At 38.4% G+C, this 144,179-nt stretch overlaps 1 protein-coding gene across 2 annotated transcripts; it reads right to left on the bottom strand.

The window, feature by feature from the left end:
• Window positions 1–93,916: 93,916 nt before the first annotated feature.
• On the bottom strand, window positions 93,917–136,242 carry LOC139700341 (uncharacterized). 2 transcript variants are annotated; one of them, XM_071598984.1, is made up of 5 exons: window positions 135,671–136,242; window positions 109,170–109,346; window positions 102,579–102,678; window positions 101,698–101,769; window positions 93,917–94,271 (listed from the first exon to the last, which is right to left on the bottom strand). In XM_071598984.1, exons 1-5 carry the CDS (start codon window positions 135,860–135,862, stop codon window positions 93,940–93,942), a joined length of 873 nt encoding a protein of 290 aa, XP_071455085.1. In that variant the 5' UTR covers window positions 135,863–136,242; the 3' UTR covers window positions 93,917–93,939. The 2 variants fall into 2 exon arrangements, with proteins under 2 accessions (XP_071455085.1, XP_071455092.1); XM_071598991.1 differs by having other exon boundaries at window positions 102,579–102,675.
• Between the last annotated feature and the right edge of the window lie 7,937 nt (window positions 136,243–144,179).

The raw sequence follows: 144,179 nt of genomic DNA, 5'->3' as shown, positions 1-144,179 counted from the left end.
ACTCCTCGGCGGAAGGCACATTATCTCTAAAGAGCGAGAAGGTGAAGAAGTAACTACCGTTACACTTCCACGAATGTGACTCGATAGACAAAAACCATTTCTGCAACCTGCGAGCGAATCACTTGCGAGAAAGTTATAATAACTGCATACGATTTTGCTAAAACTCTGGCTTGGCACGCACAAATGAGATTGTTGCATGAGATGAAGAAACAGGGAGATGTTCTGAAGGGAAAACTGTTTCAGGAAGAGAGACCAAGGTAAGAGTGGCAAGAGGAGAGTGTGAGAGAGCGAGGGAGTGAGGGGGGGTTAATGCCGGAGTGGAAAGGATGAGATGAAAGAGGGCCTCGGTGATGAAAAGGAAGCGGGGAGGAAAGGGATAGACACTGGGAGACCAAGGAGCCTGGGGGACACGAGTGTGAAGGGGAGGGAGGAAGAAAGTGGAGGATCCCCTGCAGGATGACACTCAAGAGGAAAGGCAGTCTCCTGATTCCGAGGGACTTGGTGTGGTGCAATGTGAGGTTATGAAGGGGGCGGGAAGGGGAGGGAGGGTAAGTTGGGAAGGAGGAAAGGGGAGTTGGAGGAATGGAGGAGGGAAGTGGAGAAAGGGGGATGGAGAACACGTACTAGACGGGAGTAGTTGGATCGGTCTCAGGTTGCATAAGGACGGATCTCTCACACCTAGCCTAGCCGGGTGCAGAACGATGGGACTAGTGGAACTATTAGTTGCTTACAAACAGATGTTTTTATTGATTTTTCGTATTGCTATAATTCTGTAATATATGTACGTAGAAGTGTTGAGCGAATTGAAAAAATCTCAAAATCTACGTTACCTAATCTATGATACATTGTTTGGATGTGTCTATATATATAGATGATTTTGTCAAAGAAACACGGAAGTGTTGAATAACAAACTTTGACAGCAACAAACAATATAAGAACACATAAAAAGATCACTCACACGTTATTTCTTGATCATTTCGACGGAATTCAACTCCGTCTTCTTCGGAAGAAATATAAGTTTTTTTCCGATGAAGACGGAGTTGAATTCCGTCAAAATGATCAAGAAATAACGTGTGAGTGATCTTTTTATGTGTTCTTCTATTGTTTGATGCTGTCAAAGTTTATATATATATATATATATATATATATATATATATATATATATATATATATATATATATATATATATATATATATATATATATATAATATACACATAACACTAGTGGACATAGGCAAACACAGCGCAATACACAAAAAAGGTAAGAAACTCACTAGGTTTCGAATTTTCGGTGGTCGCCGACCACCGAAAATTAGAAACCTATTGACCTTCTTTTCTTTTTCGAGTGTTTCTGTCTGTTTCCACTAATGCTAAATTTTATACATTACTATTCACGTGCGTGAGACTAGCAATGCACATAAATACAATCATACATACAGATATATACTACCTTGATCAAAAGGTTCCCGGAATAACCACCGTGTGGCGCTCCCATCGTTCCGATTTGAGTTCTGTTTTTTTTGTTAAATTGGTACATCTGTTGTTGATATTCCCTTTAAATCTTAGTGTCATAACTTGACATTTGCAAAAGTTACAGTCGGTTTTCGGTATGTCCATCAGTGCTTCCTGCGATTTTTCCATTACTTCCTCTCGGCTGCTAAAACGCGTTCCCCGTAATGGTTTTTTAACTCGATTGAACAGAAAGAAGTCACAGGGAGCCAAATCAGGTGAATTCGGTGGCTGTTGGATGGTATTTGTTGCATTTTTCGTCAAAAAATTACGAATAATGATAGCACTGTGCGACGGTGCGTTATCATGGTGCAAAATCCACGAGTTTTCTGCCCACATTTCTGGTCTCTTTCGGCGAATTGCTTCACGCAAACGTCTCATAACGCCCAAATAATACTCTTTGTTTACTGTCTGGCCTTCTGGCAAAAATTCATGATGCACTACACCGTTGTAATCCATGAAAACCGTCAGCATTGCCTTCTTTTTTGACTGAAAACGACGTGGTTTTTTTGGTCTCGGCTCATTTGGTGAACGCCATTCACTTGCCTGATGTCTGGATTGCGTGTCGTACTCATAAACCCACGTCTCGTCTCCAGTAATGATCCTTTTGATGAATGTGGGATCGGATTCAGCCTCGCAAATCATGTCTTTTGCGACGTCAACACGGTCTCTTTTTTGCATGAAATTGAGGTCTTTTGGCACCAACTTTGCTGCTACACGACGGAAACCCAAATCATTAACCACAATGTCTTGGGCGGATCCATAGGCAATGTTCAAGTCCTCCGCTATTTCTCTGATGGTTAATTTGCGGTTATTGACCAACATTTCTTTTACTTTATCAATTTTTTCACCGACTTTCGATGTCGATGGTCTGCCACTGCGTTCATCATCTTCGATTGACTCACGACCACTTCTGAACCGCTCGTGCCACTGGTAAACGACCGTTTTTTTAGAGAATCGTTGCCGAAACACTTTTCCAACGTCCGTGCGCCACTAAATCCGTTTTTTACGCAAAATTTAATACAAGTTCGTTGTTGCAAATTTAAATCCATTTCTGAAATTGTAAAAAATCGCCAACACACACAGAGATAGATGTACTCTTGGCTACGTAACTTTTGCAAATGTCAAGTTATGACACTAAGATTTAAAGGGAATATCAACAACAGATGTACCAACTTAACAAAAAAAACAGAACTCAAATCGGAACGATGGGAGCGCCACACGGTGGTAATTCCGGGAACTTTTTGATCAAGGTAGTATATATATATATATATATATATATATAAATATATATATATATATATACACACACACATATATATGCATATATATATGTGTATATATATATACATATATATATATATACACACACATATATATGCATATATATATGTGTATATATATACATATATATATATATATATGTATATATATATATATATTCACCATGCAATTATATATCCACACATTTTATACACATTCAAGTGTCTCTTTGCTCCCTTGTTTCCGCCTCTGCTGCAAGCTTCGAACCAAGGAAGTGTAGCTTGGTTAGGCAGCCATTGTCAAAACTATCCTTTGGAACGCAAGGGATATGTGAGAGGCAAGGCGAATTAATGGCGAAAGGTTGTAGGACATGAGAGTAAATGGCACGGAGGGAGGTGGTGGGTGCGGGGTAGGGGTTCGTATATAATGATTTGGAGGGAGGATGCACTACCTTCAAGTCCCCATCTCCCCTTCCCCTGCTCACCCCCCTAGAGGCTTGCACACGATATCTTTCCCGCTTGGGCACGGACCCTTGGGAGACTTGAGGAGAGGAGGAAAAGGAGGAGCTAGTTTCCCCCTGCACCCTGGCAAAACATCCCCTTTTCCCCCTCGATGCCCCCTAATCTCCTCAAGACTTCCGCGTTGTGCTCGAGAGCGATGAAGTCATACAAGGTGTGATAAAAAAATCCATGACGTTTTTATGCACAGCGTATCAAAAATGAAGCCGTGGAGCCCTCCTTAGAGGAATAGTTTATCATATTGATAAACAAACCTCTAGTTTAAATGTCGAACTTCATCACCAAACCTCGATCGGACTCAACGTAACAATCACGTACGTAAGTAATCTTTTACATCTCATGAGGCTCCTAAATATATTCTAAAAAAATTCCTAATAACAGTTTTACGAGTATAATATGTTGTTTTTTTACGTACAAGCTAGTCAAGTAACTGCAAAACAGCGTGAGTATTAAATTATAGTCATCGGTATTTCGATTCTAACATTGGTTTACTTCGGCCTTCCATTTTTCTCTATTTAGTTTTAGTTATTCACTCCCTGATATCTTCTCCGTTTTAGTCCTTCTTAATTCACTCTTATGTATATATTTGTCTCTTGGTCTTTGCAAGGTTCTTCCCTTCAATTTTCCCTCCTATTATGTTTCTAACTAATGTCTTTACTTATTACATAATAACCCTCAATTCGCCATTATGGTGTGTAGCAGGGTGTGATTACACACCACACTACTTTTGAGACTGACATTGTACTTTAATGCGTACCTAATCCATTCAGTTCTACATTGGCTTAGTTTTCACTATGGTCCCCTTTTGCTGTTCTGCAAGTTAAGGTTCTCTTTTGCTGTCCTGTTCTCTTGCATTGACTTAATCGCTCCTCAGTTTTCCTGCCTATTTAATCTTCAGTATAGGTTTTGACGAAATAGTGGCTTTTACGTCGTTGGTACTACTTTGAGGACTCTTCAATGCCGAAGTGAGTGTATGTAAAATCTATGCACAATGTCAAATTAGTTCGTTCAGTAAATCAATATCGCGGTACGAATATTGCTTCACGGTAGCAATGGGATATATTTGAAGTTCTTAACTGAAAATTTAAAGGGTAAGGTCCTCTTTTGGTTTCTCCTTCGTCATACATTTATTCGATGGTTTTCAATCATCTCAGCACCAATTCTTCTGATATGGTCATCGTCTGTTGACACATAGTGACCTCCAGTCCCAGGACCTTTACCGAAGAACATTATTCACCCTTAAATATGATGAAATCATTTGTTTTTGCCCACTGTGCTCCGTTGATAAAGTCCTCCCCGTATGTTTGGTTAAGCAGGTCTATTAAATGCTCTACCAAATTTGTAGAAAAATATTACAGATACGTTATGCGTAAAGATTCTTAAATGCCACTTCACAAAAGATGTTGCATAAATGAAGTTAAATTTATCTTTACTATTTGAAATATCGTACATATTTATTGGTAGAAATCAATTAAGCAAAACATTAATTTATCACTCTGCATTAACCCTGGTGTCCAATAACCACCTGCCACACATTAACAGTGGCTTCTTAGTTTTCACGTAGCATTAGAATAGTTCCAACTGCAGCAAATTCGTCAATGTCACAGGGGAAGGCTTAGTTTCAGATATACGAGGGTCATCCGGAAAGTAGTACCCGTTCGTGAAATAAAGACACAAAAGTAAATATTAACAAACATAAAAAATTTTATTTGAAAGAGGATACTTTAAACTACTTCTCAACATAATCTCCAAGCAAATTAAGGCATTTGTCATAACGTGTGACAAGTTTCTGTATTCCTGCTGCATAGTCCTTCGCCGCCAGCTCATTGAGATACGCGAGGGACCCATCTTGCACAAATTTTTGCATAATGCAGATGGTGTTTAACAATTTCATGAACAATTGTTCGAGAAACATTGGGAAAATGCTCACAGATGTCATCAATTGTGACGCGCCGATCGTTCCTCACGAATTCGTCAACTGAGCTCACCAGTTGGTCTGTAATGACAGACGGTCTCCCCGAACGCTCATCGTCGTGTGTGTTCCCCCTCCCCATGTTGAAGTTGCGACACCACCGCCGAACAGACGACTCGTCCATTACATTGTCTCCATACACCTCCTTTAATTGGCGATGAATATCACATGGGCGAACGTTTCTTGCATTGAGGAATTTAATCACTGCCCTCACTTCACAACTGGCGGCGTTCTCAATTTTTTTAAACATTGTAAACAATCACAGAAACAACACAGGCAATGCTAGCGTCACGCAACTTGGCTCAGAGAAGGCAGACAAGCCACTGAAGCTATCTGACCTCGTCCAGCGGCTACTCGCGTCGTCAGCACTTCATGCGGCACGAACGGGTACTACTTTCCGGATGACCCTCGTATATACCCTGTAATTTAACTTTTTTAAATTCCTTCCTTCACCTGGGAATAGTTCTTTTTGAGCGGTATCAACGGTTCAAATCCTTTACTCACACACTGAAAATCGATGATAAGTGAAATTTATAATTAAATCATAGAGGACTCTTGTGTACCATGAGTAAAATCTCAAATTTTTAAAACTTAGGTTGCGCCAGCAATAAAAATTAATCAACTCCCCGTAAAAATTCAAATGAGGGTCGTGGACTTGTTCCGAACACATGAATTATGGCTTTCTCAGGAAATAATCATGTTTTTCTGACTTTAAGAAGAAAACATCATCCACCACGTCTACAGGGTTCGTCCGGAAAATAAGTGTACTGAGCTCAGGAAAAAAATTTATTACACTTTTACATATCTTAAGCTAATATTCCTCAAAATAGGACCCTTGTGAGTCGATACACTTGTTCCAGCGGCGTTCCCATTCCTGGAACGCTCCCGCGAAGGCATCATCGGGAACCTCTCGAAGACTCGTCGTCGACCTCTTCTCTGCCCTCCACGAACATCTTGTGCCACCGAAAGATCATGTTTCTGGACATGGCTGACTCCCCGTAAGCCTGGTTAATCATACCGACAGTTTCGGTAGACGATTTCCCAAGCTTCACCGCAAATTTGATGGAATAACTTTGCTCCAAAAACTTCGGCATCGCGTTCCGTGACGTGGGTCGAGCGTGGAGGTTCGCGTTAACAGAGCTCCTCACTACACCACAGCTCAGAGCCAACTGCCTTTTTCAGCGTCGCTTGCCAACATACCCCCCTCCAATCGCAGTCCGTCAGAGCGGTGCTTTGCGCGCCTGGAGCGGCGCGCCCAGCCCAGGAGTCAGTACACTTATTTTCCGGACGAACCCTGTATATTGCGAACCAAGCTCTATTAGTCCTTTGTTACATCTGTGATGCGATTATTGTTAAGATGTATCATTGAAACCTAAACCATGTTTAAGATGGATATTAACCAGAGTTTTTAATCTCAGTTGGCGGAGTATATTGGTTAGATACATTTACAGGGAGAGACTAATCGTAAAGCATTAAACTAAGGCATCAATTAGTCGAACGTGAGACTAAATGAAGTCTAACAACTAAGAAAAAAGATAAATATCACATGCTGAGGTGTGGAAAAATTATATTCTCACCCAAGGGAGAAAATTTGCAGAGGTTCCACGGAATTAGTCAGTGGATCAATTACTCAAGGCATTAAATATTTATGATTTCATAAAGAATTTAAAGCGTTCCATAAATTAAATATTTACGGGGAAATATTCATTTCTATAACAGGATAAATAATTTACAAGTACCTGAATGAATATTTTATCATTCACATTCGATGATTTATTTATTTTCTTCTCTAAAATTAGCAATATTTACTTAATGACGAAACCAATCTTGATGAGCAGGGAGATTCAATAAACATTAGATTTCTTTCAAAGCAACATTTTATTGATTATTTTTTAAGACTGAGCAGTTGAGTTTAAATTAATAAATTCCATTCCATACGTATGATTTATCATTATTTTAAGATTAATACATAGAGACCACATTACTCACTATTGTGAAAATATCAATAATTTTTTAGTATTTATTCTGATAAATATGTGACATGGATCCCTCAGTGCTTAATTTGAACGAAATAAACTGGTAAAATATTAAAATATTATTACCAATTGGTAGGAGACTAGCAATCAAAATTAATAAATAGCTACATTACAATTGACTTCACAGATTCTAAATATTTTACGTTGAATGAATGCCATTATAATCAGGCGATGACGGCATAAGTACTTCCTAATACTAATAGATCAAATCTAACACATACCTTATAGGCGTTAACCGCAATAAACAAATGATTTCAATGATATCGCGCTCAATGAATATTCATTTTTAATATTTTTGGGAATTTCCCAAAAATTAAACATATTCCTCATAAATATATTACGCATCTATCCCTATTAATGATTTTATAGGGGAATGTAAAGCTGAAGAATACGTTTATAAAATTAAGCGATAGCCTTTCTGAGATCGCATAATTTTCAACACTCTTTTGGTTTTCATAGCAATAAAAAACGTTGCATACATTGCGGAATTTATTCGCAAACGGTTCAAATAAAATAAATCCGGAATTACATTTTCCCCAACGGTATCCTCTGAAAAGATAATCAGTTAAGTATACTCGTCGAACACTCGTGTGTATGTACGATATGTGAATTGTAAGAGTGACCGTTGACCAGGCTTGACCGTTTCCATCATGAAAATTGCCTAATTGCTACGAGATTTTGTATAAGAATAATAGAAGAACAGAGGATGGGGCTAATTACGAGTAGAAAAGGGGTACAATAGAAAAACGGTTGCTTTAATATTTAAACTTCCTCATTTATCTAAAAACCATTTTTCACCTCATCATCCAATGAAAGACTGAAGGTCGTAGCTCTAGAGAAAGGGTTATTATACGTAACCCTTTCGTTAACATACCTGTATTGCATCAACGAGTTTATTGATGGAAAACGAGCGCAGAACGGTCATTCCTAAATGTATATAATATGAGCTTTATTTAACATTAACTTTTGTGCCTAGTACCGTTAACATACCATTAACATTTCTATGCTTTGTACCTTAATACACTTAATAATCAAAATACTCTGTGAACTTAAAATTGCACGATATCGGTTTTTTTTATCATTGGAGAAAATAAATTTATTTTTACTATCACAAAGGCACTCCAAGAAAGATCGTATTGTCGCGTCACTTTGGTTGAGAAAAGAGATCCCTACAAGTTCTTTGGTTACCTTGTTGTTTTATGACTTTTCTGGCCTATTTTTTGTGACTAGCACCAGAAATTTTAAACTTCTGTTGCTTCTCAACATGATCTCTTGTAGACATCATAATTTTTCACAACATTGGTGTCATGATTATATAGCTGCCGAGAATGCCACTGAATGGGTTCCTTTTGCTAACTGGAAACTTGCTGATGGTTGGTAGCTGGGGTTTCTTCGGTTCGTTGTCTTTCGACAGTCGGCCTTCTTTGGACTGCCGCACTTACAAACGCAAACCTCTCACATCCATAATACCATCACTGTGCGCCTCAATCAATTTTCTATCACATTTTATTGGATATCAAACAAAGCAAGTATAGAAAACGGATGACCGAAGACTTTCCTTGTACGACACATGACTATTCTTTAAATGTTGAAACCAAAATTTACCCTATCGGAAGCTTTAAAAACCTTGTGCACCAAACAGTGAAGCCATCTTTTTAGTGCATCTCGAGAGTTTTATTTTGACCTAATTTTGCTGGATACTCACTTTCCCAATAAAAAAAATTAGGATACCTTAGAACTGATAAGCAACTTGTAGATACTATAGATAACAACCCAGGTATTGACGTTTTTCGAGCTAGTTGATTCTTTACTGTCTCTTTTTGCCTTTGATGCAGTGTTTGCCAATTTTTTACCATCAAGATGTAATTAGATCAAAGTTGGAAATATTTAATTTTAATCCTTAGAGTTCTCACAGAAACCAGAAAGATATATTCTCCAGATGGCAAGGGAGTACCAAGAAATCTATTTAGTTTATTTCTCCGTATATTGATGGGTCGTTTGAAAACTTTAATCCTTAGCAAAAAGGAGATCAGGTGTTCTTTCACACTTAATTGTGGCAAGTTAAATATTTCTCCCTGTAGTGAACCTCACGAAAATAAATTATTACGAAATAGGAATTATTTTCATGAATTTCAAAAAGGATTTGATTCAATTTTACAAATGATGCATCGCAAAGTTGAGCCTGTCGTAACTGGCTCAATCTATTTATCATTTATTAGACGGTGAAGTTTGTTTTTCAAGTTTAAGTGGTTTGCCCTTGAGCTCGACTCATAGTACAATATCTGCGCATGCGTACATAAAGACCAACAACAGTGCAAGCGGTGTCTACCCTCATTATTGCGCAGTGTCGAATATCTCCCACTGTTACGTTATCGTTTTGTCGCCTCGAGCAAGCAAGTTTCTACTTGCCATATTAAAATCTTCATACGGCACCATTCTTTGGCGTCATATATTGCAACCAACAGCCGCTCTGCCCATTGAATTTCGTCTCCAAGATTTACAGAGCACGACACAAACGAATTAGAAGGGGCAACTCGAAGACAGTGGAGAAGTTGAAAGTTGTAGCGGGGATAAAATTCGGGGGAGAGGGAAAGTTATCGGGCACCACAAGAACCGCAGTGAGCTAAAAACATGTCAACAGTACGGAGTTTTTGGAGTACGAATGAGTTCTCATTTGTCTACCTAAAAATGCCTACACATCAAGGGCGTTGGTAGGTACAGCGTCAATTGTTATTCGGGAAGATGCCTTCCTCATACCTCCCCATAACTCCCTTGAAAAGTCGTCGTGAATAAATTATACATGTGTTTGGATGATGCATTTACGTTAATATTACTGGATGAAATTAATTTGACCATGGGTATAATTTTTTTCTTAGGGAAGTGTTGTAATTTTCAGTACAAGTTTTAAAACAAAATGATATCAATGAGATTAAGAATAAAAGCGACGGCTTTAAAACGTGATTTTCCCCGCGAACGACAGAAAGGACCAGGATAACTGCAAACGGCCGATCTAGAGGAAACTATTTTTTTTCAATTTTTATAGTCTAGAATGTTACCATTATTTTATCACATCCTAATATAGTTCATTTTCCTATAGTTAACATAATCTCCACATTCGAAATATTTTACATGCTTATTTCTGACTAACATTTTAGGAAAGCTAGGTACTGATGTTGATTGACTGGTATGGGAACACCTACTGCCACCCACCCTAGTGATGGTTTGCAGGGTACCATTTTGATTTACACAGAATTAACGAAATTCTGAGAGAATGCCACTTTGTTTGTTACTAAGGAAGGCATTTGAATATTTATAGGAGCTAACAAGTCTTAGAAAAGAATGGTCAACCTAAGTTTTTCAGAACAAGCAAGGTAATTGCTGTGGCCCAGAATCATATAGGTAGATTCAACCACCGCGATATTGCAAGAGAGGTGGGGAGAGTTACAGACAGGTTCAAGTATACGTTCTTCCAAAACAACCTCACGCATTCTAATGACATCGAACCCATGAATCCGAAAATATTTCAAATGAAAGAGATAACGTACATTTCCATAGAATTAAGTTGGTTCGACACAACGTATTTCACAATGATACGTTAACAAAAGGTAGGCACGAGAATGCATAACAAAAATCATAAATTCCAAAATAAAAACATTTTGCGTAGCACAATAACATTATTGCATATCGGGTTGTAAAGCGACGTAATTTTACCATGAAACTCCCTATTAATCACACCTACGCACAACTTTAGGTTTTACTTTTAGACGTTTAACGAAAATGTCGTCATCGAAGAGTGATATGTCACTGGGATCAAGTTTACCTTAAAAATTTTCGAACAACTCAATTCAGAATGAGGCCATTTTCAATAGACCATAGGTTAAGGACGTTTACGATAGGTGATTCTGTTCCGATTCGAACCCCCTAGGAACCAAATATGAAGAGAAATAAATCCCAAAAAAATAAAAATAAACAGCTGAAGATTTTTGGAAGAACATTTAAACAATAAATATGCATTGAATGAATGTAAAACTCCAATAGCTGTAAACAGTTTTACCTTTCTAAACAAAGTACAAATGAAATTAGTTGGCTAACGCCAGAAGTCAAGAAGGGATAAAAGGTAATAAGGAGAGGATAAGAAAGGTCTTCCTTTTATCTTTTACCCCTTCTTGACTTGTGGCGTTAGCCAACTAATTTCATTTGTACTTTGTTTAGAAAGTTAAACTGTTTACGGCTATTGGAGTTCTACATTCATTCAATATAACTAGCCGTAAGAGCTCATTTCTATCAATAATAAATTTTCATTTCTATGAAAATATGAAGGATGGAGCAGTGAGTGAATTAATGCTTGAGGCTGGGAAGAACACTACGAAACTTCATCCTCCGAGGTGGGAAGACGATTTAAAAATATTAGGGAACAGACACCTCCCCATCGCCCTTTTCAACCACAAAACTCCCAAAACCCACTTGCCTCCCGACTCTCTCTCTCTCCAACATTTCGGCTCAAACTCTAAAACTTGTCGCCAGAACTTTGCGACGCGAATTTCCGTGAACTCCCGGCTCAAACGAAAACCACGGCTGCGAAACCGTAACGGTCAAGAGACCCTCGCTCGCAACCACGTTAACTTCAGTACGTGTAAATTCAGATTGTATGCTGAAGAGCGCTTAATGGGAAGATCGTGTCTTAGTTCCTCTAAAAAAATGAAAAACAAATCTTTTACAACAAATATATATCAAATTAATTTAATAAATTCGGCCATTCATAGAGTAAAACCAAACGGAGTGAAACGAATCGTGTGGAAGGTTTGTCTGTCTTAGCGGATGATGCCTTTGAAACGGATTTACCTCAATAATAAAAATGTTTCCTCGATATACTCGGAAATTTCTTAGGGAAAAGATGACGTTACGGCAAGATTGTCAACAATTCTAACGTTTCCTACCCATCCTACTCCATCTCTTTAATTTCCATGCATTGCGTCCCGTTTTGAAAAGCTCTAGCTCAATTTTTACGTTTTGCACATATCAACAAACAAGCTATAATATATTGGGATAATCATTTAATGACTGTCTTTAAACAACTATTTCGGCTGATTGGGCTCGATTTTGTTATGAATGCGTTTCATGCGAGAGAAAAACGAGTGCTTCAATTTTTATCTATGACAGTATCTATCCCTGCTATTCTATTTAAGTGGTTGAAAGTTTGGACGCTTCCGAAAAAAAAGAACATTGAAATTAGCCGGCGAATATGAATCAACCATCATCGTGGTAGTACGAGCTCAAAGCTGTAAATTTTCCTCGGTGGACAGAGATCATCTTCAAACAAAGAACTAACAGCCGAAGTAGACGGGTGTTTTGCAGCTCTGAAGGAATCTTATTTTCGAGATGGGATCAAGACATTGGAAAATCGCTGGACCAATAGAATACAGGGAGACTACAATGGAAAAAAAATTTCACTGAGGTTACCTGAGTTAGTAGAGTGAGGTGTTGCAAAAAAACTCAGGTATCCTGTATCTGTATAAAAGTCAACCTAGACTAATCTCTTTGAGAATCAAGAGGCTCCCAATCTAATAATTTTAGCATATTCGTCGCGCTACTCTTTTTCTGTAACAATTTTTTTGATTAGCATTTCCACACATTATACTAACCTCTTATTCCAGACGTGGCCTAACTAAAGCGTAGCAAAACCTTTCTCTAGTACCTTTTCATTACAATATCCACCATCCAATCCATCTGAATGAAACCTATCTTCTTTAAGGCTGGCTCGCATTTTCATATATGTGTACTCCATTAAGTTTTTTTAATTTCTTTTAGATTTTTTGTGGGTTTGTGAATTGTAGCTTGAGAAAATAATAAGAGGAATGCGCTGAGAAAGTTTCTTTTACACGTAAAAATTTTCCGCACGACGCTAAGCCACCTCTTAATCAAATGACTTTATTTATAAACATCGATTGTTTGTACATATTCTTGAATGATTAATACGCTCTTGTATGTATCCGAGTCATTGAAAACATATGTACGACGGACATTTGGAAAGTATTTGGTATTAGTGTATTTCTTTCCTTAATCAACACAGATTACCCAAAATTCTCCTCTTTATTACGGCCTTCAACATTAAATTACCTTTCAATATTTCCGACTATATTTTCTGTAACCTTACAATTTGCTCTCAGTAAAGACCTATACTTTTTCACCATATTTAAGTGTAAGTTGTTGATCTTCCCTTGTCTTCAGGTTAACATCTCCATTCTTTCCCGCGACAACGTCTCAAAGATCTAATACAATTTGGAATCATGCCATTACCCCAATGACCAAAAATAAAAGAAGTACACAGGCAAGTATACACACACACACATATACATATATATATGTATATATATATATATATATATATATATATGTATATATATATGTATATATATATATATGTATATATATATGTATATATAATGTGTGTGTGTGTGTGTTGTGTGAGTAGTAGAGTATATATATATTGGAGTCGCCGCCGAGCGTTCCATTTCAAAGATATATAGATATATATATATATATATATATATATATATATATATATATATATATATATATATATATACACACATATTTACATACATATGTGTGTGTATATATATGCCATTATTCATCTGTTATAGTCGTCTCAACCCCGCAATCCAAGGTGCGATAATAAAATTACAAGGCGGCGAAATTTCCTTGCGTCGTGATTTAGTCACACCATCCACCCCGAAAAGAACCCTCTTAGCACATCCCTTTGCAGACAGGCGGACATTAACCGTTCGCGAGATGGTCGTGAAAACTTTTTTATTCGCCGGAGGACGAATATTTCCGGGACAGCCAGGGATGAGGGATGGCGGAGGAAATCCGTCCCGCGGATGTAACCTTTAAGAGAGAGGGTAAAAGAGATTTAGGGAGAGAGAGGAGACGGAGGATGTGCTAATCGATAAATGGGAAGGGAGAGGGGGAAACAAAAGGGAGGATAGGGAGGGAAGGAAGGAAAGGAGGGGGGAGGGTGTGACGAGGGTTGAAAAGTAAGCTGGGAGAGGAGGCACTTACGAATTCAGGGGACGGGGTGTGTGAGGGAGTGTGTGTGTGTGTGAGGAGGAAAGAAGGCCCTCGCTGGCTTGACGGCACGCCATCTGGCCTCAAAGACTGAAGGTCTGCCAGCGAGAGATGAGGAGGGGATGAGGAGAAAGGACGGGAGGGAGGGAGAGAGAGAGAGAGAAAGAGAAGAGGAGGAGGAGGGGAAAAGAGAGGAAATGGGTCGGAGAAGTGGTTTCACCGATGGATAAACGGGAGTAGGTCTGCGGGGCGAAAACAACGGGTGGATGAAGGGTATAGGGGATGGTTTGAAACCTGGAGCTGGGACGAAGGGGAGGTCTTCTTCATGAGATTAGGGAAGGAGACCCCGGTGGCGGGGAGTAGAATAACCGATGGAAAAAAGGCCTCCTCCGGGAAGTAAACGGTAGGGCGGGCGTGGGGGAGGGAAGAATAGGCCGAGGAGATGAAATTGGGAGAGGGGCGTTTAGATACGTTGCTGCTAAAATAAACACTCCGCACGTGCGCGCAGTACGGAGGACGCGGCGCGTTATGAGCCGCTAACCTTATAGAGAAGAGCGAGACAGGGATATAGGTGAGAGCCGACCAGATGAAGGGAAAAAAAAGCATTGAGAATAATGGACGAAGTGCGCCGAGAAATGCGAGACGCAAGCTGCACGAGGCAGTTATCCCTTACGGCTCATGAGAAAAATGACCCCATAAATCGGTCGAATCTACGCCCGACTTCGTACACTGTCACTCAGATTTATTCCTTAAGTCATTCTCAGCCTTAGTTTTTCCCTGATCAGCCTCAGACTTGATGGGTCACTTCAGTGGTGATGCTGGAAATGTATTGTTAGCCTCATGGTGCCGCGATAGGATAGATCATGAAAATAAGATTAGAGAGGTTATTTGTAGAACTGACAGATCTAATATACGTAACATAAGGAATCAAAATAACTGCAAACGCCCACGCTGGAAAAGTCGAGTAATTTTTTTAATTTTGGTTTTTTATTATTAACAGCTTATCGTGTTGTAGTTACAAAATCTAACATTTATTTTGTTAACATGGCGACAATATCTATTTATTGTAACTAGCAGGTCATCTCTCCTGCGCAGGAAAGTACTTGAGGTCTAGATACTGTGGTGCATGCGTCTATAGTTGATATGATCTCATTTGTTTGAAATATTTAAATATTTGAAGGTAATGAACGCAAAAAAATTTTCAATGTTCCATGCCAGATTCAGTAACATTCCAGGCACTGAATCATCTCCTGCCACTCACCTTAGCGTTGGCTAGCTAGGTACCATGTAGACGTAAGTTACAACAAATACTGCTACCATATGATTGCAGCATATATTAGATTTTATTACTCTTTATTTTACTAAAATCATCCATTTTATATTTCAAACCCGGCTGATTGACTACTTTACAACGAGGTAAAAAAAATGACTTCATAATCAGTGATACATCACAGATAAAATGTAGGGGAATCGAAGTCCGTAGCGTTCCATATTTCCCTTGCTTCACCCATTGATCTCAGGACTTCCACCCAACCGAGACCTCATTGAAGGAGCACTAACATGAGAGGTTTCTTGCCCGAATGTGATTAATGGCAATACACCCTCTTACTCCTTTCACCTTCCTGAAAGAACAAAAAAAGATTCCAAATCCTCGCTCGTATTCGACTGCTATCGACTTACCTTCCCCCGTTCACTTCTCAATGGAGAAGAAGTTTGATCCCCTTCTTTCCTTGGCACACCCACACAAGACGTTTATCTCGCTCTTATCCCGTTCTCTCTCCCCCGCCACCCTCTACCCGCCCTCCCCACTCACCATCAACTTCAGACGGGAATGGAAATCGCTGGAGCGTTGACGGCTGGAATGCTCAAGCGACGCATGCCAAGGCAGCGGAGCCAGCAAATAAAGCACGAGAAATATCCGGATGAATAAGCAATATAACGAACTAGATTCTCTCTCTCTCCACAGTTGGAGTGTGGATTTCTTTCCAGGGATATGACGATGGAGTACATGTCTTTTGCATGAGAAGGAACATCATTTGGTGCACAACGGAAGATTTTCCTTGTTTCGAGTAGTTGTAGTTTTTTATGGGAGGCAACCGACAGCTGAGGTCATTTGCGCCTTTATGGATGGACAGGAATGGATGAAGGGTGGAGAGAAACCCGGCGTCGGCATTAGCCTATTCTTAACGAAAGGCGCCAAGAGGTCCGAAGCTTAAAGTTCCATCCGACGGACGGCTTACTCACTTAAAAGTTCTCTCCACAAAGCACCTCAAGTGGCGATCGACTGAAAAATATTTGCCGCCTTCGGGATCCGAACCCGGGCCGTCTGAATAGGAAACCAGTACGTTAGCCACTGCAATATCCGATCCCCTCCTTGTTTAAAAAACATTAGAGCAAACATGAGGGATTTTTTGACGGGGACAAAATTTGTCATCGTTTGTTTTAATATAATTCAGTAAACTAAATTACTAAAAGTAATTGGTTTCACTACGCTAGGGATGTTGTTGGGCAAAAATGAACAGTGCCATCGATTGTTGGCAACGTAACTTGTACGAACGTGGTCGTTCAGTTGGTAGAGTCTTAGCCTGCTAGCATCTGTCCCCTGCCTCAACTCCCGGAGACGCCTGTGGGCGCCATCAGCTTCATCCAACCTTTGCGACTTTTCGGGCACCAAATCTTCCAAAAGCGGCAAAGGGTAATGACTTGGCTCACCGTAATACGCTTATGTATGAATTATTGATTCCATATACCGATTGGTATTGGGTGAGTTCGTCCCTCTATTGTCAAAACATTCTACAGATTGAAAAACTGTGCCTTTCTAAACAAATTGTTCTTGACTTTTTCAATAAAACAATATTATTGATGCTTACATTTATTAATTGGTAAATTAACTAGCTATATGAATAATTAATATCGCTCATTTACAACAAGTACAAAGGAATGTTTAACCATTTCAAAATGCACGCATTCTTCGTTTAAATGTTTTAGCAAAATCTTTAAGAAATATAAGCTACAGTTTTAATATACAAACAGTTAATTTTTCCTTTTCATATTAATTTTTACGCTTTTTAATGGTGAAAGGTTTAAACAATTAAAAACGGGACAACAGGACAGGGGATGAAATGGAAGAGAAGATTTGGTGTTTCTAGTGAAAGACAGATAAGTAATAAAGCATGAGAAAGCAATGAAAGTACCAGCACAATTATACCCCAAACGCTAGTCATTGACGTAATATTGAGGTCTGAAAGGTCAATTTTTCTCGGCTGGAGTCTTTCTAACATCCTAAAACGACACATTGCTAATACCAATGAGGAACTTTATTTTATTGATTACCTAACTACCCACATCCCTAAAAGAATGAAGAGAAACACATTATTGCTTATGAAAAAATGTGTTAAAAAATTCCATTTTCTTCGCAATGATTAGATATGTCCTAAAAACCAATAAGATTTTCATTAAAACAAGCATTAAAGTCTAAAAAAATTACTTGGAAAAAAATTGACAAAAATCTGGACCGGATAGCTGACCTGCCAAATTGCCGCTAATAGGAACATATTCCCAGTCAAAAAGTCAGGCAGCACGAATATCACTTGATGTTCATTCAATAGTGAGGATAATTTTCCCCAAAGTTTGTTCTGCACATACCCCAAAATGAGGGATATTCCTCATTAATAAATCATTAAACAATTTCCAGTACACACAACGAAGAAATTATAGCAATTTAACGAAGACACCCAGCTGGAAAAGTTACGGAGCATTTAGATACTGTCTGACAGGGTTGAGCCTTCGAATTTACATCACGGAATCATAAAGGGGTGGAACAGAGAGGGTAGAGTGAGGGGTGTTGAAGGGTGTTGGGTTTAAATGGCTGAAGGGTGTAAGAGGGAAAGAGGAGAGTGGAGAGGGTTGAAAGAGAGGGAGAATGGGAGAAATTCAGGCTAGATGGGATTATTCATTGAGAAAGATCCAAGTGAAGAGGAGGGATATTTGATATTTTGTATAAATACCTAAATAAAGCGAGATTCCTTCCCTGTTTGCCAACAAGTAGGAGTATTTGGAGAGAGAGAGAGAGAGATAAACGCATTTATTCGGGCGAAATTGAGACCATAAGGTCTCTTCTTCCAGTTAACCCTAGAGACAGAGTAAAACATGGGTTGAGGCAACGTGGATCAGCTTGAAATATATAACGAGCAGAAATCTGATAAGTGGAATAATAAAGGCATACGAAATACCTAGTATAAAAAAGAATGCGAATAGAAATTATTTATTTTTCCTAAGATCGCTTGACTACATTTCTCCACTTTAAATGCCTTGCTCATTTTCTTAAGAATAGATAGCTTTTCTCTTCTCCATTTTATCTATGCATATGTCCTAATACGTTGATAGGGACCGATCCAATCGTGGAATAAGTATAGCTGAGAGACATGATCATATTCCTTCAGGATGAATACGTTGATGAATCCACGAAAATGGGGACCTTCCATAATATATGAAAAACTCTCCTCTATACTGTTCTTACGTGACTTGTCTTGTACGGCTACACGTACTCCTACTAGGCCTAGTTACCTAATGATGCCTGATTCTTGTAATGCAGCAATGGCAAGAGAAACACGAAATATGCACCAAGTAATGCTCAGACTGTTTCGCTCTGCCATTCATCGCACGTATCGCATGGACAGAAATGGACAGTAGGGAAACCAAACGAGGAAACGCTAATGAAGACGGGGAGGAGAGATATTTTTATGAGAAGCCCAAAGGAGACAGGAATGGACTCGGAGCGTTTTGATTTGTGATGGAATTTTGAACACATATATATAAGGACGTCGTGCATGCGAGGAAAAGACAGGAATGGAATCTCTTGATAGAAATAGGAACGGAATGGAGGAAGGAAGGAAGAATGCGGAATTGAATAACAGTTTATTTTAGTGTCAGTTTTTTTCTTACTCGGCGAACCTAAGAAATTTAGCAGTGTGTATGTGTGTGTGTGTCTACTTTTATGCATGCATACACACACATACATGTACATCCATGTACATACATGTACATACATGTACATAGATACATACATGTGCATAGTATCGGGAAATGTTTAGGAAAAATAAATTTATTTCAGATTTTGTTACCATATTTGTCCTATTGTACCCCAAAAGCCTCAATGTTTTTCTAAGTACACCCGCTGAGCGTCGATCTAGTTTTTCCAGCGGCTTTTGCACGACTCGAAGGTTCTCTGGTATGCGGATTCCAAATGGTCCTTATGGCTTCACGTGCAAGCTTCTTTTACGGCACTTCGGGTGCCATTGTGGTGTCTTTTGAGGGAGGATTTCACTTTTGGGAATGTAAAATAGTCTGCTGGTGCCAAGTCGAGAATGTAAGGAGGTTGGGGATTCGTCGCGATGTCATTGCAGAAGGTCTTCGCAAGCATATACTCGGACTCTGTTCTTGGTCGTCCGTCAAGACCTTCGGGACGAGTTAAGCGCAGATCTTTCGCATCGTCAAATTTTCAGTGATAATAGTGTGCACTGTCATCTTAGCAATGCCAATACGATTTTGCGATATGCGATCAGACCAAACCAATTCGGTCTAACTTCAACATTTCACGCACAGGTTAGGAAAAAAATGTTACCAATACTTTTTATACAAACCTCTTGTGTATATTTATATGTGAATATACACATGTCTATTCACCTCATAACCTAGTACACAATGAATAACTCAATTTCAGAATGTTACAAAGTCATATACAGGTAAAACGAGTTTGCTTTTGACATCGAGATAATTTTTAACAACACAAATTACAATAGGCTATTTGATTTACGGAATAAACTGAGAGAAATACACAGTCACTGACTGATCTATGTACTCTTTTTTCTTCGAACGGTACAACTGAAAATTATTCTTTTACATTATAATTTGAAAGTTTCAGACGCACCCACTCCTTATTGCATCACGCATTTAGGCATGCTTATTTATGCTTACGTATGCCTTTGTTTGTTATGTATATGATCATATATATTTAAAAAAATATACATATACATGTATATACAAACACTGATATAAATTTTTAAAACATAGAAACACAAAGAAAGGACACTCACATATGTAGTTTTGACGTTCCAACGGTGCGGCCAGAGTGATAAGAGTGGAGAGTGTTTTAAGGACGGCCGTGCCGCCGGAACGCCAAAACTACATATGTGAGTGCCCTTTCTTTGTTTTTCTATGTTTTAAAAATTTATATCAGTGTTTATATATATTTGTGCGTCATCGAAGAGCGTTCTATTTTGAAACTATATATATATATATATATATATATATATATATATATATATATATATATATATATATATATATATATATAATGTATATGTATGTTTACCAGTATATATCTTTGTTCGAATTGATTTACTCTATTCTACGCAAGAACGGCTGGTGCCTTAACATCCTATCACCCGCCACATACTTTCTCTGGGGTTTACTCGCTATTGCGGGGTGGGAGATGGGACAGAAGTGGAAATATGTAGCATTTTAAGTTATGAGTGAAACTTTTTATGCATAGGCAAACGTGAATTCCCGCTGCGACTCCCCACAGAGCTCAACTTACTCTATATGGCGACAATCAGCTACACCCTTTAAGTGAAATTTGGAACTTACCACATTCACCGCAGAGCTCATCCCCGGTGCTCCAACCGAGAATGGCGAAACGTCGCGCCGCGATTTCACAACGCAATTTTATCCTGCAAGGTGAGTAGCGTTCTAAACATTGAGTTTCATTATGGAAATACAGTTTGGAGAAATTGGAATAGTAAGAGAGAATGAGGGAGTGTGGAGAGGCAAGAAAACCCTTAGCCATCTCTATCATCCCCCTGCACCGTCACTCCTGTCGTAATTATATTTTATTAAGACTCCCATAGGCAAAGAGTCCATTAGAAAGTGCGGGAATTCACGGAGTAAGTTGACTCTCAGAGAAATTGGCCGGGGGATGAAAGAAGGAAAAGCAAGGTAGGGAGGATGAGGAGAGAAATCTCAGCCTTTTGCATTTGTCGTCCAAAGCGAAAACAAAAATGGAAGTGCTGATTAGTGAGGATGGGAGTCTTGGAAATTGAGGAAAGAGAATAAGGGTAGATAGAAGACTTTCAAAATATGAATGTAAAGAGTAAAGGAAGAAATAAATTAGACGGAAAGGAAAACTAAGGGTAATTCTAGGCATGGAAATGAAAGGGAGAAAAGTTTCTTGGGGGGAACTCCAAGAATATGGGAAACATGGATGCAGAACATTTTGATTGGAGATAGGTAGAAGGTAGGAAAGAATGATTCAAAGAAGACAGGACAAGTGGATGGGGGAGGTACTGAGAGACGATAATGGGTTACTGATGGATAAGATAGAAGGAAGAACTCTGGGAATTTGAGGTAAGGAATGGGCATTTTAGACGGAATCAAGGTATATAAGTAGTGCGCAAAGTTAAGGAACAATTAATCATAATAACCTACGCTCACTCGGTAGACGACAGCTAATAATAGGTGAATACGCAGAGACGGAAGCAAACGCAGAGCCTCGCAGAGATTGCCCCTTCGACGCGTGAGATGAAGGAACAGGAGGGGGGTTACTATCTGTATTGTTAGTAAATTGCCGATATTTAAAAAACGAAGTCGCAGAATATCATCAACTAATTCAAAGCACAGGCGCAGATATAATTATTGGGACATAAAGCTGGTCGTCCACTGATATTTCCGTCGGTGAAATTTTGCCTAAATCCTTTTTCATTTACAGAAACGACTAAACAAAAATAATTGGGGTCAGTGTCTTTATTGCAGTTAAAAGTTATTGCGTCAGCGGGGCTGAGGTTATTCAAGGTAATGGTTTGGAAAGCGTTTGGTGTTCAATTAAAAGTCTTCAATCCAAAAGAATTTATGTACGCGCATTTTATAGACCGCTAGTCGACAGAGATAATTAAATACTAGAAATAGATCAGCAAATCAATGGATTCTTTTCCCAACACAATGATCGCGTTGTTATAATTGGGGGAGATTTCAATGCCCCATCTATCGACTGGAGCACAATTAGTTTTAAAACGAGCGTTCAGACTAAAGATATCTGGGAACCACTTTTGAATTCTTTTACCCTGAATTCATTGAATCAACTTGTCACTTCACCAACTAACCACCTTGGGGTGATAATATTCTTGATTTATTGTCCACGAATATTCTCGAAAATATCTTAATTATAGAAACTATTGAAATAGTGACCGTAAGGCAGTAAATGTTATGTTTTCCCCTCAAGGAGATCGAAATAAGAAGCCTGAAAGAAAAATCTACTTTTTTAAAGGAGGGGACTACAATGGCCTAAAGTGCGTGCTGCAAACTCAACCACTTACTTTTAAGAAATATAGTAAACACCGAAGTACTGAGGACACTTGGAATCACTTCCTTGAGATCACGCGCTCAGCAGTCAACATTTTCATTTCCGGTAAATTTATAAAAGAAAACGGAACCAGATGGTACAACGCGGATATTATAAAGGCATTACAACGTCAAAGGCTATGTCACGCCAAGATGAGTGATATTAGGGATGATATCTCCAGCGACAAAGGAATGAGATCACAGGGCGATTGCCAAGAATGAATTTCGGAAAGCGTTAAGGGAATGCAAAAGGAAAGGGTTAGCGGAAAATTTGAAAGAGAATCCAATAGCATTTTGGTCATACGTAAGAAAAGTTCAGGGAAATAAGTCAAGTGTTAATTCACTCAAAAATGATAAAAGCGAAGAAGAAACAATCAGTTTTGAAAAGGATAACTCATTAAATTACTTCTTTCAAAGCGTCATCATCAATGTCTCACAGAATACCTCCGATAGCATACCAAGTCGCGCCAGTCAACCGATGCCCAAAATTGAATTCTCATATAATGGAAGAGAACGTTCGCTGAAAAATATCAAGCCCAATAAATCCTCCGGGCTCGATAAAATACCCACTCGTATATTTAGGAAATTATCGTCAGGAATTGCACGCATCTAGATATCATCTATCTAGCAAATCGTAATTGAAAACCGTATCTAGAAATCATATTTAAGAAGTCGCTGGTAGATTACAAGGTTCCCAGAGATTGGAAAACGGCTAATGTAACACCAATATTTGAAAACGGAGACAAGGAGGAATCGAGCAATCACAGAACTATTTCTCTACATCCATTTCATGCATGGTCATGGAATATATAGTTGATTGTTCGATCGTGAGAAACCTCGATGAACCTCGAAACTATTAATGAAAAATCTGCAAGATTTCCGAATTGGTAGATCTTGCGAGACACAACTTGCGCTTTTGGTTCATGTTATTCTAATTTTGGGAGAGAGCAATGTTACCGTGGACGCGGTTTTTCTAGGTTAATAAGAATGCCGTCGACTAAGGACCTCATAGTAAACTATTTGCAAAGCTTGAAGCATATGGTATAGATAAAACTATCCGAGGTTGGATTTAAGACGAGGTTGGATTTTTGAATAGTCGGGTACAAAGAGTAGTGATAGATGGAGTTTGCCCAAGAGCAGTGGAAGTTACTTCAGGGAAGTGTCATCGGACCTCTTTTATTCCTACTTTAACGTTAGCGATATTAACTCGGTATTCACTAGTAAAATACGTTTATTTTCCGATGATGCAGTGGTTTACCGTGATGTCCGCGATCGTGAGGACATAGCAGCTTTATCAGATGACCTTAATACTATACAAAGCTGGTGGGACAATTAGAAATAAATTCAAAAAAGCGCGTAATGATAATTTTTTGGAAAAAGATCAATTCCCTCCCGAACGCCTACTGCAACGGGAACACCGAAATGGAATGTGTGGACTCGATTAAATACCTAGGCATTACCCTCACTCACGATCTCTCCTCGGTGGTACACATGAGGGGAATATGAGGACAAGCTAACAAAAAATTATGATTTATTAGAAAAGTACAAAGTATATTAGATAAAAAGCTCAAAGAGATTTTATCTGTCACTGGTAAGACCGCATTTAGAATATAGTGCAAGAACATTATATGGGATCCTCACGAAGTTGGATTAATTGCCGAATTGTATCACGTGCAGCGTACAGGAGCTAGATTTGTATAACGTCGCTATGATAAACTAGATAAGGTATCAAAAATATTAGAGGAGTTAGGCTGGGAATCACTTACGGAGCGAAAGGAAATTACAGATAAAATCTCTTACATAAATTGGAAGTACGTCACTTTGGCAGTGGTGTTGAAAATGTATTATTACCCCCATCGAACTACGGTAGGCGAGATGATGTCAATAAAACTAGATAAATTAAGCGTAAAACAAATAGGTTTATGATGGCATTTTTTTCCATGAACGTTAACGTATTCGGATAATGTTGTCCAACCCCGGTAGGAGTTAAAATATTTGGGTCAGAATTAGCCAACCCCTTGCCACACACCCTAGCGGTGGATTTTAGGGTATATAAATGCATAAAAATAAATAAAATCAATAAATCGGATTGGGTAGCGTAGAGGAGTTAAGTTTTTAAAATGTTGCTATGATAAAATTAATAGCGTATCCAAAATATGAGGGCACATATGCTGGTAATCACTCACGGAGCAAAGGTTAAATTTCAGATTGAATATTTTGTATAAATTGGAAATATTTTTCTTTAGCAATAATGTAGAAAATGTGTAATATCCGCATCATGTTAAGGTTGGAGAGATCATGTAAATAAGATTAGAGAGATTAAGTGTAAGGGAGGTAGATTTAAGATGTTATTTTTCCGTGAAAAATAAAGGATCAGAATAGCATTGCCCGACTTCGGTAGGGGTAAAAATAGGTTTGGTGTTTTTTTACACGCTCTTACACACCCTTGGGTGGCTTGCAGGTTACGGTAAAATGCAAATCCAAATACAGAGAGGGAAAACACTTTGGTGTTGGGTGTACGGGAAATGCGATAGAGAAACTCCTGGCTAATGATACGAATTATAGCATTAATATTCAAGCAATGCTGAATTATTCCTGCTTCAGGTTCAATAAGCAGAAATATGGCAAAGTTTGGTGGTGTGCGTGGTGCTAAGGTAAGGGATTCAAGCCTCGAGGAAGAAGTATTAAATTATTCGAGTAAAATACATTTCGTCAGCCTCAAAACAAAATTAAATATTATCATTAGCTACAGTCAGCTGTTTGACGTCATTTGACAAGGCGAATTCTACGCAATAAATCCATCTTATGGACGCACCAGTTAGATTCTTCGAGGGATTCAGGTTCAGAAATGTCCGTAGTGGTACTAATTATCAAAGGAGGCAGAGGTAATTTGTACCGTTAGATTGAGTAGCTTGGCGGAGCTAGGATTTTCAGGAAATGAATGGAATATGATGGTAGCCTTGAGTCAGCATTACCTTACTTTTTCAAAGAAAGTCAACAAGGATTCATAACGTTTAAAGTCCCATTCCACTAACGGCGAATTTGGTTTCAAGGTCTCTCCACATTACACCTTCGGTAAGGTTCGGGGAACTACTAAAAAGAATTCTGCTGTTGCCGGGATTTGAAACCGGACCCTCGAGACTAGAAGCCAGCCCATAATTCCCGTCATGACCCTTTCTTATATATCTTTAATCTCGCGATTTATTTTGGTCGACGAGTTTTTGCAATCACCATTAGGTATAAGTTACGGAAAATGATCTTTGTGAACTTATTTTATGTATCGGCGAGCCAGAATCGTTGGAAAATGTGTGGGTGGCTAATAATATTCCGTCAAAATCTGTAATTGACCAACCAATGCATGGCATTCGCCATAAGGGGCGGATCAATGCTGAGCTAACTCACCGAAAATGTTTTTAATTTTATGGAAATGAAATTGAATCACATCATTCTGAAATGCATGATATTAAATTTCATGCAGACCTCAATAAACACTTTTATGTAATTTTGCATTAGCCTCTGGGTGGATGTGAACATTCATAGTTATATATTCATTCATTAATACTGATAATTTTCAGGTAATCGGTAAGTTTCCTAGTTAATATCATCAAACCGTTGGTGTAGTAATCGTCTAAATTTGGTCATTCACCATAACACAAGCAAACATAAATCTTTGTGTAAATAAATATAAATATTGACTTACTAAAGGAGAAAATATTTTCTTATAGTTTTTTATATTATTCAGAATCGTCAACTGTATGAGTTGACGAATGCATGAGTCTTCGTGATTCAATATTTTTCTCTTCGCTTTTGATGCACGTGCATTTTTCTATGTCTCATGCAGTCAATTCATCATCATACAATGAATTCATTTGCGTGTTTTCCCCTTTACTCGTTCAACAACCCAGAACTTTCACAAAAAAGCTATTTGAAAGTGTCATTTATTAGCCCATAGAGAACCAATCCTTATTCCATTCAAAATATATTGTACTGTGTTTTATGAAGAGATACTTACTTTATAATCAACGTTGCCAAATTAAATGCCCTAAAAAAGATATATTTCTGATTATGACAAAAGTAACAACATTGAGATACGAAGATAACTCACATCAATTACATTGTTTCTCATTATGATTGAGTCATTATGTACTTAACGATAACTTCGAGTGTGTGTTGTTTGTACAGCCCAATTGTTCGTGGGATCTAACAATTCACGAAATAAATCCTGGAGAGCGCTTCAATACGTTTTATGATATCAGAAAAAAATATTTTTCATTTACGATGGCGACGGATAAATAAAAAATTATTTATTTTTACGATAAAACGTTTGGACTAACTAATTTTAGTTGGTCAGTCAGCCAAGGAGCCAAGTCATTGTTGAGCGCATCAGAAAATCAACGCGATAGATATGGGATCCGTATGAATCGAAACAAACAATTTTTGAAGTTTTCGAGTGAGATTAAAACTAATTACAGCTTGAAAAGCGTTAAAATAGGAGCTCGTAAACTAGAGTAGATGGAACCGTTTATTTATCTTGTGTGGTATCATGCTCTGGACCACAATGGTTAAAGTAGCAACTATATAAGAAGAAGGATCATTTCTAGTTAAGAAGCTTTCACACGTATGAGGAAAATCGATGAAAGGACGCTGAGTAATGTGAAGGAGTATGGAGTAAAGAAAGGACAAGGCTCGCTTAAACTTTGACACGAAGCTTGATTTTGTACGGCGCGGAAACGTGGTCATTGAAGCAGGACGATATACGTAAATTGAAGCCGTTGGGAAGAGAGAGGTGTGTGGGTGTAGAAAAGGATGGTATAGGTGAAATGGACACAACTTAATACCAACGAAGACATGCTAGGCATGTTTGGGGATGAGAGAGAATTGTTGGGAGAAATTAATAGGAGACAGGAAAAGTGGATGCAGAGCATTTCAATTATCGATGAAATGTTGAGAACTATGAGAGCGAAGGAAAATAGGAAGTTAGAGGGGGGGAGGAAAAGGATGGATATGCTGGACGGAATGAAGGGACAGAGAATTCATGCGGAATTGAAGGAGGGTTTATCGCAGCGTTGGATGTCAGGCTGTTTTATGCTAAGAGAGCTAAATAAATGTATTAGATGTCAGAATCAGCCCTTTGGAAACCTGCCTTAAACAGCAGACAATCTAATAATTATTATTATGAAACTGTTACGTGAGGGAAATTTATATTAATTATGGATAACTAAGGGAAGTTCTCTACCTGTACGTGTATATTTTAACAATAATCCAAAGCTTTCTTTTCATCTCTAACAAAAATAAAAAAATCAGAATTAACACTTTAAGTATATTTATGTTAAATTTCGTGCTATTACAATTGCGCTTGTGGGCTGGTTAACGATGAAAAATTCAGTGCTTTCCGGACTGGCGCTAAAGAGAGATTGGGGATTTTTTTCATCTCAATTTCTCACGAGTGAAGGCGTTAATCCACCTAGCAGGAGGAATTTCTCTCTTCTTTCACGAGGCGGAGGGAGGTGGCGGCGTAGGGGAAGTGAGAGGATTCTCCATCCCTGTCCCCCGGACACCATAGAGGTTCTGAATGATCGCCTCGCTCCGTGGCACCTTGTCGCAATCGGACGGAGGAGAGAGGCGCAGTCAATGAGAAGCCATCATTCCGCTTGCGCGAGCATTATCTCCGATCTCGCCTCCCGTGCTAACTCTCAGCAAGAGGGGAGAAACAGCCACAGCTCCCTCTCCCCCCTTTCCTCCCCCGGTTCTCGATTAATGAATGGGTTCATGGACGAGGAGACTTCGCCTCTGGACGGATTTTCATCATTACGCCACCCTCTGCCCGGATGCGACGTCAAGAGAGGAAAACTGTGCGCCATCCTTTCCTAATAAGTGTTGATAATAGAATTAGCTGTTTCGTGCACAACCTTCTGATATTGTTTTCGTTATCCGTCAAAATTCAATTCATGTGAACTTAAAAAGATTTAAAAAAGTTTTCCTATCCAAAGGACTTTTTTCCTGTAACGATGAAGGAACAAAAATGATTTAATACAGCACTATATACTTTATTCAAGCTGGGCTTCAAAAGGTTACTTACTACTCGCTGTATTCCATGGAATAATAATCGGCGATAAAAATAATTGAGACGAATTCTGTATATTTTTAACAATTACTCTGGTATGTCTTTCATTGGGAAGACACTGATTCATAATATATATATATATATATATATATATATATATATATATATATATATATATATATATATATATATATATATATTCATACATATATGTGTACATATATATTCCCGTACTCTCGTTTCATTCATAAGGAAAAAGATATAAGGAAAAGGGATAAAAAGCATAAAAGATGAACACAAGGAATTTTATGTTTTCCTATCGCTTTTCCTTACATCTGATTTCATGTGAATTATATGTGTTCTCCATTTAGTGGGTTTCCTATACATAATTATATATATATATATATATATATATATATATATATATATATATATATATTATATATATATATATATACACATATAATTTATTCAAGTACCTAAAAACAACAATTTTTATGGCTCTGCCATACTATGAATAAATATCTTTAACTCAAAATCTATTAAAAAGGTGGTCCAGAGGCGGAGGTTCCCAGGGCCAAAAACATATCTGAGAGCCTAATTACAGCAATCATCCAAGCAAAGTTTAGAGTTGATTTACGTAATAAATTAATCACGGATGGTAGGTAAATTTAGACGAGTCATTCTCTGGGATAGTTAAAAAATCCCTCCATTGTTTTACAGAAAAAATTCCCACTCCAAGGGGGGAATTTCGACATGGGCCCTCTTACGTCCTGAAATTACGTCACCTAAGCAGTCCCCGGGTTAGGTTAGACCTCGCCCGTCCTAGACTCCTCAGCCTGTCTACCTGAAGTCGAGTGCCAGGCACAGATGCAGGCAGGGAAGTTAATTTCCGTGCAGAACCTGACAGCACTCCAAACTTTTCCAGGGTCTAGTGGTCCTCAACTCCGCCGACAACCCCATCAGGGCCGTGGAGGCTCGGAATGGATGGCAGTTTTAAGTGCATAAAATCCCAACCCCGTCAGACAGTCTGCTCAATTATCCCCAAAAAGTTCTTTTACGTGTTTTCATCAACTACCAAGTTGTTGATACCAGGTTGCTCAAGGTGTTAAAATATCTCAATTTGGGAAATTGTCGCATTTCCCAAAGGAGACTAAAAAGCGATAAATGAGTGAGTACGGTATGAAACTGCCAAATGGATAAATTTGATTAGCGGAGAAAATTAACACCAATATCACATTTAATGAATGGAATGGAATAAAAAAAGCATTGTAGTGAAGGGAATGTGGAGGAAAATGGGAATTGAAATGGTAAAGAAGGTAGCTAACAAAACAAGTCAAAGTACTTTTAGAGGGGACCGGGATGGTACGGTGGCTATATGCAGGTTTCCCACCCCAAGACGTTGTGGTAAGAACACACACAAAAGAGAAAAAATGATTGTTGAGGAAGCAATTGGCTAGAATGTTGGCCCGACGAGTCGAAGAACCGTGCCAACAATTCCGGGAAAGGAAACATTTTGCTTTTTATCTGCTAGCTTCCACCTCTCCTACCAAGGCTGCCTGTGTATTCTTCAATATGCGTTACTATCCATTTTCCTTATATCTACATGTATATCCATATGAATGAATACGGGGCAGGTTTTCGTGTTTGAATGAATGGATAGGGTTTTATTATATATATATATATATATATATATATATATATATATATATATATATATGTATGTATGTATATTTATATACACACACACACACATAAATATGCATATACGTGCATTCAAATTGCGACGGTTACGTTTATCAGTTGAAATCAAGCCAATGCAAATTTGTCAATTACTTTGATACATGACAATTTATTGCATACGTATTGACGTGCTTTGACATCACACATGATGATATAATGAATACCATCGTCACTGATAAATACTTCCATACTTCCATACATAGGATTATAGAATACATATATATATATAGTTTATATATATATGTATAAACTATATATATATATATATGTATAAACTATATATATATATATATAAACTATATATATATATATATATATATATATATATATAAACCATAAACACAGTAATCAACCCGAAGGTCGGTTTAGTAGGTGATGGCAGAGTTCACCCAGTACTAAGCCCGACGGCGTGTGAAAATTCACACATCAGGGTAGGGGGGCAGTTCCTTTCCCTGTGCCGGTTATGGTTTCCCAGGAAGACCTGGTACCCGAAAAACCGCTTAAGCTTGGGTGGAGCTGCAGGTACCCAGAGTGCCTTGCCCGGGAATCGAACCCGGGACCTCCAGTCTCTGCTGCGGGAAAAAATCAGTACACTTATTTTCCGGACGAACCCTGTATATATATACAGGGTTCGTCCGGAAAATAAGTGTACTGACTCCTGGGCTGGGCGCGCCGCTCCAGGCGCGCAAAGCACCGCTCTGACGGACTGCGATTGGAGGGGGGTATGTTGGCAAGCGACGCTGAAAAAGGCAGTTGGCTCTGAGCTGTGGTGTAGTGAGGAGCTCTGTTAACGCGAACCTCCACGCTCGACCCACGTCACGGAACGCGATGCCGAAGTTTTTGGAGCAAAGTTATTCCATCAAATTTGCGGTGAAGCTTGGGAAATCGTCTACCGAAACTGTCGGTATGATTAACCAGGCTTACGGGGAGTCAGCCATGTCCAGAAACATGATCTTTCGGTGGCACAAGATGTTCGTGGAGGGCAGAGAAGAGGTCGACGACGAACCACGACCTGGACGCCCATCAACGACACTCACCGACGAAAATGTGCGAAACGTTCGCGATGTACTGAACTCTGATCGTCGTCTTAGTGTTCGGATGATAGCAGAGCAGTGTAATGTGCCAAAAACAATAGTGCACGAGACTAAAAACATCTTGCGAGCGATCAAAAACATCTGGCGGCTGCATCACGACAATGCGCCGTCTCACACCGCGCTTGTTGTGTCGGACTTCTTGGCCAAGCACCACGTGGCAACGCTGCCGCACCCGCCCTAGAGCCCGGACTTGGCACCACCGGACTTCTTTCTGTTCCCGAAGATAAAGAGGAGTTTGAAAGGAACGCGATACGGGACTTTGGACGCCGTCAAAGAGGCCGTGACGACGTGTCTTCGAGAGGTTCCCGATGATGCCTTCGCGGGAGCGTTCCAGGAATGGGAACGCCGCTGGAACAAGTTCACTCGATCGACTCACAAGGGTCCTATTTTGAGGAATATTAGCTTAAGATATGTAAAAGTGTAATAAATTTTTTTTCCTGAGCTCAGTACACTTATTTTCCGGACGATTTTATATATATATATATATATATATATATATATATATATATATATATATATAGTATATATATATATATATATATATATAATCAAATATAGATACGTGTACAGGGATGCAGAGATCTTTTTCCCATATTTGAGATGATAAAAAATGTAAAATCATCTCGAGCAAAATGGTAACGTTAAATTTGCAAATAGTTCTTAACTCAGAGGTGCCTGAGAAGATAGTGATCGGTTTAAATTTTGTAATAAGTGCATTTTCAAACAGAAATTTGAAAGTATAATTAATAGTAATGCTATTAATAAAGAACCAAATAAATTATACTCGGAAGAATAAGTTTTTGATCATGCTACATGAAATGGAAGGGGTAAACCAAAAATCAAATCTCAATGGCGGTGACTCATAACCCCTTATTGAAAAGAATTCCCATTCCTTAAAATGGATCAAAGTATAGTCGTTGCCTGGTCCTTGTATAAAAAAATAGTTTTTTGATAGTAAACTTTTGCCAGCTATGAGCTTAAAATATTTGGTCAATGGACCGTCAAAAACCGGAAAAAAACAAAAGTTAAAAATAATGATTTTTAGTTAAGGCAGAACACTTATTTAAAAAATAGTAAGAAAGAAAACCATTCGTAGGAACTACGAGCTAATAACCTACATATCAGGTTTCTAATTTACTCCTCACTCTACTATTCCTCTGTATTGAAAAATACTCCAAAAGTTAAGTTTGATATTCTATCTGGCGGTCTATTCTAACTTTGCCTGAAATCCCACATTGGTGACCGTAGTCATACGCATTTCTATCTGATACTGCAATTTCATGGACTAAATTTGAGCACGGTTCTTGCCATCGTTCACGCGTAGTCTCCGCATAAGTAATGGAATATCAGGTCTCCTTAGAATGAAATAACCTCACCCCTTGTAGGTTCTAACTTCCCCAGGGCGATACTGCATATGCCACATGTTTTCCAACCCATAAAGAGATAACACCACTTTCTATTGTTCAGGTTCATGGCGTAAGGATAGGAGAGCATGACTGCGAGAAAAATATATATTAAATAAAATTAGCAAGATTAAAAATGATATGCCTACACAAAGGTGAATTTTGAAGGAAGGAAATATAAAGAATAGCTCATAAAGTGTAAAATTACTAGCTTCGAATTAATAGGACAACTCATTACATTATACATGATGTGACATAGGGACTTAACGAGAGTTTCTTCTAAGAGGCAAATGTAAAAAATTCAAATTAAATCAGTCATTTAACTACCGGAGAGGAGGAAAGACAAGGGCAGAAGTTAAATGTAGAACGATTGAAGAAAGAAAAAAGTTGGCTGAGGAAATATTGAGAGGTGATTAGTATGTTAAAGACCGTGATACAAAGGAAAACTTTGGAGAAGTAGGGTAAAGATAGTGATGTTTAATATGTAGCGTGAAGTCAGGCAGGAGATAAGAAGGAACGAAGAAAATAGTAATGCAGGGTAGATAAAAAGGAATTTCTAGCAATACATTGAAGTAATTAGCCGATATAGATTGGCCTTTAAATAGGTTGACTACATTGAATGACTGAAATGAATTCAACTATGAAAATACTGCCAATTTTCTATTAATTTATATGTTTCAGTATTGGAAAAATTATCACTTTCGACTATATTCAAATATTGAATTTAACTCTTCCTTTATCTAATCTTACACAACCCTAACTTCCATTAAAATTTCCACTTAGATTAACCGTTGAAGTAACTCAGCGGTTCAATTGATAGGTAAAATAATTATTAAACTAATCATACAAATATTCCCTATTCGGTAACAACTACCTAGTGCTGTATAAAATGCCTGGAGGTTAAACATTACTAACAAGTTTCACTGGCTCCAAGTTATACTCTGCCGTGTGATGATGAGCTGTAACTTACATACAAAAACTGAATTCATACACTCCTTCTGCAGAATGGGAAGTTCCCAAAGTGTTACCTCTGTTTCCCTTGAGATATTATGTTTCGTGTGACGCAAACGAGACAGCAAGTGAGCCCCGCCCAGACGAGGGTTGGAGTGAGGGGCGAAAAGAAAATAATCAATTTAAAATATCCATCCCAACACCCCATTACAACTCCTTCTCTACCTCTCTCTCTCTTTCTAGAAAAGGGACTTTCATTCACAACAGTGGCGATGCCCAACCCTTAAATTCTAACCACGGATACACGCAGCTCAGTCACTCTGCGAGTAATTTGTAGACGCTGAGGTCAAAATTCAGTTCCAAAGACTGGACATGTGGAAGGGAGGAGGAGGATGGGTCGTATTTGCCGTGTCCACGCCTCCCCAATGGCGTAATTTTAATTGCCTTCCTCATTGTTCCCGAACACCAGCCTTCCTCATGCTCTTTCTCTCGACGCTCGCTTTCAAGTAACGCCTCCGCGCTCCTAATTCCGTGCGTGCGGTCTCCCTTAATCCCACGGGACACGCTCTCCTCTGCTCTGTGACAGGTGACGGGATGATGAAGGGCCCGCTCCGCGGGAAATTAAGCTACTGCCTCCAGACCAGAATTTACTCCATTTAAAGCGCGGGATCAGGAATCGCGTCGTGAATCATAATGCAAGAGAATACAACCAGCTCTCCAATGCTTTTAAACGTTTCGTGACTCGCGCGTCACAATATAGGGGTGTGGTGCGCGAACAAGATGACCCGAAAACTCGAATTGACTTGACGTGCAAGATTATTGTGCACGTAGATAACAACCAGCGTTGTTCAAGACCCCGGCCATCACTCTATGCGTCGGGATAGATGGTCCTAATTCAAGTAATAAGTAATTAAGGAGCTATCTTCAGTACATATAGTAAGAAATATTATGTATCAATATGTAATAAAATTTGGGTTGCACTAAAATGAATTCTCACTATTTTACAGCTCAGGGTGCATAGCAACTTTGCCGTAACGCACCCTTGTATTGTGCTTTAACGTCATTAATTATGCTTCAGAATAAATTATTTCTAAAAATTGACCAATATGCGTGAAATAATGATATTCAGTATTTTTCTCGTATTATATATGTATGTATATATATATATATATATATATATATATATATATATATATATATATATATATATATATACATACATATATATACATACATATATACATATATATACATATATATATACATATATATATATATATATTTTTATATATATATACTAATATATGTATATATATACATATGTATATACATATATTAGTATATATATATATATAAATATATATATATATATAAATGTGTGTATATGGTTGTGTGTGTTTTTTTCCAAGGATGCACGACTGGTTTCACTTAAATTTCCCAAATTTAAAATGATGTGATAGACTTGGCATCTATGTATAACTCTTTGAAGGGGGAAATGGTGCTCATAAAGGCTCTCACTTAAACTTGTGTGAGAGGAAGCCGCGCGGGTTGGTGAATTTTGCGCGGGAATATTGGGAAAGTGGGGGGGAAGGAGGGGGAGGTCGGAAGGGGGTGGTGAAGGGAGCTGAATGCGTCCTGACCCACCCGACAAAGTAAGCAATCAATCAATCAGCTAATCAATTTATTGCCGGCATAGCCCCTCACTTCCGCCTCCTCCTCGTCTCTACGCCTCATTAAAGGAAACCCTTTGGTCCTCGTCGTGAACGAGGTTGCGTCTCTCTCAATGTATTCTAACTCCGTCCATTCTCGTAACATTGATCGGTCCGCTTCACCCTCGTCCACACCAAAAATAGACTGATGCTATACGGACAATACGATTAACCCCTTCCGTTGGAGCATGGATTATTTCTCCCGCGGGAAATCCAGCGGGATACAAAAACGGGTATCCCGTTATGACTAGAGCATTACTATCCAACGCATATTACCTAAACACGTCTTAATCCATCTCCATATCAAAGTCTTACACAAGGCTGATCAAATGTTAAATTATTGAACAGCATGGAGAAATGATAATGTCTTAATCATGAAATTCATAATGGTTTTACAGATTATTTTTAGAAATGATTCGAAACAACATCTGTTAGCAATAGCATTTCGCATAATCGGAATGGCGTAATTAATTTTTGTATATTTTTTAAACTATTCCTTTATCTTAACTCAAAGAAAGAAGAAAGTAAAAAAAACAGTCTTCTCACAGCAATGCGCCAGAAATAAATAACTGAAGTGGTATTGGCGAGGTAGATTGGTATCATTTTGAAAAGTTGAAGGTAGTCTAAATATTAAGGACTGAAACGTGTATATTAAGTTACTCTTATATTGCTTTCAATTTGGAAAGCAAAATTTTTCCAGGTATGTAATCCAATCACTATGGAAATTAATCTTTCTCTTCATCAATAGTCTTTGTTTCAAAATAATACCGCTGAATAAAAACATCGAGCTACACTCAACGTGATATTTCAGCATCAATACGCTCATTAAACATGACAACAAACCTCAATTACAGCCACCATTATCAAGAAATAAAAGTACATTCAATACGTACACAGAAATTCCTCTCGGCTAATTGAAGACCCGAGAGACAATTTTAAACTCGATACGCCGGGAAAGCAACAGACCTTATTGTATTCTACGTATCCTAATATAACGCAGCCCACATAGCACGCCATGTGACCTTTTGGGGCGGGACGTTTGGTTTTTTTTTAATAACATGTATTTTCTTTCATGATAACCGTAATATTTACGCGTTTAATCCCTTTTAACATCCCTTTAAACGCCGTATTAAAATCCGATTGCCAACACATCCAACCTATAATGCTCACAAATGCCGTCACAATACCTATATGAGGGCGTGACATGCTCAAAGGCATTCTATGCATATGCGTTTCAACTAGTTATTGGGAATACATTTCATAAATAGGGCCAACAGCCGATAACGGAACCAACATTTCAATTTCTCCGCACATAGCGTTCGAACCAATGCGTGGTTTAAAAACTTCGAGGAGAGTAGGAGGTTTTCGATCCAAATAATCAAAACAAATATTATTTTTTAGCGTTTTATATGCCCTTAAGTCCACAACGGTAAATGAAATCGTTTCAAACTCCATTTTGAAACTGCAGTCAATAAAAAAATAGCTAAAAATAAATTCAAAAACGGAAAATATTATTCCGAGGATTTTAAATTTGCGAGATATTGTAGAAAACAGTGTACATAATTTAGACACCATAGTCTAATATTTTCCGTGGCCTCTGAATTTTACCAATACAAAATTACCAATCTAGATTCTCATGAACTATCTAGTTCTTGCTAAGACTAATGCAATGAATTCATGAAGGAATTTTATTAATGATGATGTAAATAATCAATCATGCCCATTACATGTGTACCCGAGACAAGGGAGATGGGACTTAAGGTACGAGATGCAAAGTCTGCATTCAAAATCACATCGTTTAATAAAGTTGAAAGACGTTTATTTAATTTAAACTACAATTGATGGAATTGTATCTTTTTACATCTTTTGTCTATGCATGATATGAATTCAAGCAGAAATAACAGTTAATAACTTTTATTTACAATATATACTGAATGGTCACTCTTGATTCAATTGGAAATATGCTCTAAAATCATATTTTAAGAAGAGTATAACTAAATATTTTCAAGCCCTAAGTAAGTCCCCTGCCATTATTTTTGATTTATTTTTCCCGAAATAATTTTGAACCACTTTGGAGATTCAAAGGAATCAAAAGCATCCATAAAGGGAAAACTTTCTTTTTAATTGAGTGCGTAGGCCTTCTGAGCTAGGCGATTGCCTTACGCTAAATGGTACAAAGAACCAACCCAAGAGTTCAACCATAACTGTTATCATATACCTAAGAGAAAAATTGAAAAAAATGAAAATAAACTCATTGTTGGGCAAATATGAGCATAGGAATATGCACATATTATATTCATATGAAGGAATCTATTTTTCCCGGAAAGCTGCAGTAAGGACGTCTTACAGACTGGGTCAGGCCACCATCAACGAATGAGTGCGTACGACATCCGCATTAGGGATGTATATTTTAACATTTTGTGCACATCTCCCTTGATTATGTAAGGGTTAAAATAATCTTTAACCCACTCTGTTCAGTTTGTTCAACGTATTATATTGTTACTATCGCTCAACCTTCTCAGGTAAAATGGATCTTATTTATTTCTTTTTTTTGCTCGTAAGACTACACGATTGATACCTCTGCAATATTTAATTCAAGTAAAAATTGTTGAAGTATCAATATAACTCAGAAATTAAAATGGATCCCGTTGGCATGAGAGTGTGGTTATATGGTGATCAGTTTACCGAGCATATATTCATGAATCCTCAATTCACTTGCAGATAATAACACGATAGTTGACGAAGAAAAAATTTGACATTTGAAACGGGACTCTCTTAAAAAAGGGAAAAAGAATTTAACACGGTTTTAACCACACATAATTTTGAATGGATTGTGGCGATACGATGAATATTCTTCGTTGAGATTGCTTGAGAAATTTATAGAAAAGTTTTAGATTGCTTGAGAAGTTTTAAAACCTGTTACAGCTAGCTGTGAGAATAAATTGGTCCTATATATATATATATATATATATATATATATATATATATATATATATATATATATCGATAATATAGAAGCAGACATGATAGCAATATAATGGCACAATAGAACACAGAATTAAACAGGTCACATGCCACATAGAGGACACTCAGAATAGATTGTTTGAGCTTTCGGTATATGTGTGTGTGTGCGTGTGTGTGTGGGTCGCAGTAGTCCAAGGGTAGAGCGGTGGACTACTGGCACCTGCAGCTCCACCCAAGCTATGTGATTTTTCGAATATCAGATATTCCTAGGAAACCATAACCACAATAGTACAGGGAAAGGAACGGGCCCCCTACCCTGATGTGTGGATTTCACACGCCGTTGGGCTTAGTACTGGGTGGTATCTACCCTCAACTATCAAACCGACCGTGGTTGATTACTGTGTTTATATATAAATATAAATATATATATATATATATATATATATATATATATATATATATATATATATAAAGAAATACATAATGAATTGGAGAGCAACAGTATAGAAACACATAAAAAGATCACTCACACGCAAGTAAGCATTACTTCTCTATCTTCCGATGAAGACGGAGCAGAATTCCGTCGAAATGATCTAGAAATAACGTGTGAGTGATCTTTTTATGTGCTTCTATATTGGTTGTTGCTGTCCAATTCATTATTCGGCACTTCCGTGTTACGTCGACGAAATCATATATATATATATACAGGGACGCACCCAAAAGTGGTAGGACTGATTTTCTCTGGCGCGAACGGAGCGGTGGAGGGGGGTCTGCCTGGCAGGGTAAGGTGGAGGGGGCTCTTAGTAACAGACCGACACCAATCTTAGTCGCCTGCGGGCTGTCGTTGAGTGAGGACACCGTTTTTAGTGAAGCAAGTTTTTTGTCCGCGTCGAAAAACAAAATCAATCTGAATTTAGAGCAATGAAGTGAAGTGAAGTTTTGTGAGAAACTCGGGAAGACGGCAACTGAGACCCTCGATATGATCAAGTAGGCTTATAGGGACACTGCCTTAAGCCGTTCCACAGTATTTAAGTGGCACAAGTTGTTTAAATATATGTTGTTATATATATAATATATATATATATATATATATATATATATATATATATATATATATATATATATATATATATATGCATATACGTATATATGCTGCGATACGCTAGTGTTTCTCTCATGCTTTAGTCAAGGTGGCGATTGTCCATGGGGATAAACGAATCCCTCTCAACACTAATGAAGAAGCCACACGCATAAACCCATTTTACTTTAATATCATTAGTGCATAATCTTCCCAAAGTCCTCGCTCTGCCCTCCCGGGGGACCGTGAGGGTCGAGACGAGGTGCAGGTAGGGGGAGGGGTGGGAGAGAGGACGACTTCTGCGTGGCCGGCGACAGTAAGCGACGGATCTATTAGCGATCGCGGATCGATACGATCGTGCCTCCCCGACTCTGCCAATTCCCCTTCGCCCGTCCAATCTTCTTCTTGGCAGAGGGCTGGAAAACTTGAAAATCCAAGGGAAAATCCGTAGGGTGGTGGATGAGAGGGGAAAAGAGAGGGTGGAGAAGCATAAAGGGTAAAGATATTGAAGGTGGGATCAGGGTAAGGAAATGGAAGGACGGAGAAAAAAATTAAAGGAAAAAAAGGCCGAAAAATAAATATATGTATAAGAGAGAAAAGAAAGAGGGGAGTAACCTTCTCCAAAGGGTGAGAGAGGGCAGGTGGCGTAGGGATGATAAGGTCTGGGGAGGAGAAAAAGAAGGAAGGGTTGGAGAAGGGTAAGAGGAGGTGTTGGTAGTGGTGGTGGAATAATAATATAATGTGGGCGGGCCAAGATGAAGAAAAGAGTGCGCGGAAGAATGGGAAAGAGAGAAAGAGGCGCGGAAGGAGCAAGGAGATTGGTATTCGCTTCGAGATGCCGGGAGACGCGATAAATGGGGAGGGGGTGAGGGTGTGGAGAAGATTAAACTGCGGCGACGGGGTCTCCCTCAAGGTATCCCCGCCACTCTTTCTGAGTCGACCCAGCGCTCTCCTACTCACCCCTTTAAACAAATCCCGAAAAGAATGCGATCATTTCTCCGTCTCTTGTTAATAAAATATGTACATGGAAAATACCTATGTATGAGCTCAAGATATCCAAAACGAGGTCTACAAGTTTTATTCAGTTTTTGTCCAAAAACGACCACAAGAATACAAGTGCGTCGAGTGAATTTCAGCTCTGGAAATATGATTCCGCTATTTTTCGTGAAATTTTCCTGCTTACTGTCCTGTTGCTAAATCCATAGACAAAAAGTAAAAGACACGTGAATCTTCTGAAACTCCCAAATGAAGGTGATAATAATCAAGGCGTGAGCCGTGATTTGGCAAGCAACGGAATGTTATCACAAATCTGAGGTTTTTTGCTCTCACTATTTTTTTTTCAACTGAATACGGTTGTTCCGGGTTGGTCTAATGATTACCTTAAGTGTTCTTAAAAATTTTAATGAAAGGCTTATAGGCGAACAAAGAGAAGCAAAGTTTCACCTTTTTAATTATCAAAGCTCAGAGACATATATATAACCAGAATGGATAATACATACAATATATATATTTGCACACACATATATTTATATATATGTGTGTGGGTATTTTTTTATGTGTGTGTATATATATATATATATATATATATATATATATATATATATATATATATATATATATATATATATATATATATATATATATATATATACATACACACACACACACACACACACTTACCGTGCATACAATCGTTTTTTACTCTAGATAATCCACCAGTTAAGGTAGTTTTGGGTGGACACAATTTTCAAATAAATTTTTTCTCGTAATAATACACAACCCAACATATACATTCATGTATGAGATTGCTCTAATGTTCAGAAAACTCTATTAATAAATCCACAGTATATGTGCAGAAAATAATTTAAAATTTTATGCGATGAATATTTTTCCACGGACCACTGGTGGCTTTCGCTGGTGGAAAGCAAATATTGATGAAACCAGGAAAATTATCGTTTATTCGCCATATATTTGCGAAAAAATGCCAAATAGCGTTTTATGCAACACGCGAATAATCTAAAGTTATTGGGTTTTTGAATCTGCAAGAATATCAGCAACTCATGAAAACGCGGAGGAGCATTTTCAACTCACCCCGCTTCAATAAAGATCCAAATATTATCGCTATCCTACAATCATGTATTTGCAAACATATCCTACGCAAAATGGCGTTTAATTAAGCAAAATATCTATCCTGGGTTGGGCTCAATAGAAATTTTGTTTCTTCAATAAGAGTTGAAAAAAGCAGGCAATTTGCATGCAATGCGAAAGGGTGTTCTAAATAAATGGGAAAATAGAATAATCTTCAATTATGGACCAAGTGCAATACTCCAACACAGGCGAAGAAGGACATTTAAGCGTAAGATCTCGTACTGTTATTATGATTCTTTCTCGGAATCTGTGAAAATATTTCGTAAAGTGCAATGCGTTGGTCGATAATGTCGTTATTAAATTCTCGCTTCGTTAAACATAGGGCTTTCTGTTAGGAGTAGACTACTGGCGAAGCCACCGGGTTTCCTCTTTCCTTGCTTTAAGTCTCACCACCAATCTAATCCCCTTCCGAAATTGCCTCCATTCCCTCCATCCCAAACGGCGAAAATTATCCCGGCTCCAGAACGATTTTCTCCTTAACGACGAGTTGAAACGACTTGAGGAAGAAAAGAAGCTCTTTAAATTTTTGCCCGAAGATTTTTTTATCTCCAAAATATTCATCTTATTTTTTCCTTCGAAAAATGGGCTCATTATGACAATTGCCGTCCAGAAATATAAAGTTTCCTGAATAGGTAGCCCTTGCGTTGGCTATTGTTAAGCTGTTTTTCGAATGTTATTTCCATCTAAAGATTGTTCAATTAGACTATCCCATTTTCAATTTTCTTTAATTTTTCCCGGATGGAAATCATTTCAAAGCCATTTGTTAAAGACGTAGCCTTATTATCATCGGGTACAAAAAAGTTAAATCCCCGTTGAACTTAGGTTCAATGCACACATGGTCAATAAAACTAGGTTCGTTCCAGTTTTAAGATCTCGTATCTACTCAGATTAGTCATTGATACCAAAAAGTAGAAAGATTTACTGCTCATCAACATAGTATCTCTGTACGTGTACACACTTTTCACAACGTCGACGCCATGATTTCGTGGCCGCCGAGAACGCCTCTGTAAGGGTGTCTTTTGCTCACGGGAAAAACCAGCTGGTCCGTGGCCGAGGCTTCTTAGGTTCGTTGAGACACGACGTTATTCGATTTTTTTGAACTGTGACGCACCCGGGAACGCACATTTTATACACATCAATAATTCTGCATGTCTCACGCTCAGCTAAATTTCAATGCGTATGAAACCACTCAAGTTAAGGTAACGAATGATCACATGAAGTTGTTTTACGCCAAAGGGCTATATTTTAATTTTTTTTAATGCTCCTCACTCTAGCGGAAGGTATAAGAACCATTTATCCTGTGCGGTGCAGCCATCTATATTATCATATATTTTCGTGCATTTATAATTAATGATCGCGTGGTTTTCGCTCAACCACATCTTGCCGACCGATCTCACTCTTGAGAAAAATATTGGGATATCCTAGATATTGAACTTACTCAGCAGAAGTGGAGAACATGATAAGATAGGTAGGAAATATTTTACAACGGAAAAAATTTCGCTTCCTGTCCAAATTTTCAGTTATTTTTGTTTCCGGATGTTTTAATCCTAAAATATCCGCCCTTCCCCAAAAACTAGCCTTTAACCCGTTCATCATTTCTTTTTGTCCTTGAAATTTGTACGATTTCTGAACGATTTGTTAGTCCTCGGTCAAATCGTCGCTCCCGTGACGATTGGATGTTCCTTAAATGGGAGGGGGGTGGGGGCGCTCACACTCACCGTAATTACGGCGAGTGCGACCTTGGACCCCAATGAATACGTAACGCACTCGAGCAATTGACACGCACGTAGCTCACTCACCCAGTCTCACAGCGTGGCGCAATAAGGGGATGATGGCATCTAACGCAATCGGCCAATCGGGAGATGTAGAAAGCGCGAGGGTGCGAAAGCAAACGAACCGACAATCTTGCGAAACACATTTGCGAAATGAAAAAAATTACGGTTGGTCCTCTTTTTAACTAGATGTGAACGCGGTAGTTGAATAGTGAAGACGATCTAAATAAAGTATTTCTCAGGATTAATATGCTGGAGGAATATGACCCGCAATAATTTTTTTCCATGGTAAATACACCATCACTAACATGTAAAATACGCACTATCAAACGTTTACATGTAAAAGATGACAAATAAATTGTCCGAAGAAGAAAAATTGAAGGAAGCAGTACTCATATTTATAACTCGCTACATATCAGTATATCATGAACTGAAAAATATACGTCTTTATGGAATTATTATCAATTTTAATTAAATAATTTAAAACAACTTATATCCCTCCATTTCAGCGTAAAATATAGGAGAGAACCTCAATTCAATAGTTACACTTTTACAGCTTAATTAATACGAGTAAACAAGAGCAAGTAAAAATTTGTAAATTTTGGCAATAGAAAAACCCATTCAACTTTACTTTGAATTGTTGATACAGTACATGCATGCTTTGCATCAGTATTGGATTCAGGAAATACTTACATTTACTCACCGCCATCTATGAATAGAAAACTTACTTAAGTATTTGCATTTCTCGATTTTTTTGTATCGTGCATCATTCATAATATTAAAGATAAAATTGTCATTTAATAGTCATAAGGAACATGAAATTGAATTAAGCTATCCGTTCGATCTTCATTATCAAGAGCTACAGTTTCATATTATTCCTCTAAGACCTCTCGTTCCTCACCCATTAGTTATGCATCGCTAGAAAGTGTCACTCAAAGGACTGAGAGGATATCCATCTACGTCTCTTTCAAGCAGGCAATTACTCCATTGTGAAATATAATTAAATTCATGGCCACAAGATCTACAAAGGCTTGGCAACAATAGCATCGCTGCTGCACCCAGGGCAATTACTTTCGGTTATTCTGATCATTTATCATTCGTTGAAAAAATTACATTTCAAATCCGCCGATTCCGCACTTGATCCTCATTTATTATTATGATCTCACCCACCATAGTTCGACGGAGAAAATGATTCATTTCTTGAATACATCTTCAGTGAAGAGGTCTGCTCGCTATTTATTTAAGACATTTAATCTGGTTAATCTCATTGGCCGAGTTAATCTAGATACGCTATGGTTACGCAACAAAGTTTACCATGACAACCTTTAACAAATCTAGCCCTTCTACGCTGCAAAAGATTTAATTTGGCAATTGAATCAACTTAATTAGGAACGCATATATTAGCAGAATATTTTAAGAAGGATTAATTATTGAAAGAGCCCATTGCTCTGTAACCTTCACGTCACATTTTCGAAATACTTTTCAACAAATCCTAATGTCCTTGCTAGCTTGTCAGCGTATTCTCCCTTAGAGAATGTTTTCCTCAGGTGAGGTCGTGCGTAAGAGAAATGCTTTCATTTATAATCGAATCTACACTTTCTAGTTGCGCATATTTTATTCAACAGTCAATTGAAGAACTACATTCATGCTCTCGCATATCAATTCTTAGGCGTGGCATTGACTCGAGAAGGCTGATGAGGAATATTGAGATGTTGGGAGGTTCTCGAATAACGGGATGGACAAAGGCCCTATAATGACAAAAAGAGAGAGAGAGGATGAAGGAAAAAGGGGTGGAAAAGAAATAAAACACATGGCAATGGAGCCAATATTATCTCACGAAAGGGAAGATAACGGGAGAATATACGAATTAATTTACAAATGTTGTATTACGGAGTCAGGCGCAGGAGTGCTGAATGCAAAACACACATTCGCATCATTCAAATCCCCAATTTTCGAACATGCGGTATGAAAGTAATGAAAATCAAATGATTGTAAATTCACAATTGGCCTATTAGCCAACCATGGTAGAAATAGTTTTGATTTTTTAGACCAAAGAAGGTTAAACATGAATATAGCGTATCTAAGAGGGCGATTTGCTTCTGGTAAAAATACACAAAATTTGGAAAACATCGACTTATTTTTAGTTTTAAAAATATCTCCCACTTTAATTATGCCCTTGCCTATTTTTATCAAAAATGAATCCCACTGCTCGGGTCACACGTCAATTATTATGAGCAATTGAACCGGATATTGACTTTAAAGTATGCTACCCAATTTACGGGGTTCTTTGACAAACGAATGCTTTTATGGACATTTCTACACACTTTATTTTGCCTTGTGCTTCGTTCTCATAAATTTACCGTTCACCAGAATTCCCTCAGGTATAAATTATATAGTTTTGTTTGTACATGTCGAAGGATAAATTGAAAACTACAATTTGAAATGTGCTCACTAAATTGGAAATTAATTTTTGATCCTCGATATATCCCCAGTCCTGTCCATCACCATTATTTGCCGATAAAGCATCATATATATATTACACTACATGTCTCGTTCAAACATTCCTATGACTCGGACCAGGAGGGTAAACGATGCGTTAATTGTTGAAGGGTAGCAATATATGGAAACGTTTCCGGTATTTATATCTTTTAAAGTATATTCACTTGGCAGGGGTTAAACTGTTCTATTAACATATCCCTACTAAATGATCTCTTATTCCTTTTACTAGGAAATAAATCGATTGATGCATAACTTTTTGCCATGGCATATTCATTAAAGGCAAACTCTCATCAAATGAAACTCAATTCAAGTTTAGTGTGCATGGAAAAAAATTGCTGTAATTTATTTTGGTAAAACTAAACATCTTATTTTGAAATGTCAAAACCAAAAGATTTATTATGCTGTGAGGGCTTTGAAGGTGTTTAATTCATTCCTTATTAAATATTAATTTTAAAGTATTTCCAAAAAAATCAAATAGGTAGATTAAACAATTTCAAGGTTAAAAATCATTCAACTTGACATATTGAAAATAGATATCCTTAATTAGGAATTACATTGTTACTGGAAAAATTTAGAAAAAAATTAATGCAAAATAAATTTCCAAAAGTATGCACATGCAAATATATTAACTGCAAGGCATACATTTAGTATTTTAGTCAGTTACTTCATGAATCCTATAGGCATGCATGTGTGCATGTTTACGGGTGTTTATATATGTATATGAGATAATAGGTATCCACATTCATGCCTGAAATGATATTTGTGACCATGTGGCTGATCCCTCACTCCCCCGTCACATGCCCTCGCGGCGACACCCGGAGTATTATTTAAATGCACATAGAAATTCTAACGCTGATGTTGAAATAATCATGTGGTGACTAAAAGTAGGGCAAACTGTCAAGTATTTCCCTACATTTCCGACCCCGTCGTCGTATTTCTTTCTTTCTTCCGCGGTCAACTCAAGGAAAATAAATTTCAAAAAAACCTTCGGACGCGAGGGCACCGATCGGAAACATTTTCCCGGCAACGCACTTTATTCCCCATTATTGCCCACTCCCCGGGTTCGTGACCCCTTCGATATGGTGACGACAACGAACCGAGAGATTTTTACGAGACATGGACTGGGCAGGAAGCGAAAAGGAAGACGGGTTTTGAGGAATGTGGTAAATGGCAGTGAAAAGAGACGTCGAATAGTAGAAGGGACGAATGATCCTGAGGATAATTCACCAGGGCTAGGGAGTTGAATGGCAAACAGATTAAGACACCGTGTTTCAGGGGGAGAAATACCGTTCTAGAGACGAGGAAATCCGAAATTACAGCGATTGCGTCCACCTTGGAATATTCTTCGTGGTTTTATTAAAGGTGGAGTTTGGATCAATTTGATTGTCGATGCTGAAAAGATCTGAGTGTTGACTTGAAGAAACCTCAGAGATCCGTTATTTACTTAACATACTTAATCTTCTTAACATCGTCCTTCAATTAGATTAACGTGAGAGAAGGGATGTCTTTCAAGTTATTTCTATTATTTGTTAACATACCCTTGAATTGTATAGCAATGCCGATGTAATCGAAGTCACAAAGAAAAAGCAATGTACTCTCGACTTATTTAACTGACCACTTTAGTGATTATGAGGATAATAATGTCTGTTTTCTTAAATGACAGCATGCTATAAAAATCTATTCCTCCATATCACACCTAAATCATTTTACTAGCTGCAAAAAGAACTAAAAAATTTGAGCTCCTTCGCCAGTAAATCTGGCGAACCCAAATAAATTAACACTGTTCATAGGTTCAAGATGGCCTAATAGTGTAGAATTAAGAGCATTGTACTAATGTATATAGTAGTGGATATAGTTGTATATAGTTTCCACCGCTAATTTAAAGGTTAAAAACTATAGATTATAATGTTTTTAAAGAAATCTTTTTTTCTCCATTTAGCTATGATAAAAATATGACAAAGAATGACTAAATTTATAATTCCAAAAATATCTATTTCTATACATTTAAGCAATAGATATGTTCGATCACTCAAACAATATGCCTTGCTACCTTTAGTCCTTGGACTACCTTGAAAAATTGACTCTCCACCGTAAAAAAAAACAATTCTTTCAAGAAGATTTTTATTCGACACAGCTCGCTATAGACGCATGTCACCTGCAATGCCATGTACAATTGCCGCGCATTTTCAGCCGAGCTGAATGCTCCGTAAAAAAAATAAGCGTCCATTCCCAAACCTTTTGAAAGGAGCGGGATGAATAGCCGTAGCAGTCGAGGGGCGGGGTTACCCACCCCTCACTTGATAACTGAGACTCTTATAACACCACGTCAGTCAGATGAGCCGAATAGACACGTGCTCGACGCAACGCAAGTTTGGGTTAGCGCGTGAATGAAAGCACTGAAGTTACCCTGGCGTTATAGTTCATCGAAACGCTTCGTTAAAACTCCTCGGTAAAATATCTACCCACGGTGCATGAGTATTCCAACCAATTTAGAGCTTGCCACCGCCGTAAAATGCATCGGTAACCCCTCTACTCTTTTATCTATTCGAATTGAATGCAAAAGGCTTAACCTTTTATGAAGTTAAAGGAAAGGTTGAACGTAGATAAACGTATAAGTGTATCTAGATTATTAGAGGACCTTGGTTTGGAATTTGCTTTCTCAGTGGGAAGGCTAAATTAAAGAATAAATCCTTTGGATAAATTAGAGATATTTTCTTCTGATCATCTCACTACTTTTACCATCTTGGTCCAAATCACCCGTGAGACATACAAAATTTTCCACCTACTTCAATTTTTTCCCTTCTATTTCAACGCTCAACTTAGTTTCTCTCCTTCTCGAAATTCCCTCAAAAAACTGCTTCTCAAAAATCCCAAAACTCAACTTTTTATTTTTTGTGGATTTATCCTCACACAATTTCTCACACTTATTTTCTACTGCGCTCAGCATTTACTGTAGAAATATAGCATACAATCAAAAAATGGCGCCGACAATTTTGCAAAAAAATGTTCATGTTCACTCCTTATTGAACATTAATCTCTAATGTCTTAAGGTATCTAGTCACGTTGCTCGTAATCTACCGTGAATGGTGGCGAGAAATAGTAATATCTACGTGAGCACTCGACATCTTCAATGTGGCGTGGAAGATGAATGAGTTGGGAAGGTAAGGGGAGAATTTATAAGGGGTATAAAGGGACTTGGATCTCAAAAACCAAAGAGAAGTGGGAACCGGACACGTGAACAGGAAAAGGGTCCACTCTGGGTATTAGCGGTGAGTGTTTTTGACGTGAATGTGAAGGGACCACCAAATATAACGCCGGTTTCCACCGGCCAAAAGAACGTGGCGAAGGACTGAAGCGAGTTGTCAAGCTTTCCATTATTGCCAACTGGATATAAAAGTACTAAAGAGTGTACTTAAATATTTATCGTACTCTTTGAGGAATAACTACTTAACGAGATTTAGCTAGTACCTTCACTTCACAATTCTGCAACACTCTCAATATTGACCACGTTTCTAGCCAAAAGGTATGAAAGAGAAAGGAGAGAAAAAGCTATCAGAATAAGTGGATAGATTAAATGTTTTTCCCAATTGCATTAAACATTGATGGTAATAAAATAAGTATTAGATCTCAACATGCATATATACCTGGAGTGAAGTATAATTAATTCGGTTATGTATAACGTCGTAAGCCGTATTCTTCTTAACACATATATTCTTCGCGAGCGTTAGTGATTAACTGATAAGGTTTCACCAAGATTAATTAATTTTTCCTACTTCACTGAAGAGGCATTCGTTTTAATTAGCTGTTTGTGATGAAACAACCAGTGGCAAATTGAATAACTCATGCTGAATTGCTCATAATTAACTTTGAACTGGTTTTTGAGGCAACTTTTTTAATGATGTTTGTGAATACTCCGCAATGATTTTATCAACTCCATCAACTATCGCCTCTTATGCTCTTCAAAGGATTTTGCAAACCCACAAACAATTAAAAAGTGTAACTATAATTCTATGCATTTCGAAGAAGAACGGATGGAGAAGACTTGCTGGAATATTTTTAAGTACTATGGATGGTCAAATGGACACATGAACGTCTGATGTGTGTCTCTCTTCTCATCCACCACCATAGAGCCACCATAAATTTGAAGGACGTTCCCTCAAAGATACGCTCATTTGATCATAAGTTTAGATAAAATAGAAATATTACAAAAGGAATGCTTTGAATGAACGCGTAAAAGGGTTAACATAATGTCTGTCACGTGGGGAATAAATATCCCGGAACTTTTTATAGCCAAAGAGAACGAAGTCCGTATATGTGGCGAGTAAAATACGACGGGGAGGAGGGAAAAAATTGCGAAAGTCTTTCACCAAAAAACAAAATAGGGATATCTGTATATATTATCCTGATCGCGTGGTAGGAAAGAGGTAATTGAAACGTAAGCAGACGGTTGCGTGCTCAGCATATTTTGCCACAAAAAACATGAAACACGCGGCACATAACGATGAAAGTATTGTGAGATCGGCGACTGATTTTCTGTTCACCAGCACATGAAGAAAATCTAATTTTAAAAAATCTCATCTTCTTCCTCATCAATATTCAATTTATTTTATTGCTAAAAATATCAACCAATGCCAGCGGAGAAGGAGAGAAAAATATTGTTGCCTGCCGGTGGAAAGAATATCTTAAATTCTTCCCTGTGATTTTACCCAGATAATCTGATTTTTAACTTGAGGAGGACAATAAAAAATGTGTCCTTAGTTACACTTAATTAAATTTAATTATACGACCCATGTATTGACAAGATGTCAACTTTAGATTATCGTAAATGGGTCGGAACATTATGTCATCTCCACTTAGTAATAATAAATCCTAATTTAATGTAAATAACAATTTTCTAATCAAATAACTCGAAGAAACTGTTTTCTGGCTGCTTTTGGTGAAATGAGGTTAATTGTATGGATTTGAAAATTTAAATTAAGGAACAGTAAGAAAATGATTTCGAAAGTTTTGAAACGTGGTAATGACGAAGAGTAGGGGAAGTGAAATGGATTCACAAAGTAAGAAATAAGGACAAATTCGAGAAGAGAAAGAAAAGAGAAGGAGCTATTGGATGTGATAAGGATGAGAAAAAAATCTTAATTTGGACTATTTGCGAAAAAATCGTATTCGGCTAAGAAGAATTTAATAAAATGTTTGAAGGAAATAAAAAAAAGGATCAACTGTTAATTTTGAGAAAAATGAAAGAAAAAGATACTTATATGAAGTATAAGGCTCAGGTTAGAAGGAAACGGAGAGATCCTGTCGCAAGATACCAAAAAAGAAACATTCATTTTTCTTCCAGTAGTGGAGAAATTCCACAGGGTTAAGCTTGAAACCTTGCAATCCATTTTAGAGTTTGTAGCCAAATATAACACTGAGTTTTATCCAATGTCTACGCAGAAACTGAGCATCAAAGTGCAGATGCTCAGTAGCTATCTGAATAATAGATTGAGAATCCCGAGTCACACGAACTCCTTACGAAAATGAGAGTTGCACAAATTTATTGAAGAACAGTGTCTTTGCTTAATAACTATTCAGTCCTAAATACATAAAAGCAACACCTTTAGTTCTACTCCACCGACTTGAACCTAGTTATGTACATGGACAATCTGGCAAGTCTTAGACTTTTAGAAAGGTACTAAACATCTAAGTATGTTTTTGAGATACCGATGAAGTAATTATTGCACCAAATTATACTATTTGTGGATTGGAATACTGAGATAATAAAAGTGAAAAACGCCGTCACAGACAGAGTCCAGTATTCGTTTTTCCCTCTCACGATACGCAATCATAGCAAAATTAATTTCACTTAAAGACACTTTCATTGATTTAGTCAATTATTGCATTAACATAGGTGTAGAGACATGCATGTCTGTATCTGTATGAATTATTTCGTACTAGTTAATATGCATCGAAATATTTGTTTGAACTGACAATTGTACTTGCATAGCTGGTGCCTTACCGCAACACAACAAAATATATTCTCATGAGGCGAGAAACAAATGTCTGTAGTATATCCAAAATATCATAAACTAAGCGCGCATGCCGATATGTAGCCGGGAAGGACAATTAGGTCGTGAATTCGATCAACAAGAGGAAAAAATACGGCACTTTACTTAGATTATGACTTCCGACGTTGATATATACAACTCTGATTAAATAGCTGTACTCATCTTCCTTCTATATTTTTTTAAAAGAAGTATCAAAGTGTTTCATAACGAAGAGAGATTGAGCTGAATGAATGTAGGTGGCATAGATTACCCTAAATAGCTTAGATATTCAAGGAAATTTAATGTAAAATTTTATTTACAGGTAAATAAGTGATTAATATTAATATTAACTAAATAGTAAGTCATAAAATAAATAAAGTCATGATGCCTCCCTAATTATAAAATCCTCGACAAATTCTACAGCCCTCTATTACCGTGCGTAGAAACTAAAACCGTTGATCATTTTTTTCATGCCATAACTTAATTGAGTAGTTCATTTATCAAACTTCATGAGGTCTCATAGAACTTAAACGTCAGTTCTCTATGATCCAGAATTGCGAAATATATCTTAAACATATTTTATCGTAGATTTCCTTGATTCCTGAGTCATCCACTAATGATAAACGGAACTCAATGTTATTCAGTTTAATACAGTTACTTGTTACGGATTTTTAGGATCAACCACTATCTTATATCCATACAATACCCCTCAAACTGCCGTAAGGGCGTCTCGCGGGGAGATGTGGCGGACCACCAATCTTTGCGCAATCACTGCACCACATGTGTATTCGAGCATATAAAAGATAAAATTAAAAAAACGCTTGGGTAAATGGAAGCTTACGTATCTAAATACACCATAAAATAACTGAAATAATCTACTTATAATTGTTTTAATGCAAACATGCTTGAGTTTTTGAGTTCGGTGTAGTTGTGATTGTGTATCGCGCGAGGGAAGAACGAATGCTTGAATATTTCGGTGATTTGGCCTATCCCTCTTATTTTATCTCAGTGTTCGAATATCAACTCTTTAATAGTATGATTTGGTGTCCTATCAATTCCATAGGTGTCAATAGAAAACTCAGGTATTATTTATATCTTGTACCTATCTAAAAGCCTAAGTCTTGCCTGCACCCTTTGAGAATCAGGAGGTTCCCAGCCTAAACTAAAATACTTTTCCAACACGTGTGCCCCATGAATAGTTTCATATTAGTTCCAAGAAGTATCAAGTCATAGAATTAGAAAAATATCCATCGGTATCAAGAAGGTAAATTCAATCGAGCAACATCAAATCGGTAATAGTGCTATTATAAGCTTTTAGATTTATTTCTTCTACCCAGCTCTCCTCTCCACAGCTTTATGGAAGCACCGATTGCGCATTTGAAAAGGGACGCCCAGGAATAGGGTGTGCCCTCACGTGAGTTTCGAATGTCCAAAAAATTAAAAAAGAGTCCATTTTAAAAAAGAGTAAAACAAATTCAAACTTAGTATTTTTAATCCGTGCATGCTCTTTTCCCATTAAAATATCCGTTTCACTCATACTATCTGGAGACCCTAGAAATTAATTAACCCCGTTCATTTTTCTTCGGAACGCATGGGAAATATTTGAAGTCGTAAGAGGATCCAAGAAAGGAACTCGAGGAATAAAACTAATATACCTCACCGTGGATGGAAAACAAAAAAAAAGAATGGGAAAAATAAGTTTTATATAAATATATAGTATATCCCTTACGAAAAAATGAGAAAGAGGAAAACTGTGATTTGAGGACAGGGGTCCTTTGCATAAAAAGATTGACGGGAGAAAAGGGGAGAGGGGAAGTTGTGGGCGAGAGGAGGAAGAAAGGATGGGAAGGGGAAACGGAAAGGAAGGGGAAGGTGTGGGAAACAGTGTGAAGGGATGGAGAGGAGAAGGCGGACGGAGAGGGGAGGAAGGGAGAAAGGGGGTTGGGTGTCAGTCGGAGAGGGAGGGAGCGGAATGAGGAGTTGTGAAAGGTTGCACAGAGGGTTGCAGAGAGACAGAGAGGAAGGATGATGTGAAAGGAAAGGGGGTTCGGAGGAGGAAGGCGGGGCGTGCGTATTAAGGGTGCGGGAGAAGAAAAGAGGGGTGGCAGAGTATAAAGGGTCTTTTCGCGACACGCCCTTCTTTCCGCCACCAATCTACGCTCCTTGGGAGTCGGTGCCAACCGCACCGCGTTGAAACGGTGCTTCCTGCGGTATCGCTTCCCACCCCCGAGGCCAAATGTTCCTCCCATCAGTAACGATTTGAGGAAGGTATTCTTCTAAATTCAAGCTTCAGTTATCCAAACAGTTACCATCATTGCTGAGAAAATTAGTGCGTAAGCATGGGATGAGAATTAATGCAAACAAAACAAAGGTTTTGAGAAAGAGAAAGGTTGAGTTAAAGAATGAAGTTGAATGGCGTAAACTACAGCATGTAGATATGTTTACCTACCTAGAAAGTACTTTGCTCTCTGATGGTTAAAGTGGTACATTTCTAAAATTACACGTCACCACGAGTGCGCGTGGGGAGTAAAATCGTTACCTTAGTATTAACATACCAGTGATGCAAAAACAATTATTACGTTATAAGAAGAAGATTTTCAAAGGGGATGAATTTGATAAGAAATTTCTCGAGTACGATAAGAAAAGATTAGCAAACACCTTCATCAGCAGTGTGGTTTTGTGCGGCGTAGAAACTTGAGGGGTAAGTTCTAGGCGCGAATTCGAGGCTTTTGAGATTTGGGCTCGTAAAACAAAGGGAAATGGTAGAATGGACGGAAGGGAAAAAAGGGAAAGAGTATTGAACACGGCAGAAAAGGAGATAGGGTTGCTGGCAGAGATCCAAAAGGAGGCAGGAAAGCTGGATTCAGAGCATTTTGATTGGCGATGGAATGGCGAAGAGCGTCAGTTAAATGCGCCCCTTTGGCAAGCGAGGTAGGGTGAGGAAAAAACTGGGCAGTTGAACGGAACGAGGAGATGCAGAAAGTGTGCAGTTTTAAGAGGAGTTTGCTATAATGCAGCGTCTCATATTTTGTAGAACCGGGTGAGGCTTAGAAATGTATCATTCAGCCTGAGGCCATTCAAGACGTTCCTCAAACGGTTGACAACCGTATTAATGATAATAATTCTTATTAAATGGTTGTACAAATATTCGAGGGGGGGACCCAAAAGTAATGGATATTGGGCTGCGGTGGGGAGCGAGAGTTGGGGAAGCCTTTGTTCGGCCGGTCGTACGTCAGGCTCACGCCACCTGCGTCAGCATGCGCAGGGTCGTCGCTGTGACTGCATCGGTCCGTCCGTGAGAACTCTTTCTTCAGTGAAACAACTTTTTTCATTTCGGTGAAAAACATGATGGCGGATTATCAAGAGCAACGCACTGCAGTGAAATTTTGTTTCCTGTTGGGGAAATCGGGCGCGGATATTACTGTAATGTTCAAGACTGCTTATGGGGAAGCTGCCCTGAGCAAAACCAGTGTCTACGAGTGGTTTACTCGTTTTAAAACTGGTGAAATGTCAATTGAAGACCAACCCCGCTCAGGCCGCCCTTCAACATCAAGAACTGACGAAAACGTCGACAAATTCAATGCCCTCATTTGTGAAGACCGTCGTAGAACCATTGATAAATTCTGTGAGATGTCTGGAGTGTCATGGAGTTCAAAAGAGCAGATCTTTGGCACACAGGTGACTGGTTCTTCCATCATGACAACGCGCCGACTCTTAGTGCCCTCTCCGTGATGCAGTTTTTGACATAAAACAGCATGGCATCGATTGTCCACCCCCCCTACTCACCGGATTTAGCTCCATGTGGCTTCTTTTTGTTCCCCAGACTCAAAAGGGACATGGAAGGAATGCGTTTTGACACTGTGGAGGAGGTAAAACAAAAATCGCTAGAAGGCCTAAAGGGCATCCCGACAAATGACTTTCAGAAATGTTTCGAATAATGAAAGCATCGTTTAGAGAAGCGCATTGTGGTCAATAGGGAATACTTAGAAGGTAAACAAAATTTAATGTAAATATATTGAGAACTAAAGAATCTATGACAACATTCCTGTTATTTTTGGGTCTCCCCTTCTATAGATGATATATATATATATATATATATATATATATATATATATATATATATATATATATATATATTGTGATTGTATTATATAAATTGTGAGTGTCCTTTCTTTGTGTCTCTATATTCTAAAAATCTACATCTGTGTTTTTATATATTTGTGTGTCGCCGATGAGCGTTCCATTTCGAAGATATTTTTTATATATATATATATATATATATATATACATCATACATATATATATCAACATATATATATGTATGTTGTGTAGGAAATATATATATATATATATATATATATATATATATATATATATATTTCCTACACAACATACATATATATATGTTGATATATATATAAGCACAGTAATCAACCCGAAGGTCGGTTTAGTAGGTAATGGTAGAGATCACCCCGTACTAAGCCCTATACGGCGTGTGAAAACTCACACATCAGGGTAGAGGGGCCAGTTCCTTTCCCTATGCCGGTTATGGTTTCCCAGGAAGACCTGGTACCCGAAAAATCACTTTAACTTGGGTGGAGCTACAGGTGCCCAGAGTGCCTCGCCCGGGAATCGAACCCGGGACCCTCCGGTCAGCAGTCCAACGCTCTACCCACTGGACTACCGCGACCTACATATATATCTATATATATATATATATATATATATATATATATATATATATATATATATATATTTAAAATTATGCATTTTATACTAAAAAGTCTGAGATGGGAGTTAATTTCTCTCCATTTTCTCTGAAACTCCCTCCATATTCCGTTTTTTATATGAGGACGCCGTAACATGATGAAATACGTCTTACAAATAAACGTCTGTTATGCCTGTTTTGATAGTAATCGTGTAATGGTTGCTACTTCTGGTTTGGAAATTCTCCGGTAGGAACCAAAATTATCTCGCACACCACGAGTGAGTGACCAACTGATCACGGTTGGTGGTTGCCCCAAATGAAGCATAGCAGAGTCATGAAATTTGATAGGTTTTCCTACACAACGGAAAACATTAAATACGTTTACTTCTACATAAGATCCCTCAAGCCTCCGCACGGGTGGTGCGAGCGAAATTTAGAAATGCTATGAACCAATATTCGAATTAATCGTGCTTGTCTGCCTGCTATACTTTTGTACGAGAAACCGTTTTTTATTTAAGCATTTTGTAAGATGTCCTTGTTAATGATTTGGAAAATTCGTAATGGCATTCTAAGAGATGTCATTTTTTTATAATTTGAGATTTTCTCGGAAATATTTGGGATTGAGGCTTTTAGAAAATTGGTTTCCCGAGAAAATGCCTCAGTAAGCCGATGTCTTTAAGTTGTATGGCTAATGACTCTGAAAATCCTTGGAAAACATGCTTAGGGTTTTTATCATTCCAAAAATAATGAAATTATATTGTGAGAATCACTTATAATGCGAACCTTTCAGAAACATTTCATCCACTCTTTAATTAAAACTGTGCTGAATATTTTTCGCTCAAGAGACACAGATAGACATATTATAAAGTCATACCTCATATTTATTTTGCACCAAAATTTATAAAAATTCCTTTAATATATTATTTGTAGTTCGCTCCACCTACGCATTTCTCCAAATTCAGGATTCCTTGCGGGATGAGCATAAAGTTTTTGTAACAATGAACTTAGACGCAAAATTAACTCAGTCTTACGATAGTTTCTTTATAAAATTCATTGGTGTGACACATGTCAAGTTGAATTGAACAACAAAATTACAAAGTGATAGGTATTTGGAATAGAAGTAGTGATCGAACACCTATTGCATCAAATATACAAAAATAGTAATTGATGACTCGATTAAATAACTAGATTATTTTTTTCTCTTAATCGTTACCGTTCGAGGATATTTCAAAGAATCAGTGGAGAATCAGTGATCATGCTAGCAAAAAATTAGGATTTATTAGAAGTGTATTGTGGAAATATGGGGGCAAGGTTAAAGGGTACTGTATATTTCGCTAGTTAGACCGCATCCAGAATATGCTGCTAGAATATGGAATCCTCGTGAATTAGGATTAATCGCCACATCGATTCGAAAACATGGTAGATGAGCTGGATATGTAAAACATTTTTATGATAAACTGAGTAGTGTATCAAGATTGCAAGATCTAGGTTTGGAAATGCTCACGGGGAGAAAATCAAATCACCGTTTAAATATCTTCCATAAATTGAAATTTTCATTTTAGGCATACTTAACCAACCATATCGGACTACGGTATGAGAGACCATGACAGTATTAATAGGTAGATCAAGAGTAGAACCAATAGATTGAATATGTCATTTGTCCTCCGACGGATAATGGGTCAGGGGGGAGCAATGCTTTTCCTTTTTTGATTAATCAAAATGGCCCAGTATCTTGCCATTATTTCATCTAACCCTAGAGTCATTTACGTACCTCTTTATAACTAACAGCTCCTATCTTATGCCTAATGAAGTATATCTCAATTTGACGCCGCAGCGCACGTACATGTAGTTATCAAGTTGCGCATTGTATGGAGTGTTATACATACTACCTTGATCAAAAAGTTCCCGGAATAACCACCGTGTGGCGCTCCCATCGTTCCGATTTGAGTTCTGTTTTTTTTTGTTAAATTGGTACATCTGTTGTTGGTATTCCCTTTAAATCTTAGTGTCATAACTTGACATTTGCAAAAGATACGGTCGGTTTTCCGTATGTCCATCAGTGCTTCCTGCGATTTTTCCATTACTTCCTCTCGGCTGCTAAAACGCGTTCCCCGTAATGGTTTTTTAACTCGATTGAACAGAAAGAAGTCACAGGGAGCCAAATCAGGTGAATTCGGTGGCTGTTGGATGGTATTTGTTGCATTTTTCGTCAAAAAATTACGAATAATGATAGCACTGTGCGACGGTGCGTTATCATGGTGCAAAATCCACGAGTTTTCTGCCCACATTTCTGGTCTCTTTCGGCGAATTGCTTCACGCAAAAGTCTCATAACGCCCAAATAATACTCTTTGTTTACTGTCTGGCAAAAATTCATGATGCACTACACCGTTGTAATCCATGAAAACCGTCAGCATTGCCTTCTTTTTTGACTGAAAACGACGTGGTTTTTTTGGTCTCGGCTCATTTGGTGAACGCCATTCACTTGCCTGATGTCTGGATTGCGTGTCGTACTCATAAACCCACGTCTCGTCTCCAGTAATGATCCTTTTGATGAATGTGGGATCGGATTCAGCCTCGCAAATCATGTCTTTTGCGACGTCAACACGGTCTCTTTTTTGCATGAAATTGAGGTCTTTTGGCACTTTAACTTTGCTGCTACACGACGGAAACCCAAATCATTAACCACAATGTCTTGGGCGGATCCATAGGCAATGTTCAAGTCCTCCGCTATTTCTCTGATGGTTAATTTGCGGTTATTGACCAACATTTCTTTTACTTTATCAATTTTTTCACCGACTTTCGATGTCGATGGTCTGCCACTGCGTTCATCATCTTCGATTGAATCACGACCACTTCTGAACCGCTCGTGCCACCGGTAAACGAGCGTTTTTTTTAGAGAATCGTTGTCGAAACACTTTTCCAACATTTCCAACGTCCGTGCGCCACTAAATCCGTTTTTTACGCAAAATTTAATACAAGTTCGTTGTTGCAAATTTAAATCCATTTCTGCAATTGTAAAAAATCGCCAACACACACAGAGATAGATGTACTCTCGGCTACGTAACTTTTGCAAATGTCAAGTTATGACACTAAGATTTAAAGGGAATATCAACAACAGATGTACCAATTTAACAAAAAAAACAGAACTCAAATCGGAACGATGGGAGCGCCACACGGTGGTTATTCCGGGAACTTTTTGTTCAAGGTAGTATGTGTATAAAAAAATATATATATATATTGATACATATACATATTTATTTATTTATTAACTTTAGTAACATGTATATGTTACTAAAATTTAAAAAAAATTTAATTTTTTATTTTACACACCTGGTGTTCAATCACTTCCTGTCACGCACCCTAACTGTGGCTAGCAGGGTATCACCTAGACGTAGATATGCAGTGATTAAAAGCGTACTAGACAAACTCCGTCAAACCAAACCTTCGAGCTAGGGGGGATGAATGATACTCTTGTTGGTCGTAATGGGTTAATGGCTTCGCTTTTGCCGAGCTAATCGATTCCTCTGTTCGTCCTTGCGATCCATTTGGGTTCACAATCAACTCCTTTGATGCATGAGGCGTCCGCTTTGCTTTTGCAAAAATCGCAAGCCACACAACCCCCCGTCAGCCCATCCTCATATGCAAAAAAGTCGAAAACGAGATCCGCTCGACCGGTCCAATCTCTCCTCGTCGCGAGTGTGCGGTAGTCTCTCTCCTCCCGTAAGGTTGGCAACGCTCCTCTGCGCCTGGCAGTCTGGGGTGCGGAGGGGAGAGACGAGAGCCACGCACCCTCGCCCGTTAGAGCTCCCTCTTCGCCCCCCACACACACTCCGCCTTTCCGCGCTCTTAAAGGGGATCTGACTCACCTGAACGTCGCCACCTGGGCTTGCCGGCTCCCTTGACGACGGACGGACGAAAAGAGAAGGCCTTGACTGCAAGGGATGCTTCCTCTCCTTTAGCGCTGTCCTTCCTCGGAGATCGCCTTCGCGGTCACGTGGAGGTCGAGGGGCGACGGAGGAGTAGGAGGTGGTCTCGCTGCCTTCGGAGAGAGGTCTCCTCACCCCCCTCCTTATCTCTCCCCCAAAACCTCTTCCCGAAACGACTCCACTCCTCGCCTATAAATTGAGAAAGCAGAGTCCATTAGCCGTCCCCTGGGGCGATTCCGATAGACTAACAACCCCCCAAACGCACCACTTCAACCCCTTTCCTTCCAGCCTCCCCCCAACACCCATTCCCACCCGCACCACACACACTCACAAGCACGCACGCTTACCCACACACACTCCCCCGTTCCCCTCCCCCTTTAAAGGGCAGGGTCAAGACCACCGGAAACTCGTATTAATGGGAGGATGCTGGGGGCTCCTTAAGTGGTGGCGGAGGACATTCGCAAAGAACCGAAGGGGAATGTTTGGTTCGTGCGGTGTTTTTAAATTCAAAAATTGTTTCATGAATGCTAAGCAATAAGCACTCATTTTATACAGATATAAATGCCGTTTTAAGCTACATCTACACCAAGGGTGTTCAACCCTCGGCCACATATGGATCAAGAAACAATTTTAAAATAGCATTATCAAATAATTTACAAATGATTTATTATAAGTTCAACAACTAATTTCAGCGACAAATCCCTCCAATAGTAACATTAAAACAAATGTATCTAAAATACAATTTCAAATAATTCCAAATTCACCCAAAATAGTGTCAAATAGTCCGAAAGTTTTTGATGATATTTTTTCAATATTTTTTTTGGTAGAAATAGTTTTAATACTGAATGTTTTATTGTTTCCACACCCACATTTTCTGTTTTCGTTACCGAAAGCGGATATCATCGTCAAAAATCTTAAAATTTCATGTTAGACCGTTACATTTCGGATCTGATCGGATGTGGGAAGGGACGCTAGGACGGAAATATTGTAACACTGGTTGAAAGGGGTATTATGATGGGAAGCATGTTTAGGGATGGCGAGACCCGCGGACAGGGAGGAGGGATTGCACGAGGCGCGGTGGTTGTTAATCCTAAGGTTCAGGGGTGTGGAACATTGGCCTATGTAAAAGGCCGGGCAGAGTTTACAGGTTAGAAGATAAACAACATTCTTGGAAGTGCAAGAGGAGTGTGGGAAGGGCGGGAAGGAGTTAAATGGTGAGATGGCGATGGGTATAGTGGTGAAAATAGGGCAGGTTTTACATCTTGCTCGATGACGTGGAGTGGGTATGGCTCTGGGGGTGTGAGGGGATTTTGAGAGCGGCTTGGTGGATTTGAGGATATCTGCTAGGTTGGCGGGCCGTTTAAAAGTGACAGAGGGGCATTTGGGCAGAAGGTTGGAGGAAGTGTTGCGATTTTGAGGATGGGGAATAGGTATTCGAGGATGAATTTCTTCGAGGACGAGGGACTGAATGCCTGGGAAGTAGGTAGTACGGATTGAGAGAGGCTAGGGGTCTGTGGTTGAGGCAGGCTTCGGGGTGTAGGAATGTTTGAGTATTTTTTTATGGAGGAGAGAATCAGGGTATCCTCGTTGGAGGGGGGCGTGGTTAAGGTTGTTGAGGTATTTATTAAGGGATTCGGGATGGTTGCAAATACGGCGTATTATTGCTAAGGGAAACATTGACATCGAGGAAGGTGATCTGAGAGGATGAAATGTCCATCTTTTTATGTGTGTCTATATTGTTCGTTGCGCTTCAATTTATTATTCGGCACTTCCGTGTTACGTCAACGAAATCATCTAGAAATATATATATATATATATATATATATATATATATATATATATATATATATATATATATTTATATATATCCCTCCCCAGACTACAACCTTGACGTGGTGGAAGGGCTTGTGCGTTCCGATGACCCCTAGAGCTGTGCTGGCGAGAGTAATAATTATTGCTCCTGGTAGGGTCACCCATGCCAGATAGGTTGAAGGTTAGGAGCCAGACGAAAGGTAGTCCACGCAGCGTCTGTTCCTCAGTGAGGCGGCTGCAATGGCGTCTGACCCCAGTGGGGCGGCCAGTAAGTGATGGTGTCACGTTAAAAACACTATTGAGGAAGGCAACGGGAAACCACCTCAATTATCACTCCCAAGAAAAATATGATGGACGATAGAGATATTTTGAGTCCTGGCAACCACGGGGCTCGGCCCAATCGGCCGTGTGTCGTGCCCGGCAGCGGGGGAGGCAAGGCTTCCGCGGTCGTCATCCCACGAAACCCTTGCAAGGGAAAACCAGCAGCAGCAGGACAGAAGACGCAGGAGAAGAAGACCAAATTAGTTAGAATAGGAACGTGGAATGTTAGGACAATGATGAGGACGGGGAAATTGGAGAATGTTAAGCGAGAGATGGCAAGCGGAAATATAGATATTTAAGGTCTATGCGAGGTGAGATGGAAAGATAGCGGGGATTACTGGAGCGATAATTATAGAATAATATACAGCGGCGGGGACGAGAGCCAACGAGGGGTTGCCATAGTATTAAATGAAGAAGTAGGAAGAAGCGTAGTCAACATAGAGCAGGTAGCGGATAGAATACTACTAGTAGAGATAAAAGCAGAACCGACGAACTTGGTTATTATTCAGGTATACATGCCACCGAGCAACCATAAAGAAGAAGAGGTCGATAGGATATATGATCAGTTAGAGGACATGATCGCGTGTGTTCCTGCAGGGAAACATTTGATAGTGATGAGGGGTTGGAATGCGACGGTAGGCGAAGGAAGATATGGTGATGAGGTGGGGGAGTACGGTTTAGGCACGAGGAATGACCGCGGGGAGAAAGCAGTTGCCTTCTGCAGGAGACAGGGGTTAGTCATCACCAACACTTGGTTTAGACACCACAAAAGACGCAGGTATACATGGAAAATGCCAGGTGACTCCGGAAGGTATCAGCTAGATTATATCCTGGTTAGACACAGGTTTAGGAACAGTGTGATAAATTCGCACAGCTTCCCAGGAGCGGATGCGGGCTCTGACCACAATTTAGTTGTTATCAAATGTAGCGTCCGTTTCAAAAAGATAAGGCAGGGGCGGCGAGTTAGAAAATGGAATGTAGAAGCATTAAAGAGTTTGAAAAGGAAGGAATACAAACAGACGGTAGAGGAAATCATGGAGGATGGTAAAGATCTAAGTACTATCGAAGAAAAATGGGAATGTATCAAGAAGGGTTGTCTAAAGCCGATAAAGACACCATTGGAACCGTTGACGCTAAAAGGGCTAGGAAACCATGGATCACGGATGAGATGATTACAAAGATGGATGAGTGGCGAAAATGGAAAAATGTCAATACAGAATTAGGCAAAATGAAGTACAAAGAATTGAACAATAAATTGAGGCGGTCAACAAATAAAGCAAAGAAAGCATGGTGGAAGACGCAGTGCGAGGATATGGAAAGTCTGCAGAGGAAGAGTATAATCGGTGCGCTGTACAGCAAAGTTAAATCCTTATCGGGAAGTAAGAAAGGAAGACCAACGATAGCAGTTAGAGATAAGGCAGGTAAGGTAATAGTTGACGCAGGAAAGATCCAAGAGAGATGGAAGGAATATGTAGAAGAACTGTATAGTAAAGAACTCAGACCAACAAAGTTAGACATTGAAAAAGAAAATGACGTAGAGGAAGACAGCTTAGGTCCAGGCATACTAGACAATGAGATAGAAAGGGCATTAAGGAAGATGAAACTAAATAAGGCCGTGGGGGTAGATAACATTCCCGTGGAACTTTTAAAATGCTTAGGAAAATGTGGGAGGAAGAGGCTATATGGGCTGATCCGTAGTATTTATGAGGAGGGAATCTGGCCGGAAGACTTTGTGAGATCAGTTTTAGTTCCTATTCCGAAAAAGGTAAAGGCCACGTCATGTGAGGACTATAGGACAATAGGTTTGATATCCCACGCAGCTAAAGTTGTTCTCGGGATCATAAACAAAAGGATGATAAGTTTGGGTTTAGGAAGGGGAGAGGTACGCGTGATGCCATTGCAGTAATGAGATTATTAATCGAGAGGAATATAGAACACAACCAGGAGGTATTTGCCTGTTTCGTAGATTTCGAAAAAGCGTTTGATAGAGTGAATTGGGAAAAACTAATGAGTATATTGCAGAAAATAGGAATAGATTGGAGGGAAAAGAGGCTAATCCGCAACCTGTACATGTCTCGGACTGCTCAGGTGCGGGTGGGAAACGGGGAGTCAGGATGGGCAGTGTTAGGAAGGGGTGTAAGGCAGGGTTGTCCATTTTCACTGTTGCTCTTCAACCTGTATGCAGAGGAAATGATCAAAGAGGCATGGGAAGAACTCGAGGTAGGAATGAAAGTGGGCGGGGAATTCGTGAAATCAGTTAGGTTTGCTGATGACCAAGCTTTAGTTTGTCAGTCAGCCAAGGGGCTGCAAGCATTGCTGAGTGAATTGGAAATTCAGTGCGACAGGTATGGGATGAGAATCAATATTAATAAAACAAAGGTTATGTGATTTTCTAGGAAGAAAAAGGCCAAGCTTAACATTAAAATAGGTGGGCAAAAACTAGAGCAGATAGAACAGTTTACGTATCTCGGTAGTGTTTTGGACCAACACGGTCAAAGTAGTAGGGACGTAAGGAGAAGAATTGCGCTAGGCAAAGAGGCTTTCACAAGGAGGAGGTAGTTGATGATGGGGACGTTGAGTGAGGATGTTAAGAAAAGACTCGTAAAAACTTTGATATGGAGCGTAGCTATGTACGGTGCGGAAACGTGGTCATTGAAGCAGGAGGATAGACGTAGACTGGAGGCTTTTGAAATGTGGGTGTGGAGAAGAATGGAGAAGGTGAAATGGACCGAGAAGAAAACAAATGAGGAAGTATTTGGTATGGTGGGCGAAGAGAGGGGTTTGTTGGGAGCAATCCTATGGAGGCAGGAAAAGTGGATGAAGGGGTGTTGACCGGCAGCGGGATGTTGAAGACTGTGATAGAGCGTAGAATGTTGGGCAAAAGAGGAAAGGGAAGGAACAGGATAGGGATGTTGGACGGGATGAAGGGAGGAAGAAAGTACTCAGAGATGAAGAGGGACCTGATATAGAGTAGGATGATGGATTTTGTGTTTTTTTGGGAGTAATAAAATGTTAGTTTGGTAGTTTGGTCCATCCAAAAACCTACCTTAACCGGTAGATTACCTTAAAAAAAAAATATATATATATATATATATATATATATATATATATATATATATATATATATATAGATGATTTCGTAGACGTAACACGGAAGTATTGAATAATAAATTGGACAGCAACAAACAATATAGACACACATAAAAAGATCACTCATACGTTATTTCTTGATCATTTCGACGGATTTCACCTCCGTCTTCATCGGAAGATATAGAAGTAATGACAAAATTCCGTGGAAATGATCAAGAAATAACGTGTGAGTGAACTTTTTATGTGTGTCTATATTGTTTGTTGCTGTCCAATTTATATATATATATATATATATATATATATATATATATATATATATATATATATATATATATATATGTATATATATAATGGGCTGTCACAATATAACACAAATAAAATGGAATAGCAACATTCAAAAGGACACTCACACGGTAAATTGTGTTCGAGCTTTCGGCCCTCTCAGAGGCCTTCTTCAAGAGAGACTCTTGAATTTACCGTGTGAGTGTCCTTTTAAATGTTGCTATTCTATTCTATTTGTGTTATATTGTGTCAGCCCATTATTGTGCCGCTCGTGTGAGTTTTTCCGTACAATCGTTATATATATATGTATGCATGTATGTGTGCATATATATATATATATATACACACACATATATATGTATACACACGCGCATACATACTTTTTGTCTCATTTTTTTTGTTTTGAATCTCATTACAACTACTCCTCCGCAGCATTGCCACCATGTGGCGTTGACTCAAAATCCCATCTGCCTGATGTGACGTCAAAAAAATGATTCCGCATCTCTCACCATTTCCATTATTTTTTCTTGTTTTCTGCCTAAAACTTTTCGTTCCATGTTTTATTGTTGAAGTTCCCTTGTTATTGCTAGCGTGTTGCCTGCTGGGAATGAAGAAACGTCAAAAGATATTATCAAACAGCGAAATTAACTTAGATTGGAAAGGAGTTAAAACGATGTGACCTCTTGCCACAAAACGGGGTTCACTGTTAGGTCTTTATAAAAGTAATGTCTATAATGTCGAAGCGCTAATTAAAAGGATAGGGCGAGGGATCAAGAGATTCAAAGGTTGCCCCCGCTCACCCTCTCCCAACAGGGCGTCAAGACGAGACAAAGGCCATCTCCTCAAAAGTAGGAACTACAGGATATTATTCATGTACGTCGGCAATTTTCACTCTATAAATTTCTAAAATAGAAAATATAGCATTTGTATTAAAAAAAATTCAAAATTTTTAAATATTTTTTCCCAACCCAAATCTTGAAAAAATAATCTTGATCTCAATCCATACTAATGAAGAAGAAGTTTTTTCGGAAACGGAGAAGTCTTAATTGAGCATTAACTAAGGACATAAAATAGAGCGAGAGGAATTACCTATCTCGGAAGTCTTTAAACTATAATGGCCAAAGTAATACCATATAAGACGGACAAAAGAAGAAAAATTACGGCAGGAAAATAAGATTTGACAAGGAGGAGGGATTGATGACTGGGATTTTGAAAAAGAATGTCAATAAAAAACTATTTAAAACTTTAATATACAGCGTGGTTTTGTACGCTGCGGAAACATGGTCATTGGAGCAAGATGATAGCCTTAGATTTGAAGCTTTTGAAACGTACATGAGGAAAAAGATGGTAAATTGGAGAGAAAGGAAAACAAATATGGAAGTGCTAGGCATGATGGGGGAGGAGAGAGGTTTTTTGGGAGAAATACAAAGGAGGCAGGAAAGGTGAATGCAGAATACTGTCATTGGTGACGGAATGTTAAAGATTGTGCTAGAGGGCAGAAAAATAAGGAGGTTAAGGAAAAGCATAAGCACGTTAGGACTGAATGAAGAACTGGGTGTCAGAGTGGGGTTTAATGCATTTTGTGGGTTCAAATAAGCTAGTCAAAGCCACATTTTATTGAGATGTTCATTGAAGTGTTGTCTATTTCCATCCAAAACCTACAAACAGTAGAACAGCAATGATTAAGAGTATAATTTAGAGGTTTAAAAAAATTGACCTTAGGAAATATGCCGAGTAGAGATTGCTGCAAAACATATTGTGGTAAAAATATTTAGCCTTTACCATAATAAGGTTAACTAATGGTGTGTAATATAATGAAGTTAAACGTTCATAAAAAAATGCTCAAAATAGGCGCTGTATACCCAATGTTGAGAGGAAATTAAATAAAAATAAATCATAGCAATGAAAAAAAAATATATATATAGAATTTTTATTGCCTAACATAAAACTTGAGACCATTTTTCCTGAAATCAATAAACAAAATATTTGAAGATAATAATGCCCTCTCTTTATTTTACTGGAAATATTTCTTGTCAAGGGTAATATTACTTAGTGCCAAGGTAAAATAGTTACGTTTATTTGAGAATTTAATTATTCACACCCGTTCTACCCTAACCAAACGTGCAATCTACTCGTAAATCATTAAGGGTATAGATCTTTCATTATGTCCGAATCAAAGTCCTACAAAGTGTAATTTTCCTTGTTTTTTTTAAAAAACAAAAATATTCTTTCGAAAACATTAACTATTCATCTTAGTTTCCCCCTAACTATAAACTGAAAAAATAATAAAAAAATTGTCAATTGAATTGAAGTAAAGAAGTCAAAATTTACCCTGCAAAGAAAGACGCACACTACCAAGAAAATAAAAATTATAAGTGTACAATAATTGGTTTAATATTAGCTTTTCAAATAAATGAAATGTTATAAAATATTTTCATTCAAGTTTTTTCTGTCCATACCAGCATCGTCAATAAGAGTCGATGCTATAAACGCTCTTAAGAGGAGAAATGACCGCACAAGTGACGCGTATATGAAATGATTAAATCTATGAAAGTCAAACCTCGTTAGAGAATATTTAGTTTATATTTTAGATTAACCAAGACTATTTTACCATAGCCTACGTCTCAATAAAGCAATAAATGAATGTTTTATGGCCTTCACAGGATGAAAGGAGGAATAATGTCACAGCAAACTTCCCAGAGAAGAAGACAATATGAGGATAATGGCACGTAGATAGAATCAAGGAAAAAGGTCTACACCTAAAATAAATGGAAGGCAAATTCATGACCTGAAGTTGAATTTTAAAAGAGAAGTATCAAAAAATTTCGGGAGAGGCGAAATGGGAAGACTAGAAGAAGCATTTTGCCCTCGGAGAAAGAGTATACTTACGAAGCTTAAAAAGATATTTCGGAGAAGAGCACAAGAGAAGACAATTTCTATCTAAAACAGCACAACGGAATAGCATTATACATTGCAAACACATAATAAAGGGATTCATAAAACGCTAAATATGGAGTTTCCTCTCTTACGACCGTGAGACGCCTGGAGCAAAAACGTTAAAATAAAAGAAAATTGCCTCGGGGTAGTTGGAATACAGATGAACCGTGAAAATGAAATAAACTGGAGGCGACTACAAACTGTTGGGAAAAAACGGGGAAAATAAAACCTTTGTGGAAGGTTTTGACAAAAAGTAGAGGAAAATTAATTTGGGATATTCTGATGAAAGCAGAAATTCTAGAGTAAAGATATACAGAAAGTAAAGTAAAGATATACAGAAAGAGGGATGACCCAATGATGATCTAGAGGAAGGAAGTTATATAATAAAACATAATCAGGAGAGCACAGCGTAAGTATGAGGACTGATGAACCTTGGATTAATAAATTAAGATTATTTAATGTCAATGCTAACTCGTATCCAATACGATAATTTACTTTGCTTTGCATCAAATTATTATGATTTCCGTTTTCCTACTGTTTCGTTGAATTATTTTTGCAAACGGGTGAACGTTTGCGTCAGTCAATGGATTTTATACGTAACTGAGTGAATGCAAGAACAATGTCAACAGCAGTGCAGAAGAGCGTGTTCTCCATTTTTAGCATAATTGACGTAAGCGTCATTAAGCAAATTCATACGTAACCTACGAATAGCGATGGGAAATAAAATCAAGAAACAATCGATTTATGCATAAGCGTTATGCAATGCATTAGTATTATTTTTCAAGTGCGAAACATTTTCGAAATATTAGTCCGTTTGGTTGGAAGAAAATATTTTCGTTTGAAAAAGCTTTTACTGGTAGTTTCCGACACACCTACTTCACTTTTTTATTTACATATCCGCCGTTTATTTTCAAGTACTTTTCGTTGCGCCTCACCAGCTTAAATAATCCCTCAGAAAATATTTGAACCAATTGACCACGCCGTCATGAAGTTACTCGTTGTTTGCAAATTGTTGTCCGCCTCTGCTATATGGGTAAGAAGAGGAAATAGACGCTAGGTGTAATCTCCGTCTTGTGGAGAGAGATCAAAAGAAGCTTGCCTACTCAACATTCTTCGCTCTTTTTTTTTTGGTCGGTAAGAACTTTCAGTACTTAACTCGAACGCAATCTGTGATATCAAACCTTTTCCATAACAATCGTGTAATTAATGGTGCGTCTAACATGAGAAAATTTATCAGCCAGAGCATTAACCATCAATTGTAAATAAGATCGCAGTTCTTGGTCCACATGTTGACGATTTCATCAGTCTGGATATTAGCCCTGGCACTTTGCTGTTCATGATTCACGCATTTATGTGGCCATTATGAAGTTATAAAACCTTTTCTTCACTCACTACTCTAGATCCATAAACAAGGGACAACTTCCGATGATAAATTTGAGGAACTAATGATCATTTTGCTTTGAAAAATTGAATCACAGCACAGGATTCGCACATGGCGGGAACATTGCTATCCTACTTCCCCCACGCAATTTCACTATTACTTTCAATATTATTCTTCAAACTACTGTCTTATTTTGCCAAATGTTCCTCCTGCACTAGTTTATTCCTTCCTACGATAAAACTTACCTCGGTTTTCCTAATTTTTACCAAAAAACCATTAATATTATTTTCTTGAAATTAATTCACCTTCCTAAGTTCTGGTATTGGTCCTGTAATGCACTCAATGATTGCTGCAATCCAAGGATAGCATCTTAGCCTTTTCCTGAGGCGATAAAAATATTATTATAGTTAGGATCTAAGAGAGCATATTACTTACTCTTTACTACGCATGAAACGATAAATGAAATATCTTCCGTGCACATTCGGTTTACACAAATAGCTTTCACTTTTTATACTAATTCAAATAAACTATCTTGAACATTTTTAAAAACGGAATGCTTAACTTAGGAGGGGAACTATTGCCCTACATTAAGTGACACTTCTGCTATTATCCATTGGATGCTTGGCTGGCTAAATGACAGGAATTTGAGTATTCGCAAATTCTACTGATTAAATTAGCTTCTGCTAAAGGGTATTTTCTTGAAAATCTTCATCAGGATAAGTATTAATATTTTTGCTTCCAATCCCAGATTTACTTTCGATAATTCTGACCAAGATTTATTTGCATGAATATATATAAATCCGAAAAGATAATTTATGATTTTTACCCGGACTTGTATTCACGACAACTGAGAACAAACGAAAATTAATCTCATACATAAAATTAACTATATTCCTATCGCAAATTCCCGTTTTTCACAAGGTATTACCGATTTTTTCACAACGTTTGACCCTTTTTCCGTTCACAATTTTTCCCGAATTTTCCCGAGGTTTTCCTGACCTTTGTCTCTGTCGACTGCCTGGCCAACTTGATTTATAATGCTTACCTGGTTAACTTGAAGATCTGACTACTAAATACAATATATATATATATATATATATATATATATATATATATATATATATATATATATATATATATATATAAGAAAATAATAGAATATAAAAACAAAACAAAATCCACAATACACATTCAATGCTTAGTTATCGTTTTAAAAATGTATTTCGGGTCCTAATAATAACGTAAAAAATGCTTCAGTAGGAAGGCCTTAGGGGTCATCGGAAAAACCGACAGGTCCGAGGTTTCTTGGATTCGTTGTTACGTTCTAACGTCATTCACCCTCCTTTTTTAACTCACTCCCACGAACGCACATTTTACACACATCCATGACACAATAATATATTTCATGTCTCTTACTTAATCGACGCCATATTTGCATGGGTGTTTAAATCCACGCAATCGGAGAAAACGGACAATTGAAAATGCACGCTAAACAATGTCATTTTAATCATTGAAAACGCACCTCTCTCTAGTGGCAGCTCTATGAACTATGATTATTGAACGGTGTAGCCACATATACCATGTTTACATAAGAATGCTTGTACATTTTAATACATATTAAATCTTTCTGTAGACCTCCATTCTTGAGTACAAATTTAGTGGCCTTTGACTTTTGGTGAGTAATCTTCGGCACAAACTAGCTTCATTTTCATTTCCGATTAGAATTAAGAAAGAGCCCAACGATTAATTGAAGTGCGATATTAAATCGTATGGTACTCTAAAACATTACATTTATCGCACACTCCAGGTGCATGATAATTAGACAAATGACCATACAAATCTCTATAACACATCAATGAAATTTTGAAAATTCCTCGGCAGCAGAGTTAATTTGTTATATTTTGCGCGCGGGGAAGAGGAACTTCCTCGGGCGGAACTGAGCTGTATCGAAATAAACCGAATGGAAGCGAATTCGCCAATTTCCGGCAGGAGGTTATTATTTTCTTCCGCAACCACAGACGCATCGACCGACCTCTTAAAGACGCCCTCCCGGGCGGGTGGCGCCGCCGCCGAAGGACGAGGGCGGGGGCGCCCTTTCGCCTTCACCCTCCTCTCCTTTCTCCATCTGGGAGCATCGAAGCCGACCCGCCGCGACGCACCTTTTAACCAACCTCCCTGGGACACTCTCCTCTCTCTCCCTCTCTCGGACGACGGGAGGGGAGGGGACGGACCTGAGAAGGGGCAAGGGATCCGTGGGGGGGGGGGGGTATAGGCAGGGAACCATAGACGACGGGCGACGCTCCCCGATGCTATTTTGTTCATACCAAGTATTTCGCCTCCTTGCACCGTCTCCACCGCCCGGCGTTGCATATTCGCGCATCCTTGTCTTGCCAGGTGGTGGCGTCGCGTTTGTTTAAAGTGGCAGTAGCCTCAGTACGTATCTTTTCAAACAGTTTCATTCGTGACCAAAATATTATAAATGAAATTATGCATTGCCAACGGTCTATCATGCAGAAATGGTATTTTACTAAGGAGGTGGTAGGTTGTAATGGATGTAAATTTATGATTGCAATTACATGAAGATTAAAATATAATCGGAAGGTACATTCCAGGGTAGCGGGGGGAGAATCGACACTGGTAGTTAGTGATTGACACGGGAGTATTGCAGTGTTTCAGGCTCTTTTCGCAGGTTCTTTTCGGCATAAATGCTAGGAGCAGCATTGGAAGGGCTTGAGATGGGAACTAAAGAGGGAGGCGAGATTAATAATAATACAGTTAGGTATATAGATAATCAAGCGGTAGAAAGTCAGAAAACCAAGGGAATGAAGCTAATATTAGGCTCTTAACAGGCCAAAGATTAGAGATATGGGATGAAGATTACCCACAAAAAGTAATGAAATTCCCTAGAAGTAGTTAAGCTAAGAAACATATTAAAGCAGGAGACAATACATTGGAACACAGAGCACATTTCATGATGTACTAAAGGGATTATTATTGATTTGGTTACATTTTCTCCCTGTTGTATCCATGATTACAAAACAAGATTTATAGCTTTCAGATAAACACAAATTCCAATATGGTGTATTTCAGAAATCAAAGAGTCATCGGGAAGCATCCAAACCAAACATTAAAATATGTAGAGTACTTCTATTGATTGATACATTAGCCGTTGAGATAACTGGCAATTATTATTATTTTGGGTTATTACAAATTTGGACAGCTTGTTATATCGCCCGTTTTCCACCTACACCTGAGGTGTAGGTGGCAACCTACCTACTAGGCCACCTACACCTACAACTCATTTTGATCTCGCCCAAACATGCACAGAGGCACCAATTATGCTAGTATTTTCTTTATCTATGTGGTGAAAAAATCTTTATATCTCTATTACAAAATTCGAATTTATTTAAACTTTTGTCGATCATTTAATGTTCATATCTCAAAAGGCTCTCTATTTAGGCCATATCTATGGATTTGCTGAAAATTATCAAGCCTAATAAATTCTCCGGGCCCAATGAAATACCCGCTCGTATATTTAAGCACTAGCATCGGAAATTGCACCGTATTTAGAAATAATATTTAAAAAGACCCTGGTAGATCACGATGTTCCCAGAGATTGGAAAACGGCTAGAGTAACACCAATATTTAAATACAGAGGCAAGGAGGAACCGAGAAATTACAGACCTATTTCCCTCAAATCCATTTCATACAAGGTTATGGTACACACATTTGTTAGTTCAATCGTGAGACACCTAAATAATCAGGAATTAGTGATGAAAAATCAGCACGGTTTCCGAAAATGTAGATCCTGCGAGATAACTTGTGAGCAACGCGATTTTTCGTCAACCTTCGACAACGTACCTCAGAGTAAACTACTCACAAAGCTATGGTACAGATAAAAACTTGTAAGGTTGGATTAAAGACTTTTTGAATGGTCGGGCACAAGGAGTTTGATTGATGTTGAACAGATGGATTTTGCTCAAATTCAGTAGAATTTACTTCAGGTGTTCCCCAGAGAAGTGTTATCGGACCCCTTTTATTCCAACTTTAGGCTAACGACAACTACTCAGCAGTTACTAATAAGATACGTTTATTTGCCGACAATGCAGTGGTTTACCGTGATATCTGTAATCCTGGGGACACAGCAGCTTTTTCAGATGACCTTAATGCTGTACATTGCTGGTGTGACACTTGGCAATTAGAAATAAACTTAAAAAATGTGGAGTCATAAATTTTTGGAAAAAGAGAAATTCCCACCCGAACACCTACTGCATTGGGAATACCGAAATGGGATGTGTAGACTCAATTAAATATCTAGGCGTTACCCTCACTCACGATATCTCCTGGGTGAAACACATAGGGGGAATATGTCGACAAGCTGACAAAAATTAGGTTTTATTCGAAAAGTACCAGGTAAATGTAATGACAAGGTCATATAGAAACGTTGGTCTATCGTTGGATAGGCCTCATTTAGAATATGCTGCTAGTATATAGGATCCTCACAAAGTTGAATTGATTGCCGAATTGGATCGCGTGCAGCGTAGAGGAGCTAGATTTTTAAAACCTCGTTATGATAAACTTAGTATCGAATCCAAAATATACAGGCTACGCTGGGAATCACTAACGGAGTGAAGGTTAAATTACAGATTGAAGCTCTTGCATAAATTAGGAGGGCGTCCAGTAGTGATGTTGAAAATGTATTTTACCCCCATCGTACTACGGTAGGAGAGATCATCTAACTAAAATTAGAGAGATTAGGTGTAGAAAAAATATAGACTTAAGATGACATTTTTTCCACGAACAATATGGAATAACATTATCCGACCGTGGTAGGGTCTAGTTTGGGTAAAAATGATTCTGGTGTGTATTCACCCCCAACCACACACCGTAGCGGTGGCTTGAAGGGTGTAAGAATAAATAAATCATACCGGAACGTTTTTTGTCGATCCAAAATGATTTTTCAACATTTTACTAGGTGATAAAAAACATAGAATGAAGAAGAGCGAAATGGAACTTGGAAACTCGTAGAATCAACATTCCTCGTGAATAACCGTGTATTTGCGAGCACATGAAGAATATACAAATTGATCCGACCATGGTTATGAATACAGAAGATCGGAATGCATAGCTGAAGAGTCGTATGACCCTGTCATACGACTCTTACGACTCTTAGACGTCACGAGCAATTGTAAATAGTTGTGAGAAGCTGAGAGAATGAGAGTAATTCACAACTCACACCATCATTACGCGTTTTTGTGTTCTAGCTTGCATATACCTGTATATACATGAACATATATATATACATATATATATATATATATATATATATATATATATATATATATATATATACTCAAATGAATGAATGAAATAATAGTTGTGTCTTTACGATAGGCTTGCGTAAACATACATATATGCATCAATCGAAGGGTTGGTTTGTGGTACTTCTCCTGTATCTACATCCTGTTCCATGTCAGTCTCTCCATTCCCTCACAGCTCCTTGAACCGACATTTTCCATCATGCCTTCTTTTTATGGCCCGTCCTAAATCTTCCTTTCTAGTTAATACCCTCAATATTTCCTTCAAGTGTTATCTTCATTAGGCTGTCGTGTCTCAGGATGTGTTCAATGAGCTTCCCTATCCTTCTTGTTTAAGTGTGCTTCATTGGCATCTCTCTTCACCGACTCTTCAAAGGGCATCTTCATTTGTTATTCCATCTGTCCAGTTTATTATCATGAGTCTTCGGAAGTATCACTATTCCATTGTCTCTAATCTTCTTTGGGAGCATTCAGAAGTGGGTGGGGGGGAGGCGAGGAGAGTATGGTTCTGTTTGATGCCGGAGATGGGAAAAGGCTGAGTTGGAAAACGACCGACGAAAGGGTTCCTCGATAGGGATATGGCATGGTCTCAGAATGGAATCGGGGATGAAGCTCCCTCCACCCCGGAGGAGGATCGGCAATGGTATCGCTTTCGATCAGGCCGATTGCGAAGGACTATTGGGGGCTGAGTGGCGCAAGGAGAGGAGAAAGGAGAGTGTGGCGGAGTGAGGATAAGGGGGCGTGGGCATGTGTGAGTGGAACCCCTGAAGGGAAAAGGGAACCGAGCACTACACCGATACCCTCTCTCACTCTCTTCCATTCTCTACCTGTTTCCACCCACAGTCGAATCATGAATAAATCGGTCAATTCTTTTCCACACGATTTTAGATGACAGGTTTGACAGGAGAGCCGTCTCTACCAAAAGAGTCCGACGACAATGCACCAGGAATACTGAAAAGGGTTCCGTTCTGCACACGAGATAAATATCATACTTTTATTGAACATGAGACCGAAATTCATCCAATTATCCCTGAATCGAGAGACGCTTATCGCACTGACATAAATGAGAAGTCATTTGCCGTTTCATCTCGTCAAAATATGGATATATTCAAAGAACTATAAAATTATGGAAATATAACATATTTTATAATTGTATTACAGGAAATCGAGGATATGTTGAAAACAGCAATCGCAATTAAAGAATCCTTTTTTCATTATTTTTTTAATGAATGGTTATGTTAGTTTTTTTGTTAAAAAATGGAGAAATGTTAGGCTCCGTCGAAATATTCAGCCTTTCATTTTTTAAGTGAACTCCCCATGATTTGAATTTGCGTGAGTAAGATTTTTCTGATGATTTGTTTTCCTTGCTAATATTTTCGCATGGAGCTTTTGGAAATTTTGAAAAAAATCAATGAGTTTATGCAAGATAGACACTCACCTTAACTATTGAGAGACATCGAGAGACAATATCTATTGTGAGACATCGCAACGAGCTTCACAATCAATGCATGAGAAACATCGGACACCTCCCTATGTCGATATGGTGAGATCCGGAGCAGGAAGGTGGAGGGTGCATGGGAGCGTGAAGTAAGAGAAAATTTAAGGAAGAAGAATTTGGGAAGGTGACAATGGGGAAGAAGAATCGTAAGAAATAAAAGGGATTGGATGGTGCAGTGGATAGGTAGAGACCTCAGTGGGTGGGGCAATAGGATAGAGGGGACATAAGGTCACGTGAGGGGAAGGAACGAGATGACCACCAAGGAGAGGAGATAAGAGGAAGAAACTCGGGTCACCACCTCAGAGGAAACTCATCGTCAAAAAGCTCACGGGCCTTGATAATAGTACATAACTCATAAAATATCATACTAATATATATATAATATATTTAAACATTCATGAGTGCCCTCATACATAATGAGTCTCATGGTCCACTCAAGAATTAACGAATATAAAAGAGTTTGTTCGCGTGTGCATACATATATATATATATATATATATATATATATATATATATATATATATATATATATATATATATATATATATATATATATATATATATATATATATATATATATATATATATATATATATATTAATAAATATGTTAATAAATATTAAAAATATGTAAAAATACATCCATATATATATATATATATATATATATATATATATATATATATATATATATATATATATATATATATATATATATATATATATATATATATATACATAAAGCCATAAACACAGTAATACCCGCAGGTCGGTTTGGTTGGTAATGGTAGAATTCACCCAGCAGTACTAACGCCGACGGCGTGTGAAATTCACACATCAGGGTAGGGTGGGCAATATATATAAATATATATATATATGTATATACGAGGGTCATCCGGAAAGTAGTACCCGTTCGTGCCGCATGAAGTGCTGACGACGCGAGTAGCCGCTGGACGAGGTCAGATAGCTTCAGTGGCTTGTCTGCCTTCTCTGAGCCAAGTTGCGTGACGCTAGCATTGCCTGTGTTGTTTCTGTGATTGTTTACAATGTTTAAAAAAATTGAGAACGCCGCCAGTTGTGAAGTGAGGGCAGTGATTAAATTCCTCAATGCAAGAAACGTTCGCCCATGTGATATTCATCGCCAATTAAAGGAGGTGTATGGAGACAATGTAATGGACGAGTCGTCTGTTCGGCGGTGGTGTCGCAACTTCAACATGGGGAGGGGGAACATACACGACGATGAGCGTTCGGGGAGACCGTCTGTCATTACAGACCAACTGGTGAGCTCAGTTGACGAATTCGTGAGGAACGATCGGCGCGTCACAATTGATGACATCTGTGAGCATTTTCCCAATGTTTCTCGAACAATTGTTCATGAAATTGTTAAACACCATCTGCATTATGCAAAAATTTGTGCAAGATGGGTCCCTCGCGTATCTCAATGAGCTGGCGGCGAAGGACTATGCAGCAGGAATACAGAAACTTGTCACACGTTATGACAAATGCCTTAATTTGCTTGGAGATTATGTTGAGAAGTAGTTTAAAGTATCCTCTTTCAAATAAAATTTTTTATGTTTGTTAATATTTACTTTTGTGTCTTTATTTTACGAACGGGTACTACTTTCCGGATGACCCTCGTATATATGTATATGTATACTCATTTACATAGAGACACATAGAGGGAAAAGGAATAGGAACACACATTAAGGACAAACACAGGAGAAGTGGGGAAGGCGGAATCAAGCAGATCAAGTGGTCAGCTCATGGATTAAGTCTGTATAGCTCAAGTGGTTAAGAGCCTCCGCCCGGCAAGTGGAAAGATCCGGAGTTCCAGTCCCGGTCTAGGAAATATTTTTACATTCGTGATCTGCCTGATCCCGCCTGCCCCACTTCTCCTGTGTTTGTCCTTTATGTGTGTTCCTATCCCTTTTCCTTTTATGTGTTTCTATGTAAATGAGTCTTTGTTCGCCTTTTGGCGGGGTTTCGCGTTTGAATGTGTTTGTGTGTATATATATATATCTTCGAAATGGAACGCTCTTCGGCGACGCACATAATCTGAAGACGGCAGCCGAGCTGTCGAAACGTCAAATAACAAATTGTGAGTGTCCTTTCTTTGTGTCTCTATATTCTAAAAACCTTCATTTGTGTTTATATATATATATATATATATATATATATATATATATATATATATGTTTCTTCCGATGAAGATGGAGCTGAATTCCGTCGAAATGATCAAGAAATAACGTGTGAGTGATCTTTGTATGTGTTCTTATATTGTTTGTTGCTGTCAAAGTTTGTTATATATATATATATTATATATATATATATATATATATATATATATATATATATATCTATATATATATATATATATATATATATATATATATATATATATCTATATATATAAAGGAGAGTGTTTGTTTGTATGTATGTAATTTGTTTACTTTTTTGCTGTCATAGAAACAGCATTTTTCCAACTATGCCAGGAGGATACTTTTGCAAGAACACTATTGTATTCAGAATTGCCAAGATATCATACGTGGAATACATCAAGGAAAGTCTTTTGTAGAAGAAAAATGGGCAACTTTGATCCTGAGAATAATATTTATTCATGTGACGCATTGGGGCGAGTCTACACAGTCCAACGCCGAATGTTAGTTTTTAAGAATGCTTCTACATACCATTAGAGACCTCGCCCTTTTGCAGAATTAAGAACGGTAAACGGAGAAATATGTTAGACATTCAGAGAAGCTAGCCAGAATTTAGGGTTGCTAGAAGGAGATCAACACTGGGATGACTCATTGCGAGAGGCCAGTTTGATTTCTCTTCCAGGACAAATCCGAATTTTGTTTGCCATCATAATAACCTCCTGTAATCCATCTAACCCAAAAACAATATGGGAAAAATATAAAGAATTAATGAGTGAGAATATACTGGCTAAAGTTCGAAGTGGAAATCCTACATTGGATATTACGTTTAACTCCGACATTTTTAATAAAACTTTGATTATTTTGGAGGAAAAGTGTATCACCATGGTTAACAAGACTTTAGTGGAACTCGGTATTTTTGCACCTGTACAAGATCAACAGGGTGTATTTTATCCAGATTATATACGTGAAACTAGCTACAATGTCTTAGACTTAGAAGCATACATCGCGGATAAAAAGCCACTTCTTAATGAAGATCAGAAATTCGCGTACGAAACAATAATGGATCAAGTAGATAAACAAGAAGGAGGTATCATTTTTCTTGATGCTGCTGGTGGCACGGGAAAAACATTTTTAATTAATTTAGTTCTCGCTGAAATCAGGGTTCACGGAGAAATTGCTCTAATTGATCTTCAGGTATTGCAGCGACATTAATGGAAGGAGGAAGAACAGCCCACTCTGCCCTTAAGTTGCCACTTAATATTTCCCGACAAGAAAATCCCACATGTCACATAAATAAAACAAGCGGCCAGGCACAAGTTCTTATAGAATGTACATTGATAGTATGGGATGAGTGTACGATGGCGCATAAAAAATCTCTTGAGGCCCTCTATGCAACACTTCAAGATCTTAGAGGAAACTGCTGTTTAATGGGAGGAGCTCTGGTACTCCTGTGTGGAGACTTCCGTCAAACTCTGCCTGTCATTCCAAAATCGACTCCAGCCGATGAAATTTATGCCTTTTTAAAACATTCTGTTCTAAGGAATCATGTCTAATAAATTAGCCTTAAACAAAACATGCGAATCCTCTTAAGAGATGGGAATGCTCAAAATTTTGCAAATAAACTTTTGGAGATTGGAGAAGATAGATTAGTTATTGAAGCATCTGGTATGATAAAATTGTCATCAGATTTATGTGTATCGGTGAAAACTGTCCGCGATATGATACAAGCAGTCTATCCTAACGTTAATCAAAATTATAAAAATTTAGAATGGTTGCGAGAAAGAGCCATTCTTGCTCCTAAGAACGATGATGTTAATGAAATTAACAAGGAGATACTAGCCATGCTCCCAGGAGACGTGATTGAATATAAATCGATTGATACCGTAGTGGATGCTGGCGAAGCCGTCAATTATCCAACGGAATTCCTAAATTCACTTGATCCAGCTGGATTGCCACAACATCGCCTTATACTTAAAGTAGGATCTCCAATCATTTTATTGCGAAATGTAGATCCACCAAAACTCTGCAATGGGACACGATTGTGTGTGACATAATTAATGAAAAATATAATCCAGGCAGTAATTTTAACTGGAAAAGGAAAAGGTGAAATAATTTTTATTCCACGGATACCTCTAATCCCAACTGATCTTCCCTTCAACTTTAAAAGACTACAGTTTCCAGTCCGGCTAGCTTTTTCAATTACCATTAATAAACCACAGGGACAGTCTTTAAAGTTTTGTGGTGTTGATCTAAGATCGCCATGTTTCAGCCACGGGCAACTTTATGCTGCTTGCTCCAGAGTAGGTTCGCCTAAAAATTTATATATTCATTTCCTGGATATGAAACAAAAAATGTAGTTTATAAACAGATGTTAAATAAAAAAGATTCTTAAATTTGTATGAAGTAGTGTATTATTGTACTTTATAATTTGTTGTTTTTATTTATGTAGTATATTTATATTATTGTTTCTCCCTAACCCGTGCAAAGCCGGGTATTCAGCTAGTATATATATATATATATATATATATATATATATATATATATATATATATATATAGTATGTATATATATATATATATATATATATATATATATATATAAATATATATATATACATATATATACACACAAATACAGGCACACATGTATGTACATTCAAACACTAAAACTCGCCAAATGGTGAACAAATATTCATTCACATTGACATGGATATTGGGAAAAGGGATAAGATCTCACATAAAATACAAACACAGGTGAGGTGAGGAAGACCAAACCGAGCAGCGACCTTAAAGACACTTAATGATTGCCTTCCTTACTGTCCTTCTCCTCTTGGGTCCTAGTTCATTTCTCCTTTGGTGGGTGAAACAGCCCTATCGCCATCTCCTGGCCCAAAAAATTGGGGCTCTTGTTTGCATAAGCCCCCGCAGATTTCAGTTTAAATTACGTGTCCTCGACAGCTCAAGTGGTTAGAACATCGGCCCCGGCTAGTTGAAAGATCCGTGGTTCAAATTCCGGTTAAGGAACAATTTTTACAATTGTGATCTGCTCGATTACACGTTCTCCACCTCTCATGTTTTTGACTGTATAGGCTTATATATAAATATATATGTGTGTGTTTGTGTGAGTATAAAAATGTATATAATATATACACACGCATATTTACATACACATCTCCTAGAATTCGTTTCCGTGTCCTTCTCGACTACCAAGGCGGTTCCTTATAAATCCGTTTCTACTCTTTTTACTCATTCCAATTTGCGACATTTTTTTTGGCCGAATCCGAGATCAATACGGCGGAAAATGTGGCACAAAAACTAGAGGGCCACGCCCCGAGGACCAGGACGACTTCACTTGAAGACGGTGAGGCAAACGGACGGCGAGTAGGCTTGAGATACCAAGGACTCGGAGAAACGAAAAAAGTAAAGATGGTTCGGGGTGGCTGTGAGAGGGGGAGAAATAAGAAATAGGTGCAGGCCATTAGACAGCTGAACAAACCTAGACGTCCCCTCATTTCACATGGCAATACACACAAACACACACATGCATATAAATATATAAATTTATACATATTATATATATATATATATATTTATATATATTATATATATATATATAGTATATATATATATAAATATATATAGATGACAGATGATTTTGTCGACGTAACACGGAAGTGTTGAATAATAAATTGGACAGCAACAAACAATATAGAAACACATAAAAAGATCACTCACACGTTATTTCTTGATCATTTCGACGGAATTCTGCTACTGTCTTAATCGGAAGATATAGAAGTAATGACTGCACTCATTACTTCTCTATCTTCCGCTCACAGGAGAATTATTAGGGTATCTGGGTGACAGAACTACGTTAAACGAAAATTAATTCCCAATTATTACAGATTTACACCTAAAACATTAAATGTTCGGTTGGTACAATATTTACCAACATTTCATATCATAAAATGCAATAAAACAACTAAAATATGTGTAGTAAATCACATTTATTCGCGAAACTTAGAAGAGTACATTAGTTCCACGCGAAAGCGTGGAACTAATGTAGTCTTTCAAGATGGATCTAGCCGAAATCTGAAAAGCTGCAGATACACTTCAAATTTTATCTAGTCATTTCTATAGGAGGACCTACCCGTTGTAAATGTAATAAACACTTTTTCTTACTATTTTTGCTGTAATTAATCCATTTCACCGATTTGTCCACCAAATGACTTGAATTCGTCGGTTATTAGCAAAAGGGGCGCAATGCTTTAAAGGTCGGAGTGCTCGGCAAGAAAATCAGTGTGAAAGAGTTACTTAATTGCGTGAGATTTTCTTGAACCTCATTTTTCTAGCAACGCATAAAAACTTGATTATAGAATGTACACAAATCACAAAAGAGAACTTTTAGGAATGAAACATGATTTGCTAATTCGATAGAGCCTGTCTAAACTTTTTTTGAACGGTCAGGAATCGAAAAACTCTTGTTGATTTCATAGATCGTTATTAAAACCTGGAATCCCCGGTTTACGTCGAGAGATTTACTACATATTACACAGGAAAGGAGATAGATTAATGGTTGAAAATATAATTGAAATGAGAATAGTCTCTCTTTTATAGCGCTAAGTATTAATCTGACTCATAGTTTTACAAAAATGCTCAATATTTGGAGAAAATAAGTATGGTAATAAAGTCACCTTAGAAACAATATCGTTTTTATGACGAAGGTTAAGTTAAAACTAATAGAAGTAAAAGTGTGTATTAATTGAAGCTGTTGTTTCCATCAACTCTCGAACACAATTCACAACTCCGTTTAAGTATCCTCCTACAACATTTACAGGCTAATTCTGGCCAAACTTGGATTGTCAGCTAAGCAACTCAATCGATATCGCGAAACTGCGGTAGGAAACATTAACTCGTACAATTCATGTGTCAGACATCTGCTAACACCAACGTTCAGCAGGGGGAATGCCATTTCATTCGACTCGAAAGGACTGCTAGGAACAATATATGGCGCGAGATTGGGTCTTTCTCGCTGATACAACTCCGCTCGTCATCCTCGTACCAGCTGGTTGGACCAACCAAATGCGTCCCTTTAATTACATTTCGACGGGGCATCTAATGTCTTGGGGTGCTTCGCCAGAAAAAATCGTCATTTGTTCTTTTTGTAGTCAGTCAGTCATCCGAAACAGAAACGTTCATTCGCAAAGGATACCGTCCAACTCCGAACGCTTTGGCAATCGTCTAGGGAAAAACCAAGGCAATTACAGAAGCGTTCGGAGGTGGTTGGCGCTTGGAGGTTATTTGATTAGCGCATGAACAAATCGAGAGTAATAGCGCATACAAAGGTTTCGCACTTTTGGAAACACATCGGTCGCAGGATTCGGAAATGTGGATCTAAAAACATATAATTACAATCAAAGAGCACATGTGGTTTTGTCTTCCATCTAAGCCATACCCTGCGAGCCACCCAGGAGGCGAATGGAAGGGGTTGGTGACATAACAACCCCTGCCATTCGCTTCCTGGATTACTTGCAGGGCATTGATTAGATGGAAAAGTCAACTCAATTACTAAATGGATGAGTGTTTAATTTTCGTGGTGCGCATCTATATTTATCGGCCGTAGTTTTTCATTGTACCTAGGTTTCTTTGACCCTATGCGGTGGCGAATAGTAGCAGGAAAGAAAGAGTTTCTAAATCTTTTAGTGTTGCAGTCTATCTCCCTTATCTTAATCGAACGGTCCAATCTGCCGATACGTGTATAATGCGGAACATCAATTATTTATTCGTTATCATAAGTTAAATCAAGTTTCTTGTACCTTTATTGTAATATTAGGCTCGCCTCCTTTCTTCGCACTTCGAGGGACTCTCATTCATATTTTCCCTATTTACCTCGTTATGTTCGTTTTCTTATCCTGTCATTTCTCCACAAAACTCTTTATCATTTTGATCACGAGACTCCATTTCATCGTGGATATTGATCGTTTAAAACAATTCAAAAACTGATTAATTGAGAAATGTTTTATGGAGTCCTGCTTTCAAGAACGTTTTGGTAAAACGAAAGAAAACACACCTGAAGATTGAGCGACCCTTCGAAGCCTAGATCGTAGAAAAAAATTATTTAGTTATTATCTAAGTTTTTTCATTATTTCCGCAAAAGAAAAAATATATGAAAAAAATATGCAGCACGAAGGTATTTCCTTCAGAATTAAATAAAACCTATCTAAACTCATTTGCAAGCCTCTGAATATAAATTAGCTAGGCTATATAAGTGATTGAAAAGAGAAACTGTACCCGAGTGTTAAAAACTATGAAGTGGAGACATGATGGACTTAATGCGTGCAATTTTTACAATGCATTTTACCTTTTAACAGTAGCTAATAAACGATTTCTAATGCTCACTTCTACGTATTCTGAGAACATTCTCTCAATGCCCGACACTATTTTTTTCTTCATTTCTTCGTAACTATTGTCGCCCTTCGCGCTGACTCAAAAGCATTTTCTCCTCCTTCTTCGACCCCTCTAACTCAAAAATCTATTTTCTATTATGGCCTTCAACATCCTCCTTCATTCAACATCCTTCAACACTCTCAATATTTCCTCCGCCTACTCTTCTTCCTCCTCCTGATTTTATCCAAAAACTTCCTCCCTTCGCTCACCCTATTCGAAACTTCGGCGCTTGCCCTCCTTTTCAACATATTATCTCCATCCTCCGCCACATTCACACCTCAATAGTCCCTAATATACGCTTCCTTTTTTTTCTCAACGGTCAGGTGTTAAAACCATAGCAAAAAACTCTACGCTTTATCTTTAAGTATTTATCAACCGTTTCCGTTACCAATTTTTACCAAAAGTAACCATCATCTATTCTCTTTTCAAAACCTCTCTCGTCAGCAGAATTCATATCCTAATATCCCCATCATTATTTCCCTTTTTCCTAAAATACTGACAAAGTGCATGACCTGCTAAACTTCCTCCAGCTCCTCTTGTTTTAACGTTTTACTTAGCTTTCTTTTCCAAGAGAATCTCAATAATTTGGTGGATGTACAGAATGTTTAATATCAATTACAGTTTAATCGCAAATTACTTGGTAATTTTTTCCACATATTTGGAAATACCTTGCCGTTTTCAAAGTGTTCACTTTTGTAAAAACAATACGTTACTATATTTATCATTTATATGATACTGATGTGCAAACATCAAAACTGATAAATGATTACAATAAATCAATGAGGGAAATTACGTATGAAATATTCCTAATTAGCAAGAGTTAATTCAATAAAATCTCAGCCCCTCTGCCTTCAACTCCTAGTATTGATTATTACTCCAAGTTAAAAGTTGTGAAACACGAACCAAAAACTCTTATTTGACAAGATTAATAATTGTAAATCAGGCGTAGGAAATCCATACTCGTATTACAGCATGATTATCCCGCTGGAAAATATTGACAAAGCAGCGTTTAGGGTGGTTCTCAGGCTCTCCTGTACTAGATGCACGTATGTGCGCGATTGTGGGGATATGAGTCCTAGAGAGCTCAAGGTTGGATTACGGGTGACTGCTTGAACACTATTGCAAAAACCTAATTGTTAAGCATGAATAAACGCACGCTTTGCCATTATCAGCGATATGGATATCGCTAAAACGCTTGTACCGTTCTAATTACGCCCTATTGAGCCCAACATAATCACACATATCCCAAATAATCCTCATTTTAATTGGAATAGTTAAGTCTGAGCAACTTGAAGCACGAATATTGCGTACAAGACTTACAACAATAGCTAAGTAAGACACAAAACTTTTTGGTTAATTCCTGAATTAAGGGGAAAATTATAGCTTCCATTCACAATGATATGCTAGACCGTAACAAATTTTCTTGGGAGAAATAGACAGTAGAACAGTAATTTTAAGGAATCCTTTTATCCTTATACTTTTCATGATCAAAGAAATAAACCTCGTGCCTACGAAAATTCAAACCTGCAGTAAATAAAAGGAAGCCGAAAGCCAATAATTACCTTTTACACTGATTCGTGATTGTTGGACACATTTCGATGATTATTGCATGCAGTAATGGGTGATTATTACACACGCAGGTATTATTGTTCGAAGATTATGGATTATTGGATCAAAGAACCTATCATCCCCTTCCACTCATCCACGTGACAGCTTGTAGGGTAAAATATACAGGATGGACTGCATGCATACGTCATTCCTGATACTAATCAATTGAGCTGGTTAGCAAGGACCAAGATAGCAAAACGTTCAACGAAGGGAAATCACGTCACGGACAGCGATGAAGCGCAAAGAATATATCCTTGATATGGCCTCTTGTCCTTTTTCTCCAAAGGTCATCGGGGACTCAAAAAAGGGGCGTAATCCTTCCCCCACAGACTCGGAATTATAGCACACTACCTAATTCGCTTGCACAGTCTATCTTTGTTTGTAGCACGTTTCCTTAAGACTTTGCCATTTTTTTGCAACATTGCAATCCACTATAATATTAAAATTCACAAAACCGAATGAAAAACAAGGAAAACCTCCAACACCCGTGAACTGCGTTACTCGCTATGGCGCAATTCGAAATCTCGACCCCAAAGAACTTTGAGGGGATGGCGCTTTCCCGCAGCTCAGCTGCGGCTGCCGGAAATGCGATTCTAATTCTGCATCAGAGTGAATAGGAATAAAGATTTTGTTCCGAAGAAAGCGCATTTCCTTGCATGTATCACATTCCACACTCCCTCCCCCAGGCCACTCCCACTTTCGCTCCGTGATCCTCTATCCCCTCCAGACTGGTGGTCTGGATGGACGCCAGCCAACTGACTCTTCCGTCCCCTTGTTACCCCATCTCGCAGTTATTACGGCCGCGCCCGTATGTGCTCCCAAGTGAAAATGCGAGGAACCAAGCGACTGTCCCTTGGACTGATTCCCGCGCCAGGTTTTTCTCCTCTTCCTCAGACGACGTCCTATCCGTGAATATCAACCTACTTAGCATGGAATAAATCGATAATGATAATCATATACGTAATACATCATCGTTATCAGCACATCACTTCGGAGTCCATCCTTATCGTCTATCCAATTCACCAATTCATTCATGCCCTAAATCCCTGCTTATTTGACCGATGCGTTTGTCCCCTAGCCTACCTCGCTGGACCTTTCCATCTATTTTCCCTTATATTAAATTCTTTTCAAATTTGTTGTCTCCAGGTGTGTCCAATCGAACTGGTGCTTATTTTCTACGTATAACGTGATGTTTATTGTTATTACTGTATCATTACTTTGTATTGACGTTGGTAAATATAACCAGGAATATTTTTGTACAAGTATTGTTTAAATGTATTGATATGTGAATGTATAGTATTAATATGCATTGTATTTGTGTATGTGGTTCATATTGTGTGTTAGTTAGTTATTTAACTAGGAATTTAATGCATTGTGTTGCTGTATGTTAGCCCTAAGGTATTGTTTGTACGAATTTTATTGCAATTTATGGATGCTTTGAGAAAATTATCTGTAGGTTTAATCCTGTAAATGTGTGACGAGGGGTTAGGTGACAGAAGAAACTCCACAGTCTCAATCTCGCCCCAAATTAAAGACGACTATCCAGATATCTATTGTCATTGTTTTTCCTTTTCCTGGCATTTCTCGCATTCCTTTTCCTAATTCATTTTTTACTTTGTCTGACCATTTATTATTCATAATTCGCCCCTAGCATCAAGTTTTAAGGTAATTCTCCTTTAACATACTAGATCTCTGGCTCATGCCTCTAATCCACGCAATGCTCCACTCAAAGCGAATGCTTTCTCAAATTATCACGAAAAATTATACATATAGCTAACACACTGATATATATTAATGGATATGCTCACGCAAATTTACACACATACATAAGCACAATAACATATATAATAATAATTATTATATACATAATAATAATAATTCGGCTTTATTCGGGTGAGATTCAGTCCATTCTTCTATCAAATACGTATAATATTAATTATTATCATTAATATACAAATACAGGGTGCGGCAACATAACTTCCTTTTTGCAATGCAAATTTCATTGAAAAAAGGAAGTTAGGTTGCTACACCCTGTATAAGTATGTATATCAGACTATATACTATATTATCAGTGGTAATTCAATCTTAAATGTAAATTTTTAAGTTTTGGATCAACGCAGACTAACTGCCACTACATCTCTCACCTGTCAAAAATGGCATACCTTGTCACTCTACACTGCTTTAAACCCTAATTAAAATGAAGTGCATAAAAGCATGCACAATGTAAAAATTATTCGGGATATATCAATTATCATTAACAAAAAATCAAATTCCAAATGTTACATGATTTTTCGATAAATTATTGCCCGGAAACATGGCAAAAATGTGGTGCTGCAAAACATCAAATTTTAATTTCACAATTTTCTAATTTACGCTCACAAAAAATGAATAAATACTATTATTTCCAATAATGAGAAACACCAATGTGTGTAAATAAGCTCAGCTCTAAAAAGAAAAATGTTTACAAACACATTACAGAAACACAAAGATTCCATTGGAGTTATTTTTTTAAATGTAACCCCACAGATTGTATCAATAGAAATATGATTTTGAGATTTTGAATATAGAATGTGCGAAGACCAAATAGACACATTTCTCATCTCTTTAGAGGGATGAGACCAATTAAATTTACTTTTCATCCTTGCTTTTTGCAACTGAAACATTTTCACTCGTTAGACCAAGATTATTTTCTTTGTAAAGGAACGCATCTCCCCGTCTCCCTCTTAGAATCCCGACAAGTAATTCCTGGCCTTACACCAAGTTCCCGCGGGTGATTCAGAAGAAATCTCGAACTGATTCCAGATAACGAATTCCCAGCTGTATGGGTGCGCGTCACCAGAGAATGAGATAAGGGACGATCTTGTAACCCAATGGGTGGCCTAAATTTAAATATTTTAGAAGAAATTTAACCATCACTCTGCTGAAGGTGAAAATCCAAAAATGTCATGTAATTTATGTAGGTTTTATTCTGACACCATTCGGTTCACCATCTCTTGGGTTGGGTTCACCTGCAAATGAATCACCGTGAACGATCACTATCTGCGCCCCTGACTGCGCGACCCAGCCGTGCTGATGAAATGATATGACCGCAGCTGTCTGAGTGTGAGCACAGTCGAACTTTGACATTCGTGCGTAGGTTTCCGCACCATTGATCAGTTGATCTTCGTATCTCTTCGTATTCCCACCGCCAGGGTTGGCTTGAACTGAGCGCTTTTTGGTCATTCTGCTAACACATTCCAATCTTCTACCGAACGTGAGCTAAAGACGTTAGCAGGGAATCCGGCGAAACTGTAGTCAAATGAAGCCATCGATCGCGGTGGGAATCCCGAAATATGCAGGGGTTAAATAACTCTTATGTTTTTGTGATCAAAAATGCAATTGTACCGACGAAGAGCTGCGGTCTTAATTACGATTGAAAATATTAAAGTGTTGAAATAGGCTTGTCTTCTTTCGCTATTTCCAAATGGTTGGGAAACAACTCATGGGGAGCACTACTAGGGTTTCGCAAATTGAAATGCATCGCGGTGCTGCGAGAAGACCTCGTTAAGAAAGCAGACGTTAGGAAAGAATTGCAGCCATCCTCGGTTGGCCTCGGACCGATGTCGAAGTGAGAAAAGGGAAGAAAAACAACGCGGAACTACGAGCGTGACCCATTGAAGTTTAAAGTTGGCTATCCAATCTATGCATCAACGCAGGGAAACTAAGTACATTGAGAATTGCAAATCCGTACCATGTATTTAACCACTTGGCTCAGCGGTGCTTCGAGTCACTTCTGATTACGAAGCTTATCTTTATCGGAATATATAACACGATTCCGCCCTAAGGTTTAATAAGTTACTACGAGATGACCATAGGATTTATTGTCTTGAATTATTATTTCAAACCTTATTTCAGGAAGGAGAACATTTAATGACAGGCTATTTTTCGAAAATATTGCTTCTTAAGAGGAATTCTATCAGTCTACATGGTCAAGTAGAATAATAATGCACTTTCCTGAAAAGTTCGAGGGTTCGAATCTCGCTGCGATCACAGCTGTTGGATTGTCACATGAAAATATTTTCATTTGTGGTCCAATGGGAGAGACCTCTGCTATCGGAGCAAATTAAAACAGAAATTACTACTCGTTCTTCTATCCACTTATTTCTCTAGCTAACTTTAGTTAATGTTTAAGTTTCATAGGAAATTTTATGAGCTCTCACTTCTTAATTTACATACTGGTACTAGGTGACTTCCCATACGATCAAATTAGAAGAATATCAAATATTATTATTAAAGATATGGGAAATTATGTGTCTTTCAAATTTTTCCAGGATTTTTTCCCGACTCGTTCGAACAAATGTTTTTATGGTCATTGTCTCACGTATAATGGCGAACCAAGTACGTTTTCCAACAGTAGCCATGCTTGCCCATTTCCCGATTATTTTCAGAAAACGTATATATTTTCAAAACATAGATCCAGAATACCGATATAAAGAGTAAACAAATCTTTTACAATATACCACGATCGATTAAATTTAACAATTATTGGGATTCATTAATTGTAGCAACATTTAATTTGATGAGAATACCGTTGGCATTAAGATAGTCCCTACCGCAACATTGACAACGCCAACAATAGTATTATTGAAAAACCTCGTTACTCAGAGGGGCTATGAGGATGGAGCACCACTTGCACCTGATCTACCATTTGAGGGTAACTTAATTTCCTTCTTCAAATATTTGGAGTATGTAAATGAAAGTATTATTACACATTACATGTTCTCACAAAGCATGACAATTCATGTACAATGAAGGCAAAGCAAGTACCATCTTTAAGGGAGAGTGGGGCATATTCATGCACGAAAAAATATATTTATAACATTTCCCTTCGAATAAATATGAAGATTTCAATGATTTAGAGGCAAATTGCAATCAATTTTTAGATCAAAAGCTCCTTAATATAGATAATCTTTTTCTAAGTGAAAGCAGATACTTTAAAAGATGACACCAGGATTTTCGGCGTACTCCAGCCTTGTTTCATCTGGTTGGGAGACAGTTCGAGGGAAAGTGAATTTACTTCAGACCTTAAGATGCTGACTTCAACGGCAGCGGAACTGTCCTCCAGTCAATGGAAGCGACAAGGAGAGAGTGACACAAATATCCTACCGTCATCGGTGCATCAGCGCGGAAGACTTCCAGTTACGTGTATTCAAACGTATTAAGGTATATAAGTAATTAAAAAAATCGAAAACACAGCTATCAACCCGCTGGTCGGTTTGGTAGGTGATGGTAGAGTTCACCCAGTACTAATCCCGACGGCGTGTGAAATTCACACATCAGGGTGGGGGGGCCAGTTCCTTTCCATGTGCCGGTTAATGTTTCCAAGGAAGATCTGGTGCCCGAAAAATCACACAGTTCGGGTGAGGTTGAGGGTGTCGAGAGGGGTAAAGCCCAGGAATCCAGCTTGGGCCTCCGTCAGTATACCAACGTCAGTATACCTACACCAGGACTACCACGTCCTATGTACAGATAATATAAGTTTTATTTTTTATAAGACACAACAATATAATTGCTTCACCTGAAACCACAACCTCCTACATGTATGTCTCACTCTTCCTCGCCTGTAGATCTAAACGAAAGCAACCATATTCCGTTACCTAGACAGCTGTGAATGAAGATCGCCGGTTATTATAGCGTATCAAGCATGGATGTTGTGTTATTATGGAATTGATTCAATTTGGATAACTTTACGATTCACTGTAACCATGACAGCCGGAGAAGAGTAAAAAAATACGGACACCAGCTCGAGAAACCAATTCAAAACTATATAAACGATGCGGAAACGCTCCAGTGACAACAATGATGTCAATAGACAGAGAGAGTGAGTGACAATGAGGAGTTAAGTCAGAATACCATAATAGCCATGAAGTTCGGCATTGTCGGATTTTGGTTCTCACCACGTGCCAAGAGATGTGGCGAGGTTCTAAACTCAAATATACAAACGGGGGGCTAGGCAGGTCCTTAACACATACCAACTCAACGAATTTTCTATCCTGCTACCGAGGAAATCTCACGCGTCGGATAAATCTGGGTTTGTCCAGAGGCACCCAGAACCTGAACGAAGGTCATCCTTGAATGAAGGTCACGGAAGTGGAAATATGAGCGACGAAAGGGGAGAGAGAGAGAGAGAGAGAGAGATGGAGAGAGAAAAGATAGATGCGAAATGAAAACACGAGTTTTTTTAATAAAAAAACAACATTTATTCTCAAGTGTCTTTCTTCCGCATGGCGTCGCTGAACATCTCGAAGAGACTGTTGAAGCGCTCGGCGGCGCAGGCCTTCCTCATGGCCGCCTCGGCCCTCTTCTCGTGAGCGAGAGCCACCCGCCTTTTGAGGGCGAGGGTCGTCTCCGTGACGTCGTTTTGCCGCTCCACGGCCTCCGCCAGCCGGCTGATCACGTCCGAGAGGCGGTCCTGCGCCGACGACGCATCGCAAGGGTCGTCCAGAAGCACGCCGCCCCGGCCGCCGCGTGCCGACGACGAGGGCGTCGCCGCCTCGTAGCGCCTCTTCCTCAGGTACCGGAACTCGGGGTGGTCCACTACGGGGAGGAGGAAGAGAAATAATAAGATCGAGTGCAAGCAATATTATCACGATTGTTGTTCTACCATTTAAGGTAAGTTTTGGAGGGCAACGCTGAAAAACGATACAATGACACATTGTGTTGCCTATTCAAAGCAAAAACAAACAATCTAACATCCGACAATACAGTAAACCCTTCGTACTACTCAGTTTACATCCTTTCTTAATCATCCCTATCATACACCTGCCCTGAACTCAATTTCCTAACATTCTTCCCTCCACCATAGGTCTACAATATCTTACCGCCAATCAAAACCCTCTACATCCATCTTTCCTGCCTTTGGATTTCTCTCTACAATCCACTCTCCTATCCACTGAACTTTGCACTTTCTCTTTTGCACTATACCTCTATGTCCATTTCACCTTTTCCATCCTTCTCCACACACCCATGTATCTAAAGCCTCCAAAACTACCCCTATGACCAAACCTCCCCTTAATGATTATGTTTCCCCGCCTTGCAAAACACAGCTCTGCATCAAAGTCTAAATAGGCTTTTCTTAACATTCCCACTCAACGTCGTGCCAACAATTCACTTCTACTGGTAAAAGCTTCATTGCCTATTGCTGTTTCTTATGCACTTACTACTATGACCATATTGGTTCAAAGCACTTCCGAGATAGGTTAATTGTTCCATCTGCTCTAGTTGAAGAACTTCTATTTGAATAATTTACTGAGCTTTGCAGACCCTATAACTCATGTTTTATTTACATCAGGGATTCGAACCTGAGACCTCTGACCTTCACCTTCCGAGAGAGTAGCCTACAGCTTAATCCATTGCATCAAGTAGGTACATACTCCCTTGATCAAAAATTTCCCGGAATTTATTCAGAAAATTAAAAATACAAGTTTATTCATCTAAATCTATATTGTCCCCTTCAAAGTAATCCCCATCGACTGCAACACACTTATGCCAGTGCTTGATCCAATCCTCGAAACATTTTTTATATTCGGTTTTCGGTATGTCCATCAGTGCTTCCTGCGATTTTTCCATTACTTCCTCTCGGCTGCTAAAACGCGTTCCCCGTAATGGTTTTTTAACTCGATTGAACAGAAAGAAGTCACAGGGAGCTAAATCAGGTGAATTCGGTGGCTGTTGGATGGTATTTGTTGCATTTTTCTTCAAAAAATTACGAATAATGATAGCACTGTGCGACGGTGCGTTATCATGGTGCAAAATCCACGAGTTTTCTGCCCACATTTCTGGTCTCTTTCGGCGAATTGCTTCACGCAAACGTCTCATAACGCCCAAATAATACTCTTTGTTTACTGTCTGGCCTTCTGGCAAAAATTCATGATGCACTACACCGTTGTAATCCATGAAAACCGTCAGCATTGCCTTCTTTTTTGACTGAAAACGATGTGGTTTTTTTGGTCTCGGCTCATTTGGTGAACGCCATTCACTTGCCTGATGTCTGGATTGCGTGTCGTACTCATAAACCCACGTCTCGTCTCCAGTAATGATCCTTTTGATGAATGTGGGATCGGATTCAGCCTCGCAAATCATGTCTTTTGCGACGTCAACACGGTCTCTTTTTTGCATGAAATTGAGGTCTTTTGGCATGCTACACGACGGAAACCCAAATCATTAACCACAATGTCTTGGGCGGATCCATAGGCAATGTTCAAGTCCTCCGCTATTTCTCTGATGGTTATAATTTGCGGTTATTGACCAACATTTCTTTTACTTTATCAATTTTTTCACCGACTTTCGATGTCGATGGTCTGCCACTGCGTTCATCATCTTCGATTGACTCACGACCACTTCTGAACCGCTCGTGCCACTGGTAAACGACCGTTTTTTTTAGAGAATCGTTGCCGAAACACTTTTCCAACATTTCCAACGTCCGTGCGCCACTAAATCCGTTTTTTACGCAAAATTTAATACAAGTTCGTTGTTGCAAATTTAAATCCATTTCTGCAATTGTAAAAAATCGCCAACACACACAGAGATAGATGTACTCTTGGCTACGTAACTTTTGCAAATGTCAAGTTATGACACTAAGATTTAAAGGGAATATCAACAACAGATGTACCAATTTAACAAAAAAACAGAACTCAAATCGGAACGATGGGAGCGCCACACGGTGGTTATTCCGGGAACTTTTTGATCAAGGTAGTATCTCTGCGCTGAAATTCAATTTCCTCCTTGTTATTTCTGCATTTTATCTAGTTTTGATTCACGAGGAATCTAGAGAGTGAGTGGATCGTGGGTCCGCCCTCATTATAACGTAAAGCACTTGGCTAGCGTTCACAGGCAACCCAAAATCCGTGATAATCTATTAACGATATGCTAACATTTTACTAAAGACGTTTTAGATCCCATTTGTATATGTACATGTATATTCTTCCTGAAAATATTCGAACGGAAACCAAAAGTAAGAATAAATATTCGCAAACTTCCTCTGCCAAGGAAAAGGATAACTGAGGCAGCTGCGTGTATCGATCTGCAGGTAAATAAACCTTTCGAGGTTAAATGGCGTTAATTTACATAAATCGATCCCTGGTGACCGGATGACTCCATGGGAATGAAGAGCAGAATCAAACCCCAGAGGGAAGAATGGAAGGGATTTGTGATAGCCGCACACTGAGAGACAGAGGGATATCACAATTGGTATGGCCTTCGCTTCTTGCCAATACACTATAAGCGTACGGAGAAGAACCATGATTGTCCAGGATACCTATTTAAGAGAATTTATTACCCAAACTACGGATATGGACGTATTCTAGGGTGTAATAAAAAGGGTAATAACCCCGTCCCCATGGAGTAGCTGTATACTGAAAAATTGCTCTCCCGTGCCCTCTGCTGATAAAGGAGCGTCTTCTGGTTCCGAAGCGTCCGTTGTGTTTCACAAAATTATTTCTACACTCCTTTTAATGACTCTCTAATGGGACATATATTCTCACACATGCATAAATAGTAACCAAAAATGTTCAATAAAGTGAATACTTTTCTCAGACTATTCTCCAGAAGTCTTGAATAAAAAACTTGGACAGCAAGAAAAATATAAGAACACATAAATAGAAGACTCACAGGTTATTTCTTAATAATATATATATATATACTATATATATATATATATATATATATATATATATATATATATATATATATATATATACATACACACACACACGTATATACACATTTGTACATACATACGAATAGGTTGTACATAGATCATGATAACCACAGGTACAAGTACTAGTGCCCAATTGAGATATAGCCTTTGCGCATATGATAGGATCTATTAAAAAAAAACCATAAACACAGTAATCAACCCGAAGGTCGGTTTAGCAGGTGATGGTAGAGATCACCCAGTACTAAGCCCTATACGGCGTGTGAAAATTCACACATCAGGGTTTTAGTAACCTGCAATTCAATAACTAAGTGAAATAATGGCAATATACTGGGTCACTTAAAGAAAGAAAAACACTTTCTCCCCCAAGCGCTGTTGGATACGGTTATTCCCTCTCCTTCGTGGGAAAAATTAAATTCAATATATCTGTTCCGAAACTAATCTCCCTAATTTTATTCACATGATCTGTCCTATTTTATTACTTCAAGGCTAATATTCAATTTTGAATAAGCAAAGAAACATCCTTCCAAAATATGTAAGAGATGTAATCTGTTATGTAATCTTCGCTCAGTGATTGATTCCCGAAGTAATTCCTCCAATGATTTAACACGCCACTCAGTTTATTATAAAAACGTTTAAAAAATCAAACTCCTCTACGCTGCACGCTTTAATTCGGCAATCAGTCCAACTTCACGAGGATTCCATATACTAGCAGTATATTCTAATTGAGACCTAGCAAACTAGCGAAGGACGGTATCCCTCTTTAGTCTTCTCGTCAAATTTCCCCAATATTCATCTAATAAATCACATTTTTTTCTAGGTTGTCTAGATAATTGGCCACATTCGGTGGCGGCGGGGTGATGTCCTCGTCCGCCAACCCAGGGGTCGCGGGTTCGACTATCGTCTGGATGGGTTTTCCTCCATTTACAGCTTGGGTGTTTGTAATTGCCTTTAAAGCTAAATTATTGTTAAAAGCTCTGTTGTAAACGCCACGTGCGCTATTCTCGGATTACTACTAAATGAATAAATATCCCCCGTGTGTATTTCACTCAGGAGAGGTCGTGAGTAAGAGTAATACCTAAATATCTAATTGAGTCTGCAATTTCTAATTCGGGATTTCTGATGCATTAAGCGTTCTGGGAGCAACTATTCATACGCCGAAAATTCATTTGTACGCACTTATTAATTTTAATGGACAAGCACCGTACTATTGTCGAATCGTATAAAGGACATTTGCTTAAGATACTTTATCCTCATGGCTAAGGATATATCAGTAAAATACTGCATTATCGGAAAATACTTGTATATTACTATTAACCATGGAGATAATGTCGTTACCGTAAATAAGGAATAAAAGATGTCCGATAATATTTCCCTGGGGGACCCCTGAAGTTACTTCTGCTGCATTAGAGCAAACACCATCCATGAATACTCTTTGCACGCGACCAATCAAAAAGTCTTTAATGCAGCAAAGGATTTTGTTATCTATGACATTACCTTCAAGCCTTATGAGTAGTTTAATTAGAGATATTTCGTCGAAGGTTTCCTTAAAGTCTAGAAAACTAGAAAACTTGCGTCCACCGGAACAGTTATACATATTACAGATTAAAGCATAAATTGGAAGAATGCCTCTTTAGCAATGATGTTGAAAAAGAATGTAACATGTCGACAAGCTAACAAAAATTAGGTTTTATTAGAAGATTGATGGGCAATTGTAATGAAAAAGTCAAAGAGAAATATTATGTTTCGCTGGTCAGGTCTACTTTAGAATATACTGCAAGTAAATGGTATTCTCACGAAGTTGGATTGATTGCCGAACTGGATCGCGTGCAGTGTAGAGGAGCTAGATTTGTAAAACGTTGTTATGATAAACTTAGTAGCGTATCCAAAATATTGGAGCAGCTAGGCTGGGAATCACTCACGGAGCGAAGGTTAAATTACAGATAATATATTCTGCATAAATTTGAAGGACATACAGATAATGATGTTGAAAATTTATCATTACATCAATCGTACAACGGAAGGCGAGATCATACCAATAAAATTAGAGATATTATGCGTTGAAGAAAAAGGTTTCAGATTTCATTGTTTCTACGAACGATAAGAGATCAGAATAACGCTGTCCGACCGCGCTAGGGGGGAAAAATCGGGTCAAAATTAGTCTGTTGTGTATTCACCCCCTGCCACACACCCTAGTGGAGGCTTGCAGGATACTAAAAAAGAAATAATTAAAATAAAAAATCATTTATATCTCCCGAACCAAGAATATTATGACATAAGCGTGAAAATTGTTTCTGAAAGGATCTATACTTCTGAAAACCGTGCTGTTTTTGCATCAATAACTATTTACTGTCGAGTTATCCCATCATTGTACTAACAATTGTAGGTTGATTTCCATGGCCTTTATGATATGGACGCGAGGGAAATAGATCTGTCAATCCAAGGTTCCTCCCTGTTTTTACTTTTAAATTTATGTACTTCATTATTCGTTTCCCAGGAACTGGAAGCCTCGTAATCTAATAGGAACTTTTTAAAAATGATATCCAGATACGGCGCAATTTCCGACGCTAATTCCTTATATATACGATTTGGTGTTTAATCTGGCCCGGAGAATTTGTTAGGATAAATATTTTTAAGAAACATCCTCATCCATGGAAAGAATGTAAAACCCAAAGCCGTACACTTAAGGGCACTTATAGGTGGAATAAAGAAGGGGGTGGGAAAGTTATTGTTTGGCGGGAAGCCCGATGCCAGTGACCCGTCACTCAAACAAATGAAAAATTAAATGTGTGCGTGTGTGTGTGGTTGCGACTTGTGAAGGTCAATTTGGCGTGCAAATACCTGATCAAGGGAGTAATTGGTAGAACTATTTATTTTAATTTTTCATTTGTTTGAGTGACGGGTCACTGGCATCGGGCTTCCCGCCAAACAATAACTTTCCCACCCCCTTCTTTATTCCACCTATAAGTGCCCTTAAGTGTACGGCTTTGGGTTTTACATTCTTTCCATGCACTCGGCCGTAGTACGTTCTTTATCCATTTATCCTCATCCATTACGTAATATTCCAATTTTTTAGAGCATTTCTCGCCTTACATTTTCTCCCTTTTTCCCTCCCATCTCATCCAAGGGCTACATAAAAATGAATTCCAAATACTGCCATTCCATAAAACTTCGGCGGTGTTGTAAAACACATTGTGTCAAGTATGACAAAGTGTGGCAAATGCAAAGTTATATTTTAGCTATGGATGTTCATTATTTCCCCAGAGTTACGCTTGATTCTCTTCAGTTTATATTTAAGATAAATTCAGGCTTTCACGCATATCTTGATGATTCTTCCGCACCATTACGATGGCCGACTTGGAAAGAAACGGGCTGTTATCACCTGCCACTTTTAATTGCCTTCGAAGAGAAAGAATTCATTGAAGCATGGTAATGACTAAAGTTGGAACATTTACTGATTTACTGATTAAATCTTTAGCACGTCCCACCAAGGAGGATCAACAGATCAAATCCGCGATCATATCACCGCATTATCTACAAGCAACGTGATCACAAATCAAAAAGATCAATAAATATCATTGACTAATTTTTAATTGGGTTCAATTGTAAGTATAACTAACGACTGCCGATTAAGTGATTGAAGATCGACATTGGGCTAAATGATCGTCAGAGCAGCAGACTCACTGAAATATTATAAAACCTACTATTTATGCTCTGAGCTACCTTTAATTTGGTTTCTCTTTGCCAAGTACGCCTTTTATGCGCTATTAGAAACTATGTAAATAACGAGAGAATGTAAACACCGCCGTAAAGGATCGTCAGAACCTTTAAAAAATCAACTGAAATACTGGCGAAGCGAGGTAATCGAGCTCTTTTTTATGATAGCCTTGACGCTGGACGACAGCGAAAACCTGTTGAGCCTTATACGGCAATTAAGTCTCAAAAATTCACGTCCCGTCAAAATAATGGAGTCCAATTTTGAGTGAATCATCGGCAGAATTTTTTAAGGCAAAAATTAGAATCTCAAAGGCGATGTATGAAACCACCATCACCTTATGAAAAATGTATGATAAGAATACGGGTTAATTCACGCCATAACGTCGACATCTACGTCGTTCGAAAATTAAATTATCGCTTAAAAAGAGGCTATAAACACGACTAAAACATAGCAATCTCCTGGCCAAACACGGCTTTGCCAACCGCGGATTTGAGGCGGTGGTTAAATATATCGAATACATGGAGAAACATTGACACATTACTAATTTATCAAATGAAAAAAAATCTAAGACATTCGTTTGGACACATTACCTATGGGTGTATCCTGCAGCCTCGAATTCGGAAGGCTCATTTCTGTGGTAACATTATCTATTTCTAGAACACCTGCAAAGAAAGAAAAATAGTAAGTAACCGTCGATTCCACCAAACCACTTCAAATGATTTCACATTCCAAAATAACTGAAGTAAAATTAAAAATAAATCTCACAATTAATACGTGTCCATAAAAACAAACAGAATATATATATATACATATAATGTGCATGTAATTAGTATATATACTATATATATACATATATTTGTGTATATATATGAAATTATAAATATATATATTATGTATAAATATACACAAAAAAATAGAAATCAAATAATTCTGATAATGACGAGCGTGCCGTCAAAACTACATTTGTGAGTGTCCTTTCTTTGAATTTTTTGTTTAAATGTCTTAATTAATGTACATATAAGAATATTATTCTTATATGTATATTAATTATGTTGGATTTAAATAAGCTTCCATAGCTATTTTTTTATGTAAAGAACTTTGATGCCCAAAGTGTAAGTCACACTTTATACACCTTATTTAATTCTCAGGAACAATCAGGATAACGCTCAGTAAATTTCCCTCGGTAATTTTACATCTTTAAACGTTAATTTCATTAAGAAATAAAACAGCAAACCACCAGTGATTCTAGGCCAAAAAAGAATACAAAGTAGTATTCACTGCTACTCTTCTTTTGGAATTACAGTTTATGAATATATTTTCATAATTAAAAGGTAAACCCTTTCACTTGAGGAGGTGTACAAAAAATGTAATCCTATACAGTCAATTTCCTCACGTACCCGTTTTCGAATTGATATCCTTCCTAATAGACAATTTTAAAGAGGGGGGGAGAATTTGTATCTTATAAACTCACAATTAGGTGCGGTCACTTCCAAGCACGGAATGTTGTCTGACCCAAAAGGAACTTCCACCGTCATATTTTCTTCTTCCTCCTCCTCTTTGCACGTGAACTGCTGTGAAACAATAAAAATATCTGAATTAGAGGAATGGTATGAAACCTCCAGCACTCAGCACGCATGTAAATAAATAAATAAATAAATATATATATATATATATATATATATATATATATATATATATATATATATATATATATATATATATATATATATATATATATATATATATGTTTACATATATTTATTCATTGTTACCGGAATCAAAATATATTTACTTGCTTATTTTTTATTGAAAGAAAAATTGTTGAGGACTAACTCTGCCGATGACGAAATATTTACGTTAAAATTTTGGAAAGCAAATCTGATGTAACGTAAAAAATTGGAATGTACAAAAATAATTAATAGGGGTATCAGAAAATATTACTTTGTTAGAAATCTGTGAGTTTTGATTTTTTCCCCAAATACGTTAACCCGGAATTATTAATCCTCCGTTGTGATGACAACTTCAGCTTAGATACCAGAGGCAACCCCCGTGCTAGCGAAATTTTGGATTTCCTAATCACTTGAATAATCGGAGCTTCTCTCGTTTCTACAAAGGCGGAAGTGTAATGCGCATGAAGTTGGACAAGGACGCAATATTTTAATTACAACTCTCGTTCATGTGAAACATTGTTCAAGATAATAACCCTAGATACTATCTCTTAAATAAAACCAAAATATATAAGGTTAAGAAAGAGAACAGATTTAGGGAGAATTTTCATGGTGCGTTGATAAAGTGGATCGATTTTAAAGGCACGTAATACGGTCAATAAACGAGATCCCTAATAATGGTATTATTCAGCAGTAAGTGGACAAAATTACCTACTGTTTAAAGTTTTCATTTAGATAAGGATCGAACTTTTTGCACTCATGTTTATCGTGGATTAAAGTTATACAAGGCATTTTTATAATCTCAGGCAATTCAACATCACTATTGTACCTTTAAAATCCCAGTAGAAATAACGTTTTCATTAGGTGATTGACAGACTTGATTCAGTTATTATTACTGACACACATACTGCGACGGTTAACTAGGCGTAATTTTAAGATCAAAAGCGTCAGTATCTTAGTACTTCCTCAAGGAGGATTAGTCTTTCGCTCCAAATATTACTCACCAATATTGACGATGATTTTTTAGCCATTAAATCAATACAGAAATTAAAATATTTTTTCTCCCTAAAGTCTTAAAAATCTCATAAATTAAACACAACCATATCTCATAATAAACTTACAATTTTTGTTTCCACAGATGAATTGCTGATTCTATGTTTGAGATGCTCATCTCTTTAAAATGAAAAAAATTCGTCTTCGGGAAATTCTAACGAATACCAGTAGTGAAGTGACACTAGTATTTTAAATTAACTCTTGGAATTCCACTTTCTTAGTTTTGATCATCTCCCAGGTGAAATATTTTAAAGTAGTAGCAGTTTTGAGGGGAGGCGACCGACAGCTAAGGTCATTTGCGCCATAGGGGATGGATAGGAAAGGATGAAGGGTGGAGAGAAACCCGGCGTCGGCATTAGCCTACTCTTTACGAAAGGCGCCAAGGGGTCCGCAGTTTAACGTCCCATCCGACGGACGGCGTACTCACTCAAAGTGCCCTCCACAAAGCACCTCAAGTAGGGATCGAGATACCTCTGAAAAATATTCAACACCGCCGGGATTTGAACCCGCGCCCTCATGGTGGGAGGCCAGTACGTTAGCCCCCGCACCATCTCGATCCCCCAATATTTTAAATGATGCCTGAAGTACTAAGGAGTCAAGACATCTGAATGACTATTTTTGGACACACCTAGGAATTCAAATTCGATAATATTTAAGAAATATAGAGACTGTCAACGTTCGAGAAGCCAAAACAATAACCAGTAAATCGACTAGTCTTTCACCAACCTATTATTCTGGTCCCTGGCCAGATTCCCAGTTGATCCAGCTTCTTAAATAAACTTGAACAACTCACATATTAATACGCGTAACTGACATGTTCGATATTTATATTTTAGTGATATTTCATTGAAATAGATAATACTTAAATGAGCAAGTGATTATTTTAGAAGTAGCTGCTGCCTAGACTTCCCGTGTGATTCCTTTTGACTTTCAGCTGATTCCTACTAAATGATTCGCTTATCAAAGGCACATCTTCCGATTTAGTTCTCGAGTAAATTAAAGCTAAGCCATCATGAAGAATCAGGCTAGCGATCACTGACCTCACACCAGATGTTAGGTAGTCCGCACTATCCAATGAATGACAAATTTTAATTAAATAATTTGAAACATTTCAAACTCGTTTTGATAATATTCTTTGATGCCGGTGCCAAATAGTTTGAGTGAAAATCAATTAAATTTCGCAATAAATTATTTATCAAAATTAATAAAAATGTGAATCGGGTCTTGAGGTAAAGTGAAATATTTTGTGTACACAATGCTGTTTCACACGCACTCATGATCATTACATATCGTCCATAACTAACGATTATCAGTATTTACGGTTAAGTGTCACAAAAGAAATTAATTCTACTAATATTTTTGACACTTAATTGCCTCGATCAGCATTATTTCAATATTTTCATTTATTTGGCAGCTAGTTTCACCAGCATTAACCTTATTGTAAAAAAAAACACCAGCCCCGGGCTAATCACCTAAATCTTAAAGAAATTATTTTACGGAAAATTACCAAGAAATAAGTTCCGCGGAAAGCTTTCATGTCTGATTGGATGCCAGCTTTTTACCGAGGGCTCTTTTGCTGTCAAAAGAGTTCACGTTCATTGATTCATTAAAAATCCTTTGCTTTAATCTTACTTTGGAATAAAAAAGCTTCTTTTAGAGAATCCCAACCTACCTTGGCGGTAGTTGGCCGCCCTTCTCAAAGAAATTTCATCGCCCGGTGGTGCATTTACGGTTCCGGTACTAATTGAAAACTGCCGAAAAGGACGCAAGATACTTAGCCCGAAACGTTTTCAACGGAAGTGTCCATTGTACCTTTGCCGCAGCTACCTCCCTCAATTGCCTCAGTTAGAAATAGACACCCATAATCCCTCCCCTTCCTTCTGATCCACCATACATCTTTTACATCAGCGATCACCAACCGGTGGTCAACCAGAAAATTTCGACGGATGGTGGAGAAATTTCAAGCAAGCAGCAACAAATATCACAACAATCTTGTAAATATTAGAGAAGCTTTAATAATTTCCGTAATAAATGAAAAAAGTATATTAAATAATTATTAATAAAAATAAACTTTATTGAGCATGATTTTTTTTATAGATAGCCTTTTTTGTTTTCCTTTTCAAAAACGGATTCAATTATGTGGTCCCAGAGATTAAAAAATGAGAGTTCAGTCATCCGCGAACTGTGACTGGCTGGCTTTCCGCTGCTTTAAACTAACAATCATCGAATATCAATATCTAGGCAGAGCGAAATTCAACTCAAAGAACTCTCAAATAAATTTTGAATGTGAGAGGGTACTTTTTACTTTCAATTCTATCGTCGAGAAGATAAAATGAAAGGGTTGGAGGGAAGAGAAAAGAAAATCAAGAACATAATATGGTAATACAATCAAAATTGTTTTCAGAATGAATGTCCGTGTAAATTTAGTTAGCGTGAAGTTTGAACTTCGTGAAAATTGCCATTAGCCCCATTACACTACGACAGGAGATATCACAGCACAGTGAGAATATAGAGATCAAGTATAGCGCCGGCAGATTGCAGATGCCATTTTGTCCATGAAATACGCGGGATCAGAAAAACTATAAGCGACTGCCCTAGGATGATAGGAGTTTTTTTCTTTTTTTTTCGTCTAAGAAGAGGAGTATACAATCATTATTTCGACTAACCTTGGTTCATTGCCCTCATCATTGCTAGCAGTTCATTTATAGGGAAGTATTTAATGCTTATATTCTGTAGTTCATGCAACTTTAGTTATCATTGCCTAGTTGGTTAAATTACGAGTTCGAGCCTCGTATTTCAAACGAACTCATATCTACATGTATATGAGCCTTTATGTATGTGTGTGTATATATATATATATATATATATATATATATATATATATATATATATATATATATATAAACACATATATGTATATATATATATATATATATGTATATATATATATATATGTATATATATATATATAAGCTCATATTTACATGTATATGAGCCTTTATGTATGTGTATATATATGTATAAAAGTTAAGGAAAACTTAATTTTGGATGTGGCATGTCTGGTGTTGCATCACTCCCCACCACACACCCTTGTGGTTTTGCATTAAGATGCTGGTGTTCGTGCATTATGAATAATATAGGTCAATGAAAAATAATTATTAGGTATATACTGGGAGAACCGCATGTGAGTACAGTTCTTTTACTTGTTTCAGATTCAATGCAAAATGAGATTATTGAAAATTTCATTTACGCGGGATTCGAGTGCTCAGATGTTACTTTTCACCTTTTGAGAACGTGTAGTTTCAAGGGTTAATATACTAGCCTCCCACCCAGTGGGGCAAGGTTTATAATCTCGCAGGTGTAGAATCGTTCATTATTATCCCGATCTCTACTTGAGGTGTTATGCACACGCTGTCCGTCGGGTAGGACGTTTATAATTGCGTGTGGCCTACTTATTTTTAAGCAGAATAATGACCCGTTGCTCAGTTTCCCTCCACTATTTCTTCCCCCACTCCCTGAAAACCCTGCCTCTAACAAATTTTCCCCCTATTCCCAATGGAGCAAATTATTTAAGGTTTCAGTTGCCCCCCCCCCCCTCATAGCTATTATTATTACTTTATTTCCTTGTCAAGCAAGCCCCTACGAGTGATAAACACGAGAATACGGAAATCTTCTAACTTCCACGAGGGATAAAAAAAGCTTTCATCCCACAATCTAAAGCAATAGGGGTCCCTATTGGTACCTCCATGAGCTTACACTCGTGGCTCTGATATCATTACGAGCCCCGATTGGCCCATTTCCGTTTATGCGCGTCTTATCTGAACGTCTTCGAGGAAAAATGCAGAGTCTTTAGAAGGAAAAAGGAACGCAGGGCATTAGAAGCCGTGCTTCGGGTAGTACTAGTTCTTAGGAGAGTCGAGCGATGGCTGAGGTCGCCTGCTCCATTAAGGGATAGGTGGGTAATCCGTTAGAGGCAAGAGTTTCTGCGAATAGGGGGAGAAGGGATGAAGAGAAACCCTATACGTCGTCATTAGTCTACTCTCTTAATGAAAGACACCAAGGTCTCATACATTTTAATGACTCATCCGACTCACGGCGTTTTTCACTTGAGATGCTCTCCGCCTCGCTCACAGGTAAGGATCGGGATACCCATGAAAAAATTTGCCACATCCGGGACTCGATCCCGACCCTCGGGACCAGCCACCACATCAACCCAATCCTTAAAGGGGAACAAAATTATCTGTGGGTTCTACCCATGCTTTAGTGGAATCAGGGCTAGTTTTCATTGCGATAAAATTCAAATAAGCATCTAAGCTGCACTCCCCTGTATTCCTACGGAAATCTTCCTAGGAATTCATTATTATTTACTTAACAGTTCCTAAATGATGCTGGGCATATCTAAGAGGGGTTAAAGTAAACCAGAAAAGAATATTGAATATAATGAAATATACCTAATTTAGTATAACTAGAATGGCTACAAAAGGTATTCATTTAAAAAAATTAAATGTTCAATCTATAGAAAAGTTATTTAAATATGCTAAGAATACAGAATAATACTTCTTCGATAAATACAAAAAGACAAAAGTTTTATAGCGAATAATCCAAACAAGAAATAAATAAAATTCCAACGTTTTATAGCTTTAAGGTTTGTGAGTAATTTATGGTTTTTGTTCCAAAACTATATTACTACTTTAGGGATGATTTAAAGAACCTGCAATCAATGGGATAAGTTAAAATAAGTGTAATAGGATGGTTATTTCAATTACTGTCTAGGTTTGAAAAGCTTAATTATGATGTTGAAAAAGAATCAGCTGACAAGCCAAGAATGGTCCAGAAGGAAATAAATGCTTATTAGCGTATCGATTTGGATGTAACTACTGATGATACACGATTTTCATCAAATATGAGTGCTTTACCATTCCAAGGTTAGTAATAATAATACAGTATGGTTAAAAATATGACTTTGTAATAGATAAATAATTTTTGGCTTTCATTTTTTTGTAGCACTCCCGTAACTCCTGTTAATACTCATTGAAATATGTGGCATGATTGTGAGAAGTGAGAAAATACATTTTTCCCCAAGCGTCCCTTGCAGTAATTCTGACCCTTACTTTTTCTGTATCTGGTGATGATACTCTATGAAATATCCATGTATTATCATGTTTGGTTTGATAATAATACAGTACCGTTGAAAAAATGCAAAACACTCGCAATTGATGAAAACGATATTTAACCATCTCTAAAATACATTACTAAGGAAGTCTCTTGATTTATTCCCCCTCCACCCCACCCTCCCATTTCCTTAGTTCGAATTTCTTTCTCCCCCAGAAGTAGGTACTCACCCCAATTTCCGGGACCTGATCGGGCCTGCACAGCTCCGTGCTCCCAATGAGATCGAGTATCCTCCGCTGGATGCTGTTGAGCACTTCGTTGCTCCCGATGCGTCCCGCCGTCTTCGAGGGGTCGTACCGCATCCGTGCGAACTTCTCCCTCGCCTCCCGCTTCATGTCCGCCCAGGTCTGCGGCCAATGGAGCGAGGATTAGTAAAGAGTCCGCGCGCTTATCGAATTAATTCCATCAACAGAAATGAATCAAGAGGATTCAATAAAAACACATGAGGGCACACGAAAATAAGTAAGCGTGCTCCTGACGGGGGTCCTTCTGGTTGCGATCTTTTTTCCTTAGGTTCTTTATTGGAACGATAATCCCTGGGCAAGGTGTAACTTCACGGATTGAACTTCATGGAGAGACTGCATTTTGTAGAAGTTTGATGCACTGGTATCAGATGTTTCGGTTGTCAAAGAAGAACCTTTATTTTTAGCGTTCCTGATAACCTAACTTGCATTTATCATATAATAATGGATATATAGTATGCGAAGGAGATTGGGAACAGGTAGTTAAAACTTGGTGAAAGTTTTTAGTGTCTTAACTGAGAATCTGCACAATGTTTTCTTTGTTGTTCAAATACAGTTGCATTTTATTTTCATAAACGATTGGTGTGAAATAATGCAAAAAGACATCCTCTCATCCTCTATTAAGATTCTTCGTATATCAAACCAAAATTCCCTCTGCAAAAACTTATTTCAATAGCTCGCACATCTCCTAAAACCTTAATTTACGGACAGCCTATAGATTACCAGAATTACTCTGGTTGGAAGTATCAAGAGTTTCACGACATTTCTCATAAGTATCCACCTCGGGTGAAATGGCAAAGAAATAGAATATAAGAGGATTTTCACGATGTCCCCCATTATATTCTTTGAATTAAAAGTTAAGAAACCCACCGGTGAATACGCACTATCGAGAAATATACTCGTATGACAATTGATGTAGTGATTTTATGATATGATTAAACACCTTTTAAAATTCGTTTTCAAAATTTGCGGTCACAGAAAAACCGGAAGTGAATTGATTGGAACCAAAATATCGAACTGACATAGACCTTACTCGCAGGGATCCAAAAAAAATGTTTGTAATTCTTGACGACGGACGTAAGATTTGGTTCTTGATAAAGGCACCTAAAGTAAATATTTGGAGGGAAAACTAGTGGAAACCTTAATGTGTGGATGATGTACAGATTTCTTGGAAACTTGGCCACTGAGGCAAGAAGAACGTAGATGGTCGGCTTTCCATATGTGTGGAGAAGAATGGAGATAATACAAATGATGAAAAGGAAACCAAAAAAAGTTTAAGGAATGGCAGGGAGAAGAGAGACAGCTATCGGGGAAAATCTGAAAAAGGCGGGATAAAGGATGCAGGAAATATGTACTAAGAGGTAATGACGGGTTGCCAAAAATAGTGATAAAAGGTAGAAACTGAGAAAGTGAGATTGAGAGGAGGGAGAGGAATGAGCATATAGGATGAAATTAAGGGTAATAGAGACGAGTAAAGGTAAATGATAAATAAATGTAACATACAGGTACATTATGGCGTTAAAGAATGTGTGTCTTATTAGTTAACATAATGGAGTGGGGTAGAGTGTAGTGCCAAGGGCAATAGAAGACACCGTCACTCGGTAGATTACGGTGACCTGGACGTACGGATATTCGTAAATGGATCCGTGGAATGTTTTTCCGGGTATTTGTGAATTCGTGTTTCTGCTTGAATCCGGTAAGCGCGGTAGAACTTTATCTGCTTTCAAAACAAAAAAACACTGCAATTTTCGTCTTCAAAAAATATTCTCAAACGATCACTATTTATTTTTTCTTTCCTTTCATAAATGACTCCAAGGAGTGTTTTTACGGGTTTCTGTGGATTCCTGTATCTTTCTGCATCCGGTAGGCAGGGCAGAACTTAATTTTCTCCGTTTTCGGAACAGGCACATGCGAAACTAAACGAATTTCCTTCTAAAAATATGTTCTGATATTTTGTTCTTATTTTGTCTTTCTATTCATATTTGAATGACCCCGCTGGATTGTTCACCGGGTATTGGTGGTTTGCGTCTATTATTCTTCTCGTGAGTTCGTCCAAACTTTATTTCCTCTGTCTTCGGAACAAAAATAATGTACGTAATCGCGACTTCAAAAACTATTTGCGGATAAATGTCTATCCCCGTAAACTTTGACGGGCCGGATGACGGATTTAGCATCTCTCCGGGCGTCGTGGTTACAACGTTCGCCCACGCCAAGGTATCGAGCGCACACATTTTATGGGTCAGTGAGGTCAAGAGGCGGATGACCACTTTCCTCCCTCCCCCCACCCCCTAACACACACACACACGGAATGATGAAAGCTCCCGAATTATCAGACGCCATAAGCTCCGTTCGCCCCGACGGGCGATTAGTAACGATCGCCCTGAATCTGGACACCATATTCCGGCAAGGTGATTGCTTCCACAAAGGCAACCAGCGAAAACGCAGCAGAAGAGCACGTGCATGTATTTTACGATGTGATGGTGGAAATTTCGCGCGCGCGTGCGCGTTGCTCGTATGGTGTGAAACAACTCGGGGAGGCACGAAACAATTTCCGCACGTTATCCGTGCGCATATTAAGATAAGATCAACGGTATTGACAGGCAGCATGCCTGTCAACACCGTTGTGCTAGCCGAAGCAATGAAACTCATCATTTCATCTATGCGTGCGGCGTTCGACCGAAACATGATATAGTGCCGGTCAAGGTTTTGAAGGCTGACTATTGAAATGACTTCTTACGATGAGGGCGCAGGTTCCTATTCCAGAGTAGGAAGTTGAAATTTGAAGATTTAGGATATTTCACCCGAGTGATAACGTGAAAGCCATGCATCGTTTCCGTCAGTTTTGCCATTAATCTCCTCTCAGGTGCTCGATCAGGATCAGCTCGCATTTACTTCAGAAAACAACTGACTTAAGTCGACAGGAGCTGAAAATCTAAACGTCTCCCTGATCTAAATCCAAAACGGAAAACCATGCTTTATTGCATTAGGAATAGGTACAGTTAGGTAGAGAATTTGGCAGAGGTAGTGATGTTCCCAGAATAGGGGAAAAATGGATGAATAGAAAATCTAGCGTCGGCATAAGCCTACTCTTAATGAAATGCCTCATGGGGTCAGCCAGTACACTATCCGCTGCATCAATCTATCTCTCTCCAGCATACCTATCCACGGCGTTAACATTTATTGTCACGAAAACAAACAAAGTCTGTCCGAATCGTGAAGATTTTAGAAAAAGTATGCAATCCTGATTATGAAACCCTGATAGGAATATACAATGATAAGCTTGCTTGTGGGGTCTTCAGTCAAGACTTCCCAAGAAAACAGGTTTGGGGAAAGGTGCACATGCATTGCCTCCTACTTCCAAAGTTTCAACTGAAATACGAACGTAGTGAAATATTGCAGTCAAATCACCGTAAAAAAATTAGATTCAATTCAATGCCTACTTGAAGTAACATGGCTACCTTTTCCCTGCAGCTTTTAAAATCTATTTTACCAACAACGTAGTCGTCAGAACTCTTGGGCTAAAAATCCTCTCTGAAAACCTAAAGCATCTCGGCTATACACCAGGAACGTCGTGTGCGTGAGTCTGTCGCCGAGTCGTGCTGAAAATTGCTCGAGATTCTCAGCCTAAAATCAATATTTCCGTTACTATAGAAACTAGACCAAGCTGGAGCTCCCAAGGGAGTGGCTAGGATATCTCAGGTGAAGTCCCTCGCAGCAGTTCCTTGGAATACCCGAGGGGAAGAAAAGTGATTTCGAAATTGAAGTCTTCCAATTTGCCTCAAAGTTCATGCTCTTCTTCCGTTCTTAACTACTTGCAACCAGTTTTTTCCCCCAAAGGCAAGCTCTGAATATCGATCTTCCGTGCGTACTACAAAGCATTAGTTAACGGAACGAAATCAAATGTCTCTCAAATCAAGTCTCTCGCGCTTACAGACTGGGGCGATTAAATTACATAATTCTGGTTTAGATGTATCTTAAATGCAACTCTAGGTATTTATTGTTGGGCTTTTGAAATGATCGCACCATCAGTAAGGAAGAAAGGTCACTTAAATCGCCCAAAGCTTTTGGTATTGCAATATTGAGTATCAAAAGAGATTTGACAAGGAAGATGGAGTTAATGAGAGTAACGTTAATCTAGGTGGTTTAAATGAGACTAATAAAACAATTGGCCAAGAGCGTCGTTTTGCACGGCTCAGAAAGGAAGAAGACAGGCGAAGATTGAGACGTGGGTGTGAAGAAGTAGAATGGTCGGATGGAAATCAATGAAGGAGCAGGAAACAAGTCGGGGAGGAGAGAACGTCGTCGAGAGAAGTCCAAAAGAAACAATGAATAAGGACGGAAAGCATTTTCATTGGCGATGGAATGCTGAATATTGTGATCTAGGGAAGGACGGTGAAGATAAGTAAATTAAGGGGAAGAAAAGGATAGGGGTGTTTAAGGAAATAACGGGAGATAAAATATGTGCGGAATTGTGTTTGTTGCACTGTGAGGCATGAGGTTTTATCTTTCTAGGCGAGGCTAAAAAATGATGGACGATATAACCTGATTCAATAAAAAAAATGGCTCAAAATGGTAGAATACAAAACATATTTTTGAAGCATAAGGTACGTCTGGTCACCATGATTACGAATAAATACAGCATTCATTTATTTACGAAAACCAGTACATAATTTCACGTTCAAAATGCTGGTAAGTAAAATTTTTTTAACCCATGCCAGTCTTTTATGAATGGTCATTTTCTAAATTTAATTCAGTCCAAATTAGACCCCATTTACTGTATTAAATGGTATGTGTCTATTTCAAGCACAACTCTTTAATGTTAAAACGGGAAAAATTAAGAGAACAGTCGTTAAAAATGTGATTTTGGACCAATTGCCACTGTCGGCCTTGGCTTTAAATGACTAATGATGTAGCTATTTGGGTTCCGAAGGTAATATTATTTAATAAGTAGAGGTCTTTCATTAGAATTATTTACTCATAATTGACAGCAGTTTATGAAAAAATACCTGGGCAAAATAAAAATTACCAAATGCATTAATTAGATAATTATAACTGATAATTACTAATTAATAATGACTAATAACCAAAACTTTAATGGAAGAATGCAGAAAGAAACGTTAATTAGATAATTGCATTTATTTTATTTTTATTTATTGACTTTTTATTTATTTATTGGGCCTCCATAACACATAAAAGACAATTACCAACACCCAAGCCCTGGGTGGTGAAAAGTCCACCTTGGTGGAAACCGAACCCTCGACCTCTGAGATGGCAGGCGAGGACGTCACCCCCCCGCCGCCGGGTTCAGCCCCGGTCTGAATAAATGAGAGTTAAAGTCTCATCACAACGAAAACTACTATAGATTCTTTGTCGGAAGCGAGGAGGAAGGTGCAGCAGTTCAACCCCCTGGGGCAATGTTAGAGGATTTTTCGGTGGTATTCCTATCACTAATTTCGTGTCGTGAGGGGATTGTTGAAGGTGCCGCGCAATACGCGTCCAAATGGATGCTGATACTATGACGACCCTTGACAAGAGATGACTCAACTCTGACGTCGATTATTTTCAACTTCTTCATTGAATCGATGTGCAAAGAAATAACTCAAAATCCATCACCTTATCGATCTTGGTTATGTATTTGCTATCTCGCGGCATTTTAATGAAATTCGATGAACTTCGACTGCTCCGAATTTGTGCCAAAGTGCGTGCATTTAAAAAATATTTTGAATTGCATATTTTTCAGTGTGGCTACAGTCATAAATGTGGTCTTTAAACTTGAGCAGTTTTATCATCGACTAATTTCACAGAGGCTGTTTGTAAAAGCGAATTATCAATTCAAACAGAAGAGATATTTGCAAATTAGTGCGAGCTCCGACCAACGTGGTAGAATATAAACAAAATTCAAACCTCTCAAAGAAAAAAAATAATTACCTTCACAATTCTGCATGCATCGTTTATTCTTGAAGCGCCATATTAACCCTTTGAACTTGAAATTGTTCTACCTTAAGGGAAATTAATCGGAGATAAGCGTCCACAAAACTCTCAGCGATTTTTTTTCTTGTAAAAAGAATACGGATTCATCAAACTTGTGTAACTATGAGGGAAGGGAAGCACGAGTAAGAAGATGCATATATTCCAATTCTTTTTCCAGAGCCCTAGCCCATAAATAGGAAAAGGAACCTGTTGCACATGTCCTCCACAGGCAGGCGAAAAATCTACTTGGCAGGCTTGAGCGCTGTATTATTTGGAACAATTTTACGCCTTTACTGCTTTCGAACTTTGGAACCAACTCAAGTTAGGCGTCGCCATGCTAAACTGCTATTATAATGCACTCGCCAGTCACATACACAAGCATTTATTTTGCACAACACCTTACTTGATGTATATTAAATTACCCCGCATGAAAACGGAAAGAATATATTTTAGGGAGAAAAAACTGGGGAGATCAGGCGCTAGGCTTTTTCCATTTTCCACTCACGTTGTTCTCCAGAAGAGAATCGTCGGAAAAATTACTCGTTCCTATGACATTGACTGGTTCCTTTTCAGCAATTCAACCATTAAAAAGGGTAATAGATTCCCATTGAGCACAAAACATGAAGCCACAAGCCTGCTTGCTAGGAGTCAAGATCGAATGGAATTCTTTGCATTTGGTTCCAATTTTATCCTCCGTAAACAACGGCGCGAAACGCAACCACCATCACCAAGGCATCATTTGATGTTAAACCCCTGATCGGGGGCATGGCTTAAATTGAGTGCCAAATCCATATATTTAAGTAGGACGTATCGATCTCTTTCCCACTGCGGCACGTGATACCTTATAAAGTTCAGAGCGACATCTCCGAAGGAAGTATTCGATTGATACCTGTCGTCTCTCAAATGTTGTCCATTATTGTTGATATCCACCGTAAACACGATATGCCGCGCAATAAAAAATTCACGATGCGCAAATTTTAGCAAAGAGAACATTCTTTTCACTTTAGATGCCATAGATTGAATGGATACATTTCGATGTCAGAACGCCCTATTACCCAGAAACACTTCGGATTTTATCCGGGAGCGTAGAAAAACATCACCAGGAAAAGTACTCTGGGACCTCCGTCACGAATGGTAATCGACACCGTGGGGTTACTACATTGGCGTATATTTGGATTTTTAGTCAGTAGGGAGATTAACGGAACCAGATGCAATACGCTTCCTCGCGCTGATTAATCATCCTAGGCCTTTATATTACCTAACTACCAAACAAACATTTTATTACTCCCAACAAAACACAAAATCCATCATCCTACTATATATCAGGTCCCTCTTCATCTCTGAGTACTTTCTTCCTCCCTTCATCCCGTCCAACATCCCTATCCTGTTCCTTCCCTTTCCTCGTTTGCCTAACATTCTCCCCTCTATTACAGTCTTCAACATCCCACTGCCGGTCAATACCCCCTTCATCCACTTTTCCTGCCTCAATAGGATTGCTCCCAACAAACCCCTCTCTTCGCCCACCATACCAAGTACTTCCTCGTTTGTTTTCTTCTCTGTCCATTTCACCTTCTCCATTCTTCTCCACACCCACATTTCAAAAGCCTCCAGTCTACGTCTATCCTCCTGCTTCAATGACCACGTTTCCGCGCCGTACATAGCTACGCTCCATATCAAAGTTTTTACGAGTCTTTTCTTAACATCCTCACTCAACGTCCCCATCATCAACTACCTCCTCCTTGTGAAAGCCTCTTTGCCTAGCGCAATTCTTCTCCTTACGTCCCTACTACTTTGACCGTGTTGGTCCAAAACATTACCGAGATACGTAAACTGTTCTACCTGCTCTAGTTTTTGCCCTCCTATTTTAATTTTAAGCTTAGCCTTTTTCTTTCTAGAAAATCGCATAACCTTTGTTTTATTAATATTGATTCTCATTCCATACCTGTCGCACTGAATTTCCAATTCACTAAGCAATGCTTGCAGCCCCTTGGCTGACTGACAAACTAAAGCTTGGATATATATATATATATATATATATATATATATATATATATATATATATATATATATATATATTTTTATATACACATACACAAACATTCATACCCACACATGGATATTATAAACTTCGTATTATCGGGCTAGTTGCCCGTCAAAGAAGAGCGACCATCCCTACATGTCCTCTTAACTTATGCCGGGCACATGCGTCATCAGGGCGCCATTCATCAAATATAAAACGTTGCGCTTCGGCAAAGCGCAACAGGGGAATCGATTCCATTCAGGAGGAGAATAAAAAAGAAAACTAAAAAGGAGCAAACGCGTCTTAAATATAATGCCATTCCTTTCGACGTTCACTCGTATGCTCAACAGGCGGCACAAGGACAGCATTCCAACACTCCTTTCGATCCGAAGGTGAAAAATGAGAATGGAATATCGAAAAAAATGGGAAACGGGAAAACGTGCGAGTTATTTCTTTCGCAGAAACTTACCCTGGATGCCTGGTGAACACAAAACCCTTCCATGAGCACGAATATTTCCATCCGCGCTTTTCTTTGCTTCAATATTTTATTGATACTACACGTTTTCCGGATTCGCAGAATGGGCCGGAAAAATGGTATCCTTAGGGCGATGTATGAGTTTTACCCATTGACTTTTTTTAGCGTTACTGCATCCTTGTAATTTTGATCGATTAGACCAATCGACAACCGCACCGCAACTTCTCCGCAAACCGACACGAGCGTGTGGCAGAGATCGTTAAAGCCACCGGCAATTGATTATGTATTTGCGTGGAATTACAAATTAGATTCACGAAATGGCACTCTCTGATATGAAAGCAATTTTCCATAATTGGTTGTTTATGTCAACCTAGATTTCGACGATCCATCATTATCGGGTGAATAGGGTATACAAGTGACTTATGTTCTCTACACCTCTGATGACGAGGCAGTAAATTTGACTCGTAGATCGAATAAAATACTACTACTATGGCGGGAACTTATATTTTATTCAGGAAGATCGATGTGTAATTTTCGCCAAGATGATAAAAGCTATAATTTTAAAAACTATATTGATGCCCAATGTGTATTTACGAACTCAGCCAGAGAAAAAGGTGAATTTTAGCCTATGGCAACTAAAATTATCTATTTAGTCCGCCACTACACATACCTAATTTTAACCGGATAGCCTCATGTGCTATTATATATCATGAAGGGTAAGTTATTTCTCCTCTCTTTGTATTTTACATAAACTAAAGGCTTTCCCGTTTTGCCTATCTTTGGTTAGTTAATATAGGGAGTCTTTGAAATACGCAGGAGTGGTAGTGAAAAGTAATTTTAGATTAATGAAAACGTAGAAAAATTTTTGGTATATTTGGAAACTTAGGATCTGAACGCATAAGGAAAATGAGGAAATCAAAGCTTAAGTTTGAAACCGTAAACCCATAAGAGCCCACCCTATGAATACGAGTGTAAAAGCTCTCCCAGATTTGAAACCTTCCCTAACACCCTACCCGTCCCCAAATGACGCTCCTATCTAAAGTTTCTCCAGTTAAGTCACCTGTAACTTAAATTGAGTACATTCACGTAAATAGAGCATAGTCTCTTTGATTAATACTTTCTGAGTGCCCTTGATATCGAATGGAGGTCTTGCCGAAAAAAACGCTCGCCACGTATTTGATACAAAATAAAGAAACCATAAATTGAGGAAATACTCATTTCCCACACCTTAAAAGTCGTTTAGGGAGTAACCACGGCACCTTGCTGCATTGTTGTAATTAAAATAAACACACTCCCGTTGTCGTCCCATCCTAGTGACCCGTTTTTTCGCACATTGTGTAGATGTCGTTTCACCGGATTTTGTAATGTCTGCTCGTTTCCCGATGTCTCTCAGGAGAAAAATATTTTGGAAAAAGTTGCACACTTCACAATTCAATTTTATAAATTTAGTATTATCGGTCCTAATAGTTTGCCATTAACGTTCAGCTGGAAAATCACCGTGGATCGTGGATACAAACGTCATTCTGCATCGAATGATATTAATTGTATGACTCCAATTGTATAAGATGAACCCATGCGCATCTTTGACGATACCAAAAAACAGCTCAATTTCAATATTATTCAACTAAAAAATGTGTATGCGGGGCAATATATATTTGTATGCCCATTTGGTACACCACGAATTCGAGCATTGTGGGGCTGAATAATTCAAAGTGGGATTCCCTCCATTAAATAACTAAAGATAGGCATAGAGGGAGCACTTGAGTAGATATCAGACTCAAAGAGAGGATAAATTTACTAGCACTGCACGCTATACCAGACTATCTGGTTAAAACAAAAGAAATGCAATGGCGAATTAATTATAGAGAGTTCGTAGCATTGACTTTCATTTCATTTCATAGAAACCAAACCAATAATTATGAGGGTTTTGGTAAAAGAAATATCAATACTAACAGTAGGAAATACAATGAATGAAGACCAGCTAGTAACGTATTTCCAGTATCCCATTCTGTTCATCTTATCTACATGTCGCAGAACCTTGAAACTGCGAAGGTTTTTAACGAAAATAGACCGGGAAATAACGATGGGATTTCAACTGGTTTCAAGTGGTTAGAAAACCTATTAAATTCTTGATATAAATACCTATAAAATTCTTGAAAATTAATGTGATGGCATTTAATACGATTAAAAAAACCACAATTTCAGAATTTCAGAATTCACAAGAGCAGAATTCATTCGCATTTTAACGAAGAAAAATTACCGGTGTTATCGAAAATATGCTTGAAAAGAATACATTACCATTTAAAGCGTAAATCGCATGAGGGTAATTGTATATGTATATACATGAGTATTTACGGACAAGCCAAGGCAATTCAGGCATGGTGAACGTTTCAGTGACTCGAATTCCCTAGAAAATTATTTCCAATTATCAGAATAGTTTAATTTAAAAAATAAAACTGTTAAAATTAATGTATAACCGACAAGAACGCAAAGAAAAAGGTGTGTTCGAATGATAAATTTTATTACCTCAATAATAGTGACGTGGTAGCTTGGATGGGTCAGCGTTTGGTCACTACCCACTGGGGATCACGAATTAAAATCCAAGTGATTGATTTGAATAACCTCTCCAAAAATCCATCCGGATTCTGTAAAATAAATGTTGGATTCCCAAAAGCACCAGAAAACCAAATGGGGGGCATTGGTATGACCCCTCCTCCTTACTCTAAATCCTTGAGTATAACACGATTTAATCTGAAGCCTTGAGTAACATTCACTTCTCAAACCTGTCATCCTAGGTAGTTACTGCAGTTGGTCATGTAATATCACGGAAACCCAAATTCCTACCTACATTTGACGGAATCTAGGAAGGCGCAATCTGATTCGAATGACTCAAGAATCCATTCACAACTAGATTAATAAAATTTCAAACCAAATTAAATTCAATGCAATGTTTTCATCAAAAATTCTAAAATTAAATAAATACGCCAGAATTTTCAAAAACTATACATGGTCGCATTTAATTCCTAATTACACCACCAAAAACAGGAATACTTCATTATGTATCGCTGGGATTTACATAACATATACCAGAAAACTAGTATTTATGACCTTAGGTTGAAGAGTTGAGAACTTTTGATTTGCATTACTTTGAATTCTCAGGCATGGCAAATTACGGGTTCCGACGTGGATTCCATTCACGAAAGTCTGTCGATTCTTCGAGAGGTGAACCGAAACAAAGCCTAAGATTATCCGGCATAGAATAATTGACGTACCTATTTCATCGTCAGCCGAATACATTGAGCCCTGTCTAAGCACCTCGAAAACTTTGAGAAAAGGATACATTTCCACATCATCCAGTCGAAAATGATCAAATAGATTAAATAGATTAGATGTTTTTCAACATGATATCCGATTAATTTGAATCGACAGTTTTGATTCACCTTCATTCCAATTCACCCTTAATGAAAACAGTGTCTCTTTCTGATTCGACCTCGTTCACTCCCTACTCGTGTTAAAGACTCAACGAAGGCGCTGATGTACTCTCTTTCCTCTCCTAAGAAAATGAAGGGCGAGAAATTATTAAATTGGCAGAGACATCTTCCAGGAAGTGTCGGACGTTTTCTGGACTTGGCAAAGCAGTTTTTCTAACTCACGATACATGGCTTTAGGCTATACGTGTCTTCCAATATTTTTATTATAGTTCAAATAATGATGCTCCTGATTGATTACACCATTCTTGGGAATGAAATATTTCTGAGAGAATTAATGTCGGATGCCATTTATGTAAGCAACTATTCCTTCCTTGTAATTACCTATATTTTAACCGCAGACCCGTCACATTCGGATTGAATTAGAGGTAGCAGTAGTTATTCCTTACGGTCCAATCCCTCACACTCTCCTCCCCCGCTATATTTCATAGGGTTAGCTCGTCGAGCATGGCGAATAATTTACTATAGATCAGCCCTTACTTCAGGGAGTTTTTTAGGTGCCAATTTCTTTTTCGACCCAGTCCAACGGGAGCGTGCCCAGCGAATTTATTTCCTTGAGGTAAGGACCTTTTTAAAGACCAAGGTGATGATGGAGTTTACGTTTTCGGTTGACACGACTCGGAGTATTAGCATGACAAGTGTCGTGTGAGGCACAAAAGAATTCGTCTGAAAATATTTTGGGAGCGTCCAAGCGTTCTCCTCTCAACGGAAAAATCGGCGTGGGGAGAATTCACTTGGTCAGCATCACGAGAAGGAATGTGTCTTCCCGTTTGGAGTTACGTAATTTTCTTCTTAAGTTCGCAATACTGGTTTAAAAAAGTCGATTGAAAACTTGACTGTTTTTTCCAAACTCGCAGCCATTGTGTGAGTCCAGTGAGTCTATATTCTCTTATTCATCATCCAAATGTGGTCAATGGGGACAATTTTTGGACTTACCGTGAACACTTTCAGGTGTTATTATTAAAGTAAACACTCGGCTGTTTAGGCATGAGTAAATACGCATCTACTTACATCTGCAGCACAAGTAATAATAAGGAATATTCGAAAGAAAAAAATTCAAGCATTAAAATGATAAAAATCGCATGAATTGTCGCTAATTTTCAGTAGCGAAAAATTTTAATCCCGAATACTCCCCGTCGAACACTCTGTTCGCTAAATATAAACCAATATATTTCCTCAAACGTTTGGTTTGTATCGCTAATCATGCTATAAGAACAACCGTTCGTGTCGAATTACTCTCGCAATACTGAACGAATATTCTTGACAATTGACGAAATATCTGTCAAACTGTTGCACTTGGTTCACTTGGTTATTTTTTTACAACGGCGGCAATAAAAAGTGAATGACAAGAAGACAATTGGTTTATTGGCAAAAAAAATCGTCATTTGATACTTTAAGTGGTTATCAAAAGATGGATTTTTTAATACGATGTGGTGATTGAAATCCAGCTCGATGGTAGGGTACATAAACCAAGCCTTGGACGTGAGTTGAGAGTTTTAGCTATGCGTCCCGAGATTTCAGAGTTGTTTTTATTATTCTCTGGAGGTATGTCGCAGAGTGTCTAACGAGTAACTTTCGCTGAAAATTAGTGTATGGTCCTATGATCAGAAATCAATCACTTAGTTACTTTTTTTATTGAAATCCTGTGTTCTCTGAAGGATAGAAAACAATGTTTTAACAGCTAGTGTCTAATTAAGTGATCGAAAAACAGCTACATAAAATTTTGTCCACAAAATTTCAGTTTGTTGGGTGCACCCGATGAGGTCAGTAATGTGGATTTATTCTATCGCTGTTTATGGAATCGCAATGGTCGCGTTTTGGTTTCTTGTATTCCCCTCGACTAGAAAAGGACCACTACAACACAGAACTAGAAAGGTACCACTTCAAACCGGAGTTTAAGTAATAATTAATGGAAGCAAATAATAATTCATCTGATAGAGCAATGCAATGTCACCCATTCTATTCATAATAAACCATACTAACACGTATTTTTGCAGATTAATATGACTTGCATGTGTAATAATTGCATGCACGAAATGTATAAATATTAATCGTTAGATAGCCTGATTAAAGTGTTTCCAAGCAGAGTGACAATGCTATCAATCACTTTCTACCTCACTTGCAAACATATTTTTAGATGATATCCCTTGGGATAGAAGGATTCAGTTTGAATCCCGAGCAAGGTTAATGATTTTGAATGAGTCAAATTTCTATATTTACCTACGGGTTTGAAATATAAATTTTATGTAAAATCAACAACCACTTTCACCTGAACGTATTGCACACCCCTGCTACGTTAAGGTATTTTTGCTGCAAAACACTGACAATTGAATATTTGTCTTACATGCACATCTGTCATACTATTTGTATTGTCCAATGAATCACTTATTTCTTCCATTAAGGTGGGCATATATTGTATGCTCAATAGTTGTGCGCCATTTTTTGCGTAAGTCATTGCCTGAATGGCATGATAGTAACACAAAGGTAGGACTTGGCCATTAGGAATGTGCAATGGACCGTATTGCTTTGGTGGGTTTCGAAGGTAATAAATGAACCACAGAACTCTTTAAAGAAGGGCTGTGGCGATATAATGAGATCCCAATATGTTTTCTCTAGCATATGCAAAACTAATAATAATTCAGATCGTTGTGTATCAATATTATCATTTGCTGTATTCGCACCTCATGTTCAGACCAACATGCATTTTCCTCAAGGTGACGGACTATGGTTGCTCATACAAATATGCAATCTACTTTCCCACGCATATTTCAATCCAAATATTCATAAGATATTTTGACCCATCTCATTATATAGAGAACTTTTTTTGGTCTAATTTGAAATTCCCTCCGATCCACTTGTCCTCTTTTTGTTTCCTGTTTGTTGGGAAAAACGTCATTTGGGATTATTAGGTCGACAATTTACCGATGAATTTAATTGTTTTTAGCATCGGAGTTACTATTGAAAAAGAAAATCATAAGTCGGTAAAAAGTTTAGGAAAATCACTTTAAAACATTTGAACTTCGGTTTTCAGGTGAACTGTGTCAATGATTAAATTAAATTAAATATTAGTTTCGATTAAACAAAAGTCCATATTGTCAAGAAAAGGTTGCAATTTTTCCTGAACCATTATGACAATGTCAGCTAGTAAGGTTTAACTCAGCAACTTATACAAGTAAATCACGCCTACTAGGGACAGGTAGTGCGAGAAACGGCTCAATTCGACTCGAATAAATATTAAAGAAATCGATTAAGAGGTAAGCAAATACTCTAGAACCCTTGAGTTCAATACACAGCAGAAAATTGTCAGCCAATCAAATTATTTTCCGATACAAAATAATTAATTCTATTTACTCTCTGTACGAAACCCTAAATATTTAAGGAGATTTTAATACAAGTGAAACAGAAAAGAAATACCAATTTGTACTTTCCTCGAAATTGCTAGCACAGTCCTTACTCCTAAATTTTGAGGGCGTCGCTTTCTTTAACTATGGCGCTTTTCAAATACTGCGTTAAAGTAATTTTCACACTATCACCGGAAGATTAATTTCCCTGTTGTTGGCGAGATTCAAGATCTCTGTCCGACCTTCCCTCTCGCGCCGCGTCAAGCGGACAATTTAATCCAAACGAAAGAAACTCGCGCAGGCGCACGATCAACGCCCTCGCAATTAGGAAGAGGGACCCTGAATGGGTCCAGAGTGTTTACCATAATCAACGCGAGAGGCGTAATTCCATGGAATAGACCGGTTGTGCCGAGCTAACTCCCAAAGCAGATTGAAGTAATTTAGCAGTTTTTTTGCGAAGGAAAGGGGTAAGGAAAATTGAGGAAAGGGACGAAGGGGTGAACGGATGGGAAGAGGATAAGGGTTCCTGCGGTCGGGCGTGATTAATGGGAGGACCCTTCTTGATTTTTGGCAGGAGTCCCTCATTCGTAAAGGGTGTGATAGGAAAAGGGGTCCGGAGAGAGAGAGAAATCAGAGAGGGTAGAAAGGGTTTATATATGAGTACCGTCCCTACGTGCCCGTTGCCAACTGTTCCAAGGGGTGAAGAATCTCGATCAAATAACGCCGTCGTCAAGAGCTTCAAAATTATGGCCAGTAATAGTTATCGGTTTACGAAAAATTCTGACTTTTTTAGGCCTCAGAATGTGGTATTTAAAATATTCCGTTAAAATCGATCTTAGTCGGTGAACTGGGTTTATTTTGTTTTCCGGGCAGCCTTGAGTGCTAAAAATTTTGAAAGAACCGTTCGAGTTAGCGGAGGGCTTGAAAATGTGTTCCTTGAAAATTCCATTCCTGAAACACGCCATCTTGTATATTCAGGACAATTTAACTGTCGTCGTCGTTTCCATGGATACCACTGGGAGAAACTGCAACCATATGATCTAAAGAAAATGGACACGCAGATCTAATAATATCAAGGAAACGAAGGAACCAAATTGTTGAGAGAATTAATCGATTGGATTTATTAATATTCTTGGTAGGAAGACCTAAGAGTTCTACGAAATATTGTGACATGGGTTAACATAATTATTTTATCAAATCGCTGAAAGTTAGAAAGAAAAATTGAACTTATTAATCCTCCCCTCTCGCGGCTCATGCCGCCTCCAAACTCCGCTCCTCCCCATTTCCTCTCCAGTCCGTGTGGAACTGTAAGCAATATCGCACAAGCCCGATCTCCCTACTCTGGCCGGTACCTGAATGTTTAGTGCAGCACAACGCATGGGCGGTTCTCGAAAGGTTCGTATCGACGTCATCATATTCACTAAGGTGCTACTGCAATCTGCGCTACTAAAGGATCAACTCGAGAGGATATGAATCCGAAACATCTACAAGCGGATACATCCCTTACGCGTGCGTTTGTGTGAGAATTTCTAATGTTCGAATTCCTATGAAGACTGAAATGAATTTTTTGTAAAAAACTTTGATTATTCGGATCGTATTTTCATGTTTTCGTACAATATTGATGAAATTGTAGTCATCTTAGTAAAATCTACAATGATTCGTAGCAACTTATCAAACCCAGGATATCCTTTTATTTAATAATTTCCAGTCCGTTCAGGACCAAGTTCTACACGCTAACATTTTCCATCATGCGGTTTTAATAATTCATTCCTGACCTCCTTCTGTTACTTCTTCCCTTCTGCGATGTTTTCCAATGAGTTATCCAGCACTTCGATCTCTTGATGAGATTGCACCACGCCAATATTGAAGGGAAATCTCTGTAAAAGATTTCCGTCTTTTCTAATCATCCGTTCAGTTGTGTTTTCAAAATTTCACACCCAAGGAAAAGTAAACTGCAAGTATTTTTGATGATCAAATAAGTAATACTGAGGCTCGAAGTATTTTTCATCAGTAGTTCTTTCTTCTATCAGAAGGTCTCTTTCGCAGCTAAGTTTATTGACACCCTAAATTTTCTTATACCGCTTGAGATTTTAATGCCAAAAGAGATTTTAATATGTTCACCTTTCCAAACTGCTTCCTCCCTAATGTTATTGGAAAATGTCTTCCTAAGTTAATGAGTTAATGAAAATTTAAAAACTTTGTTTACGAAGTCATTTTGATTACCGGTTTATAGTCAACCAAATAATCAGAGCTGGAAAACCATTCCAATGAATCTCCATTTTTGCGCTCGAATTCTACGGATGAAATTCTTTTTAAACAAGAAAGTTGAAGGGCACCTGAAGACCCAATCGAGACGGACGACTCTTTTCTCGGAGCTGGAATTATATTGGATACGATGAATGACTCAATTCATTTTTTTCTCCCGCCTTTTACTACGAATTCGACTCCTACACCAACGAGATTTAATGTAATGGTGTGAGTTTCGATCTACGATTCGCAACCAAAAGATAATTGCATGGTCAGCAAAAAGTTGAGTTGAAAGGTGAAGGCAGAATTCGCCTAATACTATAAACTCCGTATGGTGTGTGAAGTGGAAGTATCCACGGGATATTGGTGGAAGGGAGAGGTTATTTTTCCTTTGTTACCCTCCGCTTCCCCGGCAGATTTAGTTCCCAAAAATTTGCATATCTAGGTTGAAGCTTAGGGAGTCCAGGAGCATAAGCCGGAATCGAATCCGGTCCCTTAGTTCAGTGAACAAACACCCCTGTTTCGTTAAAAAATCTGCAAATATTTTAGCTAAAGTTCATTTTCATATATAGGAAAGAGTATAAAACGACCAAACAGTTTTAAGCGAAGTAAAAATTGGCTCTGGATAAAAATACGTACGAATGGGGTTGCTATGCAGACAAAGAGATTTTAGGGTGGAGCTCTACCCAAAGAGACGCAAACATACTATGAAATTACACCCACTTAGAATCGCCTGAAAGAGTGCTTTATCTTCATGTCATGTCGTACATGTAAACTGAACAATAGAGGTAGGTGTATGCTGTGAAGGATTGAAAGAGATTCGTTTCACCGCCTTGAAAATATTAAAATTCGCTTGTTTCAATGAAGCGCGGTATGCAAAAGGCTGTGCAATTTAAAGGAAATTTTCTTCAGAATAGAAATTACGAAAGTAATATCAACAAAATTTCAGCAAACCAATGGTGTTAGTACAAGTCAATTTTACACTGATCGTGATGATAAGGTAGAAGAAAGAAATTCTCGACAGCAGACGGAAGTATTTTTCCTCAGCAACGCTAATAGAGGCTAGAGCAAGTGGATAACAAGAAGTAGACATAAACTATTCCAATTACAGCACACGTATTAATCTCTATTTATGTATTAGTTTGTTTATTTTCAATTTTCATTTTTATTCTGTTCTTCTTTCATATATCAAATTTTCGCCACGACCACCCATCGAAATATGCCCATCTATGGCAGTTTGTGAAGTGAAATCGTGCGTCATACCGCAAATTGAAATAAAAATCCGGTCGTCAAAAATAAATATCTCTTAAATGATTGAAATACATCAAAAATTTCAAGAGAGGCAAATTTAGTAGAATGCCTTTGAATTTTAATACAAAGATAGATTTGAAATTGGCAGTGTGATGCCATAAGTCGAAATTCACATTATCAATGAGATCACAGCGCGAAGTCCATGTAACATATCCCGTCCCTAGAGTATTAACGAGTTAATTCATTGACTACATTAATATTAATTCCGAAATAAACACACAAAATTAACAGATTTGGATAATATCATCATCAACAGTATTTCAATCCGAAAATTGGTTGACTTGGGTGGTTGGTTTGGCCTTTTATTCTTCCCGTTCGAAAGCTAATTTATTTTATCCCTGCTAGCTCTTCCATCCAACAGCCGTCTTTACATACCCCTTTGTTTTATCCCTTGGGCTTCCTCCTCGCCGCGTCTCCCCTTCTATTTTATCCTATTTACTAATCCATCATGTCTCTAAAGGTGTACCAATCCATTAGGTTCCTCTTTCCCCTATCGCTTTCCAAATGGCATTTCCCTCCACTACTCTGCAATTCTACCGATTTTGTAAGCACAAATTAAGGTTGCTCGTATTAATCCTGTACAATTTTTAATATTTCTTTTTTCTATTCAATTCAACGCCTTCCACCTCTTGGATCAGTCCTTTTTTTCCCCCTCGTCCACTTCTCCTTTGGTCTCTGATAAACAAGAGTGCTTACTTTACACGAAATTCATATGCTTCTGCCTTTATAGTAAACTCATTTTTTGACCTGATACTCGAAGATGATGATAATCTAACGCTAAGATACGCCTTTCTACATAAATAAACATTCGGTGTAATAGAGATGCATTAAATTTATAATATTCGCTAGAGCACCGAGTCATGATTCCCAGTAGAATTAGATAACGACTATAGCGTCTTTAGTGGCCTTCATTATTTTGTCAGTGCACTGCTAAAATTCACTCGTCTGGACTACGGCAGTATTTAAGACAACTCCAATCTTCCAGAAAAGCGTCTAAGAAACAAAAATATTATATTAGAAGCATAGATTAGAGGCACATTTCTATTGCTAGGCTTGTAAATATAACGTAGCTAGGGAGCTATGCCCCTGGACCGCCAAGAGCAAGGCCCCATGACTGCCCTCCCTTCCCTCACTACGCCTTCACTAATGCCAAAGAAAAAATAATACATTTTTAATACCAAACAGTTGTTCATTCTATGAACTTCTTTTAATCAAAATAGAACATGAATATAAATGAAGAAAGAGATTGTATAGTCGCAATCAGGGTGGATAAATAAAGAAAAAAGTCGACTAAAAATAAATCCTATTTGCTTTCCCCACTGTCGTTTCTTTTTAACTTTTTTCCACTTACATTCTTCAAATATCCCACCGGTTGTTTAAGTTACGCTTTTCGAACAGCGCAGAAATTGGAAGACATTTTTAATAAATATTATGAAAGGTTTCGCGAGTTCGATACAAAAACAAAATTTGATGATTAAAATAAGAAATATCACACAATTTCCTTTCTTATGACATCCACTTGAGCCATAACAACCGTTATTTCTAAATACATTTTGCAAAATAAATAAGGCCTGGAATCGATAAAAATAAGCTTTACATGTTTTCCCTTTAAAAGTGCATCTGATATTTTTGCAGTCGATTCTGGGACTTAAGGTGTGCAAAGTGTAGTCTATTATCTGAAGAGAGGAGGTATTCAATTGTAAAAAATGTTTTTAAGTTTTTTTAACTTCCAGATCTTGAAAAAACAGCGATGCATGGTAAACTCTATTTTAGGCTAATATATTTTAGATAGGATGGGATAAAATTAAATTAAATGATTCACAAGAAGGATGCGAAGGATGAGTTATAAACACGCAGGGCACGCATGAAGGGAAGATGAATGAGAAATTTCCACACCTGAGCAGCATTTCAGATAACGAGTTTTATGGTAATTTATATTGAAAGAAAAATTTCATTATTCAAGGTTACATGAACAAATTGAAGGGATCTGGTTATAGTTCATCTAGACTCAAAAAAAGATAAGCCAAGAATCACATAAGGAGCTTAGCGTTACGTAGTTCAGAATATTGGTATTCATGTAAAATCAAATGTGCAGGAGAAGGTTTGCGTGATTGGATATAGGAAAGAATTAATTGCATAATCTAGAAAAAGAGATTGACGAAGGGAAGCTTTAGAAGGAGATTGAAGAGACGAAGTTTATGATTCTATTAGTTTAATGAGACTATTAGTTTAATGAATAAGGGTGTCAAGTAAAGAATAGTAAGTATTACGAAGAGAAAATTAAGAGCCTTGTGTCTTTATCCATGCAATGAATATTTATTCGCCAAATGGTAGTTTTTCCGTGTTTGAATGAGCAAGAATCTAGTACTAGTAAATGTATTACCGAGCAAACCACTTCACAAACGATTAACCCCCACATCCGGCTGACAAAATACGCAATGGTTTCAGACTTTTTGATCGTTAAGAGATAAACGAGAGTGACCGTCCATTCCGTTTGAGGGACGGTGTTTTGACGAACGGGGAAGCTTCTTTTTCCCGTTAGGTCGCAGAGCGAAAATACCGTACTCCGTTTGCGTGAGACGCTTTCCATTTCACTCCAAGGACGCGGATTTTCGGGAGCAGCCCGCGAAAAACAATGAACCTACGTAATCGAGGGTGCCCGTGAGACAAATGGGCGAAACCGGATGTTTTCGGAAATGCCATCAGACGAACGTGCGTGTGTGTGTGTGTGTGTGTGTGTGTGTGTGTGTGTGTGTGTGTGTGTGTGTGTGTGTGTGTGTGTGTGTGCGGTGGAAAATAAAGAATCTGAGACCTGAGCTGCTTACAGGTGCGACTCTATATCCATCTATGGAAAGAGAAGCCAATTGAAAAGGGTAACACATAGGCATCTGTCTACATGGTACCCTGGAAAGCCTCCGTTATGGTGTGTGGCAGGGGGTGATTTAGCACAAAATACGCAACATCAAATATCAAAATTTTTCTTAATTGTTGGTTGAAATAAATATGCAAAACAATTTATACAATGTAGATAATGATAACTACAGGTACATAAGTCACGGTATCTAAGTGTGAAGAACTTCTCTACGCATAAATAACAACCTGTAAGTAACAAAAAAGGGCAATAAACTAAGGTTAGTTGATATAATGACTAAGTACTAGGCTACTTAGAATTAAGTAAGAAAACCAGCTTCATTTCCAATCTCTCTATTTCCACATATTTCTTTATTCCCTCATCTTACTTTATTTCCACAAAAATAGATTTCGGTCGCTTGCAGTTATCCTTATTCCTAATCATTTGGAATGAAGAATAAGACGAAGAAACAGTGAATAGAAAACGTCAAGGGTGAAAAGTTAGTTTGGTATCAGACACTTTGCCTTTGGTATCTACTTTAATCACCGCAGTGAAGTTTGAAAATTATTAGCGGAGAGTTTTCTTGGGTAGTGCCAAGCACACTCTCCGCCGAAGTAATGAAATAAAAATAGGGAGCGGGAGATCGGAAAGAGATAGTCTACCTCATATCTTTTGGAGATAACTTTACCATCATATATCGAAATCATCACTCTCTTATTCTCCATATGATTTTTTTAAGGATTAAAACTATTGAATAACGAGCGCAATTAGACGGAAATTTAAAGAAAGAATTAAAGAACACCAAAGAAGTGTAAAAAAAATAAGAACATAGCATCCCTCTTTGCAAAGCACCTCATCGAAAGTGACGCTGTGACAAAAATTATTCATTTGATCAGAAGGTATATAAGTATAGCAAGTTTGCTTCTATGAGGACCACCTGATGATGACGTTCAACCTCGAAACCTGGGTCGTGTTTTTTTAAATAAATTGTGTGGAATTACAAAGTAAATTATTTAATTTCATTTCAATATGTTATGCAAATTTCATTAAGTTACGCCTGAGACAACAAATGATACCCAAGTTCCTGAATACACTGCCTTAATCATCATCGCCAGTATTTCAACTCTATTGGAAATCAAGTACTAAGACTGGCTCTACTGCATCCCTACCCCCTAATAACCTCTCCGTTTTACGTCCTCCTTAATTTCTCGTTTTAATGTGCTTGTCCCTTGGTCTCGCTTTACGGAATCCTCCCTTCAATTATCCCTACTATTATGTTTTTGACTTATCCATTGTGCCTCAAGGTGCTTTCGATCCCTCTAGTTCTTCTTCACTGTAGAGCTCTCGATGTGGTTCTTTCCTCTAGTGCTCTTCCATGTACTTCCTCGTTTCTCACGTCCGCTGTTGTTTACTCTTCAGTGTCCTTCTCCAGCATCATGTTTAATATCAAAATTTGGTGGTTTTGTCACACGTAGCGATTATTATTACAACTTGTATGTAGACTTTTACAATATGTGTGTGATTGTTTTTGGATATAAGCTCATATATACATTCAAATGCATTCAAGAATAATATATCTACATGGATAACTAGTTCCCGTCTTATGCTCTTACGATGCCTTGGGGTTTTTTTGTGTTGATGTAAATGAATATGAGCTAATTATGCCTTAATGAAACAAAAAATATAGACAAAAGAGAGGATATGTTTGAGTGTCATATTTGTTTTAGTGTTTAGCGATTTCAGGAAAGTGACAGGAAAAAATTGCCGATTAGACCCTTTTAAAATCTCCTATTAACTAGGAAATTGGCGATAGAAATCGTTTTTCATTCTTTTTTATGTTCCATGGAAGCGTTCGTTAGCTCATTTCAAGACAAAACTCCTTCGTCAAGTACCTTTAGCTGAGGGGGAGTAATGAAACGGACTGAATACCTAGTGCAGCGACTGTTAATATAGGACTAAGGAACGAATCTGAGTTCCATGTCATACAATTGGAACAAATTCACTATTTTTATAGATTCAGTTTGTATCAAATTAAATAATGGCGATCGTTCGATGGAGTAAAATGAATCCTTGTACAACATTAAAGCAGATAAAAGGAGAATTATTCTGAATCGAACACCATTATATTCAGAGTAACTTGGGGAATCATGTAAATTTCAAAACGTAACAGAGCATACTGGATGTTCCTGGGGGCCATCATATCGGTGGTCAACGCTTATTATTGAAACATCCCTTTGCCAAAGTCTATAAAATATAATGACATGTAAATCTTCCCATTGTAGTTTTAAAATATAATGGCAGTGCTGGAGTAATTATTTTTATCTCGTATAAGTAATTACAGGTGAGATTTCCCATGAGAAAAATAATTTACTGATACCAGCTTCATATTCATTCTCAAAAATACCACCAGAAATCAATATATAGATTAATCAACGTTACCAGATATCTGAAGCAATTGGAGGGGAAAATGGCTGATCGGCATGAGCGCTGTTACCTACAAATGGTGAATTATCCATTGTGATTTATAAAATGCGTAATCTTTATACCTTTTTAAAAAAATATTTTGTTCAGGAAAAAATTGCTTCCAGCATACTATTGGGTTTGGCACATACGAGTAATTTCGGCAGGGGAATCGAACTATTAAAGGTAGATTTTAGACAGTACCTGAAACTATAATGTATCACATAGCTCGAGTACTTCTCTTGAATGCACTTTTTAATTTTCTTCTACCTGCTTCTGTGCCGTAGAGAAGGCCTTCCTCCACTCCGCTTTCCGAAAATTATTGCTTCTTTTATGACCATTCAATATCCCTCTAAACCACAATATCTCCTCCGTCCAGATCTTTTCCCATTTCGACTTTCACCTGCTTTTCTTACTCTCTCACACCATACTTAATGGGAGACAATTACACTCCTTCGGCGAGTTATTTCTCTTCAAAATACTTTGTCGCGCGATATAGATGCACTAAAGGCATCGACTTCGACCAAGTATTTCGATCGGAGGTCGGCTTGACTTGAACGGAAATTTCTACACCGAGCGAACTCCCGGATTCATCGAAAGAGCATAGTAAAACCGCTTCAACGCAATGAGTCGATCGTCCGCGAATGAAAAAGGGTGCATACGTGAAATCTAATTCCCCCAAGTTTTTCGTATCTCCCGCCCAGAATAACCGTCGATTTGACCCACGCAACAAAGCACACGATGGGGCACCCTCAGACCACGCAGCACACGCGCGCAAGAAGGGGGATGGAAGAAGGAAAAAAAACGCAAGGTGAAAAAAGTCGAGGGCCGTGGGGAGGGATAGGGGTCGAAGGGTTTGAAGTGAGGGGGCTAAAGGGGGAAAAGGAAGGGTTTTGCAAGGGGAGGGCCGAGGATCGGCTTCGTTAAGGGAAGGAAGATGGTTGTGGTGCGTGGGGTGGCGGAGAAAAATGGGGTTGTATCGGAAGAGGAGTGATCTGGGAATGGTAGGAAGAGATATATGACATAATGGATGGCGGGCGCAAGTGAAAACGACCCAACAGCTGTTGGTCTCGGAAAATCGGGAAACAGGGGGGACCGCCGAACACCGTCGAGGACCCGCGCACACCCAAGGGCACATCGGCACGCCCACACGAATAAGGACGCTTTGATTACGCGCGACGATCGGCATGGGGAGAACATGAAAGAGAGAGAGAAAACTGCCTGGGCGTTGGGACTAAAGACGTGGGCGCATAATTATTAACGGGCCTTAGCGGAGATATACGAAACGTCTGGTAAGAAATAAAGAGAAGACAACGGTGGTTGCCATAGCGATTGATCCTAGGATGATTCATGCCACCATCCAGACCTTTCCATTCCCAATATGTTTGATTTTCCCGAAATTATGGGCGAACTACTTTTGTGGTCGTCTAGGCAACGGCAGAAGTCTCAGCTTGAGGTCCTTAATCCTCTAAAAGGAGCAGAAAATCCTCTAAGAGAGGCGAACTGGTGAGAAAAACCTCCCTCGAGTTTTTAAGGCACAGTTCATTGGGACAGTCTCGAAAACAGGGAATTACATCTAATGGAATTAGTTAAAGTCGGGTATTAGCATCCATGTACATGTATATAAGAACCCCCACTCGTCTTTGCGAAAAGGACACTTCCATATGCTTCCACGTTGAAGTAAACAACTGGTATAAGGTGCTCTGCGATATGCTGTTTGCTGTACACCAACTTTGCGAAACATGCAGACTTACAAATCAGGCCGAGACGTCTAATTGTTCAGGGCTTTCTTCCGTCCAAAGGTAAAGAAGCACGGAATCATTAAAATAAAATAATTTAGACAATTTATACTGATAACGGGTGGGTAAACGTCGGATGTACACACTATACGTGCCGATTGACCCATACTGAATCTTCTGGCGACACACCTTTTATATTCAGAATACTTGTCGACAAGGTGTGAGAGAAAAGGTACTCAGGGATTGTAAACAATATGCAAAAACTAAGGCATCACGGCAGGTGACAACGCAGCAAGGGGAATATACGTGAGAAAACTCTTACCAGTATAACTTTTAAATAGTCTTGCACCCGAGTGTGTATACAGTATGGACTTCGCATCCAAAAAAGCTTGCTCTTTGCTTCCTGATCTACGAGAAGACGGCATGGCGGGATCGCAACCAGGACTACCCCATAGAGAGCTAAGCGCTGGCCAAAGTGAAATTTATTTTAGGGGGACAATAAAAAATAAAGGACAATTTTTATTTACCTTTTTCCACTGCGACTGGGACTTGACTGGTCCGGAGCCCATGGAGTTGAGGGCCGTCGACAGCTCGCCCCAGAGCCTCTCGTGGTCCTGCCTGGTGAACGTCTCGTCCACTGTGGTCGTCAGCAGCCTCCTGTTTTCGGACAGAAACTTGAGGAGGAACTCCTTCTGGAACTCCGTCACGCGAACCGCCATGTTCGCAAAACAGAAGAGGGGGTCGCGCCGAAACCCCGGCCGACAAAACACAACGACGACGGAGGGGGGCGGCAACGAAGACGTCAACAACAAACACAAGGGCACAACAACAAGGATCTATTCCTCCACAAACGGTCACTCCCCCCTCGGCTTAAGGGGAAAAAACTCGGACGGAGGGAAATACTGGAGCGGCTCTATCCCGCCGTAAGAAAAAAAACAAGATGATATCCCGAGGCGATCTCACGCACCCTCTGGTGCGCACAGGATGAGGGCGGTGGTGTCCGAGAGATTTTAGGAGAGGGAAAGGCACACGCTGCACGCCACACGTACGAAAAGGAACGCAAAACCCGCGTCCCCCCGGCCGCCGCACGGTGAGACGCCTTGCGATAGACTGCGACCGTCGAATCGGAGACCCCCATAGCCTCGCTTTAGAGGCCCCGCACAACTCCACGGCCCTCTTTCCCTACTCCCCTCTGCCCGCCCTTCGTTCTCACTCGTCGACGGGGGTGAGCGGGGAGGAGAGTGGGGAGGAGGGGGGTGGGGGTTTGGGGGCAGAGGGGAATCGGAGGGGGAGATGCTGACTCTCGCTCGCACACACACACACACCCACACACACACACCCACACACAACCAGAACACACCGCACTGCACGTGAAGACTCACACACGCACACACACGAAAACATACATCACACACACACGCATCCACCCCCTTCGTTCCCTCTCCTCCCCCGGCCTTTCTAACCCTCCCCCCCCGGCCACAAACCACCCCTGCGAAGGGTTCCCATCCCTTCAGGAGTTTAAAAAAAAATAAACTCCCCTCCATCCCCCTTTTTTGCAACGCGGTGGGAAGCTTCCCACGGGGGAAGGGGGATGGAGGGTCGGAGGGGAGGGAGAGATAGGAGGAAGCCGGCGGGGGAGGGAGAGGAGGGTAGAGAACCCACCACGTCGTAGCCTCGCTCCGGGGTCTCACTCTCCACGCCCATCGAGATGCCACGGGGCGGGCCGGGGGGGTGAGGAGGGGCAAGGGAGGGTATGGGGAAGTGGCGGGGGGGTGAGCGGGGACGAAGGGTGAGAGAGGGAGGACGGGGGTGCGGGGGAGGGAGGAGGGGAAGGCTTCCCACGCGAGGGTATACAGTACCCACGGCTTTCGAGTGGGTGGGCAGGCGATCGACCAGCCGGCAGACTCGAGCGGGGCGAGAACCTTCCCACAAATGGGAAGGGACGGCCGCGTGACGACGGGGCCTCGGTGCCTTCCATAACTCTCCGAACACGCCTTCTTTTATTTGTGCTCGGGCTTACATCTAGAAAAATGCACACACAAACGTATATATATATATATATATATATATATATATATATATATATATATATATATATATATACACACACACACATATGCACACACGCATCAAATATATATTTCAAGGGGTGTGAGAAAATAAAATAATTCGCATATTCACGCCTACACCAAACCATTCTTTAGTGTAATGTTTTTTTTTCGACTCAGCTCCTTATGATCAAACATCCTTTTTTTCGCTCACCGGAGAACGCCTTTTTTTGTGCTGTAGGGGAATGGAAGTGATTGCTTGAACCCTGTGATTTTTTTAATTATTTTTTTTATTTCGACTTGCGCCGAGATGTGAACGGCATTCAAATTTTCTAAAGCAATCAAGAGATATGCCACGGAGAACAAGAGGGAAAATCAGACGCAATTTGCAAGTTAAATCACTATTGATCGCGAATTTGTCAAGGAACCAACATTTGACCTGACCATTACTTCCGATACAACCTTAAGCTACGTCTCCACCAGCGAGAAGTCTCTCGAGTCAAAACCTCCCTCGGTTTCTCTTCTTGAAGCAAAAACTACCGACAACGGGCCACTCCAGGTCCGTATAAAGGGAAGTTAAAATGGTTATTTTTTCTTGGAAAATATTATACAGCTAATTCACCATAATTATCCGTATTTCCATTTTAAAATCGGTTGATTGAAGCCCTTCATTATCCTTTATTCAGAGTTGATACGACACCACCACCAGGTTAACCTCTCTGTTTTACGCTCCTGATTTGTCTTTGATGCACTTAAGGACTTGGTCCCCATCGCGGGATATACCTTTAATTCTCCCTTCTATTATGTTTCTAACTAATCCATCGTGCTTCAATTTGCGCCCCCAGCTCATCCAGCTCTTCTTGGCCTGAGAGTTCTCCATGAAGTCCTTTCCTCTTCTCCTATTTTCTCGTTCCTCACTTTGTCAGTCTATTTAATCTTCAACCTATAAAAGACCATGTTTCAAAAGATTTCAGTCATTGTATGCAAATTAGAACTACAATAATATTTATCAAAGTTTATGTTGCCTACTTTCATGTTGACTTTTGGACTAAAATGAACAACTATACTTCTAAGTATCGTGAGAACTTCCTCTGTCTTTTGACTATATAACTAACCTCTTAGTATCATAGTGCTCGTATATTCTTTTAAAATTTGTTTTACTTTCGAAGCGCCAATTCAATTCTAATGGTATAAGGTTGAAATAGTAGTTCTCCAAGTCTCCTCATCCAAAAGGACACCTTTCCACACCAGTCGTTTGGCCGAATAATTTCCTCAAGCTGCCCTTCCACGAAATCTTGCTTCCTTTCTTTTCTCCATGTGGTAGATGTCGACTGCGGGTTGATGATTTTAACCATCGTATCTTTATTTTCACCATTGACGGAATACAAAATCCTTTGAGATTCAGAAAAATATTCTCACTTCATATAAATGGAAAATATCGCATAATCCTGGCAAATTCAAGTTTAAAATGTCTGACTAAAGAGATGAAGATAAACCTGCTTTCAGTGACTCATTGCGGAAGTAATTACGTCTCGAGCTTAAATAGGTGAAATTCCTTCGTTGAAAGTGAAGAGAGACACTGCTTATTCAAAAATATTTTTAAACGATCATGGTTTCCTATTGCGCATACAAAAACTCGACTAATTTCGATATTAATTCGTTTCCTTAAAATACACCTACCATTTAGGTGTGGGGTGGTTGAGGGGTCAATGTTATATGTATATGTGTATATATAAATATATATATATATATATATATATATATATATATATATATATATATATATATATATTTCCACACACAGCCTGCTGTGCCTCAGCTGTAAATCCGGAATTTTGACACTGACCTCGGAGTGTAAATGGGGACGCATTAAAAAGTCAGTCCCCGCGGTGCGTTCATCCCGTCTCTCATTGAAGTCGCGCGGAGATGTCTCCCTCTTCAGACAGATTCGCATTCGCGCCTCCTCCGCGGCAACCTCGATTTTAAGCAACGAGCACGGTCGGCGTTTATTTATCCAGCAGCGAGGTGAGCTGCAATACTGACAAGACTCCGTAAACCCTGCTTTAAGTTACTCTAGGGGGAAATCACGCGCACGTGCTCTGTCGGTATGAGATCTTGAGGGTGCGCGACCTCCATTTCTCCAAAGTGAACAAAGCACTCGAGCTGTACCACACTCGGAATACACGTCACGCCGAAATCGGTAACTTTTTGCTATTTGGCGACCTGAAGACACGCCAAAGTTTTCCGCAAGGAACAACTTCGCGGGTGCCCTTTCGGGATCTGCCAACACTCACGGGATACATTGTTGTCTTTGGTCCTTTACTCTTAAGATGATGATTGCGTTCAGGTACCCCTTAGTCAGGGAATACTTCTCCGTGTCATCGAAAGCTATTTATGAAACCTCAAGGCAATGTGTGGGGATCCATCTTTCTCCGAGTGGTTTCGACTATCTAGAATAATTAATTCGAAAAAGCATATAAGACATTGAAGAGGCTCCAAATTTTGCGCAAAAATCCGCACTATTTTGAGGCTCCTCTCCTAATAATTCCACTGTCTAAGCAAAAAATATTAAGTTGGATTAATTCATTAGCGGCTTTTGAAAATGTTTGACTCTTCTCACCTGAAGAACGCCTAAGAGGAAGACCAAAAGCTTAAACTATGAGAATATTGATGTCCTTTTACGTGTTTTGTGTAAATATTTTTTTCTGTGCTCTGAGATACCATCAAGTGTTTTATAAATAAACCATAGACACAGTAATCAACCCGAAGTTAGGTTTTGGTAGGTGATGGTAGAGTTCACCCAGTACTACACATCAGGGTAGGGGGGCCAGTTCCTTACCCTGTGCCAATTATGGTTTCCCAGGAAGATCTCGTATCCGAAAAATCACATAGCTTGGGTGGAGCTACTGGTGCTCAGAGAGGTTTTCCCGGGAGTCGAACCCGGGCCCTCAGTAGAACAACACTCCACCCCTGGACTACCGCGGTCCACACAGATTCATTCACATGGATATAGATATAGGGCAGAGTGATAGGAGCACATATAAAAGACGCAGATTTCAGTGTAAATTACGTTTCCTCAATAGCTCAAGTGGTTAAGAGAATCGGCCTAGCAAGTATAACCAACTAATATGCAGATAAAATACGCGGAAGAGGTTTAAGGCTTATTTCATATCTGGTATATGTCAGTAAAAGTATATGGCAGAGCCAAAATCATCCATTAATATTAATTTTAGCCATTTAATTCGGGCCAACTCGACCTATAACAAAAACACAGGGCTCTCGAAAAAAATGCTCAATATTCAAAATATTGTTCCATGTCACAAAAATGACGTTTCCTCTAGAAATTACCATAATTTAAGATGTGAAATAGTTGTACCCTTCATAGTCAGCTAACAGCACGAGAAACGGACACGACAAGCTAAGGATTAAGGAAGCTCAAGCTATCAGGTGCAATTGACGGGCTAGAGATTCTTACAAGTCAACGTCCAAAGCACGGGACTTCAAAAGCAATCTATGTGAGATGAAGATGCATGGTCATAATGTCATTTCTTTGCCGTTTCAACCCGTCTATTAGTTTTCTTTCCTTATCAACTTTCTTACTGGAAGCATGTGATTAAAAAACGGACAGTACTCGTATAGGATCTGATGGATTATTCCGTAAAAATACTTCAAAAGAGCAGCTGATTACATATATAGACGACGAAGAATCCCCAAGAGTTGAATAAAATTTTCTCAACCATGTGTTCCATTTGCAAACATACCCGAAATCGCGCTAAAAACAAAGTTTGAAGGCCGGCAGCTAAAGGTATTGTAGGTTTTTTGATAACTTCCACACGTAATTGCATTCTCCACATCTCCGGGATAGATGACGGGGACATTCCAGTAAGGATATGAAAAAGTCTAGTGAAAAATTCAATATGAAGCGCGGTTTTGCACGGAGCGGAGACGTTGTCGTTGGAACAAGATGACAGGCGTAGATTGGAGTCTTTTGATATGTGCGGGCGAAAAAAGATGGAAAGGAAGACAAAACTGAAGGAAGAACAAATGAAGAAGAGCTAGGTACGGTGTGGAAAAGAGCATTGTTTAGAGGAATATAAAGGAGGCAGGAAGGGTGGGTGCAGGGAGTATTGTGATCGAAGGTAGAATGCTGAATACTTCTGAAGAAGAAAGCTGAACGTTCGGCAATCTCGGAAGAGAGAGAGAAAGGCTAGGCTTGTTGGACGAAATGACAGGATGATGTGGAGTTTAAGAAGAGTTTACTCCCTCTAATCTCTCACACCCATTGAATTCCTAACCTCAAAAACTAGAATAATATTCAAAAGAAAACCTATGGAAGTGTCTCCACGACACGCAAAGAACTGAAGATATAAAAATAACTTATATTCTACCTTTTAAAGCAGGTTTCGGGTATTCGCTACATTTATCAGCTTCATCTGTCAAGACGCAACGCAACCTGACAACTCAAACCACGCTAAATGGTTTAATTCAACATAGTTTACTCCCCCCTTCAATCAGCTCAGCATACCAATCCATTTCATCCTCCTAATTTGCTTGCCTGATGCCCTCCCCTTTATCACATTCGTCAACATTCGACACAGCCAACCAAAATTCTTTGCATTCACCTTTCAGTCTCCTTTGAGCTTTCCCCAACAAGCCTCTCCCCTACTCTCTCACCATGCTGTATAACTACCCCGCTTGTTTCCTTTTCTGTCCATTCCACCCTGTCAAACCGTCTCCATATCCAGGTAACAAAAATTTACCAAACCTGCGCCTACGCATCTCCTTGCTTCAACGACCATATTTCCGCACCGTACAGAACCAAGATATATATTGGCATATTCATTATTCTTATAAATTAATCCTTAATCAACGTCACTATCATCATTTCCACATTGTTTGGCAAAGCTAATTTGTCTAAATTAATTCTTCTTCTAATATTCCCACTTCTCGTACTTCGACCAATTCGGTCCAAAACGCATCCGAAATAGTTGAACTGTTCCACCTGCTCAAGGTTATGAACTTCTATCTTAATTTGTAACTTACCTTTCCTCTGTCTAGAAAGCCTCATATCTTTTTTTATGTACATGGATTCTCCTCTCTAACTTATCACATTGACTAACCCTATGGCTGACTGGCTAACCAAAGCTCGATGATTATCATCATCAGAAGGCAAACACTGGACATAACAATTACAACGATTAATTCATTCTACGATTGGTACATATTACGTGTTTACTATTTTAATCTTCACTATGTGTGATAGAAGGGGAGACATATTATATGAACAAAGATATCGATAATTCATACATCTAAAACCGAAATTTAAAATCTTTTTAGTTGTAACAATACTCAGTTTGCAATAAAGATAATTTCTATTTAATTCAAATTTTTTAGGATAGGTAGAGTTTCTCACATTTCAAAGCTACATCTTATGCTGGTGCTTTCAATTTGAAGTTACGGTGAGAAATAATGGAGATCATAAGCGGCATTTAAATGTTTCAGTGATGTATGTTCATTCTATTTCAGTAGTTTTTTTAAATATTTTTTATGAAAAAAATCAAAGGAAGTCGACTTTCGTCCGACTTACATATGTAAATTGTTTCTATAGTCTTCCCATGTTTTTTATTGGTCAAACCTCTGTATTACATTACAAAAACACAGTCAAAAAGTTACCTTTGACATCTTTCGACGAATCTCCAAAGAGTAACTGAACTCTCGCCAACTTTTTGGCATCAAAAGTGTTTAAATATAGATTAAAATATAATATCAGAACAGTTTCAATATAAAAAATAATGTTAAAATGTTTCAAACGTGAATATTAACATCGGATTAATTACATGGTACCATTGATAGATCTTTGACTGCATTTACTTATCTGCGTTAATAAAATTAATTGCAGAATTTATTCTGATTCATTGAGTAAAATCTATGAATCACTCGCAGTTTGAATCAGATGAAGCACCTTCTACTTGCTGGAGAATGAGAGATTATTTTTAAAACTGCATCTCTATGAATTAAATATGATAGTATTTTGACGGAGTGCCGATTCATATAGTGACGGATGTTCATTTCTTTAGAAAATGCCATTTTATGAAGGCGACCTTCAAATTAAACTATTTTAACAAGATTTTTAACGATAGGAGAGTCATAGAGGCATAAATAATTCGACATCAATAAAATACCGACTTCCTTTACTTCTAACATAATTTATCTTTATTAATATTGTCATTGGTATCCCAAGTCCCTTTCAAAAGTCTAATTGAAATGCTTCTTTAGTCTCGAACAATGTAAATTATTCTCCGCCCTGAGGAGCTGAAAAAGTCTGATTCAGCTGTGTAAAGTTATTGACTTCAACAAACCTCAGTTCCAATATTGTAAATATACGGGAGCGTCAATTAGGAATGATATTAAATAATTACAGCTAGAATGTGTGAAAAAAAATTCAGCACTTAAAGTTTTGAGATTTTCTATTGCCTCATGTGACAGCTAGGCCTTATATGTCCTGTAGGCTCAACGACTTTCAGCTTGGTCACCCTCATACCTTTGAATTATAACAAAAAACAAATGGGGTCTTTCTTATTCATCGATTCTGCAGGTATTAGAATAAATTTAGTGAAACATCCAAGTAGCGTTTTCCTTTAATCGACATGGTTTGTTTTAGCCACAGCAAAGACAAAACTTGAGTATGACAGCAGGACTTCTACCGAATCATTATGAATGCTTCATCAGACACTTAAGTCAAGGAGCGCGTATTTCATTTTTAACTTACTCCTATTAAATGATTGATAAGTGAACTACAAATCTTTTAATTGAAATTTATTTACAGCGAATGGTATTTTTGCTTATGAGATTTTTTATTGCAACTTTTGCATTGCTAAAACTCAAAACCTTCAGTGAATGGAAGAGGATGTTATTTTCCGATCCTTTACGTATTCTAAACAATGGCGCCAATTCAACGTCTTCGTCGGAGATCCCTACCGTTTGAAAG

This window comes from Hetaerina americana, unplaced genomic scaffold (genome assembly GCF_022747635.1).
Source record: "Hetaerina americana unplaced genomic scaffold, ioHetAmer1.1.p SCAF_1, whole genome shotgun sequence".
NCBI lineage: Eukaryota > Metazoa > Arthropoda > Insecta > Odonata > Calopterygidae > Hetaerina > Hetaerina americana.
This window is presented reverse-complemented; position numbering and strand designations above follow the sequence as displayed.

Bases quoted from the DNA above. Each gene is read 5' to 3' on its own strand.
- LOC139700341 (XM_071598984.1), bottom strand. From the start codon at position 135,862: ATGGCGGTTCGCGTGACGGAGTTCCAGAAGGAGTTCCTCCTCAAGTTT. The intron at 109,347-135,670 runs GTAAATAAAAAT...CATTGGCCGCAG, and splicing joins CCCAGTCGCAGTGGAAAAAG to ACCTGGGCGGACATGAAGCG. The intron at 102,679-109,169 runs GTGAGTACCTAC...ATTGTTTCACAG, and splicing joins ATCAGGTCCCGGAAATTGGG to CAGTTCACGTGCAAAGAGGA.